Source organism: Tubulanus polymorphus, chromosome 5, assembly GCF_964204645.1.
Source record: "Tubulanus polymorphus chromosome 5, tnTubPoly1.2, whole genome shotgun sequence".
Classification (NCBI taxonomy): domain Eukaryota; kingdom Metazoa; phylum Nemertea; class Palaeonemertea; order Tubulaniformes; family Tubulanidae; genus Tubulanus; species Tubulanus polymorphus.
Genome location: NC_134029.1, coordinates 7,976,029 through 8,120,207, shown reverse-complemented (window position 1 = coordinate 8,120,207; position 144,179 = coordinate 7,976,029). Strand labels below are relative to the sequence as shown.

At 37.6% G+C, this 144,179-nt stretch overlaps 6 protein-coding genes and 1 long non-coding RNA gene across 14 annotated transcripts; 2 read left to right on the top strand and 5 right to left on the bottom strand.

The window, feature by feature from the left end:
• Positions 1 to 18,411: 18,411 nt before the first annotated feature.
• On the bottom strand, positions 18,412 to 24,925 carry LOC141905932 (ubiquitin carboxyl-terminal hydrolase 3-like). The gene is made up of 14 exons (XM_074795042.1): positions 24,838 to 24,925; positions 24,234 to 24,294; positions 23,977 to 24,063; positions 23,604 to 23,687; positions 23,363 to 23,453; positions 22,940 to 23,028; positions 22,730 to 22,834; positions 22,119 to 22,232; positions 21,294 to 21,514; positions 20,607 to 20,678; positions 20,051 to 20,169; positions 19,241 to 19,360; positions 19,038 to 19,111; positions 18,412 to 18,700 (listed from the first exon to the last, which is right to left on the bottom strand). Exons 1-14 carry the CDS (start codon positions 24,923 to 24,925, stop codon positions 18,523 to 18,525), a joined length of 1,503 nt encoding a protein of 500 aa, XP_074651143.1. The 3' UTR covers positions 18,412 to 18,522.
• Positions 24,926 to 25,566: 641 nt separating this feature from the next.
• On the bottom strand, positions 25,567 to 40,362 carry LOC141906174 (uncharacterized). 2 transcript variants are annotated; one of them, XM_074795403.1, is made up of 11 exons: positions 40,184 to 40,362; positions 37,658 to 37,782; positions 36,202 to 36,362; positions 34,515 to 34,568; positions 33,855 to 33,990; positions 31,838 to 31,953; positions 31,434 to 31,515; positions 30,847 to 31,122; positions 30,496 to 30,612; positions 30,110 to 30,240; positions 25,567 to 29,857 (listed from the first exon to the last, which is right to left on the bottom strand). In XM_074795403.1, the coding sequence occupies exons 1-11, from the start codon at positions 40,255 to 40,257 to the stop codon at positions 29,831 to 29,833; spliced, it is 1,299 nt and encodes a 432-aa protein (XP_074651504.1). In that variant the 5' UTR covers positions 40,258 to 40,362; the 3' UTR covers positions 25,567 to 29,830. The 2 variants fall into 2 exon arrangements, with proteins under 2 accessions (XP_074651504.1, XP_074651505.1); XM_074795404.1 differs by lacking the exon at positions 34,515 to 34,568.
• A 17,209-nt stretch (positions 40,363 to 57,571) lies between these two features.
• LOC141905591 (uncharacterized) lies at positions 57,572 to 93,465 on the top strand. Of its 2 annotated transcripts, XM_074794524.1 has the most exons (18): positions 57,572 to 57,883; positions 76,843 to 76,912; positions 80,883 to 80,986; positions 81,745 to 81,843; positions 81,925 to 82,023; positions 82,881 to 82,985; positions 83,073 to 83,177; positions 83,621 to 83,719; positions 84,200 to 84,304; positions 85,678 to 85,713; positions 87,453 to 87,551; positions 89,179 to 89,277; positions 89,368 to 89,466; positions 89,884 to 89,982; positions 90,639 to 90,752; positions 91,395 to 92,031; positions 92,211 to 92,339; positions 92,657 to 93,465. In XM_074794524.1, the coding sequence occupies exons 1-18, from the start codon at positions 57,773 to 57,775 to the stop codon at positions 92,716 to 92,718; spliced, it is 2,271 nt and encodes a 756-aa protein (XP_074650625.1). In that variant the 5' UTR covers positions 57,572 to 57,772; the 3' UTR covers positions 92,719 to 93,465. The 2 variants fall into 2 exon arrangements, with proteins under 2 accessions (XP_074650625.1, XP_074650626.1); XM_074794525.1 differs by lacking the exons at positions 84,200 to 84,304; positions 85,678 to 85,713.
• A 2,715-nt stretch (positions 93,466 to 96,180) lies between these two features.
• Positions 96,181 to 119,568, top strand: LOC141904970 (tropomyosin-like). 6 transcript variants are annotated; one of them, XM_074793630.1, is made up of 9 exons: positions 96,181 to 96,416; positions 98,013 to 98,138; positions 102,897 to 103,030; positions 105,624 to 105,741; positions 108,494 to 108,564; positions 112,141 to 112,216; positions 113,786 to 113,848; positions 114,124 to 114,193; positions 117,327 to 119,568. In XM_074793630.1, exons 1-9 carry the CDS (start codon positions 96,303 to 96,305, stop codon positions 117,407 to 117,409), a joined length of 855 nt encoding a protein of 284 aa, XP_074649731.1. In that variant the 5' UTR covers positions 96,181 to 96,302; the 3' UTR covers positions 117,410 to 119,568. The 6 variants fall into 6 exon arrangements, with proteins under 6 accessions (XP_074649731.1, XP_074649730.1, XP_074649728.1 ...); XM_074793627.1 differs by lacking the exons at positions 96,181 to 96,416; positions 98,013 to 98,138 and adding exons at positions 98,857 to 99,894; positions 115,249 to 115,362; XM_074793626.1 differs by lacking the exons at positions 96,181 to 96,416; positions 98,013 to 98,138 and adding exons at positions 98,857 to 99,894; positions 115,249 to 115,370.
• Positions 119,569 to 128,743: 9,175 nt separating this feature from the next.
• Positions 128,744 to 130,065, bottom strand: LOC141906018 (thialysine N-epsilon-acetyltransferase-like). Its single transcript, XM_074795161.1, has 5 exons — positions 129,950 to 130,065; positions 129,758 to 129,809; positions 129,542 to 129,607; positions 129,123 to 129,265; positions 128,744 to 129,030 (listed from the first exon to the last, which is right to left on the bottom strand). The coding sequence occupies exons 1-5, from the start codon at positions 130,013 to 130,015 to the stop codon at positions 128,830 to 128,832; spliced, it is 528 nt and encodes a 175-aa protein (XP_074651262.1). The 5' UTR covers positions 130,016 to 130,065; the 3' UTR covers positions 128,744 to 128,829.
• A 1,728-nt stretch (positions 130,066 to 131,793) lies between these two features.
• Positions 131,794 to 135,385, bottom strand: LOC141906125 (glycine receptor subunit alpha-3-like). The gene is made up of 7 exons (XM_074795334.1): positions 135,305 to 135,385; positions 134,624 to 134,844; positions 134,401 to 134,483; positions 134,043 to 134,180; positions 133,182 to 133,334; positions 132,458 to 132,702; positions 131,794 to 132,272 (listed from the first exon to the last, which is right to left on the bottom strand). The coding sequence occupies exons 1-7, from the start codon at positions 135,305 to 135,307 to the stop codon at positions 131,961 to 131,963; spliced, it is 1,155 nt and encodes a 384-aa protein (XP_074651435.1). The 5' UTR covers positions 135,308 to 135,385; the 3' UTR covers positions 131,794 to 131,960.
• Positions 135,386 to 141,657: 6,272 nt separating this feature from the next.
• On the bottom strand, positions 141,658 to 144,010 carry LOC141906091 (uncharacterized). The gene is made up of 3 exons (XR_012619301.1): positions 143,851 to 144,010; positions 141,889 to 142,061; positions 141,658 to 141,805 (listed from the first exon to the last, which is right to left on the bottom strand). It is a non-coding gene; the product is annotated as an uncharacterized LOC141906091 (long non-coding RNA).
• Positions 144,011 to 144,179: the final 169 nt, after the last annotated feature.

The window sequence follows — 144,179 nt, the reverse complement described above, 5'->3', positions numbered from 1 at the left end:
ATATATCATATCAATTACAAAATTGGTTTTTAATAAGGCATAATTGTCACTTTATAGAACCCAGTAGCATCATGCAGTAGCATCATGCCAGTTGTTTTTGATAAGTAGAAACCCACATTGATTTTCTGGCAGTTACAGAAACTAAACTCCATCATCAGAGAAACCTGGATTCACGTGTAAACATACTCTCCCCTGTAGACCCCATTCTAAAAGGATTGAATCCAGTTGCGACATAGATATTTAACATTCCCTATTTGTACAACTTAATATTGTAACAGCTTGAGTTAGTAGGGATTTTCTCCGTGGAAAGGCATGGAACTTCCACAGCATCATGAAAGATCTCTCATAGACTTTTCTACACCTGCTGTGCTCTGCATTCATAAATCACCTCAAATCATAAAATAACCCAAGCACGCGCTTTACAACAATCAAATGCCAAGAAACACTTAATATCATATGCCACACGTGAGAGTAATCTAAATCTCAATTAAAATCTTATTTCTCACTAACAACTCAATTCGCATCAATTTATACGAGCAGTGCACAAATTGTCTGTTTTCAAAAACATAAAGAAGTGTGTCATTGTTTGATTTCAGACAATTCAAATTTGACTATTCAAATTGGGGTATAAAACTTTCTCTCGAGTAAAACCAAGTTTTTTCAAGTTTTATGGAACTTCCACAGCATCATGAAAGATCTCTCATAGACTTTTCTACACCTGCTGTGCTCTGCATTCATAAATCACCTCAAATCATAAAATAATCCAAGCACGCGCTTTACAACAATCAAATGCCAAGAAACACTTAATATCATATGCCACACGTGAGAGTAATCTAAATCTCAATTAAAATCTTATTTCTCACTAACAACTCAATTCGCATCAATTTATACGAGTAGTGCACAAATTGTCTGTTTTCAAAAACATAAAGAAGTGTGTCATTGTTTGATTTCAGACAATTCAAATTTGACTATTCAAATTGGGGTATAAAACTTTCTCTCGAGTAAAACCAAGTTTTGAGGTTATTTCAAATTTAACACTTGTAGAGGAAGTCAGGGACTATCCTCCCCCTCCCCCGGCAGGGATTCGAACCTGATGGCATTGAGACTAATCGCCACGGTACGAAACCCTGCCACATTAGACCGGGTGCACAGCTACATGCGCAGCTTTGATGATGTCATTATAAGCCAATCAGAAATCCCATTCTATTTCAGTCTGGCTTTTTTCATTTAGCGTTTATACAACCGGCAGAGAGTTTTCTTGCGACAAAGCTGTGCATGTACCTGCGCACCCGGTCTAGTGCGGCAGGGTATCTTGCCATGGCTAAGTGTAACAATGCCATCAATCCCTGCCGTGGGAAGATGGTCAAGGAATGACTTTTCCTGAATGGTCATTACCTATTGAAATTGAATTACGGTATACAGTAGTATAGCCTCCGCTCAAGTCGGGTCTTTTGGGACCGTAAACATGTGTCTGACTTGAGTGATATCCTAGTTGGATGTTATGTATTTCATATATGAAGTCACAAAAAATATTTCAAAAAACATCTGCGTTGAACGGTTATCTGAGTTGATTGGATCCAACAAGAGCGGATCGAGTCTACTGTATATGAAATGAAAAACGACGTCAACTTAACTTCCGATTCTGACAAATTTTCCAATAGACAAACCTATCATTAATCATCCGTACATGCTATCGTCGCGTATAGGCATTAACTATACAATTAAAACAGCCATCTCTATCGATTACAACGAACATATACATTTCATGATTCATCTGTCTGTCTGGTCTGCAGATGTAGATATATATGTATACGCAAACTGCACATAAAGACCACACCCGCTGATGTCTCAACTCAATCTGTGGCCACTATGACGATATGTACCTTCTATTACCAACCTTATTACCATATTTCTAAGAACTTAAGACAATAATTCCTTGAAATGAATAACCAAAGGTCATTAGGGTTTGTAATCTTTCATTACAGACTTTTTTCAACTGAGCTGAAAACATTTCTCTTTAGGCAATATTCTAATTGACCGTTTTAATTTGTTTTTATAGCCTTGTATATTTGTAAACCACGCTGAAATGTTAACGGAGTGCAGAATATAAGAAATAAATATCATTATTATTATCATTATCTTTTAAACGATGTCTGATGGCCCTCCGATCTAGCAGAAGAGTCAGTTTCATATATAGTTGCGAGTTAAATTCTACCCTGAATATCATTGAATATGAACTTATTCTTGACCCTAGACATAAAACTAGGTCTTGATCTACTTTCAATTTGAACATATTGCATTTTTGGCGCCATGTTTTTGAATTAAATCAAACAATGATACTATATTACTATTGTTACTCCTAAAAACCATCTGTTGTATTGTGCAGTATGGAAAATACCATTAAAAATATAATTCATCCGTAGCAAGGTTTGAAATAAAAAATCGAGCACGAATACCGAAAATGGAAAAACTTGTTATGATGAAATGAGAAAATAATGCTATAATATCAAGACATAAATGATATTAAGTAAATTAGTTATAATGCACATTCCTCCAGAAATTATTGCCAACCTTTGTGAAAAGTACAGAACAGATTATATTCTTGACGTATATAGAAATCCAAAAAAGTAAAGTAAGACGTACAGTATCTCATATCTCAGACAAAAAAATAATACCTCTCCCGCACAAGAATCAGGTTGATTCTGGAATCAAAATCAATACAACTCCACCGGTTCCAAAAAACAGCCTTTTCTCTTTAAACTGAATAGCCTACTTCGAACGCGTATCCATAAAATATCGCTTTTCGTCCTTGTATATAATCGACTACGTATCCATTATTTTCCGATTAAACAGTTACTACCTCAGAAACGTGTCTACACGAACTGCTTAAGTTATGCTTCTTATTCCATAATTAAGTCTTATTTCCGGTCAGAACGCATTGTATTCCGAATATCGTTTACATATTCAAATTTCGGATAAATGCTTGTATCGTTTGTTTATATATATATGTATATATATATATATACATATATATATATATATATATAGAACAGGAGGCAGAGTATATGTAATGCATTTCCCTACATAACCACTCTGCCGTTGTGTCGGAAAACACCGGAATATAAATCGATACTACCGGATTCAACGGTAAACTGGTGGCCCGGGACGCCGGCGCAGTTTCATAATGACAGGTGAAAAACGTGAAGAGGTCCTTATAATTTTGCCGTACGTGTGTGTATCGCGATGGATGGAATACACGCCGCGCGATAGAAACTCCGATATCGCCGACAAAAGAATACTGCATGAAATTTCCATTTGTGATATGTACGCCCGCTCGCGCTGTTATATTATTGTGGGCTATAAATTTATCTTGAGAGCTATTACCGGGTGCGCAAAAATATATTTCAAATTTAATACGTCGTTTTTATTTGGGGAAAAAAAAGAAACGCCATCATTTAGTACTAGGTAGTTTTTATAATTACGATGAGGTTATTTCCATTTACTAGGGTGACAAAATCTAAAAACATGTACACTGTACTTCGGTAGTTTGAATCGCTCTTAAAAGAACAAAAATTCCAGTCTTTTCAGCTTCATTAACTGTTTAAGTACCCAAACAGAGTTGATACATTTTCAAGGATATTTACGAAAATCTTTTTGTGATTGATATAAAATATGCCTGAGGTAGAGTCAATTTTAGCTATTTTTGAACTTCGCAGATGAATAAAAAAAAAATTGTGAAAATTTAACAATTTTGGTGCTGACTAATTAATACCCTAAAGGTAGATAATTTGAAAATTTTTGAAAGATTCCAGCCCAGTGCATCAAATTACAGGCATCCACTATAATGCATCATTAAAGTAGTTTTTTAGTTACTTATCTAAATGTGTTTGATAGGTGCTGTCATCTTTCATTAGATATAAAATCTTTTACGAATTAGATCAATACACCGCAGTGCGGTGTACTAGCAAAGTCAATCAACGATTAATACATCGCACAACGGTGTAGACAGACTGAAAGGGTTAAGAAATTTTCCGGATACGTGGAGTATGGTAACTATTGATTCACTTACCAGTTCTTGAGATGTCATATCGTCCTCGACTGTAAGAAGCGTTTTTGTTCCTGTAATGAAATAAAGAAATCATTGGTCAACACGGCCTGAATTATTCACCCTCTTGTCACTCATTTCACAAACCCACGATCGATCCCTAAAATTATTTCATATTCTGGTTCTATTAATTCGTTGTGCTTAAGACGCAGCAAATTCAAGCTAACTACGCAGTACATGTATTTGTTTTGATATTGGACCTGATGCAAGTGGAATAAAGCCCCCTTATATACTGCGGTATCATAAAGCATGCTAATTAATTATTCAATATCTCTACATATTGGTCTCTCCCTTAAGTGTCCTTGTAAATACGTTAATACGCCTACTTCTGTTGAGAATATCAATTATTCCAGAAAAAAGATACCGGTACTGGTACATTAGATTGTATTCCACTTAATCAGCACCTTTCACTCCTCATCACAGGAAATGCACTTACTACAGTTTCACAATATAGAAATTCTGATAAGATGCCAATGACAAATTGAAACTGGATCCTAGGATACATAACTTACTTAAGATTGCTAACGAGTATCATGATTCAGCCTTTCAAAAAAATCATCGTCAAAATCATTAGCCCCGGCTCCACCTGCACTGTAGGTTCGAGCCCAGGTTTCACAAAGGCAAGCATGAAAACAATGGTTTGACGAAGCCAGTGATTCATTCATTAACAAATTAATCATAACTTGTTTTTGTTTAATATTGAGAAGAGGCGAATTGACAACTTTTTCAAAGCAACAAAAATTGGAAAAACACTTTTTACGATCAGGTAATCGAGATTCATTCTAATGACAATCCATCATATTAAATATTGAATCAGCAAATACAAACAATTGTCGGCAGACAAAATTATCAATGAGTTACTGTAATATAAACTTTTGAGTCAACAAAGTGTTTACGAAGTAGATAAGATGGATTTTCTGTGCGTGGGTTACTGAACATCTGGACAATGGTATATAGAGTTTGTCATAGAATACTCAGCAACAGTGAATCTATTATAGGGCCTATCTAGACAACTGACTTATATTGAACAATACAGACAATTGAAAAGATATGATGATTTAAGTATCAAGATGATTCAATCAACACACTTCCTTGGCCTCGTTCTTAAATAACCTTGTTCTAACAGGGTTGGGTTCATTATCGACTTATCTCCTCCTCCTTGGGCAGGGATTCGAACCTGATGGCATCACCTTGGTAGGAAATACGCGGCCAGCTATTAAGCCCCGTACTGAGATCGGTTTTTTGGTGCGGAATAACTTTCCACGCTTAATAAGCCCGGTATTTCAGTACGGTATCGAATCAGCCGCGAATAGGCCTCGAACAATCTAATCCAACCGAAATCCCCGAACTGAAATCCTCGTGTGAATGCCGCTATACTCGTAGGCCTATTCCTCGATGTAACGACACCACGCCAAACACTTTGACAAAAATGACCAACCTTTATTGACAGGCATAGCTAAGCTACGATATTTATGCGCGCTGGCCCCACATCCAGTTTCCTACTTCACTTGATGAAAAGCATATACAAAATACGCTCTACTTGCTTATTCCTACTGATAGATTGACAGTCGAACGCAAATCCTCTTAGGTCGGGGCGACGGCTGGGGCTAATCATTTCAATTTCGCCGGGCGTCGAATCGCGAAAAGCAATCTCCGATATCCATTATACGGAATCGATAATCGCGCCGACACGTCGATCGTAGCTGCTTCAATACAGATCAATGACTGCCGGAAAGTCGGGCGGCTTCGGAATGCAATTAACTTCAATCAACTATCAATTATTAACGCCACCGATGAATAAATCACCGATCGAACTTGAATAATTGACCGACCCGAGTTTACCTTGGCAACAAAACACGATGAAAGTCGTAAGAATGAGGGAAAAAAACGAACGAAAATGATACGTTCACTATTCAATTTACAACTGATAAGGCATTTTTTTTAAATCACTTGGAGTACGGATTCAGCTCCCAGAATTCTGTAAAAATCATCAAATTGTTTTTAGTCCTCCTTCATGTTTTCATTGCAATATTTCAAAAAATATTTTTTCTTTGTAATATCCATCTTGATTTTCAATCTAGTAACTTTCTAGAAACTTGCAAAAGTTACATATGTTAATCTTAATTTTCAATCTCCCAATAAACCATTTCACAGTTGCTAGCCGCCATTTTGTTAGGGTACTTTTGTCCCGTATTGTTGGGTCATTTTTTTCTCTTTTTTAAAAACTATCCGTGATGTGTATTGTATCATATTTCATCTGTCCATGGATGGATTTTGACAACTTCAGCAACATTCAAACCGCGTGAATCTCTAGTTTTCAGTTATGTTAAAATCATTTCTCAAATTTACAACAATGCGACATGAGAGCGATATAAAAATCGGTGGTCAGTTTTTGCTGTGCGCATAGAAATCCAGGGTACTGAACTTTGAAGTTCGTTATTTTCAGAAATAATTTTCTAAAAAATCCAAACATTTCATGCACTGTGCGCATAAATGCCCCCTTTTAGGTGAACTTTGAAATTTTAAGATATCTTGCCCAGTTTTTTTCCTATGGCACTTTAACTGCAGCGCATGTATTGTCATTCCGAGATTCGGCGCTGTTTTCTTTGCGTGTATTTCAGTATATGGGAGTTATTTCTTCATTTTTACTACACTTGTCTCTACGGAAAATGGTTTTAATTGTTGGTACGAGTATCAGGTTTAAATATCACGTCGTTTATGCAATATAATAGATCGGAGACATTAGAGATGTTGGGGTTTAAGGGATTTTTCTGACCAGTTTTAGCATCGAGACTGAGCGGCATTTTGATCACGCATTCGAAGTTGCGCGCGGGAAGAGAATATATGGGCCTATATTGAGATGGAAGAAGAAAAGAAATATAGCACTCAAAATCGAGTATGATGACCATTTAAATCAGTAGTCTATCAATAAATTTACATAAAAATCTACTGAAATTAGATGGATGGAGAAGTGGTCAAAAAGCTGGACAAATGGGGTGGGGCAAATATTCAGCTACTTTCTATGAATACTTTCTATTAAGTACACTCAAGATTGATTAGATTGGGAAGAAAATATAGGAAAACGTTTTCTTGTTTTGGTGGTGAAATATCAAGTATCAAGTTCGAATGTCAGACGCCGGTGATAAAAAGTAAAAAGTGACATCTACCATCACAAAAACGCAAGAAGTGTGTGGATTGCATTTACAACAAAAGAGTGATATTTTGGGTTTTCTTGGGTGCATGTACGTAAGTCTCTGCCTGCCGTAAAAGCGGTTACCATTACAGCCATTACGAACTAGCGCCGGAGAACGGAATACAGTATTAATGCCGTAATATTTAAACCTGATACTCGTACCAACAATTAAAACCATTTTCCGTAGAGACAAGTGTAGTGAAAATGAAGAAATAACACCCATATACTGAAATACACGCAAAGAAAACAGCGCCAAATCGCGGAATGACAATACACGCGCTGCAGTTAAAGAGCCATAGGAAAAGAACTAGGCAAGATATCTTAAAATTTCAAAGTTCACCTGAAAGGGGGCGTTTATGCGCACAGTGCATGAAATGTTTGGATTTTTTAGAAAATTATTTCTGAAAATAACGAACTTCAAATTTCAGTACCCTGGATTTCTATGCGCACGGCAAAAACTGACCACCGATTTTTATATCGCTCTCATGTCGCATTGTTGTAAATTTGAGAAATGATTTAAACATAACTGAAAACTAGAGATTCACGCGGTTTGAATGTTGCTGAAGTTGTCAAAATCCATCCATGGACAGATGAAATATGATACAATACACATCACGGATAGTTTTTAAAAAAGAGAAAAAAATGACCCAACAATACGGGACAAAAGTACCCTAACAAAATGGCGGCTAGCAACTGTAAAATGGTTTATTTGTAAAATAGTTAGTCTGTTTTTCATTTTTCCCATCATTTTTCGCATTCATCACAATTTTCACTCAATTTTTTCCTGCAGTCCTTCGGAGGTCTTATGAGGAAAACGCTCAAATGATAACAACATTTTTCTTTTCATTTTCATTATTGTATTAATGTTTCTCCATTTAAATATTTTTCCCTTCGCCCTCCCCTTTTCTTTCTTGAAAAAGTCCATACTCCAAAAAAGCCTTATATTCAGGATTGAAGTGAACTTATGGGGCACAGTTACCGAAGTGCTGGTAAAAATATTGACTGATTTCGGTACGAGTAAGTGATACTTCAGTCAGAAAATTTGGAGAATATTTCTCTTCAGGAATGGTTTCTTGATTTACGTCTCCAGGATGGACTGATTCGACTGACTCTATAAATTTCGTAAAATGGGTAAAAGCTAAAATTGGTAAGAAAAAGCGTATCTTGACTGAGTTCGAACAGAAATTAAACGTCGCCTATTTTAAGATCTGCTACCGAAATAGAAATAGACTAACGAACGATATCAAGATTAAATTATTCACCTATCTATATTACACATGGAGGAGTTTTTTAGATGGTTCTTTTCTTATTGTACTTACAATATGAACCAACAATTTAGGATCAGCAGAACTACCTTGCTGAGGAGGGAAGAAACTAGCTGATCAATCGACAACTTTGCGACTCACCGAATCCTTAAATAACTGACGTAAATCCTGATTGTGCTAGAAATTCTAAACTTAATACCACTTAAAATTTACGGCTATTTTCCTCACTCATTCGTTACATTCCAAATACATCCTTACGTCCACGATGACGGGGAGCAATACAAAACTGATTCATTACAGATACTGTTGACATGAATGATTGATCGCAGTAGAATACTCTTATTGATTTCACTATAATCCGATTAACACCTGAAACTATTTATAGTATCCATTATAGGGTCGCAATTTATCTCAAATGGACAGCGAAGCATTAAGGACGCTTCCCGAGATCAATACTTACGATAACTAAAAATCTACTACATGTACTGAATTTTGTTCAATTCATCCATAATTGACTTGATAATGAGGATCAATTTGGCTGGTTGCGATATATAGAACCATGTTTGACTGACTCCTTTTGGTCAAATATAGCTACGCTATACGTTTTGTCATATTTTTTTGCCACATGTATGAAATGAATTTGAATCGAGAAATAGATGTCTTTAGTATTGATGATAATGCTTCAAAGTTGTGAGCGAACCTGTTTAAAGTACTGAGTACAACATTCAATTTCCAGAGGCAAGTAAGGATACCTCCAGGTTCACTAGTGACACTGGGTTACCGCCCTTCAATTCCTTCAACATTTCAATTAAATTCCGGTCAATTTTTCTCATTAGAAAAGTCAATTTTCCGTTAAATCTATACCATACACGGAGTGAGAAAGTGAATCTGATAACTGGTTTGGATGATTTTTGGATTTGGAAGCCTAAGAATCAAGTTCAAATTTTATTGGAAATGTACTGATTTTCACTTCGAATAACCCAGTGTTTTGTGGCACCATCTGGTGAGTGTTGGTACCCCATTGAAGGCTGACTGACTGTTTTAAACTGTAAACCCAGCCCTAATGCTATCAGAAAATCATAAGAATACTTACCAATGTTGGCATCGTCATCATCCAGTTCAGTTGCTCCAATTTCCTCCAATTCATTACCTTCGGGTATGGGAGGAAAATGGGTGGCCTGTTGAATGATAAAATAAAATGCATTAAGGAATGAAAAGAAAATATCTCTCTTATTAGAAATACAAGATTTATCACAGAAATATACACTCACTGTCGGAGGCAGAAACAGAAAGTGTAAAGGTGATTTTTCTCTGCAATTTTTGTGACTACTGCTTTCATGAGATGACCTAAATACAAAACATACGTTATCGATAAACCATCAGAACTGATTTCAGAAGACCAAGGGCTGTTATTCAACACACTAGGGTGGAATTTTTCAGAATTATCAAATTATCTTCAGCACTATAGGGTATTAATTAGCCAGCACTGAAAGGGTTAATATATGTAATAATGAGAATCTATGGATACAATTGAATCGTTGATGTTTTCAGAGCTAAAATAGACAGCCTATGTTCGAAACAGACCAATCAGCATTGAGTTCACATTGCCAGCCAATTAGGAACTGTGACATTCCCGCAAATATCTGAATAGGAAGAATCAGCTACGAATGTATTCGTAGTGGCACTGGTGACAGAACCCGAAAATGTTAATGGAGATTTATTACCTTACGCCTATGCAGTGTGGAGCCAAGGGGAAGTTCGGTGGTGAAGAGCGAACTATGATTCCAGTGCAGCCGTCCGTCGATCCTGTACACGTTATACACAATCCATAGTCCATTCCGACATCTGCGCAATGAAATAGAATATATATGAAACAATCGAAAGGATATGTTATCACAGGGAGATATGTAAAAATACAAGAGAAATAACGATCGGAAAATATCTAAATATACTTTTATTAGGCAATTGAAAATGGAGAGCGGTTTGCATGTGAATCCTATGTTTTTTAGTCATTTTTTAAGGTTACTGGAATTAAAGAATCCTGGAAATGATAGTATGATATTTGAATTGACATTCTTCAATTAAGAACTACCATCAAACATAGAGGCTCATGCCCGAGTACATTAGATTTTGTATAACTTGCTTTGCTCAGAAAAAAACTTTTTGAAATCGCTTTCCGATACTACAAAAATTGCCAATCCTTCAGCTCCAAAAAACCCATGCTATTTACCTTTATATATTGTTACTTCAAACAATCCACCTTGTTGATAAACAATTTCATCACCTTTTAAGTTGGAAGGAGTTTGCTGAAGCTGGGCTGATGACGATGATAGTGGATGAAGTAATGCGGATGAAGTAAGCGACAGCTGACCTTGGTCGGCTAGTTGACCCACTGATGTTCCTTCAGCCGCGAACACATCATCTGGAGATAACTCAGATTTTGTTGTCGTTTCTTTCAGATGGAATTCTTCACGAATACTTTCAAATATACAATCGATAAAGCGTTCAGCAAACTGCTCTAGCGAATCGAAATCAGAATCCGAATTTTGAATCGCCGACTCATCCGTTAAATCCATAATCCGAAATTCGTCGTTCGAAAAATCAATGTAGCAAAAATGTATCGAAATATCCTTCAAGGTCGTCGTTTTTGGTAAAAGGGTCAACTTCTGCAATGACCATTACATCTACTTCCATTATGATGGAAAAGTGAATGACATCCTGTAAATGAGAATGAGAATTAAACTGTAATGACTAGGCGTATGTACATGTGTGCAAGCGTACAGACGACACCCCAGACCATCTGTGAATGTGAGTTAAATAGATATCGATGATTAAAACGATGATTCAAAACGTACGCTGGTATATGTTTGCAAAAGAGACCTTGCAACCATGTTCGTTATTTCACAGAAATCTAGGCAGTAAGGCAATCTTTTGGATCCTCTTTATTTACGTTATTGGTTAACTCTACTTAAATTTTTGAGTTTTGGAAATTTCTTTTTGATGGTCTCTTACCCTCAACTGGCAAAAATATCCACAAGCCTGCATGCCACCTTGAAGGTAGTGTCTACTGTATTATACATACCGGTATCCAGAAAAAGATTAGATGTCAAAACCATCAACAATTTTTTTTCCACACAAAGATTCAGCCAAAAGATGAATATATATCATTAACATATATGACATCAAGTCCACTTGCTGAGATATGCACTTTTCACTTCTGCTATTTTTATTATCGTAACCGATATTCCGAATATGCAGTTCTTGAGTTTATCAAGGTTTAGCCAATTTACGTAGGATATATCACGGCCGCCCCCATCAGCACTAATACGTATATAATGTACTACAACTTACGTCTGTAATCAAGCAGATGACAGAGAAGTGGCTGTATATACATTACATATACAAATATATGACAAACAGCTGTTTAATAACGTAAATGATTACATCGTTTAAAAACTACTTGAAATATAAGTCACATTTCTCGCATTTCAATAACCTATTACTAAAAAGTAGGCGAGGACAGGACCCGCTTGGAATAATTTCCAACATTTTCTCATTTTTTTCTCGATTTTCTCATCTACCGCTCTAGAATTGTCATCTGGTAGTCTGTCGGAGACATATGTGGTCGTAAGCTCAACAAGAGCCTTGTCATTTTAATTAATGCATTTTATCCAAATCCAATAATGCCATCAGGGCGCAGGATTTGTTCTATATACGAACGTGCTTACCATTCTAATGTTGACAACTATCATATCACTATTAGCTATATATATGAATATCACATATATGATTGAAAATAGTTTAAGTAGCTTTTTGAGATAGTTGTTACTGAAGACATGATTGCATCCATTTATTTTCAAAGTAAAAACTTCACAAATTGTAAATGCTCAAGTTGCCAGAGCCCAGAACATAGCTGGTTACCCTAAATTGACCAACTACAGTACACACGAGATTATCCTACGGATATCAAAGCAGATACTTTCAACATTTCCTTGTTCACTGAGGTTCATAGTGCAAGTCTATTTATTGCTCATTGATGCTGGTCGTAAACTATAGATTTACCTAAAATCTGATACTTAGGCTAAAAATTGATACCCTGCTCCTCCTCATTGGCCAGGTCACTTAAGTAAACTGAAATCAAATTTGTAATCAGTCCATTTCTAGAACTGCCGGGTCTGTTTTTGTTACCTTGATCAAAAAAGTGATTTTTGGGTAGATAGGCTGCGCGGTGTCAACTAATAAGATCAGCAGAGATGAGAAACAAGGTATAAATTTTTCTAGCCTTAGCATCCATTTTTTTCATAGATGAAATGGCACGACTTTTTGAGCCCTTCTCAGTTTTTCAATTCACTGGAAGCAGATTCTAAAATGAGTTTTAGCATTTTTGATAATTCAGACCCCTAGCTACTCATCATGAATTCAAAAAACTTTACACTCTTAATTACAAAATCGATACTTACCCATAATTCGGAAATCGCTCATCAAAACTATAGCCCGAATTCAGATCGCTCTCTCTATCTCAGCTGGCTGTGCACACATATCCTAGTGTATGTCAAGTCCTGATGTGAAACCACATAAGTCGCAGAGCCACACGTTACAGAGGATAACATTGACAATAGATATGTATTGATCTCGGTGACAACAGATTGTTCGGAAAAAGGAAATAATCATGCGATTTCTCCGCTTTTCAACACGGCTTTCTTCGATTATAACAATAAAAAGAATGCCACATCTGCAGTTGATTCTTTAGGCTTTTTAGAGATTGTATCAACAGACCCCCACAACTTGCATCGAGATCTTTTTTCTCATCCTTAAACCATCGAAGCATTCTCATTCTCACGACGAGCAAAAAACGACATTATTTTTCATCTTGCACAATTTAATCACATCCACTTTTTTATTCATTTATCTACTGATGTTTTTCATTAATATACAATACATCATTCAACATTCATTCTCCTTGGATTTATTATTATAACATTTTAAGTTGCTACATTTTCGTCAAAATTTAACATCACTGATTCTCACTGATTAAGGATCCGAAGATGGGAGAAAAATCATTAGTGGATCCAGCTAAAGATACGTGCGTTAGAATTTGGAGTGCATTCCAAATTCTGTTCGGACCTTTCTTGTTCGAGCTCATTTTACTCCAATGCTTTCAAGAATAGCCCGTTAGAATAGCCAGTAAACATTGTTGAGTAACGTTCAAAATTTCGAACATTACAGGAATTCCCTAGAAACATTCGAAATTTTGTACATTACAATTCTTCATTAGGGATCATTCATTTATTACGTTCGTACGAAATTTGAATTTCTTGACCCCCCCCATGTACGCAAAATCGGCCATTTTTTTAATATACATTGAGCATTACAGTATGCAATTTCACTGAGCCCTCCCCCTACCCTAATGCGTACGTAATATATGAATGACTCCTTAAAAGTTAATATCGATATTGTCTGCTGGATCCATTGCAGAAAATTACTTCTTTTTAAACATGATCTGATGTCACAATGAACTCAATAGAGACAAATCGGTATAAGTCAAATGTATTAAACCATGCACAAATTTATCGATCCCACTGATAAATATTAAAGAGTATGTACATGAATTCAAATTCCCGAGACGTAGTTCAGGAATAAGTCATCTTCACAATGAATAAAGAACACAAAAAAGAAAAGAGTTGATCTAGAGTTAGTGAAAATAGTGCAGGTTTCGCCGACCAGTTTTATTATAAACAAAAGTCGATAACTAAACTCGAGCTCATTTTTCCAATCAGCACAGAATCGAGGGTAGTAACCATATTATCTAGTCATCATACAACCTCCTGGCTCTTGCAACGTAAGATTTTACTAGCTCCGCGAAATCGCCTAATAAAATGAACCGAACATATATCGAAAACTAAATCAAGTTACAACAATCGAACGAAAGATAAACAACACAGGAGTAAAGAATTTCTTACACCACTCAAGAAATCGGAGCACGGTGATCATAGTAAGAGTAACAAATAATATCAAGTTTCTTAAGTTACGAAGGCAATGAGGTTACAATTTGGTCGAACTGAATTTTTAGTGAATGAGCAGTAGAAAATGCAGACTACAACAGAACCGCAATGACCTTCACCTCTTTAAAGCGTATGAATTATTAAGCCAAAACTTCAGCGCATTGACAGCGAAATACACGTTTACAGTAGAACGCACTTAATCCGGATATTTCTTATCAATTGGAATTTATTGATTTATGATTTGTTATCAAAAATGCAATATCCTTTAAATATATCTTAGGTAGACAGTCTAGATAATTCAAAATCCATAGAAGCAAAAACAGTACAAATCTGATTTTCTAATGAGTAATATATTTATTATAGCGAACGTTTTTGGGAGTTACATTATCCCCTCTTCAGGCATAGCGCAAGTGATTAAATTTACATATCATACTGGTATTTATATAGAATAAGACGAAGCTAATTACAAACAATTTCAAATTACTGAGTGACAAGATAATTATAATACAAAGGTAATTAATTACACACAATCTAAATTACTGAGTGAAGATATGTGACTAGTAGTTAATTATCTAAAAACATTGAGAATGAATCCTGACCCGTTCGTCTTATTCTATATAAATACCAGTATGATATGTAAATTTAATCACTTGCGCTATGCCTGGAGAGGGGATAATGTAACTCCCGAAAACGTTCGCTATAATAAATATATTACTCATTACAAAATGAGATTTGTACTGTTTTTCCTTCAAATATGTTGAAAATTTCCAAAAATGAAAATCGTCGTTTCATTTTGTAGGTTTTACATAAAACCTTGTAGATCATCTCGTCTATCATGCCACTGTATGCAACACAGACTAAATAGCGGCCTCTGACGGATATCTAAGGAAAATTGATTAAATGATGTTGATTAATCGATCAAAACGTTCATAAAATTAGATTATTTCCATTCGGAGAAATAAGGAATATTTTATTAACATCTAGGTGTGGGTGGATCATAATGTCTAGAACGGATCGGGATTAAGCGGATTCGACTGTAGCATCGTAATACTAAAGCCATTTTCATGACGACACGCACACCTACGTTATAGTATACTCAAGCTCGAATGTACAACAATGGCGCTCAACTGAAAAATGATATTCCTGAGAGTTTTCTCGTTTAAAAAAACACGCGTCAAAAAATTAAGTCATCTATACACGCGATTCCGTTTAAACAGTTGAAATATACAAACCCATTTGATTTCAGACTTCTCGTGATTTAGTGTAAGACGGCGGCCCATTCATTTTTCAACTTCGAACGTTTAATAAGATATATCTATCTGATTGCAACAGGTCGGGTCACTAATGGGTGTTTCAGGTGACTGCAATGCGATCACCAGGGACAATGCCAGACTAGTCTCTCACAAGAGCAGCCTGTATGTCGGCTGCAACAGGGAGAGATGAACTTGTGTCGTCGTGTTGCACATAGTAGAACATGTACAACTCCTTGCAACTAGCATCATTGACAATTGCCGAGTGACACAAATGTGCACAGGTCTTTGTGACGGGATCAACGCCGGCGGTTGCGAGGCCAACCTATGCCAGACCCCCATTGCTAAGAAGGGAAAACTCAAGTATGGTACATACATATAGGAAATACCACACTAATATAATGAGGAATACAGTCCTGAAGATGACTATCAGGTTATAAATAAATTATCAGCTTAAAGGAAACTTTTTGGACATTATCTTCATCAGTAGTGTGGGATTCTCCATATATTGACACATGGACATAACATTTCATCAATGGTTACGGTATACTGGTTATACATCATGACAGTTCTTGGCAAGAGCAGGCACATTTGAGACATGCGCTATGAAAGTTCATGGAAAGCCTTTTTCCCGAAATCTCCGACTAAACCATTGAAAAGGGGGTTGGCTTGTGTAACCGTTGAAAATGAGGGTTCAACATTTACCATGCAAAATCACCGATCTGTGCATCACATGGACATTGGCCAATTCTGCCTCGCTCGACAACTACTACCGGGGCGTGATTATCGAAAAAACTTTGATGTCTTTTGATGACCCGCTTTGACAGTTGCGAGAGAAATTTGGCACTTGAACTAAATGAAGTCCGAATGAATTTATTTCAGCCCCATGGCCGTGAAACTACACACAGCATGTCCAAAACAATCGGTTAGAGATATAGGCAGAGGAGCCGATCCATATGCAATGACTCAATTTTCTACTGAGATCAACTGAAATGAGAAAATAATACTGGGGCTGGCTTGTATATATATATATATATATATATATATATATACACACTATAATAGATCATCTGGCAGTGATACACTACAACGCCACCTATACAACAATATGGAATCTAACGACGTGTTGACTTTTATATCACAGAATAGCGGAATAATAATAATAATAATAATAATCATAACTATATACATATTACATTATACATTACACATACCGGGTATGTCTATACACTTCATTACAAAGATAGAGAATTAGCTCTCTGCTAAGCATAATGCGGCTGGTTTTGTAGACTGGTATAAACCGGTGGGCTAACTGAATTGAAAATGAATTGAGTTAACTCCCAGGTTAAAGTTGATACCAGTCTATAAAACCGCGCCACGGATTACACGGGATATTCTCCGATGCAGGGAATCAAACTGGTAATGGCATCTCAAGACTCTGCCATGAATAGACTGGATACAAATGACTGGTAAACTGAATTGATCTCAGTACTTCAGAGTTAATGAACAAAACCCACAGTTGATGATCTTGTAATTCCTTTTCTGACAGTTTTGATTAAACTTCATCAAGGAAATGATAATAACAATATGATAATAAATATTTTTTGTTCATTAACTGGATGCACAGTTATTAGTTCAGTATTGACCGAAAAAAATGCAGATATATGATTCTTGAAACGATCATATTCTGATAAGTTGTCTACTACCAAAGGCGAGGTTTCGTGCTATGGCGGAATCTATGGATGCCATCAGGTTTGAATCCATGAGATAGATAAGTTTTCCAACACATCGTACACAATAACCATTACGAATGCCTGGACCCAGTTTGATAGAAGATGAACAACTTGAACTTGGGCAACAATGCTATGAAAGCAGAAATTCCGAAATAATCATATTCCTCTTCTAAAAATTCTCGTAGACCTTTTTAATTTTTGTATTTTCATTAATCAAAGTGTCCTTATATCACTCGTAAGACTTAACAACAGTGATCATGCCCGTCGAAAGGTACATCGTCTTAAAAAGCACTTAGCCTAGCGTACACATTTTTTCTACTTACACAACATTTCAGTGCAACGGTATCCCACTAGATATGGTTGAAAGAATGATGATGGCGAGTTGCTGTATGTTTATGACCCGTAGAGATCAGTTGCACTCGATGATATGAACCAAGAAATATATATTCTACTGCCATCAAGACTTCGTTAAACATCATAAGTATCGCCCATGTTTCCTATTTTAAAAACATGCTAGGCTAGTACACCGCATCGATAGTTATCTCTAGTGAAAGATGGCAGCACCTGTCAAACATAGAAATATTAGTAAATAACGATACACTGCACCGTGGTGAAGACGCTATATAGCGGTATGCTCGTTACTCAACACACTGGGGTAGTATTTTCTTTTTAATTTTCAAATTATCTCCAGCACTCTTCGGCATTTATCTGGCAATTTCCTGATCAAAAATTTCTACTAAGTACTATTAAGTATTTTTTGTATGCATAAAAATCTCCAAGCATCGCGTGCTGTTGTTAAACCCGTTTCTGAAGCCAGTCATTCGAGAATGGGTTCACGTGTTGATATGCAGGATCCTCGAATTCGATGATAGCCTTACGAAGATCGTATCGTACTGTTCGACTCGCGTGACCTTCCCGACGATCTAAACAATCGATTCGTACTACTCTCGCTATCCATCTCGCTATCCATCGCGTCACTTCATGTGAGGCGTCAAGTAGTCGGGTAATTTGAGCTCGCGACGAACGTAGAACAGAATGTAGGCTTTACACTTCGCGACGGTTTCCTCGTCGCACACGGTCACAGTGCTGTCGTTGAAGTTATACCAACGTCCTTCGTGCATAGCATACGCCGTATAATGGCCAGAGCCAGCTCTGTAATTATACACAAAATTGGACGGAGAAATGAATAAGGGACCAATCATTAAACATGATAAACGAGTGATAACTAGTTTCTCATTTCTGCTGAGCTAAAAAGTTGACCCCACTAGAAGCCTATCTATCCTGTGCATAACTTTTTTGTAAAATCAAGCTATAGAAATGAACTGATTACAAATTTTATTGCGATTTACAAAATGACTAGGCCGATTAGGAGAAACAACAGGTTTATAGCCTCAACGCCAACCAAATTGAGAAGCACTTTCAAGGCTACTACCCCCAAGAAAAACATTCACCCGAAGACCTATCAAATCAAAACTTTATCAAAACTTACCCGGATCCATGATGCACAATAACAGCTGCTAAATCATATTCATTACTGCCCAGAAAACTATTCCTAGTTTCGTGCTGAAAATACACGATTTACGAAAACTTAAGAAAACCCGTTCAGAAACAAAGCATTCAGCATCGGTGAGTCAATTATATCATCCAACGTGTTACTAGGCCGTATAAATCAGTGAACTATCAATGTCTTACCAGATTGTCGAGCACATAACGACTCATATCCAAGCCGCGCACGGGAAAGTGTACGTAAGTCTCAACCTTCACTCTGAAGTACGTACTCCATCGAAATCTCTTTAGATGTAGACATAATACCTGAAACGAACACAAAACATTGGTGACACTTCGGCCATCGATACCGATAGAACCTAAAAGAACCACTACACTGATGATTAGTAAAAACGAAATTGGTTAAACCGACATTTTGGGTAGTCTTCAAAGATAAGAACTTAAGAAATGAATCCATTCTACATGAAACACCAGTTTATCTACCGGTATTTTCCACTATAAATCTTAAATATTGTCGGTCTTTTATATATATACTACATAGTCTACGTCTGACTAGCTTAAATGGATTTCGTCAGGTAGAACTGTTCCTTAACAAATTTCAAAATTTTGAGTCCGAGTTGCTTTATCATTGAGATCAGCCGCTCAGGGCTGCCAACCTGCCAAAAAGTGCTATCGGTAACAAATTGAATTTTTTTCAGAAACATTTCATTGAAATGTGAAAGATAATGTTCAAATTAATCGGTAATTACCAGTAAGACCCTCAGTAACATATGCATCAAACAAATGGGATCAGTATTTCTTGTTATAAAATAGTAACAAATACTGAAAATCAGGAACAGTTAATAGCTCTGCGTACCCAATAGCTGCTGGGATGAGAATCAACACAATGTGACATTGTGTTGACTCTCGTCTTGCCCAGGGTTCGAAATTAATACCCGCCCAGCAACGCAACACTTTCCAAGAAGTTCAGTTCAATCGGGCTGTTTACCAACTTACATTCGGTAGACTTCGGATCCAGAACTTTTTCGTCGACCTTTGCTTTAGTTTACAGTTACTGCACATATACAACTCGGATTCTTCTAATTCTTCGACATCCGTAAAACTTTTCAAACAATCTGCAGGAAAAATATCATATAGAGCAAGAAGGAAACATCCATTTTTGCAAAGTGGCTTTCCCCCCATTTACAAATTCCCAGGACCCAGTTCCACAGTTGTGAGTTAGAATTAACTCCGAGTTAAAGTTAGTTCATTTTCGATGAGTTAACTCAAGAATTAAATCGTAACTTGGAACTGTGGAACTGGACCCTGAGTTTTCCGTGATTACATTAAATTCCCTGAGTGAATCAGAGAAATTTCTAGGTATAAAATGTTCCAATTAATCAATTTTTTATTGAAACACGGTCAATAATATTATCTCTGAATTCCAAGAGTTTTCCAGGTTTTTGGTAAGATTAGCTTTCCCAGATTTTTCTGATTCAGGTCAGTGGCCACCCTGTAAGATGACGAAGCCGGCGTACCAACATCTTAGTTTAGAAAAGTCGTGTTAACTAACCTGATAAATTGCACAGATCACCTCCTTTTGACTTCGACGAGGAAAACTCCGGTGGAATATCTAACGATAGGTCTGAAATATTGCAACGCATCAATTTAGAATTCTATTCAACGATAAAGAGATTTCAACAATCAATAGCAGATTCAATCGTTAACACGAATCTCAACGCTTAGCTGAAAATGATAACCTATCAAAACAACACGGGACCAGTTCATAAATTAACCCTTTCAATGCCTTTACACTGCTATTATGTGTACAATTGGCCCATCCCATACTGTGTCTACCCCACGGTGCGGTGTACTGTGATTTAATCAAAATCTGTATCGAAAGATAGCAACATCTCTGAGCCCTTTAATGAAAGGGCTAAGAATTCCAATGATCTGTTCAGTTCCAGAATTCAGACATGAGACCAAAATGGACTTGTTAATTTTGCTCATATAGGACTGAAATGAACCTACTTTGGTCTGAACTATAATGAATAAGTATCTATTGTTGACCTGGCCCAAGAAGTTCACTTAGTATAATACATCGAGGGAAATCCTGATTTCATGTATACCAAAATTTGTGGATACTGTATTTTTGCAAAGAACTAAAAGCAATCAAGTGTACAGCTAATGTTAAGAGGGAGCGGCCGCATTGAAATATTCTACATGGTTCATTTCATCTAAAATTCACTTATCTAATCACCTAGAAAAGGGTCATGTTTTTTCGATTCCATCCCGCATATAAGACAATTGACCTCATTCTGCAACAATCCGCCGAATATCGCCGTGACGATTGTGCTTTTGTTCTTCGGACCGATGTACGGACTGTTGTTATCGGGATACGGAAGCAACGTCAGTAGTTCGGTGTGTAGCCGGTCGAGTAGGTATCGCATGAACTCGTGCGCGTCCTGCTGCTGATATCCTCTGAAATACGGATAAATCATTTCAAACAACGAATGTTATCCGCAAGATTTGCTATCAAGAGGTGCGCAGTCTCCCTGACATGCACGTTGTTTTCCCCGACTTGATCCACTAAGAATCCAATAAATCAACACAGTCAAATATGTTAAGACATAGATGGAAACTGTTTGATTATACAAGCCATTTAGTGATCTCCACATATTTCCCTGATTTTTAGCTTTTTTATAAAATTCCCAGAACTATTCGTTAACTTTTTAAAAGAAAATTCCCTTAATCTTCCACATTTCTGGATAAGTGGCCACCCTGAGAGATCCTGAGTTCTTGTCAGCACTCTCTCGCCATCAGAGGTAACCTTGAACCCACACATAATGCTCTCTTAAGTGGTGCCCAGTGGGTTGAGAAATTTTTTCTTCCTCATTGTGTCTGTGAAGTTTACCAAATATTTCTGGTTTGTTACTGTGTTACAAGTCAAGAATTTATGGCTAGGGACATGTACACGGGTTTTATAACTTAACTGGCCATTATTTTTTACATTTATACTTTAAAACATCGAACATACACAAAAAAGTTTATGGAAAAAATTATCGCACTGGGTTTTAAGACATACCTGAATCGAGGGACCACTTTCCATATAACAGAGAACAGATTATCGGGGGATATAGCTTGCTTACTTCCCTGCCACAAAGCTATTAAAGTCTTCCTCAGTTCCTCCACCAGTAAACTATAACAATAATAACGAGACCTTTCCTGTTACCTAAGTATGCCCTCAGTGGTACTCAACGGAATAAACGAGGGGTCCAAGGACAGCGTGCCTTCTTGGTAAAATGCTTGAAAATCTGACAATTTCAATATCCAATATAGTGAATTAACAGAGTTATCATTGATGAAGCGTCTTCAAAATTTCCCATAAAAAACACCGGTGTCCATGAGACACATAAAATGTGTTAAAATTGCTAATTCTGACAAAAATGGCTGCCAGTCAACCATACTTGCCTGGGCCAGTTTTTTGGGCTGCAGATATGTTTAGGGTAGATACATGTTAAACCAAATATCAAGATAATCCATTGAAGCATCTTCAAACGTTTGCAAAATAACTTGATCCATCTATGGTCGGAGGGGTGTACATTTCAACAGATGAATGAAGGAATGTATAGATAAGTGAATGCAATGCAATAGCCTGCTGTCCCAAATAAGATAAAAGTTAAGATTTGAACTTACAAGTCTTCCTCTTCTTTCGTTCGACGTGTATGCCGTACTTTCCTTTTCGGCGGTTTTTCGACTGGAGGAAGTTGCTTGATGTAACCACAGAATTCATGGATGTTACTTAAAAGGTTAAAAAAAATCGCATTTCGACGTGAATAGATTATTTTTCAGCCGCTAGAAAATAATCGAGCGTTTTACGAGTTCCTCGTCAGGCGAGCGCGATACCTGAGTGATTGTAAAACTGCGTTCATAAAACATGTATTCCCTAAGTTCCGGAGACCCGATGACCGGGGTTTTTTAGTAGCACCATCGTCCTGTAACGTACAATAGAATGGATTTTACAACACATGTGTATGTGTTTGAAAGCCTGCCTTCATAAACTCCCTCAATACAATGAGATTGACGTACAACAAATCATGAGAAAAATTCATACATTAATGCTATGTAGTTAGAGCCTTTCAGGGGTGGCTCTGAATCCAGGGGATTTGTAAGATTTGTTTAAGTCCATGAAAGTGCCTTTTTTATTTTGTCAAAAAGATAATTCATACATTTCAGTGTTGTAGTGCTCCTTCAATGCCTTTGTGGACATTAATGTGCCCTTTTGGGATGTGACAAGTTCCAAGTAAAATAATAATAACAATAATCTACCGTTTTGAGCTTCTTGTGATATTCAGCAGATTCCACAACTGACGTCTTTCTTCTCTTTGTGTCCTGATTTTCCCTGTTTGACTTGTGAGCGCTGTTACAAAATACACACAAAGAAAATCCTTCGGGTAAATAAAGTATCGCATCTGTGGGTCAGTCTTTATTTTCCCTTTGACATCGAAATGCCTTAATGTATATTTTCCCCAAGATTTTTTTCGTGACAAATTGCTTCTGAATACCCTACCTTTCTAAATCTTGCAAGACTTTACGAACTTGATCAATTTTATTTGATGACGTATCATTTATAACGAAGTCATCACATGCATAACTGTAAAAAATGGGTGAAATTAACAGAAAAATCAGAAACTTCGGAACAAAGTGACAACTCACAGACCCAATGATTTCTTCGAGCCATTTCAATTGGAGACATGCATGAAACATTCAAAAAAACTTGAATGTAGACCAATAACTTTTTGGTTGACAATAAATGATTTTAACCATCTATGAACTTGGTCTAGAGAACTGACTTTAAGTCACGGTTTTAAGGACTCCTTGTTTGATTTGAAAGATGCAGCTATTATGCAAAAAATGCCCCTGAAAACAACATAGAAACTTACCAAAATGCAACATATGTTTGGCAGTCGAGGCACACACAATGCTGTCGGTCCTCCTCATAATGACGTAAAGCATGGGCAGATACGTACCTGAAATGAGAAAAAAATGTTTCCAGTTGTTGACAGATACCGTACTATCTAGGGCCATTTCAGCTAGAAATTGTGCTTTAAATTGACTGAATGTACCCTTTTCAAATATCAAATCTAGCTAGGCCACTTGAGCCGATAATTCATCGATGGGCACCAGTAGGCCTACTTACCGACCGCAGTTCACAACCCCACAGGCCAAACACATCCATGGACTACGATTTGTCTTACACGCTGAATCATTTAAGAAAATATTTACAACTTAATAAAATCAAAGAAATTATTTAGAACTTTATTACAACAAATTTTTGTAATGTAAGACAAAAAATTATCATCACACTGTGAATTGTATGTGTTTATTTGATAAAGAAAGGAGTGATTGGGAATTAGACGACTGATTTGAACAGCACTGCGCAAGAGTTAGATGCGCATGTCTCTGGGGGTTTGGTACCAGCATCAATCTGAATCGTTTGAAAGGGTGTCTACAAGCTGCGGGCGATGCGAGCCCCAACTTTGGGCGGGGCTGGTAGCTTTTTAAGGTTAAAACCAGCCCATTTGAAACAGGCCCACCAGCTTGAGCAGCGGGCCTTGATTTGAGTTTACGAGTGCCCTCCGGACCAGGGGCCGAGTGACTGCCCGCTGCATCGGACCTGTCCTCGTGATTCGAAGAACCATTTTCAAAACATTTTGGCAGCGGCATGCATCAATTTGTGTCGAAAAAATCAAACCGAACGTATAAATTACACTAGACCCAATGCAAAAATAACTATCATATACCTGAACAACACCAATCAGAAGGGCTTCCATCGGGTATAGAGGAGGGTGTCGTAATGCATATGCTTTCCGTCAAATGAGGACATTCCATTTTGAAGGTAAATTGCGACGCTGGCGCATAACCTGTGCGCCGAATACCCCGGTATTAGTCGAGTATACGATCGAATTGACACGTAGCGCTACCGAAACGGGCTCGAACCTTTACCACGACTCCGAATTCAGGCCGTTTAAATTGGTATTTTTCGTCTTTTTCGCTGGATTCTTCTATGTAGCAGCAGGTGCCCGCCCAATTGGACGAATTTTTATTCCGAACGAAATGGAAAAAACGATCCAAAACCCACGATTAGTCTAATACTTATTGAGGAAATAAGTCATTAGTTAAAATTCGGTGTAATTTTCGGACGGAATTTTCATATATTTGCACGCATATACTCATCAATCGACGCACTATTTCTATAAAATCAATACACGCGATAATAAATTTACGGCGGTGGTCACATGATCGACATCCGATCACATGATATGAAAAATGTCGGAAATTATTGATCGCGTTTATTTATTTACGTTTCACGATCCTTGTCTGGTCTTGATTTGGAACTCCTTATCAGAATCCTTTTCCTTTTTATCGACAAAATCCAGCAATAATTTAAACAATTTTCTTTTTAGGAAAAAAATGTTTTTTTAATTTATTTTAGTATATTTTATACACAGAACCCAAAAATTGGGATAAAATTAATGATATATCATAGAACTCAAATCAACAATTTGATTTGAGTTCTATGGATATATGTTACTAACACGCAGTAGTGCTAATAAATACAGAATCTTTTACATGTTAAACGAAAAATACACTGTTCTCTAAAACTAAGAATTAAAGACATGATAATATTAGTTTTTGCAATTTACAGACAAAACTTCAGCATGAGTCTCCATCCACTTCAAATCATTAAGAAAGAAATAAAATAAATAAAATCAGGATAATTCAAATGAATAATTAAATTACGATTTCAACACATTGTCACAAACGATTTTGACTAATTGATAGAAAATCCATAGTATGACGTCATTGATTTATTTATAAAAGATCACAGTTTTTTTCTAATATAAAAAAAACATTGTGGAATGATGATCATCTGAGGTACAGACGATATTTTTCAAATTCATGGCAACCAGCGGCCAGTTCAAAATTTCAATTTTGCAGATTTTAACACTGGTCCTGATGAGTGCAGGATTTGAGCAAATAATCTAATGCAGGTTTTTTGTCATGCTGCTTGCTATGAGTGATTTATCAATTAATCCATTATATTTGGAATTTGTAACACGAAAAAAAAAAATAATGCAGCTTTCGTATGCAAACATAAGTGGGTTATAAGATGTCCATGAATTGCTTGAATTGCTATGTTAAGACAGTCCATAATAAAAATCTAGACCCAGTTCCACAGATATTATAAAGTTGAATTTGACTTCCAAGGTTTAATTACTAGCGTCAAGTGGAACTGGGTCTTTATCAATAAAGACCTAAAAGATTGAATAATTGAGAAATTTGAAGTTCTATTCCCCAATAGCGCAATAACTGAACATATTAAAAAAAATAAAACAGATTTCATAATAAAAAATTTTCAGAGAGCCAGCCGTTTCTGAAAATGTATGGATTGATTTTGTTAGAAATCAACCAAACAAATTTGTTGGTGTTGTTGTCTTGAAATATACAGTCAAGCTTAAGTCGTCATTGGCTGACTCATCGCATTACTGAAGTCATCTCTATTTTTATTTCGATAGGTCATCAACATGGTGATAGAGCAAACAAACAAAAACACTTTCTTTTTCAAATGACTTCAATCATCAAAATATACGCATTCAAATAATTAGCTTATCATCAAACACTTGTTAGTACGATGCTATTAGCTCAAAATTTAGCACTTGTAAATTAATAACCATTAGTATTTATAAATCTGTAGTTGTATTCATCTACTTCACATGTATTTCACCTAATGAGGGGGACAGGTCTGATAATTGTGACAATATTCATAAGAAAATGAGATACACATTGTTATCACTTCAATGAAACCAGTGAGTTTCACATTTTCTGGTTAAGCGTCGAACTGGGTGTTGACCCTTTACAGTTGACCATCAACAATGACAGGGGCGGATCCAGAGGCTGGTGGTTTTGAAGGACTTGTCACATCCCAAAACGGTGCTTGGATGTCAAAAAGACAATATTATGTGTATGCCGCACTGAAGGGTACTTGGTACTTCGATGTTCACGAAGTCAATATTAGGGGTACTACCGCACTGAAATGCACCAATTATCTTAGTTGACAAAATAGAAAAGGGCACGCAAAATTATTTGATGGACTTGTAAAAAGTCTCGCTAGCCCCCTGGATCTGCCCCTGAAAGAAGTTCAATTTCTTGACACCAATACACAAAACATGGTACAATTATATTACCACGGGAACTCTTATTAAATTGGCAAAGTTTCTGTTATTCGTGTGAACTTTTTTGGGTTAAAAAGTAGTAATGAGTTGCAGGGGAAATATCAGTAGTATGTTAATACTACAACAATAAAACCGTAGCAATGAACAGCTACATATACAAAGACATCCAAATCTAATATGACTAATTACAATATTAATAAACCAGATCGAGTCTGGGCAAAAAAGACGGAAATTATCATTGCAAGGCTGGGAACCGTTCCACAGTTTCCGGTTACATTTAAAAGTTTAAATCGGCAAGTTCATTTGCTCTGATTAAACTCAACTGTGGAACTTCGTCCCGGAATGTAATCATTTGACTAATTCATAATTATGATAAGAAATTTGCAAAAAATATAATTCGGTAAAATATTCGTTTTAATAAACCAGATAGAGTCTGGGCAAAAAAGACGGAAATTTATCATTGCAAGGCTGGACTTGGTTGGACAGTTTGCAGTGAAGTTTTCACTCGAGTTAAAATCGGCTATCCTCCAACAAGGATTTGAACCTGATGGCATCGAGACTCGCCCTGGTACGAAACCCTGCCGTACTAGACTGGGTACGCAGCTATATGTACAGCTTAGATAATCTCATGATTAGCCAATCAGAAATCCCATTTTATTTCAGCCCAGGTTTTTCTGTTCGTAGTTTATCTGTGAAATTTGCCTTAGCCATTATACAACAGGCAATCTGACTGGTGCTGCATGTTTTCTCCCAGCAAACCTGCGTATGTACCTGCGCACCCGGTCTCGTGAGGCAGGGTTTTGTGCCGTGGCTGAGTGTAGCGATGCCATCAGGTTCGAATCCCTAATGGGGGGAGGATGATATCGGCTAGGCCAGTTCTGGTAAAGCTTTTGAGTAAAATCTCAATGCACAACTGTGGAACTTAGTCCCGGAATGTAATCATTTGACTAATTCATGATTGATAAGAAATTTGGGAAAAATATAATTCAGTAAAACATTCACAGTGATCTACACAGTATACATATATACAACAATACTTCTTAAACATCATTATAATTAATCATTTCGGACGGAAATGCCTCCTATCAAACCCAGACCATCCTAAGCGTGTCAGAAAACATGGAAAATCACACCCAAAACAAGTCTTCAGAGGCATCCATGTTGAGTTGTACTTGCAGACTGGAAAACCTCCTCTCGAATAAGTACCCTGATTCGAGTACCCTTAATCAGTAATCTCCAAATTCTTCCAACGTTGTAACCATAGCTTGGTTTTTCATCAAGAAACCTTGTTTCAAATTGTATTTGTTTTGCGTTTCACATATTCTGACACTCATTAGTGGCTGGGGTTTACATTATTAATAATCATAAAAAATAATCTTCATTACATAATACATATATATTACATTTTTTTTTTCTAAAAAAGCTAATAAGTTCTTAAAGCAAAAAGAGGAGACGCTTTATAAAAGCACACATTATTTTCATAGTGAACATGATTTTTCAAGAAGAAATAAACAAGCAAACGAGGCGAATACTATTGCTTATAGTATTTCAATTAATTGCTACTGGAGTTTCAAACTATGGTATCATACTGTATGAAATGTCGTTAATTCATCAAGAATACTGTACAAGAAAATAGTGAATACAAATTCACTAAACACATTTAACAAATACATCGGTCCAAAGGTACGTAGTCTTGATTTAAAAGGCCGGGTCCAAATCTAGCCAAAAGGGCAATCTTGCATATGGATAAAACCAAATTGGCAAAAAGAAAATTTCAAAGTGCCTGAGTGTCCCTTTTTATCGAAACAATATATTTGTGTCCATTTTTTATCATCAAAACACCACACACTTTTCACTGAAAGATCTTTCATTCACATAAAATACATTCACCCATTCTGATAAACAAAAATTAACTCCAGCGAACGCTGGTTTAACGGAAATGCAAACAATTTTCGTGTGTAATCTTCAGATCTTCATATTACTCTAAATGCTTTTTTTGCATCCCTGCTTTATGTAGTGTGTTGAAAATAAGATCAGAAACATGCATGTATAACAACAACTGAGTTTTCAGAACATCGCGCTAATACTCAAGATTGTGATATTTTACAGATAGCAAACTACCTCTGGATCAGTTGCACAGTCCCCAACAGGGGTTCAAACCTGATACCATCATGCAACTTTCTTTAATTACGTTTCATTGAGCCATTGACTGCTACAGAAAAATTTATTTCATTTGGTCTGCATATATATGTGGTGATGCCACATAAAACAGGGGTTTGTACCCAGGCCGAGTCTTATATCAGGTTTGAATGAAGTCTTAAATTGGGTCTAGGTGCTAATCCTGGATTTGCCGAGAAAATCAATGTTATAAACATGAATATCCAAGTGCCCGGAGAAGTAAAATCATTGTTTTCATGATTAAGATTCTCCATCAAATGTTTTTCCCATTTGATTGGCCTAAAAATCAGATCAACGTAACTGTAAGATATGTTGCAGCTGTACTCCATGAAAGATATGTACGTCTTGAGATCGATACCTCCGGAAAAATATTGAGAAATCATTACAAAGATGTCATTGGCACCCCTTCCTGCAAAAAAGATAGATGGATTAAGACTTAAAAAGAGAGTAGCCATGCTAAGACACTCAAGTCTGAGAGAGTTAAGCAGTATCTGCCAGAGAGAGAAGATATTTTCTCAACAGATCCTGAAATATACAAAAACATTCATGCGGGATTTAATTTCTCTTCATGTTTTAAGATAGAATGTACCCCCCCTGAAAATGTAGAACTGCTAAAACTATGGCAAAATGTATGTTTTTGATAGGTTAAACGTAAACGTACCCCACAGTGTTTCTGTACAGATGCTATTCTACGTATGACCTCCATCTCTTCCGGACTAAACGCTTCGTAGAAAGATGGTTCGAACGACGCCTGACTAGCTGATCGCACCATTCCTTTTTCTTTTAAATCACCTGAAAAAAAAATGCCCTTAGATTTTTAGGCTGTCTCGTGCTAACCAGGCTAAAAGGGGATAGCACACGGCGCACACCAACTAAAATGCCTCCCTGAATAGTAGAAGTTGTTTCGCAATCATTGAGATTTGACTTCATGTTTAACCATAAACCAACTAATTTCAACTGAAAGACTTAATCGGTGACTGACTATGGAACAGGGTCCTGGTGTTTTTTGGCAGGGTTTTTTCAATCAACACTTGGTATTTTCCCTACCTGTACATATGTAGTTATCGAGGTTAACAGCAGATAATACGACTTCCTTGTCGTTGATAAATGTAGGATTGTGATAACCAGCAGAAGACGGTTTTGCACTGTGTACTTCCGCTACAGCTAAAAGTAGATAAATAAAACATCATAAATGCACCAGCACTAAAAATCTGCACTAATGAGATCTAATATGGTTAACTGGTAGCCATTTAAATTGAGGATTATTTCAATTGAGATATGATGTAAGTGACGCGGACGCTTCCTCAAAATTTGAAATTTCGTCCTTTCAGAACTCCATTATATCCAGGAATGACCGATTTGGGAATGTCATTTTAGATCGTCATTAATTTCGAATACCTTGTATAACATCCCCATTCGTATCCGTAACTTCAAGTTTTCCACCGCTATTGACGGTGTCCGATATTTGATCGTCAATACTATCACGTCGACTAGCACATTGTGAATTATTCTGACTATTATTTACGCCCGTTCTCGCGGTGGCGGCGGCAGACGGACTTTGTTGCTGACCGGTCAACGTCGCGTGGCATTTCCGCAACGACTGAGGAGTTATGTGTTCCTCGTGAAATTCGGAAACGCCTCCTTCTTGACTATTCCTTCGATCCCATCTTCCAACTGTAAGCAAGTAGAAACTTTAAATTCACCAATTGATATAATGCAATGCTTTTTAGCCTAAAAATCCAAGTCAGTTTCTAAACCCAATAAATAAATAAATAAATGCATTTCTTAAGTGCAAAAATCCTATAGAAACAGTTCTTATGCGCTCCACAGGACGGAATGTGCCTGGAACAATTGACTTATTAAGTGTCTTTTGAAATGCTGTGAATCTAAAGATGTGTATTCCATTAGATTAGAAATATTCCTAAGTTTCGGAGCATAACCCGATAGCATGATGACCGATGATAAGTTTTAGGCCGAACACATACCTCTTTTTCGTATAAGTTCCGTACTCGTGTTACAAGTCTTCCCTGATGTATTGATTATTTCTTTCAACTTCTCATTTTCAACCTAAAAAAACACAACTGACAACTGAATATTCTTATGAAAGTAAAGAGAATTGACAAAGGGCTGGGCTAATTGGGAGCAATCCTAATAAACAACATTCAAAATTCAAAGACTTTATACCAAACTAAATTTAGAATGACATCCAAAATGAAAATAATGAATAATGAATAGAAATTCTCAATATTTCAACATTTAACCATTAGTTTCACTTCTTCATACATGTAGATTAGGATAAGTCCTAGTCCACTTAAGTACGTAACAATCTTAGTCCTTATTGCAGACATTTAAAGCCAACTATTCATAGCATTGACGGCGCATAACCTACCTGTTTATTACTTAATTCTTGTATAAGTTGATTAACCCTTTCCTCTGCGTAGAGCCTAGCTTTTCTGTACGCGTAGATATGTTGTTCCAATTGTTTTCGTTCTTTAACCGAAGCACCTGGAAGAGATGTTCCAGAAATACATAATCAATTCTGGCAGGCGATATCTGGTATCGGACGATACCCGGTATTGGTTCATCAATCTTCCAATTCTATAACGCATACTTTTTTAATTTCTATTTACTAACAATCCAAAAAGGTGTTACTGGGAAATAAACTAAACATTGGCTACGACCAAATCAAACACCGTAGGACTGCACAGGTGGGTACTATAGTACCCCTTGTTGTTTTAGTGCTAGTTTTGTCACCCAGGGATGAGAACGCCGACCTGTAAAATCCGCGGGTTATTTTTCTTGAGTGACATACGCGAACCAGCTGACGGCTACGCCGTCAGCACTAGCGAGCGCCGAAGGCGCGAAGCTATTTCTGGGGGGTTTGGGGGCCCTCCCCCAAGAAAATTTTAGAAATTAAATACGTTTTCCGAGCACTTAGAGCGATCTCGAACCCATGAACGACTATTATATTTTGGAAGGTAATGGCTAGTTCCAATGTGGTACATCCTCATTTGATGACATTCAGCATCTCATGCATTACGGGTCGAGCCCTGAATTATTGCAGTAAAAATGCGCCGATGAATGCTCACTAAAAATCATCACCAAGTAGTGTATAATATCCGAAAGCGTTCGCCACACACACGCAGCAACAGTAAGTAGACCTATATACGTTACTACTGTTGCTGTGCGTGCGTGTCTGCAACCGATCGATAAAATACATACAAACTCATCGTAGTACAAATGTACATACAAAATCACTGTGTTGCAATGAATATGCATTGAAATGCGATACTTTTACGTGACGATAAGTAAAACAGGCACTGAACGCTTTTACGGTTCACCTGATTACCGATCGCGCCGGACCAATTGAGTGAGATCATCACCCCCCCCCCATATTTTTACATCATTTTTGGACTATTTGGAAAATTGATATTTTTCAATACTGAAATCCGCGGGAAACCGCGGATCCGCGGGGAATTCTCATCTCTGGTCACCTGAGGCTCAATATAGGGGGAAAAAAGCTTAGCACTTTTGTCATATTACTGTAATATAATTAATATGAGTAATGAAGGCCTAATCTGTTCCAAATATCTTACCTAAGTAACTAACAGCTATCCATAATAATGTAACCAATAGTAATAGGCCTATAGAGTAATGTCTAGTAATAAGATGTAACTCATAGTAATCTACAGTAATATGAAGTAATAAGATGTAATGGATAGTAGTTGAAAAAAATTTCATTAACATTTATATTACTTGAATTACTTATATTACAGTAATATGATAAAAGCGCTAAGCTTTTTTTCCCCCTATAATGAGCCTTATATAAGTTTTGTTTACTCATCCCAACTGCTAAGGTATTATATGAGTTTTTATTACTGTTTCCTGTTTATGGCTGTTTGTCGGAGCCCAAACGTTATCGTTTCAGTCCAATAAATCTACACAATCGTTTCTTGTGAATTCCAGTTGACTTTTTACTCATCTACAAAACTATTCCACGTCAATCATTCAAGGGCGGAGCAGGTTATTTTGAGGGTAGGGTACCAGGGTACTCAAAGGCACATATGTAATCGCGAAGGGCACCCTTATGTAGTGAGAGCTGAAGCCATGAAGTCCGGGCCCTCTCCTCTCCTATAAAATTCTGAAATCTTGGTGTTCTCCAAGGCTATTTGATGAGGGAATAATTCATATTTCTATTTCTTAGAATATATAAAATGAAAACTAAATTTTTCCCTAAAGAATTTGGGGGCACCTTAAAGAATTTGGGGGGGGGAACTAGCCTGGATCCGCCCTTGTTATCAATAATTTCTATAACTTAGCCAGAATTTTCAGGACTTGTTCGAACCCTGCCGAATTCGGTGCCCTTCAATTGTGTAGCCTTGCAAGTGTATGCATGCAATACATACCAAATATGATATTAGACACCTTCCACAATCTGAGACCAATTAGAAACGCCAACGCGTCGCGAACGATACGCAGTTTTATACTGTGTAAAATGATTGTGATGAGTAATGTCAGATATACCACACAAGCATCGAATACCTAAAAAAAAACAAATATTGACATTTGATTAGACTTCATCGAAGGTAACAGAAAATTTTAGAACGATCATTTTAGTCTTTTGACCCTTTCAAATGTCTGTAAATATCATATACCGGTAATTATTTCCGGATTGATCAATTCTGGAAATTTCCTATTCACAAAATACCGGGATTTTTCACTTAAACCGGATATCTCATTTTTGTAACGTTAAGGTACAATACGAATAAGCCATTACTGATCGGACAGATTAAAATAGAATTTCTTAAATTTTGACACCACTTGTGCATCGATTCTGAGCTTCGTGGTTATGGGGCACAAAAAAGGGATCAAAACATCACTGCTTGAAGTTTCACACATTTTCACGATTTTTTTCACATTTTTATCACAATCTTTTCAGCGGTGATATCCATTTTTCACATCAATCCGATACCTGGGCCCTTTAAAAGGATTCGAGCACGAGATATTATTTTCAATATTTCATGCACAATTGCATCAGGGATACCCTAGTCACAAGCGACGATTACCTCATATTTGTGGTTGACAAAATCTCGATGGCGTATGACAATTTTCGTCGTAACCTGTAAAAACAATTCGATCTCTTATTGTTTGTAACCGGTTTCGTATAAATGCGCAAAATGTGCTTTACTAATGCAACAAGTATTGTACGTATGCCATTGTCATAGCAGAAATTGTGCTCATGCTTGATCGCGACAGGTCAAAGAAGAAAGAATATGGAATAATGTTTTGTAACCTTTTCAAGCAAACAAACTCTGTTGAATTGCGAAAGCATATATCACAAACAAACTTATTGAATTCCTAGTGTAGTAGTAGTAGTCCCGGGGTGTTTTTAATCTGTGACGAACAGAGTGTCACTTTTGGATAGGTTCCATATTAATAAAAAGGTTTCAGCCATCGTGGGACAGAGGTTAAAGTCGTGTTCACACTACCACTAGTTAGACCGTTCCAAATGGGTCTGTTCCTTAAAACGGGCTAAATCAGAGTGCGCGTCTGCTAAATTGGCTTTAAGATAGTTATGACTGGGTCTGCAAGATGTTGCCATGAGTTATTACCCCAAAATTATACCTCTATGATAGATTTATGAGTCCCAAGCTGTTATTCATTAAAACGATTTTGATGATTGCAGTTTACCATGTTCATCTATTGTAAATTCTAGAACATTTTCGAACCATTAACATGACGCACTGCGAACAACGCATGTGCAATAATAAGCATACGTTGATTTTTAGGCAATACCTTAGAAACTGCAAGCAACACATGTGCAATAATAAGCATACGTTGATTTTTAGGCAATACCTTAGAAATCATTAGGCCTATATGAAATCTGAAAACTATATCAATCAGCATGATGGCAAATTTGTGCCAGTTTCTGTCCATACACACACTTAGATTTACCTGCATCGGTCATTTTGGTTGGTCCAAATTGGAACAGACCAATTTGAAATGGACTTTTTTGGAACGGGCCACATTTAAACCGGTCTAAATAATGTAGTGTGAACGCTGCGCCTAAAAACTTCCGGAAACAAGTTTATCAGCATCCTTAGGGCTTCTCAATTATTCAAATCGCTTAATAAATCTGGAATTTCTATTCACGTAGACCCATATTAAGATGGCAACCTAGTTTTATTTCATGATTTCGATCAATCTTCAAAAGTTCATTTCATGAAAATTAAATTCATAGGGAAATGAGTCACCCTTCAATGAAAAACTAAATAAAGGCCGTTAACACGTAACAATTTGGCTCTGGTCAAACTGAGCTCGACCAGACCAGAGTCAAATATAATGCTGTGGCAAGCAAGGTGAGTCGCTTCCAGAACCTATCAGTATGTTCAGCTGGAATGATTCAACCTGTGCTAAAATTTGGCATGGGCCTAGTCCGATGTTTTTGATTGGGCCTAAATTTTGCCCGGGCCAAATAGCCACGGATCCATTTGGCACCACCAGTGCGAATTGTTGGCCCGGGTAAAAAAGCTTGTGTGATTCCGGTTAATTAGTAGCGATCATAGCAGTTTAAGTCAAACATCCACTTAAGGACAGAGGAATGTTAATCACCTTCGCACTAAGGACCATAATCAAACAATGACTCAACATATATAAACGATCATCGACAGACGATGCACCGGTCTACGATATTTACCAAGCGGCATGAGGAATTCCGCGCCAGTGAACCGACGGTGCACTACTACTACTTACCTCTGCCATGAACAGAATCAGTATGACGATGTACAGAATGTGAAGGCTATCGGTGACGTGTGCATTCGGCGTCGAACCGGCCGTTAAACTTTGCACGAGCGTATTTCGATTGGACGTCGGCGCCGATCCTCGACTCTGATTCGTCGAGACATTTCCGCCCACTGAAACGAGTGAAAAAAAAATCATGATGGATCATTGTCCAACTTTCCGTAATCCAAGATTTCTCGCATATTAAGTCAAGTGGATAGTTAAACATCCGCACTCAGAGGAGGGGAGAATAGATATCCGGGGCTGCTAAAGCGATCAGTAACGAGGTGATTTTTTTTCCAGTTACATTTTAATGGGATATGAAAGAAAATGTTCAATTTATCAGTGACCCTTGTCCGTACCCATCAAACAAATCACATCAGTGTTTTCATGACAAAATAGCAGCAAAATGCTTAAAATCAGGAACGGTTGGCAGCTCTGGATGATAAGATTAAAAACTACTGTTAAACGTTGTGTCTTTTTATTTTAGATTTTTCATAATAGATAGATTTCGTTTTAAATCTTTTAATTTCGTATTTAGTGGGTCAATCTTAGTATTGAATGCATAGTCAATAGATCAAATTTTTTATCAATTTTCATATCAGATCACTTATTACAATATGGAATACATTACGGAAGATGTTTTTGCAATCAACATTCTCCCAGTTATCAATGATTTAAGATAAACTTTGAACATTTTTAGTGATTGTAGTTAGTAACGTGTATGATTTTCTCCTCACCCAGTACGCCAGTTACTTGGACTCTCGGGCTCTAGATCGACATGTTGATATAAATATATTCACACTTGTGTAGCATCTGTGGAATTGGATCTATTGTCTCTTTATGAACTGATATTTAACCAAACAACAGGATAGGCTTGCCACATTTTCTGGCACTTCAAACTCTTTTCTTTATTCAATAGATAAAAAATGTGGACAATCCCACAATAATAACGAAAAAATAATATTAAGTTAGAAAATGTTTTGTTGAACTAATAAGTTATTCAACGTTTCAACTATATTCTAATAGTCATCTATTCAGTAGACTGACTGAAAGAGGGTGGTAGCAACCACCGGGAATATTTCTAGTTTTTAAATAAACTTTTTAGCTATCAATTCATTTACTGTGGGATTTCACTCATGGTTTTATCACGGATGTTGCGATCCTACAACTGATTCATTTTATTTTAGTAATCTTCAGTAGTCCGGAAGATGACTTTTAGAATAGACTTTGACTCGAACATTGGACTACAAGAACTTACTATTATTGTTGTGGGATTCTCCACATATTATCGTCACAACACGGATATAGCATTTTATCAACGGTTGATATTCAATAGTTCATACATTTCAGACCAACTAGCCAGATTACGCTCGTAGATATATTCATCAACTGATGAAACCGAAGCGAAATTTGATTTATGACCTACCTTGAAAGACCTTCAAATCGAGAATTAACTCAACGACAGCCAGGAAGCATTCAACCAAAACGAGTATCAGTCCCACACATTCAAACCATACTGTATACAGATAAATTTCCAATTTTGGTAGAGTTCTGACGAAGAAACAATATGAATTCAGCATTTAATCTTTCTACACTACATTTTTAGAAATTTTCTTTTTATAAGAATTTTACCAGGGGATAATTTCAGTGGCTTTTCTAAAGACCCGGACACACTGGACGATTTCGTCAAACGGCGAAATCAGCGAACAGCGCCGCTTATTTTGAAACAACCAGCTGTTAGTGCCACCTTGCTATCACGAGAACCGTCGAAGAGCCGTGATTGGCTGGTTAATACGGCGCTCGAGGCGACTGATGGCCGTACCCGGACACACTGGGCGATTCTGTCGCCGGCGACACACTGGCCAATTTTACCAGTGTGTCCAGGCCTTTACAGAACCTTATTGTTTCTATTAAATCAGTGATTTGTTCAGAGAACACCGCATGAATGAAAATTTAATCTAGAACGATGGTGCCTTAAGATATGTGAAAGTCTGCTATATTCAACTGTGCTTTTTAGAAAGTCCACCATTTTTATCTGTGCAATATAATGCACTAGCTATCTGTGCAATCTTCAACAAAAATCTATAAAAAAAAGTGCCTGGACCAGTAAAAAACTATAAACCTTGTGGCTGTGGTATGGTGGCTGATAAGGGCCAAATGCATTAATTTCTACACGACCTCGATTATAGAAAAACACTAAACAAAACCTATAGAGCAAAAACGAAAACTTTGTTTTTGCCACCGCATAAAAACAAACTTTTCGTTTTTCCCCGCAAAAACGAAAATATTCATTTTTGCTCTATGATTTTTCGTTTTTGCTCCATAATATTTGTTTCTGCGCCCTAGCAAAAACTTTCGTTTTTGCTCTAATGAATTATTTTCAAATGACCTCGATTATAGAAAAATGCAAAACGAAAATCCGGCATAGAGCAAAAACAAATTCGTTTTTGATAGGGCCCAAAAACGAAAAATCATAGAGCAAAAACGAATATTTTAGTTTTTGCGCGGTAAAATTCGTTTTTGCTCTATAAATTTCGTTTTAACTTTTGTGTTTTTCTATAGGCCTGCCCTAGGCCTAATGATCGAGGTCGTGTGAAAATTATTGTATTTGGCCTTTCCACAGGGGCTCGTTATGATAGCTGGGGGTCCAAAATCAAAGATTTGACCCAGTATCCTAGGTACCACCTATAAAAAAAGAAAAGGGAGCTAACATTTTGACATACAAGAATTGACCTTCTCATTTCAACCCCTCATAACTTCGTAACCGATCGACTGATTTACACAAAATTAGATTCGTTTCATTCCCAAGAGTTGACTTTTTCGTTTGAGACCTTCCCCGATGAAATCGGACCGGAGACGCCCGAGAAATCACGACTCAAATCCGAAAAAACGGGTCAAAATATCCAAAGCCGGAATTACTAGGACGGCTTGAAGTGCTCAATTTCCGACGAAAAACGATGATTTGACGCGGTTCCCGGACGTTAATCTTCACATATCATACATCGCTGGAAAGCTTATGAACTGACCTTATTGAAAGACGCGTATATTTGATAATCCGTTCCGATACCCGCGACTGGCGAGCTGATAATCCAGATTGATGCGATAAATACGATTTCCAAGTGTATTCCGGCCGCCATTAACTGCGTGACGTCATGAGAAATCCCAGCATGCAACGCTAGATAATTGACATATTCAGTCGACCAATCACGTATCGCGAATTTATCAGTCCTCAGAGCCCGTGACGTCACACCCTCAATGGCGGTTCAGTGACGCTTAAAGTGCGTATTTATCGGTTCGGTGCGTATTATCACCTCGCTTGTCGCCGGTTTCGGAACGGATTATCAAATAAACGCATTTTTCAATAAGGTCAGTTCATAAGCTTTCCAGCGATGTATGATATGTGAAGATTAACGTCCGGGAACCGCGTCAACTCATCGTTTTTCTTCGGGAATCGACTACTCCGAGACGTCCTAGTAATTCCGGCTTTGGCTATTTTGACTCGTTTTTTCGGATTTGAGTCGTGATTTCTCGGGTGTCTCTTATCCGATTTTGTCGCGGAAGGTCTCAAACGAAAAAGTAACCTCTTAGGAATGAAACGAAACCAATTTCGAGCGAATCGGTCGATGGGTTACAAAGTTATGAGCGATTGAAATGAGAAGGTCAATTCTAGTATGTCAAAATGTTAGCTCCCTTTTCTTTTTTTATAGGTGGTACCTAGGATACTGGGTCAAATCTTTGATTTTGGACCCCCAGCTATCGTAACGAGCCCCTGTGGGCCTTTCAGCCACCATACTGTGGTGTGGGTCACAAGGCGTCAAAAGACAGCAATGATCAATCACACTATTCACAATTTTATCTTTAAATTTGTAAATTTGAATTGAATCTCACAGGTCAGGAGAGACTTGTCAAGTGTGTGTCACACACTTTCTTCTTTTGTGGACTCTCTACTTACGTTTGTTTCTTTGTCTGCTGGTCTTCGTGAACTGTGTCATTATCCATTCCTCCTTCAGATTGACGAAAATGCATTCAATAATAATCCCATATCCTAATTTAGCGGCCTACCGACGAGGTAAGCGCTGGAATGATAAAATAAGCGATTAATTCGGACAGTTCCTGTCATTTTTCTTTTCGACTGCTAGCCACTAGGCTAGATCACGCAATGCAAAAACCAATGACGTCGGTATTGAATTCAAATTCAGTTCAATTCAATTCAATTCGTTGTTTATTATACCATACTCGGATCTTACAGAAAATCGATTGTTTCGATTTGGACAGTAGATGATACCAGAAAGGGTCATTCGCACGCTACGGTAGTTATCACCAGTTTCCAATCAAGCAATTCGATTTCAATCCTGTCAGAGCTTTAGGTAAGAAATGTATCCATTTTTTTCTGTTTGAAAATTCAGAGAAAGAGCTTTTAATCTTTTGTGTTACTAAAAATATCTTACATAGAAATATATTAGAGAAGGGTTGAAGTATGTTCGTCGGTTTTAATCTTAAAGTTGCAATGTAGCAATGTCTAACTTGCAGTATTCTCGGGGCCTTGTAAATATTATGAATAAAGTGGAAATTGTTGTTGTTTTTCGCATGACGGATATGGAATACTCCTTATTATTCATTCAGTTCCTAAATGTACACCAGTAGAATAAAGAATTCATTTGAATCAAAAAATGAATCGAATACAGACAAAAATCTTTCCGTATGACGAACTCGGATAGCGACCGTATGACGTCCTCTGCTCGCGAAGTGGCTCGACCTTTTTTCTGATCATGCCTTGGATGAGAGTGGTGTCTATTATTTGAACGGAACGGTTTACCCCTCTGGGATAACGGCTAGATACCAGACTACAGTGATGAACGCTAATCGTTAATTTACACCCGGAGAAAGCTTGTGCGTATCGTCATTTGATGTTTCGAAAATAGATAATTAGATCTTTGACTGTGACGTTGATTCGATTGGAATCTTTACTGAATCAGGAGCTTTAAGAGTTTCAAGGTTTGTGATCCCAATTCTTTCAATCGAATTACGCGGCATAATTTAATTAGAAAACCACAGTTGATGATTAAATCATTTATTTTCTGACATTTTCGGAGTTCCGACTTAACTCCATCATCAGAGAAACCAGAATCATCGGGATAAGTAATTCATCTCTTGACACATGAAAAAATGACGTTTTTATACAGACAGATTATACTTGAACCCTTCTCTTACTAATGGAATATTATCATAAAAAGACAGCATCGAATGTCCTTGTTGCAAATAAATTACTTTCAGACCTGCCACCATCATACCAAAAAGGCCAATACTTGAAATCTACATTTTTAAGATCAGTTCCCCCGGCAATAAATCAGATGTCAGCTCGCTGTCCAGTTTACTGGCGCCAAACAAACGATGAATAGATATACTACAGCAGTCATGTGAAATACTATTACATCTATTATATTTTTCCAATTTATCTTCCGTGTCAGACTGAATTATCTATCTGAAGCGTACGTGATACTTAACGCGCTACACTTTTGATGGATTCTGATGAATCTTATATCATTCCCACAAGACATTATTGTCTCGACCAAGTTTACATTATCTACGAAGTATTACTGCTACAGTATACGGGGTTCTTTTGATAGTTATAACATTCGCGTTAAGCTCTTTTTCATTCAGGTGCTTGAGCTTCCACTCAGAACTAGCAAACTAAAACAGTTCCACAGTCTTTCCTATATTAAGAGTTTGTATCAATTTTTCATTACCATCTGAGAACTTTGAATTTAATCGCAATAAAACATTCTTGCTCGCGTTGAGAGAAACGACTAGTTTATGCAACGACTTTGCAGACGACGTATAGTTAGTTACCTTGGTTACTCAAATGTACATACTCTAATGGATAAAAATATCACTAACACCTGAACGCTAGGTCGATCCTCTAGAGGACGGAACTTTATTAAGATAATACACGTTTTCTAAGGACATTTCGAGACAACTGAGCGTTTCGGAAATGCCCCTTGGTTATATTATGCTATCTAAGTGCCTTCGTCACGTCTTCGTTACCAGCAAAATGCTCACGAAGATCAAAGGAAAAGCTTCGTAGTCTGGATGGAAACTCATTCAAGTCTACTAGAAAGTTTACCCACAGAATACAGAAAAGCAAATCTGCGTTCATCGTCTGCAAGTGGCAGTAGCCAACAATGTTTTGTTATCGTCTTTGTGAAGTAACTGGTATCTAATTCGGCTTATCTTTCGTACGCTTTCTGGAAAATAAATCTGTATATTAAATCCAGAATACATACTGGGTGACTTTTGATCAAATCCGCCATCGAATTTTGTTTCAAATTTGAACATGTCGACGGATTAGACGCCGAAGCATCTGTGATGATTTTCCGATGAATGACTTTGTGGCAGCCTTATGCGAATATGAGTATTCATTCAGTGACGGTTTCCAATTAAAATCGTATTGTAAATTTATGACGCATCTACCGAAAAGCAAAATGATTGACGAGCCGTGAAACAATCTGACGGCCTCAGACCGCCACTGAAGACTTCACGGATTGATGTAAACGCGTGAATTAAAACTAGGCTGGCGAATACTGAAATACGGTTTAATAGTTTCTATTTCAGTTGAAAGAAGCGTGATTGGAATACAATGACTGTGAAGTGGGTTTCGTAACAATGAACTTAACTCGCAACTGCCGGTGGAATTGGGACCCACTGTTGACTAAGAAATCTAATAGATCGTCCTTGCAAGAAGCAAGAAGCCAGTGTATAATTTTTCCCAACGTTTCCCGTGGTTAGCCCCAATTCTTGTATCTGAATACTGTTGCTTGCACACAGCTGAGATACGGACAGTTAAGCCGAATACACGCAATCTTTCAATTTTCGGTTTCTACCATCAGTCAATGCCAGTGTAAACTTTTTTTTATATATTTCAAATTACGACTACGTTCATCTAGATTCAATATTTGTTTAGCTGTCGACATGAATAACTAGTTTATTGATCTGAGAGGCAGCCGAATGGAATTAATTGATGGGATAAACGGCCAACCACGGAAGAGAAGCCTTTGAAATTACCAGTATTCATATTAGAGAGGATATGGCACCTTTTCAATTTGGTCACATTTTAAAACTGCATTGCCATCAGGGGGCGTTAGAAAAAATAGGCAATATTTATGCAACCAACAATCTAAGTATAGTCGCGTAAGAATCTTGGAAGATGCCCTCCTTTATCTCTATTGCTTTTAACATTTAACCGTCAATGTTGAGATTTCAAAGTCAAAGAGTAGAAGCATATAGCGACGTGATACATGAGTTCCAATTAATGCTAATGTTCATTTCATACTGTATACGCGCCACACACATCCCTTTTCGTTTTCAGAAGAGATTAAATATGACGGCGTTAATCCCCTCTGTACTAAACACGACGGGCGCGGGCAATCTACATGTGTTAAGAAGAAGATCATCGTGTCAATGTCAAAGCGATGCACGTCATCAGCCTTTGTACTTATTCTCATACATAACTTTCTGCTTTTGGTTTCATTTTTGCAATGATTATTGCACTTCTTGAATAGATAAATGAAAATGTACGTGTTTTCAGTGATAACAACTTCCCTGTCATTTCATTCTCGGGAATAAACGGAACTGAAATTTCTTAAGCTTTATGCAATGTGATAAGAAGTACCTTAGAACAATGTGCTAAATTATATGTCATTTCTGCATGCAGCCGGTTCTGCGATTTCCTAACGTCAGAAACTCCGAGGAATAGGCCAAAAACATTTCAAGTTCTTCAACCGGGTAAGTCTTTATTCGTTAGCACTTGTCGATGCATGTGGAGACATACTTGACTCGCTTCGTGATGTAATCGACGAATCGATGACGAGTTGTTGGCGAAGACGGAAAACTGGTTAAACCTCCTTAGTGCGAGTTCGATTTGCTATAATATAACAAGTGTTTTCACTCGCTGAAGTTTTGGTAACGTAACACTCGATATCGACTTTTGTTGTCGTTGTTAGCTTTCTGACGTTGTCATCGCCATCCAATTTTCGATGTTTTTTACAAGAACCTCATCGAGGTCCTGGGCGCGGAGCGAAGCGGGTCATTTCCTTCCTGCGTGTTGGTTCCGTTGGGACTCGTACCGCACAGCTAAAAATCATCGAGACGAGCACAATTTGAAAAAAGGCATCGTACCACATAAAGCGCGTGAAACTCTCCAGGGACGTACACAGAATGCAATATGATATATTTTGCATGGAACATTTTTGTAGTATCATCTTGTATCCAAGGATACTGCATCTGCACATAAAACCGACCCGTTCACGTTTGTATACCGCCGATCGACAGAAAACAATTCTATCCTATATATCATAAATTGAAATTGAAAGCTATTCGACGAGAAGGTGGAAAATAATACAGTGATGAATTTCTTTTTTATATTCCTTCGGATTTCAAATTGTCTATGTTTCGAAGGGTTTTTAATAAACCGCTGGTGTTTTTTTTAGCTACAATACTTTCTGGTTGTCCGTTTTTTATGTTCTTTATAATTCATTTTCCGTTTATACAGGTTGGCCACCAAGAACATGCCACTGCGCTTTCGCTCACGATTTGCAGACAGCGGCGATATTGTTGGTAAGTGCTCCATGTCCATGGATCGTGTTGTGCTACTCTCAGGATAATTATTCTGAAGTTGTAATCACTAAATATGACAGCCTTAAAGGGGTAATGCACGAAAGTCATGCATTGTTCATAGTCAACAGTGGATTTGTTTTACTGTACGCATGATGTACAATTTGACGTGCCGAATCGCCAGGTGCATTACCGTCAGGTGATTATTTATTCGATCTTTATTCGCCAAAGTATTACAATATTACTTGTATGACATTCGTAATATTAACATGAAAAATGATATGAAAGACGCCTAAATAATGCAGGAATACCAAATGAGTCGTTACTCGTCATCAAGGAACCACTTTCTTTTACTGAACATCCTAAATGAGATATTTCCCTGTTTTTATAATCAGATTGTGGTTGCTAGTGCTCAATAGATCTATGAATTTAGATAGAAAGGGATTCCCTGTAAGATATCCACAGCGTCCTGTAAGCATTTCTTGCTGAGTTGTATCGCTACAATAAAGCATATGATATTCATCCTCAATTCGGTTATTCCGATGAGCACAAAGACGGTTTTCTTCGCGTGGGGTTAGTGGCCTAGTCCATCTGCCACTTTCGACTTAAGTTTCGACTTAAGTTATGACATCCACAGCTGAATCTGCTTAGAATATTGACAATTTTCCTATTGTGTAAACCGAGATAATTTTCATATTGGAAAAATTGATTGAATATTTCATAAACGGTAACACTTATAGGGTTATTTACTATTGTTTGCGCTCGTGCTCTAACTGAAGAACCTCGTCCATTTTGTATTACGTATTACCAAATGACTATACTCCTTTGCTTATTAGATACAACCTACTTCCCTTTTTAAACGACATTCGCCATTTTCATTCACCATCTTTCGACGTACCAGCGTAACAGGAGTATTTATGGGTTACATAAGTTATTCGAAATTACCGATACGATTAATCGGCAATATTCTCCTAGACTGTTTGTGGTAGAACACCTGAGCAACCGATGTTCGATTCCCTAAGGTGTTCCAATCACGTTACTTGTTGCTACTAGAATTGCATCAACGTAAAACGTAGAACAAATATGTCAACATAGTTTTAAGACATTCTATGTTTTTTTTTTAAATATAACAAACGATTTCGCGGTAGAAGTAATCAACTTTGTGACAAAATAATTTTAAATCTTAATAAACGAGTCGATATGAAATACAGGCAAAGTTTGCTTTACATTCGAAAAATTGAAATGGCCCCAGCGGAAAACTGTGGCCATTAACCATCAACTTTGGTCCAGTTTCATAGATTTACAGTATAGAGCCAAATATTGTTGAAAAAACATGTGACGATACGGCGGTTCTAGATATCGTGTCGTATAAACAAATAGAAATTATTTTGTTCAATTAACTTCCATTTCTCCGTTCATCCCTCGTCTCTATCGCGCAGTCATCCAGCGTGGTGCGGCAACACTGACAAACCCAGCTAGATGGGTCTCGTTATAATAGCTTATATGAAGCTCAGCAGCTCTCATTCGGCTTCCGACGCCGTCGATGTTCAGTGCCACACCGGACGATGTAACACGATGAATGATGTTGTCGTCATTTCGCGATAGATACGACCGGATATAACAAACACGAGAGCAGACGTATCGAGGTATCTATTAGCAAAATATTCTTATTTCACGTGAACACATGTATATGCAAACGGTAAAGGATAATTTGTTTCTTCGCATTTTCGACGTAAGTAGGCCTAATCTTTTACGAACTGCCAAAACTTGTATATATCAGATATCAAGTTTTACGAAAAGACTTCTATGTAAAACGTTTCAAATTAATCGAAACATCGTTCCTTTTAATCTCAAAAACATGTTTCGGATTGTTCTGCGTCCATTTTTCCGTTTTATATACTGACTGACTTTACTTTCTAAATATCGTCGCTGAAATAGTACGTATATCTATTTACAGTCGCTTATTTCTAAAAAGCTAAACTCGCACTTATTCGTTTTGAACTCATTAAAACTGAACGATGGTGTTCGAATATTTCGACGAAAATCTCGGGGAAATGAAAAACAATTCTGATTTCGAACCAATTTTGTTATTTTTCACGAAATCCATAGCTCTTGATAAAACGCGTCGCTGGCAGACTGTTGATATAGCGCGCAGACGATGGCGAAAAATGTTCCATAAATTGCAAACTGAAAATGGGCTTCGATGTTTGGCGTTTCTTAGATGAATTGTTTTCGTGACCAGGGGAACTAATCGATGATTATACGTCGTAGTGGAACGAAACGTAGTTCATGCGCCGATGCAGCGTTAGAAACTGACCAAACTAATTCGCCTGGTCTGATATGGTTTAATTGGAATGGTTTGCGCACGAACATTTGTATTTGTATTTGCATTACTAATGACTGTTTATGACTACGCTAAATAGCGGAACACATACTTCACGTCTGGTATGAGTCGGACCATTCAATGATCAGCGTACGTATCTTCCGCAACAAAGTCGCCAAACGGTTTCTACTTTAAATTGTCAAGTAATCACGCGTTATTCAAGAGTTAATCTTAACGATTCTTTGTCTTAGAATCCAGGGACGAGTTTCAAATAGTTGTTAACTATACTGCGTTCGACTAGCAAGCATATAATTTCAGTTGTTACCATGACATTTAAATGCCGGTGAACAACATTAAGCATCCTTTAAGCGCTAGGCCTCTTGACTGATACAGTTTTATAGTCGTTGAATTATACGTAAATGAGGATGAATCACTTCACTTTCAATACTAAGTCAAACATTGATTCGCAGCATATAGAAATGGCTGCACTGGGCTTCGCAATAACGAACCAAAAACCGATGTTGTGCATCTCAGACATCATCGCATTTCAAATCTATGTTTATACGTTTCGCGCTATATCGACATTTAATGCACATTATATAAAAATGGATTTTCAAATAAGTGCTCCCTTTCGCGATGTCATTAACTGATAGTTTATGAAATGGGACCGCGCGGGGTTTTTTTTATATGCGGGCGACAATTTATGTTGAAGCGGCGCTCGACATGCATCGAATATGCATTGAAACATGATGAATACGGTCCGACTGACTGCCTGGCAAATAGTGCTTTTGCACGTTTTTCCCGCTACGTGCATTTGTTTCAGTTTATTCCTATGAATTAATGCGATCCAGTGATATTTTAGCCTGAAAGAATTTACAGTTCGCCAGTTTTATGACATTCAAACAAATGGCGATGGTTTCCCATTTTCCAGCTTCACGAGAGCTTCCAACACAGTTACTTTATATGGCGTGTAGAATTAGTATTTCGACTATTAAATATAGATAAGAGATGGATAAATGAGATTCAGTTACCACTGTGTTGTAACACGTTTGATATCTTTTGTGATAATCAATGTTTATATAGTTTGGCTGGTGAGAATTCGAGCTTGATTATATATATATATATATATATATATATATATATATATATATATATATATATATATATATATATATATATATATAAATCTATATATAAAATCTGAAATCAAGCTCGAATTCTCACGTTCATATATATATATATATATGTATTCGCTCTTTGCTTTTGATTTATATACTTAAGATCCCCAAAACTCCACACAGATTCCCCTCGAACTATATTTGGATAGCTCGCTGTTAGTGCGGTACTAACACATCTTCGGCGTGTACCGGGGGAACCATGATTTGCATTTTATTTCACGAATACTCCAATTTACCTTTTTATTGTCAGGAAGATTGCCTAACGTTAAGTTGATTCGGGAGATGAATCATCTTTTAGGGGGGCCATGCAGTCATGACCGTCGGACAGATAAAATCATCATTTCTGTCTTTATAGTCCCAGTCGCCCTTAACAACTAAGCAATCACAGTGACTGCTACTCGCTCAAAAATAGCTCTTATTGTCAAAGGGCAATAACAGTCACCATTATCCCGCCGAGTTCGGCCAATAAACGCCAAAAGACGCTTATGAAACTGTGGACAAAAACGATTGCAGACGAAAACCTACTATTTATAAGTGATGGTGAATGATATGTCATTCGTTTAATACAGGGTTCGTTAAAAGTGGTTTGAATAATAAAATTTAAATAATAAAATAGAAACTTTATTATCAAAGAAAACTTACAAGTACATGATATCTAGTACAAAGATGACAATGGATAGCCGTATACAGAGACAATGTAGATATTAGCACGGATTAGTAAAAAGAGGTTTTCTTGCTATCATCTTCTTTCTACCATCTAAATGCGAAGTGCTTAAACGGAATGAATTCAGATTTTATTACGATAGGAATGATACACTTATTAATGTATTCATCTATAATGCATAATAAGATGCATATATTATTCAGAGCGTACCCATCAGGTTTGTATAAAACATAGCAATTTATTGGATGACACTCGTCTGTTCATTATGAACCAAACACTTCGAAATATCGTATATCCATTTGTTTTGCGAGAAGGAATAGCTAGTGAACGAATATCATACAGTGATTATTGTCGACAGCACTTCGGTAATTGGAGAAACATGCCAAACGCCTACCGCCGTCTGATACTACTTCCGTCCGCGGCCGGATGTCACCTTATGTGACGTCACCACCAAACACACGGTATCGGCATATATGTTATGCCAATGGAATCCTTTTTTTATCATAGAATAGGGATTGACCCGATTTAATAGGTACTATTGAACTTTACGTACGAATTCTTCTCAAATATGAGAAGATACATTGTCTAAAAATCTTAAAATAGGGATTGACCCACAATGTTTCACCCACAATGTAAATTCAACAATTGCTATTATTTTTGTTCTGATGTTTCGGGAGGATTACTTCCATTTTCAAATACATCTCTGAAGATGGGTGGAAGTAATCCTCCCGAAAAACGTCAGAACAAAAATAATAGCAATTGACCCTGTTGTTTATTTCATTGGTAGATTTCGTTTGATTTGGTGTCCCTTACAAACCAACCACACCTGCCGGGAGTGGTACACGGGATTTGATTATGAAATCGGAATACATACATTAAGATATATTAGAAGTACGTCCTTGGGAGCTAATTATTTCTGCAGTGAAATATCGTATGATATTATGCGCTAATTGATGACGCTACGCACGTACGGCAGTAACTTGTATAATATTCATATTTAGAGCATTCTCCTCCGAGGTGACGATCGGTTGATTATCAGAATACGAACCTCTGATTTCTATCGTGGCGATTTTCGTGTAAGTCTTGATTACATAAGAGGTATGCGCAAGCGGCAAATTGTGTTCTTAACGAGTAATATCGCACACGCGAGGGAAGAGACTTGATTCTTTGTGATTTGTGAGTATCGTCGATAGAACTATTTGACCTGTCAACGGTCGATATTGCGTAATAACAATGACAATATTGATTATATGATATATATTTAGACCCTCTGCGAGTGGATGGGTGCGGTCCATCGGACTGTCGGAAACGAAAAGATGCCAAACATCAGTAATCTATGTAATCTAATTACAAACTTATTTGATTTTCCCCTATAGGTTTGTAGTTTATCTGGTTTTGCATGAATGTACGTTGTTAGTGTAATCGGCGCAAATTTCATTAATTACACTAGCGAAAATTGGCCTCAAACAAAAATCCACGCAGTACTATTTAAGTCTTAACCCATTTTTTTGCGCTACAGGCAACGTAAAGAAGCTGGTTCACTCCGTTGATTTCTTGGCGTCGTCACGCGAGTTAATTGCTCGCTGTTTCGCTCGACGTTGTTCATCAAAATTGGCCCGGTGAGCATTGTTTGCATCGACGTCGGGAATACGTTTGGGACAAATAGCAACTCATTTAGTTGGTCAAAGATACCGTCTAGGATAACGGATTATAGCCGTTAAAACAAAGTTCTAGTGCGAAAGTGTTTCAGTAATTTCAGTACTCCCAAATGCGCGTGATTTGCATCGCCGAGGAAATATCTAAAATACTCTTCACACCCAAAGGATTCGAACACTGAATTTTTTTCAACAGAAAGCTAATCGTGTTGCGCTCTGCAGACATGACATTTTGAACAGTTGATAATTGACCTTGACCTTTGTTTTTCGAAATGCCTCCATTCGAAGACACTTATATCACAAAATACAACCCAGTCAATCGTGTACACATGAAGTCTAATTTCTCGTTAATAATCTACATGTATTTAGCATTTTGAAGGGCGTTATTATCCAGACCCCGCGTGGTTGAAGTTTCCTTTCAAAATCATGTCTGGTCTAGAACTGGAACGAGCAATTTGTCACCGAACAAACAAATACTGACGGCTTGGTTGTTAAATGCACGATGAATATTTGAACGGATTCAAAAAGCGACGCGGTTATGGTGTGATGCGGGGGATCGTGTCGCGAGGGCGGAAACAGTCCGAGCTACAAGTTGAGCATCTCATCTCCTCGCGGATCGCATTAGCATTAATGGTAGTCGCATTCGCATCACGTTTAATTCTGGCTATTGTATTCGCACAGCTAGAGATACATTCCGGGGAATACATAGGTTTTCCCACTGTATGCAGCGTAAAATCGTGATCGGACTGTTCTATCAGTGTTCCATTTTTACCGAGAATGATAAACTGCATTACAAAATTGATAACATGCATCAACTCGTTGATGCATGTTATCAATTTTCTGCCTTTACTCGTAGTTTTTTGTTTGTTTGTTTATGTTTCTTTATGTCATTCGTGAGAATAACCCCACGAAGTGTTGCCCGTCATACTGTAAAGAGTAAGCAGGATTTGAACCCGGTTGTCACTTAATCCCCGAATCCCACTGAGCTACCGAGGCCACAGTAGTTATCAACCGATTTGCATGAGAATTAGGTGAGTTGTAACAAATTCAATTCCCTGTAAATAGCTTTGCAGGAATGTTTGATTGGTCAATTCTTCAGACCACCAGGGGGAATTAAACTTATGAAGATTTTTACGACGAAAAAGTATTTCATCACTCAGTTTTTAGCTTCGTGCTAGCACGAAGTTTTTCGTAACAACTCAAAGTTATTTCTAGTCAATGATGCACCTTTTCTACGATGCACCTTTTAGGCAGAGCGTGAAAGTGGTAACCGGATTTTTAAAATGTTAGAAATCAAAATTCTGTGGTGCTAATTCTATGGCTCTGAAAATGCAACTTCATCTATATCTACTTTTGCATTGCATCTTCTATATCTATAACTTAGTGGGTGAAGGGATTTCGATAAAAAACTGATATCAATATGCCTAATATTGAACCGTACAATCTCTAGGGGGTGTTAACCTTTCAAAACCCATTTCAGTATCAGTTTTCCAATTGAAATGCAGCATTTCAATCATATAAAATACCGTTCAGCACATACAACATACCGTTCAGCACGATTAGTTTATGCAACTGCCACCAGGGAAATCATCGTGAAAAAACCGAATGCAGAAAACCCATTATTGCTGCTTTCTGCAGCTTCTTCATATGGATAAGATTAGCATAGTATCTAGCATGAAACAATATACCTCCCATATACAAAGGGGTTTACACTTCCAGAGGAACTGTCACGTCGTGTATCAGTCCGCTGCATCATGATGTTTGTCTCGGGTAAAGACTATAGATTACTAATGAATGCATATTCTTTCTCCGCGGAGGCCGAAGTATTTACGAATCATGTTACGAAGTTACCCGAGGGACAGTGATGTCACCATCCGAAATCGAACCGCACACGAAAAGGCCATGCTGAGACAAAACATACAAGTATTCCCTTTGGGATATATATGAATTGAAAATCTGCGTGGTGGCTGAAAAATTATTGCATTATTAAACATCCGTGGCAAATAACTCCAAGGGTGCTGAAATTCGACACCGTAAAGATATACCAAAATACACCAATTTAGATGTCGATTTTCTGTCGGAAATTCATTGCCCTATTGCAGTCTACATAGATTTTTCAAATTATCTTTAGCTACGCTTTGTATTCATATTAACAAGACATATAATGTTTAGTTGGGAGAGATAAGCGAGGCAGACGTTTTTTCTCCACCTTTATCGACCGTTCAACACGCGGAGGCGTTTCATTACTGTATAAAAGCTTGGAACGAGTTGAAACGTTTACAGTAGCAAAATTTTTGTTAAAAAAATCATAGATTGTAGTAACAATTTCTAGCACTGTCACTAATGTGATTTGTATGTTCATTTTCACTTTTAGACGTGCTGAAGCTTCTAACAAAACTTAAGAATCTGCAGCGCATCCAGGGGTGAATATATTCGAACATATTTGTTATTATCACGTAATATTCAAACTCACTGTAATGTCACCTTGTGAGTTTTATCTAAATTTTGTATACAGAGCTTAATGTAAATAGATTTCAAATGTTAAAACAAAAAACGTTTACGAGAACCTAAATATTACGTCGGGTGACTCCAACATGATTTTAACGAGTTTTAAAAAGAATTTAGTAAGCATTACATACAGAAAATATATAACTGAATACTAAATTTTACGTAGGATGGTTCTTGGTGCTTATATACACATAATTCCATGTATCCGTATTTGTTTCAGTTAAGCTTGCTAAACTCTTTCCTTCGCTCTAGAGCATTACATTGTACTTATAATATTCACAATGGTAAGTTCTTCGTGCAGAGAGTTTCTTCTTTATCTCTTCGTTCGTCTGATGTAGTCAATCTTGGAACTCCCTTAGCGTACTTCAATGGATTGTTTACTTCACTGGCTCACACGTCCTCCGCCACCGGCAAGATAAAATCTCGGTTCGCCACCAAACTAATGGAAGTATTTCAAAGCACTTCCACCTCTCTTCCCTGACGGAATATGTGTATTCTTCTAGATTCAGAATCTCCAACTGCAGATGCGTATTCTTTTTCCATTCGCTAAAAGGATATACACCATTCGCTGATAAAACGCCACGTTCTTTTTCTTAACATAGGGATTGACCCTGTTATTTATGTGATTAGTAGATCGAGTTTTGATTTGTTTTGATTTGGTGTCCCTTGCAAACCCGCCACACCTGCCGGGATCGAAACGGGGGGCTTGATTTTGAAATCGAAAATCGGGTTACATGTTGTGTGATCGGCGGTCGAATTTACAGAATTTTTTGTTTAAATAGAACTACTGAATTGAAAATTTCGCTACGGAAAAACGCCATGTTCAGCAATGTTTCAATCATCAAATTATTACACAACCCTTGAGTCTCTTTTTGAGTTCTAAAAGAGCCAAGGTCATCATTTGGGGAGGTTGTCTATAACGGCACAGCATATAGCGCACTAATACTTCCCTATATGAGTATCTATAACATCATCGATTTCATCGCAATCTAGATTCAATTCATAAATATTCACTGCATCATTTAGATGCAAAGAACCTACCGTCTACGTTGGCCCCCATAGGACTCTCGAGCAACATTCGATGTTTAACTACGGTGTTTTATCGCCAAGTTTTGGTTGATTTTATATTTTCAGATTTGTCGCTATCCAGAGAACGATCTACTTTGGTGGATAAATTAGATTAGTTTCGTGCACATTATTATTGTCAAGGTAACCCCGTCGAGCGAATGGGAAGAGTCGTTAAACATGTTCCCGAGCTCCAATGAGAATATGGAAGATATTACACGCTGAAGTGGGCTCATGGAACACTCTGATCAAGGGGCTTTATGTAAGTAGAATTATATAGCTTAATCCCTTACGATTCCCAATTTGGATCTGGTTACCTTCCGGGAAAAGTTTCTAACAACAAGGCTGTCTACCAGTTTAAACGAATATTCTGAAAGAAATCATGCATTGAGGTTGGTTGTTGGCCGAAATTCTGGACAACGGCGTCAACACAAGAGAAATGACTACGCTGCATTTGCAAGCAAGACTTGGTCAAAATGATACAAAAAGGAAATTAGTGGAAGATTAACCGGGAGTTTTGTATCTGTGAAAAGTGTAGGGCCACTCTGACAGCCGTAGCAAAGTAATGCTCACCAGGAAACATCCATCCATGTAATTCCTTGTCCGCGCCGTCGTTTGCCGGGATTTCGCGAATAATCATCTATTTTACGAATGGCTTCACTCGTATTTCACTCGTATCTGAATGGCATTGAATAGTTCTGCGGCTATCCCGGGAATGTTAATTAAGATAGAAATAATCTAATGAATAACGATGTGCAGATATGTGCGTATAAGATGTAGGCCGAACTTCAGCAGCCGAAACCTCTCGGAACCATGATCCAATATGTTGGGATGATTTTTCTATTAAACATTTTTTCTATCTTTGTCATTTTCGATCAACGCGAAGACTTTAGAGAGTAAGTAAAAACGAATCAATATTCTTCTAGAAGAAAATTGCGAGGAAGCTTGAGACCGCTATCCTTGCAAGGGCGTCAGAAGCAGACGTCTTTTAAACCGTCTGCCATTCGAAATTTAGAAAAATTCTCCGAAATTCAAAGATTGTCGCGAAACACCGTGAAACAAAGAATTTCAACAATATTCAACATTCTTTGCATTTAGGGAATAGTAGTTGCTTGCGCAATGAAAGAGCTTTGAAAATTCTCATCAATTCTCAGCAGCGATAAAACTATCCTCTCAAAATGTAAACGATATTGGACATTGGCAGCAATTTTTCACCGGTGGTCATGACAATATGTAACTGATAATTCTTACTCTGCGGATATAAAAGCCATTACCGAACCCTCTGCGAGTCTCAGTGTTGATAAATAATAAAACGCATGCAGGCGTCAGTGGACGAATTTGTGTCAAAGACGCTACTAACCAGTACACGGTAACCGACTTTCTGTCATTTTACAGCGACCGACAAGAGACGAAACGACAACTTATCCCAGTTACCAAGTGGCTTGGCTTGCGTGTATTGCATTCGCGTCGATAGCTGACTTACCGACGAGGCAATAACTGTGCCATATTATCTTCGTTGATATCAAAATACGGTGAAATATTCCCACTATATATTTCAAGATATTAGCTGATATCCATTATCAATAAAGACACTATAATTTCGTGTTGTGACGCTAATATGAAGAGAATTCCACAATAACAACGGCAAAAACCGTAGATCGGAAAATGTCGAGAGAACCTCACAATAATAACGGAATTAAGTCCGAAAATGTTTCCTTGAGCTGGTAGCTTATTCGACGTTTCGACAATATTCTTCTGTATTCCTGAAGGATGACTACTGAATACACTTGAAGCATCGAATAAACTACAGCACAATGAAAAATTTTCGGACATTTCGTTATTATTGTGGGGTTCTCTTTACATTAGCTGATCTACCGCTTTGTCAGTGTTGTTGATACATCACACTGTGTATCGTATGGAACTTATGACTTAGGGAGGAAAATGTTTTACTTTGTTGTAAGCAAGGGCTTATAGTTTTGGCATTCGAATAATATACCATGCGGAAATTTGATCGATTTGGTTGATCTTAAAAGATCAATTGAACGATTGTCTAAACAGATTTCTCATCTAGATATTATTTTACTCGTTAGCGATCTTGTCTCGCATACGACCGAGGACACTGATCGGTGGCTGTCATACAATACGCCCCGTTAAACACATTTTTGTACGAATTCATACAGCAGACGATAATGAAATTATTCGAGAATCGTGATGTGTAGATATATGGAGAGGCAATGGATGAATGTCAATAAAAACACTTTACGCTGGTTTTACGACGATAGTTGTTTGCGATCAAAATGAGAAGAGTAGCTCTCCCAGTGAGACCGATAAGACGAGACGATTGCGAGAGACGATGGATATTGATAATAGTGTTGATAAAAATTCTTTATGGGTTTGTCGGGTCAGTTTCGTAATTGCCGCCGCTACAACGTCAGGGTGTTTATATTTTTGTACACAAGGACAATAAAAGGCAGAAAACGGCGGCCCGGGTTTGACGGATGGTATAAAAAGGATAGCTCCGAGCTCCGAATGTGGTTCAAGAATAGTTACGCCGCTGAAGTTGCTGATTGCTTGATCGTTGTTTTTGACATTTAAACGAATGCACGGACCAGCACTTGTTGAAATGCGTGACAAGATGTTTGATGGTTAAATAGAAGGCTGTTTAGGATGCCAATCATTGACGTTGTTTGTAGGCAGATAGATTCTATAATATGCACTTTCTCTATTTCGTTATTTCTTTGATATCCGGACTCTCTTGCTATAACCTCAAAGAGCCATTCCTATTGATGCTATTAGTTCACATGATTTATCAATTACAAAAAAACATTATGATAACGTCAATCTGCATCATCCACCAGTCACTCCTCGAAGTCTTAGCGACAACATTTCATATGAATACCGTCAAAGCGTGCAGTTCTGTATAAACATCGGAGACATCGGCATGTAAGGAACAGTGAACAAGAACGATGAAAGCGATGAACCCTGTCCTAGACTATATTTTGCTTCCGTCCCATATCATGGCGATGAAACTTGTACAAAACATCTAGTGAAAACAGATAAGAGTGGAGTTTGTTCAGATAACGTGAACATTTGCTTACCCATTTGGTTATTTGCTTAATAACTTTCATAACTGACGTATAATCGATTGGTTGAAGATTGAAACAAACAAAATACGACGTTCACGTTATTTTATACGGCTATTTTAATGGGTAATCTAATAGATTGTATAATTCCAAAGTCAACAAACTCGCAGCAACGTCGAATTTGTACTAATTCTTTATCAATGCCTGGTTAGAAAATACGAAGCCTACACATTGAAGCTAGAAAATAAGCACCTCTTAAATCAAGCTTTACCAGTTCGAAAATATTTGTATCATTTACAAACTTTATTAGGTCATCCTTTTCTTTCACTCAAGGCTCATTCAGGCAATTTTCTATTTAGCTTCTTTTACATACGGTTGACGTAATGCATGATAACGGGGACACCTTGCCTGAAGTATATTTGTATATGCACATCGGCCAGGGTTAGATATATATAATGCCTCGAGACTTTGTCCTAATACATTTATATATGAAGTTTCGTCGTGTTATGGATTTAACGCGAGCACAACTTCGCAATCGGAATAACTATTTCCGTGGTCGGTTTCAGGTAAGTCCTTTTGGTCAAATGTGTTTATGCGAAATGCAAAATATTTTGCTATAATTCATGCTCACCGTTACGCGCGAGTGGATGACTACATGTTCGGTGTGGCACGGCGCGTCGCAATGGCTATGACCGCGACAGGACCTCAATTCATTCATCGTTTCAAGCAATACATACATATATACACTATGTAAAGTATATGCTCTTTATATAAATGACTGTTTACTATGAAATACACATATCATATGCATACACGTTTTAAACGCTGCTCAGAATAGAATGGCATTTTCGAGAAAGCAAATTCAACTTTTCAAAAAATATGGAAACAGCCATGCGGTAAGGACTATATATTTATGGCTATACAATTGATACCTTGTTTTTAACTTTTGCTGAGCTTAAAAGTTTACCCGGCCGGCTGCCTATCTACTCTGCACATGAATTTTTTTCTAAATCATGATCAAGCTAACAATAACACACCCGGCAGTTATAGAAATGAACTGGTTACAAATTTCATTGCAGTTTATAAAAGCGACCCGACCGATTAGGAGGCATAATTTTGTTTAGCCTGTACCACAGGGGCCTGAGACAATAAGTTAATAAACCCCAGTATCTCAGGAACTATGATATATAGTACCTAGGATGCTGGGGTCTGTCAAAAACTTTGTGTCTCAGGCCCCTGCGGCCTGTAGGTTACAATTTCAGATAACGGCAATGGCCAGAAAGGGCTGCCTCAGTTGCAGTACTGAATCGTTTTAACTCAAGATGGCGCAGTAAACTGTCGCATCCTGCAGAATTTAACTGCGTGCGTTTCAAACTGGTCGGTGCGCCATTTGCACCGCCGGCAACAATGCAATCTCAAATGATACGGCGGCACAATACGTACAATCAATAAGTGTGTACGCTGCTTTATTACTACGTGGTGTATGTAACTGGCAGGCAGGCATCATCTAGCAACATCTAGTGTCGTCGCGTGCTGTCGTAAAAACCATATATTCACGCACATACACTCATAGTATCGAAATTGGCTGAAAATAACATTACATATGTATATACTGCTCGTGTATTTTCTATATATGTATATATCTACCGAGATAAGGATTAATAAAATGTTCGATTAGAAAAATATAGCTCTGGAAATAGTGGCATACGAAGATCTGTTGTTATTACAGGAACACTCGTCGTAATGGGAACATGCAGGTACAAAATCAGTGTCGTTCAGTATCATTCACTTCGCACTTTGTTACAAGTATAGTTCTTCATCATCCGACTCGAGCCTGCACTCTTTGAGTAAAAAAATCATCTTTTTTGCCGATCAATTGGGGGAAGGTACTAATATTACCATACAACCCACGATAGATAACGTTTTGGCGTACAAAAGAAGTGGCATGCCAGAGGTATGAGCTAAGATAATTTGATAGGATGACTTATATTGCTGAATTGTTCGATGAACCTTTTTAATTGGTTTGGTGCATATTATTGAATCATAAATAGAAATTGCTTTTAAATTCATCGCTAGCAACCAAGCAGTAAGGTTCTATTACTACGTACATTCCGGTTTTCTTGAGATTGAGAAGCGTCCAAATCATTTATTAATCAGCTTTCTTCATTTCTTCGAAGATTCGGAAGGGAAACAATTTGATAAGCTGGTTTTATTGGCCGAATGTTCCAATCATACGATTGGTTTTAAAAATGATGGCTTTGATTCGGTTAGGTTCTTATTATTGGCTATGTTTGCATCGTCACCATACACAACTGACTCAGAAAAAATCATGTTTGAAGGTAGAACAATGGATATGAAGTGTTTTTTGGTGTGCTGGTATACACTTCCTCAACATTGTTATAGCTTCCCTTGCGATGTAGCAACTTGCGGATCTTGAGGTATTAATTCGATCCATATGTAACGTTCCACAAAAGGATATCCCCGAGGTAAGCGAACTGATATTGCCATGTGCACGAGGCGGTTGAACAAACGGCGTTGAGGCTTCTTCAATTGGGTTTCATTGACATTGCATCAGACGTCAATGGGAATATAATTCCGCTTAATTTAACATCTATCGTCATCAATCTTCTCCCAAGATTTACTCATCTACCGTGGCGCTAGCTTGTCTGAATCGAACAGACGACCAAATTCTCAAAACTGTTCGCGCCGTTATTTGCTTTACTGAGAATGATTATATCGCAGCGTAAAGTTAATTAGATTGTTAGATGAGAGTGGTATGAAATTTTAATTGCGTCGTGAGTATACGCAGAATGGCTCAGTTTTTTTCTTTGAAATGCGTTATGATAATACATGCTCTCTGGCTAATACGTGTCGCAGTGTTTTCTGATTGATTTCTCATTCACGTGGATTAGATTATTCACTTTGAAACGGTTGTCACGTGGTAACATTCCGTTCTTTTCCGGTGCTTCTAACGGCCACAGAGCTGTTGAAAAAGTGATCATAAATTTTGCATAAACCGCATTTCCTTGTTCCGTGACACGACGATTCCGATCCATTCGTCGGTATGAATTCCGTTCGACGCGTAGTAACGCAGTCCATGACTTGATAAATGAACAGGCTTTGTTCTAAGGTCGGTGCTATATTGGTTGTCTTTACGACTTATCTACTCTCTAGCCTTACTTTCGCCAATATACATTCATCATAATTATATTTGATGATCTTGTCGTGGCAGTGATAAGCCAGATTCAATCAACCTCTAACCTTGTTTGGGACCCACTTGTGTGGACTCTTCTTGCAAAATCCAAGCTAGCTTCGTCGATTTTGCATTTGAAGCATATCAGACGTCTACTTCAATCGTCCCGCTGATAACATACCACTGAACTGAGACGGACATGTTTTGGAATATTCCTTTCTTTGTCTGTTTATTTTTTGTCGTATTCTCGGATCAACCTACACAGGATCTCCACAATTGATCCTTGTAGTTGTTGATAAACTATAAGGAATTTAGTTACGAGTTTCGCGCACGACACCCTTTGAGATGCGCGATAAGGTACGATCGTTTGTCTAACTGACTGGGATAAATCCAGCACATATTTCAAGACGAAGATTGCTGTGCAAATGCGAAATACGTTTCTGTCGAATGTTGACATCGAAAACCTATTTTTGACGGGGGGTATAGCATGCAGTTGAGCGGTATTCTTCCCATGTCTGTAATCTGTATTTTTTTTTGTATAACGAGCTTCGTGTTTTCTCTCGAGTTCAATTATCTCGGTGGTCAGAAAGTTGGTCATCTGCGCTTGTCAGGAGATGACACCGCGGTCGCGGGGTCAGGGACAGGTTGCAATCGGATGTAGTTGTTTTTTTGGTCATGTTTTGTTTGTTATTGAATACATTCGACTTCTATCGTTGCCCCTAGAATTACGCGACGACCTTAGTAATGTACAAACATGAAAGGAGATAAGTTTATCAGGATGAAAACACATTTCGGGAGTTAATTAACAGCATGACGGCGACCTCCGCCTGCCGGATTCAAATTCGTATTATTCACACGTACCACGCACAGTATAGAATACCACGACACCATGTAGAGCTATAGGATGCCTACAAGTTATTTACCTTTTTGCGGCGCCATTAATTAGCCGTTAGAAATCTGTTAAAATTCCCGATACGCCGATAAATTTTTGAAGAAATAATTGCCGAGTCGATTTTAATTGGTGTTCCGGTGCACGTGTTTAACGGCCACTTCAATGTTCAATTCTCGTCGATGTGTATAATTTCTATCGATAGATGGTCGTTTCGTAAGTTTTTCTTCTAAAACTGCACCTTTTCTGGTATAGATAATACCGATGTACGCCTAACGGTATCGGAGCGGAACCTTCGATGCCCAGGAAATTACTCGGATCATTTTGAAATCGGAGATATCACGTCTAACTTCCGCAGATAAGTTTCTTTTCTTTTCTGATATCGGCGAAACAAGCGATCGTCAAACAAGCTGGTATATATGGCAGATTATAGGAATATGGCAGTTACTGGCATACATTATGTTTATTTCGCTATAAAAAGTAAACTGTTTACTTTTTTCCAGGTCCGCTCTAATGTGTCGCAAAAAACATATTCAAACGAATTACCAGCGACCTAGATATGTAGCAATTACTTCGTATATCAAATGAAATAGATTTGATTATTTCGGACATTTAACGTCATTATGTCTCAAATGATTAGCGAATGGTTTTTATCCATCATGTGCGGTGCTTTCCGCGTCTGTCGATTCTCTATAAGGCTTGGTTTCTATTTCCCGGCATCATGATTTGAAAATGAAATATCTACCTCGCCATTTCCCTGCATGGCGATTCAAGACGTTGACTAATCTAACGTTTACTTTGAGCTTTGAAAATGCCGTTAATCCATAGTGCGAAGAGTCGAACGTTTCGAATAATCAATGAAAAGACTACGGAGGAAAGCCAGAACTACATCAGATTTGTTGGGAGGATGAAAATGGGATTTACTCTGAATTTCGTTGATGCGGAAATCTTGTTTTGCTTCGTTGAATATAGATATTATCAAAAATATATTTTTTTCGAATATTATATCTGAGGCAGTTGTATTTCTATGCGAGGCCGTGAACAGATTCGCTAAATTTATTTTGAGACTTTTTGCCACTCATTCTTCGTATTCGATCTCTCCACACCACGAGCGGACTCTAGAAGAAATTCATCAAATCTCCATGTACACGTTTTTACAGAGTTAATCAGAATTGATAATGAATCGATCTATCGATTAACGACGCCGTTATTTCAGTTTATTTCCATATTTTATCGTCTGGCCCACAACATTTCGAGGTCACGCGCATGCATTAACTCCATCCGAAAGTCGTGCGCGATGCTAAAATGCGATCGTATTTCTGCGAGTGGTGTGGTCGCATATCACAGCTTTATGTGTCAGTTTTTTTCTGATTATCGAACACAATGTACATGGCACGAATACGAACATTTTGGAAATGGCTGAGCTGCCACTGATTATCGTGTATTTTATTCGGAGTAAATCATCACTTGATAGCACAACGGTTCAGCATTCTTACACCGATTATTCTGAATTAATAATACGTTTACGTGTTCTAGACCATAAAGATACTCCAGTAGCTACTTACAGTGACAACTCACATGGTACTTCTACATTCGTTACTGTTATTGCAGTAACTTTTTATCTCCTCGAATGGAGATTTCATCCGCAAACATGTAACCCCGAATGTAACCCAGCCTTACAGGGACTTTGTTCTTAATCAATACAAATGTATTCTTCCTTCATATTTCCGCTTCCAATAACGTATTTCGTTTTGGTAACTGATTTAGCGGCCTGTGTTGTTTTGTTTCCGTGGTTGGGTATAGCCTTTCAGGAAACGGGGCGATCTGCATAGAGCGTTTAATCAATCAGTATACGAAGTCAGAGCGCTTGAAAAAGATGCACGATGTCTTCCGAATCCGATTCTAAGAATTTCTTGTCACAGACTGTTTCATTCTCGGTCACATAATTGACGTAGACTGCAGCTCTTGGTTACGAGCCCGTTGTCACGAATCCCTCGAGGCCAGTCGACGCTTTTTAGATAAAAAAAACATGTCTTCCATCATTACGGCATTCGCCGTTTTGTGTGTCGTCTTCATTTGAGAACACTGTAGGCGGCACGAAAACTGACAACACAGCCGTCCAAATGAATTAATGTCCAAAAATCAACGACATTCAAGCTACTAATTGTTTTAGTTCTTATTCTCCATATCGTGTAGTAGCACTCTTATTTTCGTATAAAGCCCAACGCACACGACGCAGGGAAGCACGGAAACATGAAACCGTTTCCGATATCAAACATGTTTGTTTCCGTGTTTCCGTGTTTCCATGTTTCCCCGCGCGTCGTCTGCCAAACGCATATTATACATTCCTCGTTGAACGTTGGACCGGGTACCATATTGGTTTCGTTGAAGAAATCTAAAGAATATTTCACAAATCTTATGCCAGTCGGTGTGCAACAATTATAAAATGGTATGTTTTTTTGAGTCTTCCGAAAATCGAAATTAAAAATTAGTTGTTTGATTAGATGCTGTATCAAGCCATAATCTTCCTCTATCGGTTTTTGTGCTACGTCACCGATCGATGGCTTGTGATGCTTAATAAAAGATTCATAATTACAGGCTCCACCTAGTCTAATAATTCGTGGAATACAATTTGTAGCTTTCATTTCTAGTTTTCAGTTTAATTAATTTTCTATTTTCACATTGAATCCGGCCGCACTCTTGAATGTAGATCGCAGGCAAATTCAGTGACGTATCAATAATATCACCAGCTCGTGTTGCCATCTGGATTTTTAACCGATTGGAAAGTGAAGGTATAGAGCATTCTATTGTTTTCTCACGACGAGCACTTGAACTGGGGTATCTGTCGAGAATTGGAAATTGGATGATAGAAGCGCGTACATATCGCCGGTTAATGGTCGGTCGTCGTCGTAACTCAGAGGCCATAGGCAGACGTAAGCCGTTGTGCTTTCAAGCAAAATCGATCGATTCTTTTTCTGTCGATGATGGATTGATATTTTCGATGAATTCCTGTTGGGAATATACGAAAATTATCAGTGGGAGTCTGACTGGCGATATCATCCGCTATGTAAATCAAACTGTTTCAAATCGATCGCATTGCAACCGGGAGTAGACTCTCGGGATGGGATCATCACTGAACGTGCACCTCACTATCTGCGCGTATCGAAAGCACTCTCTTTGCATCAATAATCTAACAGTAGATTTGTAATTAATGTATTTCTTACGGCTCGGTAAACCGAAATTAAGAATTGACAGATAACTAATGCCGCCGCAACACATGTCTTCATTGTACGATTGATCAGCGAAGTGTTCCCATAATCGACCCCTTCTTGCCTTTGGGAGCTCTTCGGTTCACAGCAACACGTCACATGTCCCGTGCTATCATTTCAAGGACATCTGATAATAAACACCTCGAGCTATATTCATCTGTTAATACATAACTCAAAGTCACGATATCAACTCAGTGTATTGTCACTAGTCCGAATCACATCGTGACTATAGTATTATAGACATAATTTGGCCACCGAAAATAATTTCGGGGTTACAGTTTTTTTTCACCCAGTCTCAGCTGGCGTTATGCAACTAATACGCAGCTGTAATTGAATGTAATGTTGATTCCCAGAATAATTCCCAAAACAGCTAATATCGAGTACCGTCTATACCGGTGGTTACTAATGCCAGTACGTGTTTAAATTATGAACTACCCCTTGTGATATACACTCTAATGCCATTGACTTATGTTGTCTGTGTCAGTTTAGTAATGATTTAGGTTGGTAAATTAACTCCGATGGAAGCATCGTTTTATGGCGCTAACGCCGCAATTGACATTACGCGGTAATGCCACTGCAATGTACTCGTATACTTGAGTATACACGACGAAGCGGTCCATGACACAAAACAACAGTTTTTTTTGTATTTTCCTTTGATTTTTGGTGGAATATTTCGTGTAGTTCGTGTTCTGGAACGGATAAGAAATGCAAGATTTCGGCTGCCACGAACGCTTATGATGGATTATCATAGTTTTTTTTCATCTGGCTTCTAATGTCCGCGATATCCTTATATCCTTTGAAGTATCGCGTTTGCCGTGCTGATTTGGTTTATCGTTATGAAAGACTCGGATTTCGAATGCTCTCTCAATTTGTCGGTAAGCTCTGTCCGAAATAACTTTGAAAAGGAATCTTTTCACGGAAACCACCATGATATGCCCGCGTATGACAATACGTCATGAAAAATTTGATCTCGGGGATGGTTTGCTTTTTAACAATTTCCTTCAAAAAATCTTTGATAGTAGCTGCATGGTACAGCCAAACGCGTATTGATAGGCCTTATTGCGAGGTCTTTGTCTGCATTTGCAATTCGTATAGTTGCATGCAAGAACACGAATAATATGAGACGAAAATTGTGGGTGGGTAAAAGAGAAGAGAACTGCTTTTGAGCAATATCGATTCAGCAACATGTTTGTTAATGGATTTGCTATGTATTCCATAAGCGTTGCGGTGGTTGTCGTATTATCAGGCTATATATATATCTTATGATGTTGACCAAAATATGATCTGTTGGGTAGAGGACCTGACCAGAGTGTATTCAACCAGGCAATCATCGAACATTTTGATTGTGATTTGTAATGATATAGATCATTACGTAAGGTCAGTGACGTATAGGCTTCATTTTCCTATTGGTCAGATATCAGGATGAAGGGCATAACGTTGGGTTACTACAAATGCGAGCGCCGCAGCGGCGAAGCCTTCTCCATAAAATGAAAAATGAAGTCAGAGGCATCTTAATGTATTCCAAACAGAATTGCCACTAAAATGATGAATGAAAATATTTTTGGAATTTTCGAAAGATCGATATTTTTCATTATTGGTCCGACGGTTGGATCTGTGGCGACGTCACTTGATCTCATGTACACATATTTTGAAACCATGTATAGAGCCTTCTTCGTTCAGATTTGCTCAATATCGGACCAGCTTTGAAACAAATTGTCATTTTCGATAAAACGATGTTGTATTAATATCTTCCTCGCCGAGCCATCTGAGAAAAATTGGCGACTAATGCAACGTACGTGTCCAACAGCAAACTGTCAGTAATGACGGATCTGCAAATTACAGCCAACGCAACTCGGGTCGTTATCGATAAACGTGTGAGTAAGATCCGTGAAATCAGCTATAATGATATCAATCGGCTCGTGGATTCGGAGTCCTGATTTTTTTCTGGCCGTTAGTATTCGATGGACGTAGATTCGCGCACACGAAACTGAAACGAATAGCAGCCCGTAAAACCATCGTGGCGCGACACTGGGTCATACTATACGGCGGCTGTTGGCCATCGGTGTCCGTCGGCGCGCCGGGAAATATACACCTCGTGACAACCTCTAGATATGAATTCGTCAACGTGATTCCTCGAAGCTAGTACCGATCATCTTTACGAAGATAATCGTTACAAGCTTGTTTTATCTTTTTTTAAAATAATTCGCCTTATGTAGGATTTCTATGAAAACGCTCGTCGAAGTGGATCTTAGATTTTGTACATTGTAAGCGGATATTCAGTTCAGATTTGCTAAAATGTCAAACAGGCTCGAATCGATCTCACTAGTCGGTTACTACCGGTGAATGGTGCAGTGCCGGTACAGACACGATACTTCGCCTTTTGCGTCGCATTTATTTGTAGAATATCGAATTGCGTTTCTTCACAGTAGCCTAACTGAGAAAGTCGTGTAGATTATTACGGATAGAAGATCTCGTCGGCGGCATTGACGTATTTTTCAGAACGATAAGAACAGAGTTCTTTGCACGCGTTAAGAACTGTATTATCACCTTAAAATAACTTGATCCAAGGATTAAACTGTTACAATAAAATCTGTTGTGTTTTGATGACACTTTTATCCGGAGTTAAGCAGGTTATTCGTTGAACTGTGCACACGCGTTTCTCGCTTTAAATTCTCGAACAACACAAAAACGATATTGATGGTGACGATTCGAACATTTTGAACGGCGAGTTACCAAGGTGGGAAGCATATATAGACTTGTTTTACAAAGACGACGTTCTACCACGTCATGGGAACAGGACTTTTTGCGTATCATGGCTGACGGTAAAATCAGTCGAGATCACATGGCGTCTAGCGACAGCGATTCGGATGACGATCTGCCCAGAATCGGATCTCCCGAACTTCAGGTTGGTCAAATTTCACAAGAATTCGCTCCCGCTACTTTTTCTTAAGCTGCATGAAACTGCATGTGCTAATTTTCTTCTCAAATCTCTCATGAAATAAAGTGTAGGATTTTGCTTATATTTTCCTTCAGAATATCTATAAACAAAGGCTATTGAATTTCAGAAACATTATCGAATGAATTAGAAATTCTTAAGATTAGTTCATCGCACTCACACGGCAACTGATGGAATTCGATTCCGACAACGCGTGGGCCTACTAGACATGTCGTCAGCTGTCATTATTTCTTACTAAGCTCATTTTCTAAAACATTTCATTCAGTGAATTCTTGAAAGTAAGATCCAATAACAGTAAGCTTAAAGGCAAATAGCACTTTGAATGTTGCCTGAATTTATTCAAATTACGAGCTTCCGCTACCAGTGCATAGTAGCTTCATCAGGTAAATGAGTAAATATAGCCTAGAAACTAAAGTATTCATAGAGAGTGTGACACTAATCAGACAATAATGCCAAGGCATAAAGATAGTTTCAAAGCATCTTTTCAAGAAGTAAAACCCACAATATGAAGGGAAAACTAAATGAGCATTCGACGTTTTACAATTTGAGAATTGGGTCGATTTTCTAATTAAGTTTTTTTCATGTATTGTGGGTTTTAACTTCATTGATATCAGACTGTGGGTTTAAACTTTCTTAATATCAGACAGTCACTTGTCTGCGGAAACAAACATCTTACGTATATGCACAGCTCAATGACATAGAATAGTAACGTTCACCCTGTGAATGGAGAATGTGCGGTACTATCGGGATTTTTCATGATCCCCAACTAATATGAATCGCTTGTATAGATCCAAACTGCTTATGACACGTGTCCAATACGAGATTTCTAAGAAAGATTGTCATTGAACGAAATATTCTTTTCATACGAATCCCGCAGAGTTCCTTGACCTTGGGTATAGGTATTCTAGTATAAGATGGTCGTTGCTTAGATAATGTGAGTCAGCTTGAACGTTGCGTACGAAAACGACAGTACGTAATGAGTGTATAAGTACATATGAGATTTGACAAGTGAAACAATACGCGATAGTCACGTTTCATAATGCCACCAGCTAAACAAATGAACGCAAATGTTTGAAGTGTGATATTTACATTGTGTCGTTTGGATTAAAAGCGACTGTTCGAGCGTACGTTCATATATCGGAATATCAAACACAGACGTACATATATCTGAGTTTAAAACGATGAAAAATAAACGGAAAAGAACTATTTACAACGCACAGGTATGATCTGTCTTCAGACTTTGCTTGCCAGTCGCTTTCGTCTATATTTTCTAATTTACCTACATTGAACTCTTATCCATGGGGTGATATATTTAGGAAAGTATTCTTCTTTACTTCTTCACATTATTACCCCGTATTGTATGTTTTTTGTTGTTGTAATTATTGTAATGTTATATTTTGCTCTGTGCAATTTTTTCTGTGTTGAGCAATAAATTAAATTGAAATTGAATGAAACCAGTTAAAAGAAATAAGTAAAGGGTGGTCACACACTTGGATATCACGGAATCAGCGAAAAGTCAGGGAATTTTCTTTTCTTTAAAAAGTCAGGGAATAGTCAGGGAATTTTGTAAAAAATAGTTTGAAATCAGGGAAAAGTCGAGGAAATTTGATGAGATTGTTAGATCAAACAATTTTCGTCTATGTTTTTTACGTGTTTGACTGTGTTGATGTTGATTGGATTCTTAGCTGAGAAAACAACTTAGGGTCAGGGAAAACAACTTACATGTCGGGGAATAGTAATAAAAGTGGCCAACCTGTGGTAGTAATTCTAATACAATCGATATTCTGACGATTTCACAGTCGAATAATTTAGTTTGAGTTTGATATAGCGTTTCCTGTACGATTTCCAGGTTGTTAATCATGGACCTCCTCTTTACCAAACACCGGTATGATTTGCTTAAGCTTTTTTTATTTCATTCAGTGGTGGATTTTGCCGTTTGCGGATTTAACCAAGAATCTATTCTAAAGCCTGGTTCCAAATTTGGTCCAGTCTTATAATTGAAAAGTAGTGTATGAAATTCTAAACATAGGTGTCGACATATGCACTTTAAGTCGATCGATTTGACTATATAGTCAATACATTCAAACGGACGTCAAGCCCATTTTTGGCGCTCAAATCTGGACAGTGGAACTGGGCTTAGGCGTTGCTTCAACGAGTTTATTGCCAGTTCTATTCAGTTACCGGTATTGATCTATTACCGTAGGGCGTTGTAGAAACATCTTTAGGCAATGATTTTTTGCTGTCTTCTCGTTTCATCGGTTTTTCTTCATTTGGGGTTTTATTGAATTAATTTCGTCAATTTTCTCGCTTATACCAACTTTATTTTGCCGACAAGGGAAAATGTGTATATACCTTTACGTGTATACACACGCATTAATAATACAATACGAAACTGTGTAATTATCGATGTTTCTAACTCGTTACTTCGAAGCTTGAAACAGCTGCTACAGATTCGGTCATAAACGCATTCATTAGAATTAATAACTCTAGACCATCCTAGTGTAGTCGCCAGGCAAGCGTCGGTAACAGTCGTTGAATAATTTCAGCACGTCCAAATGTCGGAAACGTGTGTGTGTGTGTGTGTGTGTATTGGCTGAATTAGGTTCATTGGCTTGGACGTCTCTGAAATATTCATTCTGGCCCTAAAATGTGGAATATCTAAGTTTGAGTAATGAATATGATCGAATATCTTCGATGAGATGATGAAAATTGAACAATATACTTTTGTTATTATAGTTTTGTTGTGGTGATCATGATAGGCATCATTTACGGTGAAATAGTCCTTAATAGTCCGATATTTCAAGCAAATATTACTTGGCTTTTAGGTGTTATAAGCGATCCGAAATTTGGCTATGCCCGAATAACATTTAGGTATGGAGTAGTTTCTTGATAAGAACGTATCAGTTGGCTCCACGGCTTCATCTAAAGTGATCAGAACGCAGTTGTTACACCATCTAAAAATTCATATCAGATCTAAAACCATATTATCAGAATCTCGACCGCGTGTTTGGGGCTATATGTCATCAAATCGCGCTAAAACAGCGTTTCGAAACAGCTCCGAGTGTTTGGGTCTCGTCACCGTTATATGCAGAGATGATATCACAAATCAGATTACTATTTTATGCTGAGTGTTGACAGAGATAGACCGAACGGGAGTACACGCTGATTCGCTAGTCCATCAGGGGATAGATGAATTATCCCCGGTCGCAGTCACGAAACTTCATAATTTTTGTTTGATTTCGAATACATTAGCTGTAATTGTGCAATTGATTATAATCGATTAAGCATTAATACTTCATAACCCGCGACAACTGAAGAACCTAATCGGTATAATTTTACGCATTGTTCCTATGCTGTTAGTCGTTCCGAGACAATATATTGAATATCAACAATTGATGAATATGAAATTGAATTTATTCATCACTGAAAATAAATATCGGCATATACGCTTTATACCGGTAACTTATCGGCTGGTGTATACCGCAAGTCATTTTCGATAATCGCGCCCCGAAACTGCAAACTAACGAAGTTTTGAATATCGTATCATTTTGAAATTTCACATTATTGGATTAATATTAAAACTATAGATTAAGGGAGTAAAATGTAACAGGATAGGGACTAAACGGAGAGACTGAAAGAGTCTACCCAGGCCTTATATCACCCAAAATCATCCATACCGCATTCACCACACTCAAACATCATGCGCATAATTAATAAACAGACGAATGAAAACAGAACATGTTTTATTACACGTGTTATACATTAACATAGGTTCGTATAGAATAAAATCTAGAAACTATTCTACAATGATTTAATACAAGTACGCTCGAAGGCAGGTTCACTTTGCAATGATCGAATTGATTCTGGGAGATTATTCCGTAATAGGGGGCCAGATATTTTGACAGAAGACTCCCTTATTAAAGCTTCATAATGAGGTGGTTTGTCGTTCTCCCTCCGTATCGAACATTCCTACGTTTAGTTGATGTAGTAACGTGCCAGATGTCGGTCGAATTCTGTAATTGACATATTTATGTGTATATATTTCTAGACTGTTTTTTTTCAAACGGGGGAATGGTCTAATTTATTTAAATCAAATTCCTAATGACAGATGTTATTGATGTCAAATTACAAATTTGTATCAACGTATTCGTTTATAATCACGCAGTATCCAGTGCCGCAACGTGTTTAAAACACTACCTGGCTTGTGTGATTGTTTATGTGATAGGATAAAATGGGTAAGCACGGCCGCGAGAAGCACAACCGCCTCATTGGCAAGGACAAGGACAATTCGATTTCTTTTTATGACGATTGGGTAAGTTTATATCGGTCAACATAAAAGAAAATAACTGAAACAAAAAACTGAAAATATGTTTGTATCTGAATGAAAAATTGAAATCGCTAAGAGTATTAGAGTTATGATGTAAACACAACTATTATCATGCGCGGTAAAATATCGGCTTATGCGCGTGTCGAGACCCAGACAGACTAGCAGACAGTGCGTTACTTTTTCACGCCAATTTTGTCTCTTTTTTCACACAGTTTTCGCTTAACGAGAATGTGCCGTGTGTCTTGGTGATGCATTCGCGTATTGGTCCGTCCGTGTGAAAGAATCGTTGTAAACACAAGAAGAAAATCATGATTGGATTCTTATCCGGGCCGCCTCTCTGTACTGCGGCCGAGCTATAATCGTGTAAATCACGCAAGCAATATTGTTTTCGAAAAGCAAGCCGACTTGCAGACTTTTCATTTTCGCTCTATACACTTCTAAATTCGGTTCATTCATTTTTCTTTTCGTCGATTTGACATTTCAAAAAATGATAAATTGTTCGCTCACGTCGAGTTATGAAGGAATAATCTTTTTGTCTTAAGTCTCGGGCCTAATTCTCAATACAATCGGGCATTAGACTTTCGAGTCGCTAGCCGACTAGAATATATTAAGTGCTGTGCTACACGTTGAAGCGATCGGTAAACTCATCAATTTGTTATCGTTAAGCGCTCTTTATTTATAAACGATTGAAAAACGATTAAGTATAATGAATTGCTACTGTAAACCGTAAGATTGCTCGTCCGTGCCGCCCGTGTTTTTATCGTCAATTCGTTCATTGTGATAAATTTCACACGCCACTCTTCGAGATGCACGCACTTTACACTGCTCGTTTTATCATTATCATAATGAATATTGATGTAAAGTATCGTGCAGGATCTGTTGATTTACTAAAAAGGAAACCATAGGAGTGAGGAGTGAATAACGAGGTTTACCGAGAACTTATGCATCCTCGCTTGCCAGGGGTACAGTATCGCTCCCAAACTCCCTTGCACCAGCCCACCGGCCTCACGACGCGTGATTTCATTACAGGTGTTTTGACGTCATAAAACAAAGACGTAAAAAGTTTTGTCTAGTTTCGAAAATACTACCTTTTTCGCTAAAATAGTTGCTGATTGGTCCATTTAACCGGAAAATCACCAGAACGCTTTAATGTCGTTTGTTACAAGCACTGTGATTAGCCCGACTGGCATTTGGTCGGTAGGACTACGCCGAGTCGCGAAGTCAAGGAATTCGGGGACCGGCTTCAGAAGCTTGGTGAGTCCGAATTCTCCGCCACAGCCTGGGCCCGTCTATGTGCACTTTCATCAAATCGCGAATTCGGTTACGCGAATATGGAGGCTCTGAGAGGCCATTTCGAAGAGGTTCTCAATATCAAGTTAGATGGATACGTTAGAAAACCCACAATAAATTCATAATTTTTCAGCGCAGTTCGCCTGATAATGGCTATCGGTTTATGATCGAAACGTTGCTATAAATATATACTTTCACAACCTTCCGTCTTTTGCCTAAATTATTGCGGAGTTTCCAACGTACACGCCTTAGTGTATACGCCGCATTTTTAACCTCATTTGATCCGGTTCAGCAGCCACAGAAATCGAGCTGAATCAAAAACGCATGCTGTCAGTCGGTTCATCTTTTATTGGATTCGTTTATGCGCTTCTTCGCTGTGGCTCGTTCCGTGTCATTTCTTCTCGCGACAGAAAATTTCGTTTGAGTCTGTGGCAACAAACGAGACAAAAATCGATAGACGTTCCTAGTTCGTCTGCGCGGGGTATACTTTTTCACACACCCGCCGCATCAGTCGGAGAGAGATTAGCTAAATTTGATTTGAGATAGCAATCTCCCCGAAGGTAACCCTTCCATGGAATGGAATTATGTTAAAAAAATTCACCGTATCCAGTAAACACGGGATATATTCAGTAAATAGAAACACGATAATACGACTCGAGTGATTGAACCCTCAGAGTAATTGAATTTCGTTCTTTTTATCTTTGCCTCTGAATTTTCTTCGCTATTCTTGATCGATCTTCTACGTTACGATTAAGATGTCTACATTTCATCCATTCGAAGGTCGTAAAATGTTGTACTCATCTGTACAATAGTTTCAATATACTTACTGTCGTGTCACTCGTCGGTGGATATTCAATTGCGAGATATCTAAGTTCGTGACTTCTTGTGTGATAATTTTAGCCTAGGTCAACTCTCACGGCAGGGATTCGAATCTGATGGCCCGTGTGCGCATGGCTGGAGGGAGGATTAGTCTAGGTTTGAAAAACGACACCATCTTGATATCTGGAATTCTGAGATTCTCCGCCCATGAGACGCGCATTTCTCACACACAAAATAATGTCAATTGCACGGTGACCTTTCAATTCAGTAAGGCACTCGCGTTTGATGTCAATTCAATGCATTTTGACGTGGTGTCTGGTATATACTAACGACACAGGGTTTGATTCAGTTGAATCAGTTGATGCAGTATCGTTGCAATGAGTTATCTCGTGTAGATTAGGAAAAACACACCTGACGCCGCGATCGGAATTTTGCGGGTTCACGCGATGCTCAGCTATTTAATTGGTAAAACCTCTGATATATCCGCGAGTATCTGATACACCTTGCTTTGCGGTATGGCAGGTGACGCGTTTGGTTTTTAATAATGTAACGTATCCATCATATCCGTGTGGTGACCACAAGCGTGGACGTTTGAAAAATTCGTGGCTGACGAACAAGAGCAAATATATTGCTTAATATTGGCGACATGATATAAATCATGAGGATCAATAAAGTTATTTTGAATTTGAGACCGGCAACCAGTCTAACCCGATACATCAATGACGTAGTGCGCATTCTCTCGAAATGATTATTAGAATTTATCAAATATAGAATAAGAGTTATGAAATACAAAAAATGCAAAAAATCACATATTTTATTGTTATTTTGAAACGCCAGAATATTGATGACGCAGTGCACATCGATTCACTCATTAAACCTTAAATAACTCGTACTAGGCATCAATGTATACAAACATTATTGCACTGGTTTCTACGGCGTAAAAAAGTGTCAAATATTTTCACAGATTTAAACCATACTACGTTCTCATCAGAATAGACTGAATCAACTGAATAGATATATGCATACGAAATTATATCAATTTGCTCGTATATTGTTGTGATGTATATTATTCATATTTGGGTAGTGGCGATCGCTGAATATAAGATATCTCCGTAGCCATTAGGCTTGAGCAGGCGACATTGTTTATCGATAGGATTTCTGGGGTGCACGGATACATATATACTTATGTACGAATTGATTCTTGATACGAGTCGTGGCCGCAGTGCATTTACACGGTCGTACATATTATATAGAAGTAGATCGAATTAAAATTTCATGTAAATCATTCGCAAAGAGTTGCAAGCTGCTGCCGGTATTGATACAAGGGCTGTATGTCTAATCACTGAAAGGCTAATATACTGCGCTACTCTGGCGGGAATGATATCGAATATAATGTCTGTATGACTTCATACTCTCCTTTCGCATCGAAACTCTGTCCGTGACATCGAATATGTGTTACAAAATCTCCAACCAAGAATCCGATGATCTTTTGGGTTAAAGCAATATTACCGATCAAATTTCTTTTCGTGTAGATGGGTGTTATTCCGATTACAAAATGGCTACGCGTAGAGGAAAATCTGTTTTAAATTGCTTTTCAGGGCTGTAGATGACTTATGTTTATATTCGAGTTGAACTGATCTTCAAGTGTTTCGCGGGATGGGAAGAGAATACATTATTCATGGGCGAAAATTGTTACTAGCATTTGAAATCGGTTCGTAGTATTGACAAGGCAAATATACTCCCCGTGACTCATTTCAAATATTTCCCGGTACATAATGTCAGATTTGCACCGTAAACAATAGGTGTCTGGGTGGAGTTAAGGTCGTGTTTAGCGCACGTCACCAAGTGCGTTGGCTTCAAAAAGTTACGGTTTAAATGAATTATCTTTTTTCTCACATTCTCATTTCTTCGCTTGCACCAGGTAAAAATGTCTAGCGATTCCGATCGTTTGTTCATTTTACCGCCATTTGAAAAAGTCAGTCTCGTTATCACAGTTTAGTTTGACCGCATTTCAGCGGCATTATCGATCATGCCATATGGTCTACTATATGAATTATTTCATTAATATAGTGTATACGCATGGATTCATAGAGATAACATATTCCGCACTTTTTATATCCATATCACACTGGAATATAGAGGATTCTATAACGTATGGGAATGATGCAGTAATAATTCGTATTCTTCGATATGTTTAGGGTAGTACGTATGTACGGGATGTATGGCTTATTTGTATTGGTTTGGTTCTATTCCACGCGGTTATGGACTTTATCATTTAGTTGAATTTTGACACCGGGATTCTAATCAGCATTTCAATATATACAGCCCGAAATCATTTGAAATGAACTAAAACGGGCCATGTCCCTGTATTTGCAATTGATATTTAACTGTATAAGATTGACTCATAAATCTAGTTTCTCGATTCTCGCCAAGGTATTACTTTCGAATGTTCACAATGATATTTAGGGCTTCAAGTAAAGATATATATTCTTTTGTATATCAGCCATAGAATAATGATAAGACCTACAAATTTACATTAGATGAAAGGTCTTAGTAGTTTACAATAGCTATCTATACTTCGTTAGCGCTATTTTGCTTGTCGACTACGTGTTATACATCTGAAATAACGAGTCACTATTTGAAAAAAGGAAAAGTCATTAAAGGCGTAATGGACGGTTGCAATGTCGTTACACTATAGAGCTGCTGCACTTCTTTCAAAAATATAGTTTGGCGCTTATCCCTAGCATAATTGATAAGACAGGTGTTCGCCTGCTTATTTCAGGTGGATCGCAAAAAGAAGAATGAAAATGAGGAGGACGTCGGCATGGTTACAGCGTTCCAGGAAACACAGAGTATGTATTTAAAGCCCCTACATAGAGGTTCTCACCGACTCGTCACGAATATATTGTTCCGATGCGTCATATCGGACGTCAAATGGCTGCCAACTGACCTTTTATTTCAGTTAAAGCCGCTTACGCTTGAAGGCCAATATGACGCGCCGTGTGACGTCACGTGACTAACCTCTGTATATATTTCGTAACCCCGTTAGACAGGTAATCGAACAAGAATGCGATACTTTTTGACCTTCATCGCGACAGCACAATTCCAGTGCATTCTGAAGGTCAAATTGTCTCGAATAGTAAACATTTCTATTGCTTTTTTTAATGACGGATGTGAACATGACACCGAAATCCCGTCACACCGAGGTCTGAAATTTGAATCACGTCGATATCGGATTACTCGAAATTGAGATCGCAGTGCGACACGTGTTTCTATTGGAAATCCATGTATTTACAGCGTCGTCATCGTAATATGAACCATTCTTATCGAACTGCTTGGCATCGTGTCTCGTAGATATGTGTGTGGTTACAATTAAACATGTAGCGTGATTGATTTTCATTTTGGATATGTTTGAAAAATGACAGGTATATAATGTATATATGATGAAGCATCGTTTCGTATCGTTTTGTGCCTTCTCTACTCTACGGGAGTCTTAGCATTGGAACATTCGGAGTGTGAAGTCGATTAGCGCATTGCTCGTAGATTACCGTCAACGCAAGCTGTGGGGGCCATCGTCAATAAATGTCGATAAATTCGATTGATTCCGATTGATTAGAACGACGAAGCCGGCTGCTAATGATTATACCGACGGAATGAAGTGAATTGGAACCAACCAATCGCGTGGTTCGTGTTCACTCGACATTATTGCATGATACATCATGATCATCATCGGCCTTGAGTAAAACTAGCCCTAGATGCTAAAATAATCTATATTAAGATATATGTAAACTGCTTGATTGACAAAGATAAACATCGATTGTAGTTCGATGTTCATTACAGATGGATTGAAACTTTGCCGGAAGTTGTGATTAGTTGGAACCATTTCCGGATAAGATATCTGGATGTATATCGTCGAGCTATACTGACTTCCTCGGGCTTGGTGCAATTTACCAGCACGACTGGCTAAGTTAATTACCGATTATGACCCGTACATGCCTTGACACAAACTTCCTCAGTTTCACGCAGTGGGTGTTTCGAATACACTCTAAAAATGGCGGATATTAGCACGCGGTATTTATCGAGTACAAATGCGTTCACTTTTCATTAATTAACCATAAACACGGATAAAGCAATTTTAGATTTTACCGATATTTGGGGAGAAAAATACGAACGATATTGTATCGCTATCATACTATCATCACCAGTTAAATGAAATAAGTAATTTATATATATAATTTAATTCGTGTTTCCATTTGGAACTATTTTAATATTTTAAGCTCTACGTTATAGGCCTACATAAGAATTTTTTCAGCAAGAAAATCTGTTACGATAAATATTCGCATTTACTGAAAAATATCTTTTTTTTTCTAAATTTAGATTGTGTGGATTTAGTTGCGCGAAAATTCCTTACAATAGATATACATATATATGTAAATATATACGTTCTGTTGTCTCTGTAACTAGCAATCATAAGAACTCGATCAAGCCATAAAGTATATATCAATTAGCTTACGCGGAATCTGAAAAAACCGGTTATTCGCATGGAATATATGGATATCTCGCACATATGCATACACCTTGGAATGTTTAACTCGTCGACACAACTCAAAGTATCCGTTTTTCATTCTACGTCGTATTGTAAAGATGCTTAAGATGCTTTAGAAGTTGTTATTTTGTGGCGACTGGTTAAAGATTTTGTCTACGTTATACGACACATACATGATTATATAAGGGAAATGTCGGTTTGCCTTGACGTGACCTACCGCGCGACTAGCGCGATGACCTTGAAGATAGACCTATATCTATGTTCAATTCGCAATTTCACGATAAGTTGACCTCTTTGTTATGAAATGATAAAGATTATTACCTGTATATCAGAATACAACATACTGTCGTTAACGTTTGTAGCATATATATAGATATATATCTATATCTATGTATATATATGACGCTTCAACTGGAAAGTATAGAATGTTGAAATGCAAAGGGACTAAGCGAGTATACGTCATAGTTATCGGTGATAACGGATGTGGAAAATCGAGTTTGATCGGCTCGTTTAAGAACATCGCAGACGATCTCAAATCTTCCGACGCAGATACGATCAAATATATAGACATCAATGGCCACCAGGTGGAGTTACTGTTGCAAACTATATCCGATAAAGAAGAGTACGATAGTCTTCGCGATTTGTCGACGAGTGTTGATCTAGTCATAATGTGCTTTTCCATAGACAAACCAAACGGTCTGGCTAATATCTGGCACACTTGGTACCCTGACGTAGATCGGTACTGCCCGCGAGCCCCTCGGCTGTTGGTCGGCACAAAATGTGACATACGCAACGACTTGCAGATCAGCGATTGGCAGCTCGTGTCACGTGAAGATGCAACGATCATGCGAGGACTGGTGAACGCGGAAGACTACATCGAGTGCTCGGCAAATACGTCGGAAAACGTCGATCGCGTGTTTAATGTCGCAACCAAAATGACCAAAGCTCAAAAACATCGACATGTAAAAAGTAGCAAATGCACGATTTTGTAATTTCGTCCGACGATATTATTGTCATCACACGTGAAATCGTTTCAGTTGACAAATTTTTGGATGCAAATTTAAATGGATTAATTGATAATAGTCTCGGACTACTCGAGTTCTATTTCTATGAAAGAAAACGTTGCCTAGCAACTGTATCCGTTAATTTTTGCGATGGTTTTTATATAAAGATTCATAGAAATGTAAAAATATACTTTTGAAAATAGTTATCTGCATCGTGTTACGTTTCTTATTGATTGGAATGTTTGAATGTTTGGATACAAGATCAAGTTCCACTCGATCTCTAAAAAGAGACCTGAGGCCATGTGCTGAGATCTATTTTTGCGCTAGTCGACGAATCGACGACAAAGAGATCTATCTTGATCGTCTTGATCGAACGACGTATTCTCATTTTATCCTGCCGACTTGTAAGCACCTGCTTTTTACTATATGAAAGAGTTAGAGCGGACGACTTCGTCATTTTAACCTGAGACGACGTGACATCAGAGTATTATTTTGTGACCATTGAATACACGTGCCAAGCCACTTTCTGGAGACTATACATAAGTGAACTATTGCTTGTGACCGCAGTCACGCGCGAGGAGAAAAACGAAAGAATCAAACCTGTAGAACATTGATTTTTTCCATGATCGACGCACATTCACATCGATGAACTCAAAGGCAGAGAAGAGGTTTGCCAGACAGAAATAACTCCAGAAATAACTTCAAATTACATTTTGCTCCTTCCATAACTATAATCGAAAGGGAAGGCCGACTCCTCAAAAATCCGCTAGGCGCGCACCGCTAGTAATCTTGTGTTTTGTGTACATGGCCCTCGGCGGTGGTGATTAACAATGGATGTTGTAGACTGGTTGCCGGTCTCTATTCTTAATTTTGCGTTTTTCATTGATTTGTTTAAGTCTTAATTCCAAATCGGTAATGTTCAATGCTCGCGGAGATTAATCGAAATCGAAAATAATCGAAAATAATCGAAAATATTTCTGAGAACCTATTGTTTATCGCCACCGGTGCGGGCGCCGATCAATTTCGAAGAGCAAAGGCAAATGTATAGTGACGTCACGGAGTTGGCCTTCCCTTTCGCTTATAATTCTATGCTCCTTCATAAGCTAAATGGGTAACGAGCAATAATGAACAATATCGCGCCTAGGAAATATGTCCGATTCCCTAGATTCATATTTTCCCTATCCTTGATTAATATCTAATATGTATACGTGGCGGGGACCGGTGATTCGTCGTTTGATTAATCAGCTACATAGATATGGGTATTCTTTTCAGTGCTCAAATCCGAGGTCGTTCTCCACGAAGCCGCACGGAAAAATAACGTAGATGTTGCTAAAAAACTACTATCCGCTAAAGTCAACGTCAACTGTACAAATAACGTAGGTATCCAATCTGTCGCGTTGAACGAATCTATCACGACAAACATTATGCTATGTGATAGTTTTGTAAATGCCTGTTCATATCTTCCATTTTCACTAGTGAATATCAAGCGGTTTGGTCCATCCCTGCATATCGACCGTTTCTTTTTTTGGTAGATTTCCTCAGCAAAAATCGGAGAATTTCGGGCCGCTATTATTTTCTTGCTGGTACATTTGCTGTAGTTTATTTCAAGTGTCTGAAGGTGGGATTTTTCCCGTCACACTTTCATGCACTAGACACGGCAAAGTACTTTAAATCAAAATGATGTATAGCGAAAAGAGCGCGAGCCATGGGGACCACCGATGCCTGACTATACATCAGTTTATCTCAAGCTGCGTTATTTTCATATTCACTCGCTTTACAGCTCATGATATTCCGAATTATTCTGATGAAATACCATATCATCAGGTGGCTCTGTATATAGAGGTTATGAAGACGTTCAAACAGTGCACTAACGCCTTTGGTCGTCTGGGGTACTCGAAACGGCCAGGAATGCTATAAGATTACCATTCTTGATGACGGAGGCATTTGATGAAGAATTTTCAGCTTTTGCTCCAATCCAGCTCGTTAATGAGATTTCAGACTTCTGAAGACAAACGGGATAATTGAATTCCTTATCATACCTCGCCTGCTGCAGGCAGTTTCTCAGAAGACAACGACAATGAGACCGACTAAAACTGGCATGGAGGTTTTTATTCATTTGTGTATTCTTTCGCAGTTAGATCGTACACCTCTGCAATGGGCATCCGCCAACGGCCACAAAGAAATGACGCAATTATTGCTAGACCACGGGGCCGACCTTGAATGCCAGGACAAGGTAATTTGGGAACAACCCTGCATGTAACATAAAGCTAGAAATGAAATTGATTTTTTTTAAAATTATTTTGACTACTTTTAGTATGGAATGCGTCCGTTGCTTTGGGCGGCGTGGTTTGGCCATTTAGAAGTGGTGAAATACTTGGTCAGCTTCGGTGCAGATACGTCGGTTTCTAATAAGGTTCGTTGACCGCTATTCACGAATACATAAAATTCCCATCATGTGATAATTTACTTACGCTACTTTTACCCAATAAGCTTTTCATAGCGGCAGATAACCCGTTGTTACGAGCATATACCCGTTCGATCATCATTTCTTTCAACCGTTGTCAACAATATATATTTCATCAGACCGGCATCACGTATATTGAAGCATCGATGCGATTTCATATCTGTTTTTGGACAGTATGTTGTAATTTAGATTTTCTCATCGTGCTTACGCGTATACAGACGATTTTCCTTAGGCTAGTATGGAAGTTAATTGCCAATTTTCCTCGTCCACTCCAACTAACACACGTTGCATGTATATGTTCACGTCTATATATAGCGTAAGTTTGGTGATTTTCGAAAGGCTATTTTCGAGTGTATTGTGAAATCGGCATCAGACTGAATGACGGGCTCGTGAATTTCTATCATTTCAGCCGTTAATCCTATTACCGCGTCGTTTTCGCGATGAGAATTTCAATTGCATCTGAAAAAACCTGTTCAATGGATGTATCTTTTCACTCTTGACAGCGTACATTTCTCTTACCTTCCACTTTCGTCATTAGTCCTAATACGAAGCTTGACAACGTGCTTACAAATGGCTCGTTTAAGCCATCCGTTTTCCTGCGTCATTCAATTAATTACCACTTATAGTTACGTGTAACTTCGTCATTTAAATCTTTCTGAGCAGTTTGAATTAATAGAACGAGCCTACAGGTGCTCCGTTTCCAATTCGACTTGTTCGATTTGTGTTTTTTTCTCGATGCCCTCGCGTATTAATGCATATTTTTCTCTCCATTTAATTCGAAAACTTATTCCGTATTTACATTGTAGCAAGGGCTCAATTTATTACAATGCGCGTCCAATCAGAATCGACTGGCGGTTGTAAATTTCATCCTCGAGAGCCTGGAGAACTACAGTATCAGCGATGTTGACAAAGTAATGAAACTTTTAGCGTCGATAATCTTTTTTTCAAATCTTTTGTTTAACATTCTCTAGTAGACATCGTCATATTTACCTTTTCAGAAAGGCCGCACTGCGCTCCATCTGGCGGCGAATGAGGGTTCTATGGAAGTCGTGGAAAAACTGCTTGAATCTCCTCGGGGTTGTGACATCAACATAAAAGACAAGGTACGTTACGTAAATCAAACTTGAAGTCGCCTGACGCCCATGAACTGTCGTAATGATTTTAGGATTCTGTCTCCTAGATTGATCGCTAGAAGTCACATATACATATGAACTTGAAATAGAATTAGTGGCACTAATACGTTAGCATGATGTATGAAGCTAGGCCCCAGTTACTGTCTTATAAGTGCTGTCTCCGACATATCTTCCCGCGGATCAATACATGCCTTGATTCTTTACATGCTATTATCCCTGCTCAGACGTTCCTCAGTGAACGGATCTAGCTAATTTCCTTGCGCTAGGGATTACATGGAACAAAATCAAATTGAAAGGGCTCGAATTCTATCGTTTGGAAAACCATACAGGATTACGACCTTCATACGCTATTGACCTCCTCCTAAACTTACCCTTCAACTAATTACATTTTGACGTATTTGCTTTCATCCCAGGCTGGACAGACGGCGCTCCATCTAGCGGCAACAAATGGACACGTGGACGTGGTGCGGAAGTTGCTTCACACTGGCATGGAAATTGACGATCGGGATGAGGTGAGAAATCTAACGTGTTCGTTCATTAATTTCCCTTCGGTGCCATAAATTGCATGTTTTTCGAAGATATGGTTACATAAATCATGAATAAATGAAAGCGTATCGAGAGACATATGTTTCACAAAAAGTAGACTGGCTTATTGCAGAATGTCTCGCGATCCCATTCTCTTCAGCCTTTATATCATCGACCTATCATCCAGTTCCGCCACATAATTTGACTTTCGAGCTATAAATGATTGATAACTCGTCATATTTCAAAATGATTGTAACTCAGATCGGTCGCGGGTAAAATCTGACTCGTAACTCATTTTTGCCCTCGGTTTTCACTGCGAGCGTTTGAAGAGTAATTTCCAACTTTGAATCTGACCGCGGTGACATCGTAGACGTAAAACGTAAGGTTTTCCGTGCAATGGCAGTTTTTCTTGCCCGTAAATAAAACCGAAGGTTAGTCACGCGTGTGTACTGTTAATATTTCCTAAGGCCGAATCGGACGTTTCAAAGAACAAGAGCGGCATATTCGGGTTTTCTTTATTCAAAGGAAATTCGGACAATTCGTCGACACGAAAACCGTCGGTTGTATCGGAGGTGAGAAATGGCCTGCATCGTTTAACAACTGGATCAGTTGCTGCCTAACTCACAGTAAAGGAGCGTGGCCTTTTATGTCATAATCTATGTCTGTAACTCGCTTAATATTATTAACCCTTTACATACGACATTCGTTAATTTGTGGACAAGCACTGTACGGCGAAATATGATACATAGAATAGAATTCCGATCGCGATTAAATTTCTGCAAAGATTTGCCGAATATATTTTGTCTCTCCAGAGCCTTATGCAAATTATACATAAGAATTATTTGAAAACTATCAGGATATGTTAAGAGCATAAAAGACGTCGTTTACAAATTGTGCACGTTTTGCTTTACGTTTGGCTAATTCGCAGATTACATTGTCAACTGAGTACTTCGGTGCCTTGGCGCCGTTGTCGTTTTATGCATATACTTTCAGTTCGTTTGAAATAAGAATGTCGATTAACGTACATAAATTAATACATAATAATGTAAGCACCTTTCGTATATAGCCCACACACTATACGAGCTTATCAATTGTTCTTACGGCGATGAAATACAAGAACACGATAAGTGGTGATATGATCATGTCATCATTATGATATCAATATCACGTATGATGACATACTCAATATACTCAATATATAAATGACATGTTGCTGAGCTAACCGTTTAACCACGAGTGTTCTGAATTTCTCACGTTATACGCCGTCGATTGTGACGGTTGATGATGTTGCGTTTTTATACCTCAGTGCATCATTACTACTCTCGCCTGATGATGACTTTGGGTGGAGCCGCGCTCTGATTTACTCTAAAGGCCGTTCATTTTGTGTCATTACGTTTAGTTTTGTTGATAGTGCCTATTTCCCCGGGTGATATCAAACATGTAATCATCAAGGGCCGTGTCGTCTGATGACTGATCTGCGCATTATCGCCCGGCAAAATATCGCACTCGTTGCCGCCGTGTGCCGGTACGCTAATCAAGATGAATTTCGTTCAGTAACATTACGGTTATCAATAACAAAAAAGGAGTGTTAATCTAATCGAGTGTTGACGGGAAAGCGTTAAATTGCTTCTGCGAAAGGAGTGCAGATTTTAACCCTGCGAAAGGAGTGTAAATATTAACTCGGCGAAAGAAGTGTAAATGTTAACCCTGCTTGAGATAACGCCTTTTTGGAGTAATATCCATGCTATTTAATCTAATATGATTCGAAACATGGTGTCATTGTTAAATAATGATAAATGATTGATTATTTACGTAAAATAGATTTTGATTTTGAATTTCTTAAGATCTTTTCAATTTAGAAAATAATCTCTACTCATCGATACGAAGGGACGTACGTTTTGATTTATTGTTTATGATTGTTTTGTGTTTGTATTTTGATTTCTAGCATAAAGTGGTGTTTAATGTTGACGAGATGGACGAGGTGAGCGTTACTAAACTGCTATTATAACCGCGTATAAACACTAAAAACAACCCTTAAAGATTAAACCTACGAGCAATTATTGCTCGTAGATTAAACTAAAGGTATTATAACTGGATACGAGGAAAATACGCACGAAAAATCGATGATCACGTGGATATGTGCATTTCCCTATTCGAAATTCTCAAAAATTTGATACTTTTCGGAAACTTCTCCGACTTATGTTGAAAAGCGTCTTTCGAGAAAACATTTGACTTTTTTTATATAAATGAAATAATTCAATCATTTTTTATACAAGACTTCTATCAAAATGATTAAATTATTATAATAACACTAAGTGTTATCATAAATGTGAATTTTCATTTATAGACTGTGGGCTTACGAAGCCCCGTAAACCCATTTGCTAACATACGATGTTAATGTAATAATGTACGTTAAAACTGACTAACTGATTTTCCATCACTCGGTAAAACGAATTCAATTCAAAAATCATTAAAATATCCAGAATTTGCGTCCCTCGCCTTATTTCATCGTTAACAATATAAATGCTTATGATATCGAATCCTGCTTTGGGGCGTATATTTAGTTTGTATGATTATCATTCAAACACCTTCCAAGAAAACATCTGCATACAAATCTGTCTCTTCGCTAGAAGATATTCCTAGTTAGACATCACGTTGCATGTTACGGGATTATTTAGCACATACTATAACGAGCGGGTTGTCATGTTGATATAGTGGTAGTTTGCATGTTGCCACAAACCTGGTTTACGGGGGCTGAATATCTTATTAACTGAATATATGTCTATTTTGGTGACTGAAAATGGCGATGAAAACAAACGTTTTAACGCGCCGCATCTTCTTCTGTCGCTATATGAAATCGTGTCTTTCGCACCGCCCTTGAGAAATTGTTTTTCGCATGTCCGAGAAGGCGAATCATTCTAGGGAAATAAGTATGACCTGAATAATCGAAGAAGTTCCACAATTCGAATTTTTATACGATGTAATTTATCAAAATGAAACCACAACCTTTCGGCTGTTGACTAACAGCCATCACCTCATTCCACCCGATGAAGGCTGTTAGTCAACAGTCGAAACGTTATGGTTTCGTTTTGATAAATTACATCGTATAAACATTCAAATTGTGGGACTTCTTCGATTGTCTCTAGTGTACGCGGATTAGAGTGTTTCATTCGACTGCTAAGAAAAACCCTTTTCAGCCACCATAACCGGGTCAATATTATTTTGAAGCTGCTTCAGTCTCCGCGCTGAGAATTCTGGCATGGAGACAGCCAATCGCACGCGCTATTCTACTGAACATTAGACTCTTTTTGTCCCTCCGTTACAGATCGATGCTTTGTGTTTTGCTTTCTTGCAATGATATTTGGCTTTGGTTTCGACGCCGTTCTGGCGAAAGACGTCCTGTCCCGTGGGTAATCTACACAGACGAAGCGTTGAAATTATCAAGGACGAAAAATTCGTGCGAAAAATATTCATCGCATTGTCCAAACGCGATTGGAGATTCCGTACAGAATTTCGTTTATTCCCAAATCGCTGAGACGAATCTTATGCCTGAGGTTTCTGGCCTTTGTCGGACTCGCCTACGTGCACTAGCTCTCTATCTAACTGTTTTATCTGTATGCCGCCCTGGGCCACTAAGAATAGTTCAAGTTTCGAGCTTCTATAGTATATATCACACCTTGTTCCGCATTCAGATTTTATCGTCGTTGTATTTTTTTCTAGGAGGGTAGAACGGCCTGTCATTTGGCAGCTGAAAGCGGTCATGCTGAAGTTGTCGATTTGTTGTACCTGTCAAACGCAGATCCGAATGCCGAAACGTTGGTAAGTCTACTCTAAGAAAAATGTTTTATACGTAGTTGAAATGCTGGTCAAGCTTAAAATGCGAAGATATTGCTGATAATACGGTAAGTAAATAGGGAACCCATTGCGCCAGCTATCCCACCAGTTGGCGTGACGAGCATTAGGTCTTCCGTGTTGACAAAATTAGTTCATTTTCGATGAACTTTGAACTGAATTTTTAACGCCCGCATCCATACATAATCACTCGACTCGCTAAATATACAATAAGTTCATTCTTCTACTCATGAGATATCGGTATAGTTACCATTAATGATTGATTAATTAAAGAGAAAAATCGGAACACCGACTATCTACTAGCGACACCTGGTGGATCCTCGCCTGTCAAACGTGGAATCCTCGATTGTCATAGTAGCTGCGCGGATACCCCATTCATTTGCTGAGTCAGTTCGGTGGCTCTTTCGTGAATTTATATTGCTTCAGAAATGGTAATTTCGCGTCGTGGTCAGTGTTGACTGTCTATACGAAAACAGCAGTGCATAGAATGATCGCGCATAGATGAACGTTCAGAGGACAGGATCTTTCAAATCCCAATCGCCTTCATATGACCATCATTCGTATAATCTCGATTCAAAGCACGAATCCGTTTATTTCGCGCTTCACTCAATTTTATCCCTGACGATAAATCGTACTACGGAAAAAAACTTCCACCATAAATTTACACTCAAATTCCCGCGACCGTTTGTACGATATTCTACCACCAGATGTTGCTGCGGTACTTGTTTAGTCACTTTATAATGTAGAAAGCCGGAAATACCGTCATGATTGCTATTTATGGCAATTACCATTAAATTGAATTTTAATGACCATTAAAACGAGATTTCATTCAGTTTAATTTGGCCACCAATCGTTAGTTAATTGATTAATTTGGTGTAAGTTCTGCATAAATATACAACTTATCAAATTGCTTCGAAGCTAAAGCTTAGCTTCTTTATTTTGACGTTGAAGCTGCGCCAGTATAGTAAATAATGAACAATTCAGACGTCCGTGTGGAAAATGACCTGAGTCGCATTTTGAATTGAATTAATCTCTACCCGACGAAAGTTGATCGAAGGATGGATTCAAAATTCCATTCATCGTTCGTTGTTACATTAATTTCTTTATCGCATGCAGTTTCACCCATTGCCATTCTGCAATATTGATGAGCCTTTAGCGCAAGGTTTACGCCGCGAAAGCCAGCAATAAGAATCGAACGAAATGAAAAATCGCAATTTTTTACTACCGCAAGAGTGATAGGCCTACAGTCAGTACGTGTTGGGGTTCTTCTTGCTTACCAATGTAGCGCGCTCATCGTTTTAAACATTTATTGTATAATTTTGTACCGAATGCCAAAACACCACCAACTGCTCGAATTCGTGAAGCAGATAGTATCTGAATACATTAGTGTGCTTTGATTTTATGGAGGTACATGCGCGCATGTTAATAAGTATTGAGTTTTTTTATGCCGACATCAACGAAACTATCATGAAACCTCCCACCGTAACCCAAAATATAAGGCAAATAAACGGCCGTGAAATTGGTCAAAATTGAACGGAATGTTAATCACTCGTGAAATGATTTAGAAGCTTTTTGCTTTTCGACCGTATTACAGAAAGAGATGACGTCACTGCACATAGCCGCCCAGAATGGTCACGAATTGGTTACAAGGCTGATCATCGAATACGGTTGCAATGTTAACGCACAAAACTTTGTAAGTTAGCACGAATATATCGCTACATTTACACATCAGTTTTCATAGTTTCGATAAATGTTGAAAGAGATTTGGAAATTATCGTTTCAGCAAGGAAACACAGCATTACATCTGGCATCATTGGCCAATTTTCCAATCATCATCCGGGTACTTATAGATGCTGGAAGTGATGTAGATTTACCTAATCACGTGAGTTTGGTCATTTTGTTCTATCTATACCTCCATGATCAAAGTGACGACAATAGAGATTTTAGTGCCTTGGATTCCCAAAACATTTTCAAATGATGACTCGACGTAAGGGATTTTTATTGTTATCAAACAACAGTAGCCAAAATCAGTTCATTTTCAACGAATATATTTAAAATGACAACTTCGTCGCCTACCTGAGTATATTAAAACAATTAAATGGACTGCCCCGCTAATCATTGTCTGATCTAAACCCTATAAATGGCCATCGTAAGCATCGCACCCATCATCGCTATATAATAGAGGCATTGATTAAGACTATTTGAAAAGTATCCGGCATAAAATGAAAACTAATGGTACATAAATTATTCAAATTCTAAATCATATATAATGGCATGTTATTCTTATTTGGTATTTTAGAGATTGCATACGCCATTGCATTCTGCTGTTGAGAAAGGACACGCGGATGCCGTCGAGGAACTTCTTGTTAGCGGTGCTAATATCGAATCTAAAGAAAAAGTACGTTTACCTATATATGCTTCGTACATTTTGCTATTCGTCTTACCGAGATCGCAAGGCAATTGAAAAAGAATGATATAGGCAGGACTGCGTGGTGGCTGATTCGGGCCATATATATCAGAACATTTTTAATTCTGAGGCATGATAAAAACAATTTTTGTTTTCTCGCGCGAATATTCAAAACTTTTTGCTTTCTCGCGCAAAAAACAAATAATGGGCCGATGTGGACATTTTTACCGTACCTAAAGCCGTACAGAAGAACTTTCTGGTATGGCTCGAATCAGCCATCCTAGATTCAGTTCCACAGTTGTGAGTTAAGCCCAACGCACACCGCAAACGATAAAAACGGGACGAAAAAACGTTTTCGACTACAAAAAACGTTTTTCGCAAATCAAGCAGTGCTTGTTTCGTGAAAAACGTTTTTTCCTGACGAAAAACGTTTTTCTGTTCGGCATTTTGTGCTTTGTCTCCCCCGCACACTGCATAAAAAAAGCAACATCGAAAACGTTTTTTTCAGGAGGAAAAAACGTTTTCCGGTGCCGTGTGCGGCGGGCTGTACTGTTCGTTAAATTTGACTTCGAAAAAATTTTAAAAAATTGAAACTCGAAACCGGTTCTGCTGATAACGTCACCAAGACATTTCATTCATTCATTCAGGGTGGACGAACGGCCCTCTATATGGCTTCCAGGGGCAGTTTCATCGGCATTGTTGATATGATAATAAAAGCTGAAAGAGATCGCGATTTCAACTCAGAAGATGAGGACGATCAGGTAAATCCCTCACACACACACACACAGTTAATCCGAATAATGCCCGGATCAACAAGTCTCCCCGCAAAACGATCAGGGGTGAATTCTTTTTTTGGAATGAACAAGTGACTACAGATTAGGATTGAAGTAGCGTAGTTCGACCTACTCCCTATAATATTGAGAGAATTTAGTTGTCGGTTGGTTGGTTGTTTGTGGTATAAATATCTACAAAATGTTCACCTTTCCCTCTTGTTTGCGTATACGTATATAGATAAGATACCTAGCTGTGCTGACTATGCGTTAGGTATATCAAATTGCGAAAAATGCACACACAGCCGACTGGAAAAACTTATCAGCTTGTCTTCACGGCGATTTACAAATACTTTCATTTCATATTCTATCTGTAAATGATCTTAGAATGAGCATCCTCAAATGTTTATGTTGAATTCGAACCAAGTGCCGTACTAGGGAACTTTGATAACGATCAAACGTTAAATATACGATATATATATATATATATATATATATATATATATATATATATATATATATATATATATATATATATATATATATATATATATATATATATATATATATATATATATATATATATATATATATTATATATATATATTTGAATATATTTTTATAATTTGTTAGATTGTATCAGATCGTATTGCGGAGAAAAAACCAGTGCTGGAAAATGGCGGCGTTGACGTCACAGATGGACATCTGACCGTCGGCCAACCGATGAAGTCTTCGACACCTAATACATCAGTTCCTGGCACCCCGATACCCGGAACACCCGCTAGAGGGAGTCCATTACCACCCGGTACCCCCATAAAGGGATCGACGCCTATTCCATCTACGGACGATACGCGGAGTGGAAACCACCGTAACGGTAATAATCATTGCAGTGGCACCACTGGCAGCATTTCCCATGATCGCGATCATGTTGAAAATCCAGACAGTATTGACCATAACGAACAATCAGGGGCCCCTAACGACGACGCCGAAACGAGCACTTTAACCCAATATACGGGCACTACTACGCAAACCCTGGAAAATATCACGGATATCGGGTTGGACAGTTCGTTAGAGGACCACGGCGACGCCGTGTTCGAAGTGACTAATCGTAAGCAATTCAAAGCGTTCAAACATCCCTATGCAGAACAAATGAAAACGGTGCTCTACAAATTAGCGTCGAAACAACTTAAATCCGGCGACTGGAAGAAACTGGCTCATAATTGGAAGTTCACCGAAGAGCATATACGAGCTATTATGCACCAATACACAGGTAATAAAAAACCCACGTGTAACATCCGTGGTATGTACGTAATGCAAGTAGATATACATATACATATACTTCCCTCACTGTCGATCTCTTAGCTATACAGCCATAATCAGTTTATTGTTGTCTTCTCTCGCGATGCTATTTCTTATTACCACCGGTTTTTTTGCCGATTTATTCTTCAGGCGAATCGAGCTACAAAGAACACGGATATCGATTGTTGCTAATATGGTTATACGGCGTGAAACCTGACGAAAATCCGATGAAGGATTTATACCAAGCCCTATGTGCAATTGGCCGTCGAAACTTAGCAGGTGCTGATTCATTTCGCCTTTTCGAATTACAATTCGCGCCCAGAAAAATAAGAATATATGTATATATCTAGATTCATGTTAAATCAGAAAATCCAATCGTTCTATCAAAAGGGGTGCCATATTCTAGAATATGCTCTATGCAATAATCATAAAGACTATTTTGGTTGTTTGATTTACATGAACCATGATTTACACGTAACATGATATACATGTTTAATAATAAAAGCCTGTAGCCGCTGATATTTTGAATGCAATTTGACGTAGGCTATAAGAAAATCCACGTGCATTAAAACAAACGATTCTTTTTTTTACTCTAGAACAAATTAGAAAGAAAATGGAAGAAGAGTCTTCGACGAAAAGTGCTTGCGTCATCAGTTAGCCTACCGGGTCTGACGTAATCGCTTTCGTCGTTACTAAACAAGCGGCGTTCTAGAGCAGCCGATCATGGTTAAAACGGTTATTTTCGGATTGTGATATTTCAGTGAACGATAAAAAGTCTGTGATATGATTCTGAATGATTACTCTTAAAGGATGAGTGTAACTTGCGTATAAGCGATTATATATCACAATTATTTGACTGTAAACCGATCTTCAGTTCCTATTCAACGTGAATAGCGTATGATCAATTTGAACGTAAATTGAATTGATATATACTAATGAATTTGACATTTTCGTCAGACGAATAACTATGTATTTAATACTTTTCTACCGATATCTTATAAAATCTGTTGATTTTGTATTGATCTGTTGTCTCATTTTTTTCCGATACCAAACGTATGCCGAATGAAACTGTCATTCATCGGTGCTATAAATAGTAATTATACTGTGTAAGCAAATTGTATATTATGCGTACTCGGACCAGCAGACGAGAGGCTTTAGCTCAAAAAAGTGAAAGATGCAAGTAATATATACTTTTCAATTCTCTAAATATCAAGCCAAAATATTGATCGCGAGCGGTTGATACAGCGGTATGAAGACGTCTTTTGAAAATGGAGACTATTTTAGGAAAATAGTCCGAATTCACGTGCAGCGCTCCCCGGTTCCCAACAACGATGTTGATTACTAACATCTTATAGTGAAGTATTAGCTTGTATATATTACTGAACGTTTTGAATGAATAGAACACGGCGCCTTACAATATATATATATATATATATATATATATATATATATATATATATATATATATATATATATATATATATATATGTGTACATATATAGATTCTTAGAAATTTTTCGTGATAATCTCGTGTGGCGACCAGGGGCGGATCCAGACCGTATTAGCCGTATTGCCCAATACGGTCTAGAATTTTTAAGTGCCCTTCGAAATTTCACCGGCAATATTTTTTACGGCATTATTTCAGCAACCGTTAATTCCGTGTCCGTAATCCGGGCATAATTATAAAATTAATCGGTATATACTGCTGCCAAGAAAGTGAGGAGAGATAACCATATTTGTAAAGCCTTTAATCATGATAAATTAAAAAGGGCACTTTCCTTTTGCAAGGGGCACTCATGCTTTAGATGAGGGCACCTTGTCCTTCCTTGCCTTTTCAGGGAGGGCTAAAGGGGCACTCGTACTTTAGAAGAGGGCACTATACGCGGAAAATGTTGAAGAAAAGGGCACTTTTTTGCCTAATTTTTAAAATTTTAGGGGCACTTTTGGTTTGGAAGATGGCACACGACATAAGGACAAATGTGAAGACGAGGCAATTTTTGCCGATTGTTAACAATGAAGGGGCACTTAGCCGTATTCTGTATAATTGTTAAGGGGCACTTTTAAAGATTATAGGGACACTAGGCGAAGTTGGCGACAACCATTCTTTCATGGGTTCGCCAGCTTCATTTTTTATCCGCATGTGTTGAAATCTTGTCTCGAATTCGTTTATTCTGGATTGCTCTGCTAGCCTCTAGAAGCCCTCTAAAAGCCTTTAAATGGTACCATATTTTCAAATTTTTTGGGGGTGGGCCCCCAGACCTCCCTCTAAGGACTTCGCGCCTTCGGCGCTCGCATTGACCTGGATACTGGGTGTGCCCTAAGATCAGAAAGGTGCCCTTAAATTTCCTTCCAATACTGTCTACCCATCTCCCTGGATCCGCCCCTGGCGACTGAGGATATATTTTGATGAACAGTCATATATACCATCGTCTGACCCGCACAATGCGAAAATGGCGCCCCACGATGTAATATCCTTATATGGTTTTTATCGACCAGTGTCTTCGTAATGTATGTACATTAATTTTCCAGTGCCTATAGTCGAATGACGGATGTCTAGAATCAGACGTGGTCTGAAAAATTATACATTAACGAAATACACCGGCATAAGACTTTATTCATAGAAATTATTAGATTTACAATTATCAAATTATATTATTCAAAGTTGTATTCGAATACTTTCTATAGGGAATATAGTGAAAGTTTGATTGAGCAACCACCTTGCTTTTCTTTCGATAGTCTTGCAGTATTCTTTTGAGTTGTGTCCATGAGAAAATGTATGTGTATGTGTGAGCTGGGAGTAATCATTTGATTACTCCAAGGTGTGATCGTGCGCGTGCGGTACGTGGGCGGTTTTCTCTTTAAAACATCGATTACGATTGGTCGCAGTCTCTTCATTATTTCAAATAAAAATGATTTTAACACGAGACACATCTTATGGTTGGTTATAAATCTAAATAATCGGTTGATTTCTACGTTTTTATCCTGCCTTTATTGTTTGCGTCCGAAGACACAGGATCAGTTCCTAAGTTGTCGGTAAAGTTTTATAAATACTGTATGAAAGTTATGAATTTCGCGCATTCGAGTGCGCAGACCTTGGATTGATGGAGTAACCAGTTGCACCTGACGACTATATCTGATAAGAAACGAATTTTCTGAAATTTGTTTCGAGATCATGCTGGCCGATCGATGTCTCATATTTCATTGGTAAATACACACATCTCACCGGCAAACTCGCCGTTATTCGACGACTAAATGTAAAACATTTAACTACTAGTCATCTACGTATAATGATCTATATCACGATATGGTTTTGTCAAGACTCAAATAATACCTTGTTTCTCCTAATCGGGCGGGTAATTTGTAAACCGCAATAAAATGTGTAATCAGTTTATTTCTGTAGCTGCCGATCTTGATCATGGTTGAAAAAAAGTAATTTACAGGGTGGATAGGCGGCCGGCTCAGCAGAAACAATTTCTTACCCGTGGAACCCGTGTGGCTATCGTGACATTTTTGAAACGAATGTAAGATCAATGCAATGCGCTATTCAATTATAAAACACTACTCAAATCTAAAAACGGATTTAACAATACACGGTAGCAACTGAGCTCAAGCAGAGGTTGAGATGATTGAGCTGACTGATAATCACATAGGCATGATATATTACAGAGGGTCCATGAGTTAAGCATATATATGCGATCTAAAGATTCGAGTTACTATACGATATATACCAAGTGTAAGTCAGCTATCCCAACTTCCGCTCAATTATGAAAATACTGTAGGGGTGAAAGGTTACAACATGGGTTTTTGATATATAAACTCAATAAAAACACACTGAAATACTCTGATTTGTAATAAGTATTCCTTCGAAAGTTCTGATCACCGAAAGTTTGTCATGTGGAAACTTTTCGACGCCGCGTAGAACAGACTGTAGAAGCGATCATCCCTACGGATAATGAAGATGAGATCATCTACACGGTGGATCTTTTCCTAACAAGGGAGTAACCTAATCCTCGACCTAGTAAACGGCGCTACGATCGCTGCAGCTACTGAAACCGCATTTCTAACGCTGTCTCTGATTGGCCAAAAGTTGCCATTCCAGAGGCGTTTACTGTTTCATTGAAAGCATTGAGCTTTAGCTTTCGAGGTTTCTCTCAGCAGCCCGGCAACGAGCCTTCATCTTCCAGTACACTCTTGCTCTTAGTTTGCTCGCGTTAGGTCTACTCTCCTCCGAAATTCGCCAAAATGGACGCCATCAAGAAAAAGATGTTGGCTATGAAGCTGGAGAAAGAAGCTGCAGTGGATAACGCCGATCAAATTGAGCAGAAATTCAAGGAAGAGCAAGACAAAACGGCCAAGGTAAAATTTTGCTTCTCATTCAGTAACTCGACACGATCCACCATCTTGGATTCTGTAATCAACAGTTACCAACAGTAGCTATAATGACTAATATCTATTCGATCTGCAAAGTTTCAATGACAGATAAGCGAGTCAAAACGAAAATAATCGAGTATTCGATGAATTAATAACGGACTTTTCCGTCAAATCGTTGTTACAAATAACAATCGGAAATGTTTCCTTAGTAACTAAAAGACCGAACAAAAGCAATAACTTATGATACCTAATACTGAATAACTCCTTCAAATGTTCAGGGGCCGGTTGCTCAAAAGTTGGTTAGAGTTAACCAGTAGATAGTTGATATGGTGACAATTGAAATTTCATTGTTACTATGGTATTTAACGGCCGGTTATCTTTAACCAACTTTTGAGCAACTGGCCCCAGATAGTTCAATTAGTTCAGATTTTTGTTTTGTCCAAAATTAAAACGGCTGTATGACTACCAGTATTACATTCATATTGCGTCGCTTCATAGGAATTCATGAATGAAGGCACCACTGTCTTATGACCCACAAGCCTGGTTATTTTGAGCGTTTACATCCGTTAACTAAAGCGTAGACGACCTCGTTAGAAATTGATGTAAATATTTTGAAAAATCATTTCCCCGTGAACTGTGTTCTTACTGTTGAATATGAGCAAAACATAAAAACATCGTCTATACTGACGTACATCGTCTACTGACGTCTCAGCGTCGATGTAGATGCCGCATTATTATTCAAACATCACTAAAGAAAAGGAAATACGCGTATCTTCTACATGAGGCTAAAACCTCGTTAGAATAAATCTTAACGTTCAAAGAAATACGTTGGTCATGTTTCATTTCTATAAAAATAGATTGCAGATGTAAGGAAAAATCCACCATACAAAATAGGATCCCATCTTCGCTATCCGCCATAAATCCTATATATACATTAGGGATGATCTTCACATAAACTATGTACGAATTTGACCTTCACAAAAGCAGAAGAATTCAATCCATTTCCGTTACACCTTTTCAATGTGTCTCAAATATATATATAAGAAGAGGGTTAGTATTACCTGGTCGTCTTCTGACATAGGATATAGTACACCTGTTGCTCATACATATATATCGAGCTATTCTTAGTAAGATATGTCGATGCTACTTGCATTAGCTGTAACATATGCTACACCCCTCTCTACCGACCGTTCCCTGAGTCTGTTGCGGTAAATTTAGCTCCCTTGCACTTACTTAGATACCGATGGTCTACGAATAGACAATTTTTCAGCTTCTTCCACTCAATCCCCGAACAGATTATTCATAGATCATCGGTTTACATTAGACCCGAATACCTTATGATGTTACCTTATTACATCGAATTTGAATCCAAGAGTATAGTAAATTCTAAATTGCATTCAGCGGTGAACCTTGGTTATTCAAAAAATCACATCAATCGAGAGAATGAATTAGCCAAATATGTCCGAAATGCATATTCGAGACGACTTGTTATTCAGGCTGTTTGGGTACTTAGTTAAACTAAGTTTTCTATCCAAAAGAAAGCCACACATTTACCAACATGTATTTCCTTGTATTTTTCAGGCAGAAGAAGACCTTACCAACCTCCAGAAGAAGGTCTCGCAGTTGGAAGGTGATTTAGATTTAGCTCAAGAGCAACTTTCAGATGCCAATGGTAAATTGGAAGCTGCGGAGAAATCACAGGCTGATGTAAGATTTATATTCATAACCACGTCCCCCATATATAGATATATTGAGTATATATGAAATAGTTCACAAAGTCATTTTAGTTGTAAAATCAATTTTGAAACATAAAATCGTATGTCAAATGAATTAAGTAACCAATATTCAAATCAATTTAATAGGTTAAAACCAAAATCAAGAACTGGTAGAACGCTTTTTGACATACCGTAAGAATACTTCGTGGTCGCTCTATGCGCCATCTAGTATAAATTACGCCTATAATCATACTCAATCATTTTCATCACTGTTGCAAGCAAAAGTTATTAAATACACTTTTCATCTATCTTCATTCCAATAAGTATAGAAAATTCAAAAATACATGGATGGGTCTACTTAAATCTCGATGTGTAGAAACGTAAAATTTCAAACATATCCAGTAAAATAACACGGGAAAGCGCACTTAAAAGTGAATAAAAACATCATAAAATAAAAGGTTTTACCGGCTAGACGGCAAAGGCGTGTACAGTCGAGAAGATACGTATATCTGGATTTTTACATTTCATTCACTTAAACTTCGCGTATATGCAGCTGTACGGGGAAGGGGTGTAAAATTAGCATCATACATCTGAACGAGGAATGTTCGCCAACCTAGCTCACTGCAGTAAGCCGAGTACTGAGTGGTGGACGTATTTTTAGCAGCTGGTGACGTCATAACCCTAATTTGGAAATACAGCTAGCTCGGAATGCTACGGTATAGAAGCAAGGAAGCGAGACGGCGTATCTCCGGTGCTGGTTAGTGGGCTCCACCCCTCCGGAATATTTATAGATATCATAAGCGTTATTGTGTAACAGAATAATAGCAATCACCGATACGAAACTTTTGTTGATGTTTATCTGATGCGACCTTGGAAAAATACGTAATGATAAATCGGATTAATCGATGAATTTATCACGCGGCAATGCCAAGTTTCAGAAAACTTTTTGCGCACTACGATCTACCTGGATTACAGTACTGAGATTCTGAAACAAGATGGCGGCAGATATCCTTACCGTTGATAATGACATCGATTCGGATTTTAAAAGTTCTAAATCTGATATATTGCCCAGTGATAGGACTAGTGTCGTTCATGGATTAAAATGCGGTTGTCAACATCAGTTCAAACGACATTCCGTCGCTAATGACGGCGATTCGGCATTACCGGAAACGCAATGTGACTGCAGTGTGACGTCACTTTTACTAGAACGAAAGCTTCAACTCGAATCCGGTAAGAAAAAGAAAAAGAAAGTTAAAAAGAAAGACAAAGACTCGGAAAATCCCGGAGGGGAGGAGGACACTGGGAGTGAATGTTCAGGAACTACGAAACGTAGAAAAAAGAAAAAGAAAAAGGATCCCGATGATGGGTCAATTAAAGAAGAAAAGAAAGAGAAAAAAGAAAAGAAAACAAAGAAAACCAAATCTGCGGAAGCTAAAACTTCCAGCAGTAGGAAGTCGTTGACTTCATCGACTTCAAATCGACCGGAACCGGAAGGGGCCACGTTTATTCCAGACGACGACTACGATTACATTATCTATAACAATAAACCATTATTTTCCGATCTCGGATCAGATAGCGATGCCGACGACAGCACCAATCGCGTTGTACCGTCGCGACCAATCCGAAGGACTACTAGCTATGGACTTTTCCCCGCTACTTTACCGGTAGCGCTAACGTCCCCGGTGGGGCTTAGATTTGCCATAATTTCGTCCGAACTTTCCAATATAATAAATGTTTCCATGAAAAGGGTAAAATATGCATATATACTAGTGAATTTCATTGCTTTGTTTATTTTTTCTGCTTTTTCTGGTGTGCGTGAGTTTCATTTGAGCCTTTCCTCTTTATTTTCGGACGGATTTATATCTGTGTGGATTAGGGTATTTTGTTTTGTTTATAAGAACAGGAAATATGTACGGATTTATGTTAGTATACAAAAGTATAGACCTTGTTGAAAATGGCAACGATACCTTTTTATAGTTTGCTAATTGAATATGTTAATAATCACGACCCAATTATATTAAATTAGAACATACCAACTTACGCGTCTATCGCTGATACCGTAGCTTGTGGTGCCCCCTATGAATAATATCTGGAACTAAATCTATGGTATACTTGACATTTTAGATCTAGGCAAAATTTTTACGTATAATTTAGACAGTTTTCTTAATGTATACGGTACGGAAATAAAAAAGGTACTTCTTAATTCATCATCGTCAAAATATTCTATGAGATCAATATATGAATTTATCAAGTCAAGAAATAAACAATTATCGGGTTTGACAATAAATCGAAAATACATAAAGACTCGAGGATCTTTATATATTTTGATGCTACTGAAAAAAATTAAAATTGGTTTAATTACTTAACAAACTTTTTTCGCATTAGTATGAATAAAATTATATTTTGATTAAAGTCTTGATCATGTTTCGTGGGGTGTTTCATATCTACTCAGAATTAGACAAAGTATAACGGTGTACATAACGAAAATAATCATTAAATGAACTTTTTGGAGTGCACCCGCTATTGCAATCTTCTTATTTTGGTGACATAGGCAATTTAAATCAATCCCGATTAGCTGAAACAGGACCCTAAAAATTAGGTCACCGCGATTAAACGAAGGTTTTTTGACGGGACTCTGACCTAGTCTTCGGGACATACGGTATGGAACTACTTGTAGCGTTTGAATATGAAAATCGATTATGTAGTTGACAATATATTAGTGGCTTACGATACACCTATTTTCATTAAAATCTAGATATTTCACCAGCATCTCGTTTGTTTTGAAACTGCAACTGCTATTATTCGAGTATCCGACGGGATTCTTAGATTATTTTATAAATGCCACTCGCTCAAAACTTGTCAACGACACGATTTATGACGGCACTATTTGTCGATGACGTACCGGCGGCGGTGGCGTCTGAACTGAATGCTAGTTCGTTGTGTTGTTCGGTCGCGAGCTACCAGAAATTCTTTTAGGAATTTTAGTAAGGAAAATTAACGCCCAACCAATTAATTAGCGAACATCATGGCAGCGGAACATATGAATAAACTAAAGGCTAAATTCGCCGAGATTCGAAAGGAATTAGAAATCAAATGCGACGACGTCGAAGAGCTCCAAAGGGGATTAAAAGAAGAGGAGAAATTGCGGTCGACAGTAGGTGTTGCCCTTTCGTTATTTATTGAAAAAATTTCTATCCACCGCTTTTCGCGTATTCTTCCCGCGGGTGCATTTCCAAGACGTGTTGATATTGATACTGATTTCGGGGTTCCAAAGATATTTCAGGAGTTTTCGAATGTCTCGGTAGATCAGTAATATACTAACGTAACAGGCGTTTTTAGTTGAGGCCGGTTATCAAAATGGCCGTCAGTCATATACGTATCTGGGTCTCAATTATTTGCTTGGAATTTAGTTGTATTTTGGGCAGTAATTCTTAGGATAGATTTTAAACTAAATATGATATTGATAGCATCATAAGAAAATTGTAATTTGCAGCAGCTGTATGCTGGGCATGGGCCAGTTGACTGTCATAGGGCTATAGTTCTTCGTGGCCATGGGACTCCCGGACTGGGTGCAGGCAGGCCTATTGATAAAGTAGGCCTACTAGGCTATATAGATATAGTCTAACATATCAAAGCCTCCTAGAGGAAACTACAAGAGCAAAACATGAGAATATGGATTCTGTATGCTTATGAAACATATCTGACAATACTGATAAAATGGGTAGGATCAAATTTTCACTGTGTTTACTAATTAAGAATGGGAATATTTGAGTTAGGCTACACTTAAGGCACATGACGTGACTGTCAAAGGGTTTAGAGGCAAGCTCAAAAGCATAGGTAGGCTAGTCTATTCAATTGCATATCTTATATCTTATGCATTTCTTCTCCATAAATGATAAGAACTAGGTCTTCTATAAGAAAAATAGGCTAGTTGGAATATCTTTATTAGGATTAGGTTTCTCGTCATGTTGATATCGATTGATTTATCTTTCGTTAGACCTATACTGGGTTAAGAAAAATATTGAATCTTGGAATGTGATATTTCCTTTAAAACGAGGTGTAGCTGCGAAGTAATGCGTTCCAAGACACCTACGACCTTGGATAATTAATGCGTCTTTCATTGGTTAGTCAATTTAGTAATGGTCTAGTACAATGGTTGCGTCGGTTTGGTTCATAGAAAATACGGCACGTCTGCAAACCTGAATAGGCCTGGCCTACTATATTTCTACACACTCTTACGCTAGCATACGAAAACATGTTCAAAACTGTGAAATGAAGGTGATCCCATTTCACGCCATTGCTGTCACAAGCCACTTCCATCAACCGCGTTCAGTTTCTCAAAGATTGTAAGGGATTTAATCTCATTTTCAATTAGCCTAATTCGAGAATGAGAATGTTGTTTAGTGTTAAAAAACTAGGCTATATCAGTAACATACCTCTATGCTTTCTGTCTTCTTTTTGTTGATGTTTTATGAGAATATATTTTTTGATTTGGCAAACCTACCCTGTTAAGAAATGTAGAAAAATTGAAATTAATTAAAATTTTATAGGCCCGACTTTGGTGGAAATGAATTTGAATTGATAGTAATTGACGTTTTCATCATAGCATTTTCCTTTCCTTGGATTTTGAAAATGAACTATTTCGTATATCAATAGAATTTAAAAAAAAAACGGAATCTTCCCTGCAGTAAATTTCGACTGTTCCCTCGCGATGCGGCGAGTAAGCTTTTCTCTCGCGTTTGAATTTCAGGCTGAAGCAGAAGTAGCCGCCCTGAACAGGAGGATACAACTTCTTGAAGATGATATCGAGAGCACCAATTCCAGACTTGAAACGGCCACAACGATGTTGGAGGAGGCATCCAAGGCTGCAGATGAGAGCGAACGGTAGGTTTGTCAAATCTGCAGTAATAATTAAGTCAATTAGGAAAACTACGCCATTTTGTATTTATAGAAAATAGAATATGGTCAATCTTACCTTTTCAATCCACGTTTTTGGATAATTCGGACAAATGCCTTGCACCGCTGTTCCATAAACCAGGCAGCCAGTTATTGAAAGTTTGTGTATAAATGAAAGTGTTGATTTAAGTTGTTGCTTCAGCTTTGATTTTCATACATTGGCCTCTTCGATCAAATACTTTCATCTGAACTGGTTTTAGTTAAATGCTTTGGTCTGTTTAAAAGTGGGCTTAAACTATGGGCCTAATGAAAATCTACTGCATGTGTGTGTAATGATTATAGTGGAAATTGATGTTAATGAATTTTTCTCGTGAGAAAATCGATTTCGTAAGTAAGGTTAGTGTGTAAGCGATTTTAGCCCCTTCTCGAAGAATGATGGCGTTGCAACATGTAGGCCTATGTATTTTCATCATTTCTGGTAGGTGCGTACAGCATACAGCATGCACAAGGCTCTGCATGTCATTAACACGTATTAGGTTTTAGACATTAGACCGGTAAACATAACAGCATGTATGACACCAATACCCGAGCAGTACTAGCCCTTAAATAATGAATTTCAGACTCAAGAAATCAGAATTTAATGATTTCAACATAACACCGAGATATTAGAGTTTTCAGGTGGGCTATCAATGTTTTTATTTTAAGTATTCCATTGTCTGCCTGAGACAGAGGGACCAAAATAAAACTATTTCAAAATCTAGGCTCGGGTTGTTTATAGAAATATCTAGTGAGAGTTGTGTGGATTTAAACCCACCTGTTGACTATCGATTTTATCATGGGGCCTATTTGATTGTTGTTAATTCAATTCAATGTTCAACCTAGTTATTGGGACATTGCGAATAATATTACCATAGCTCGCAATAATCCTTAGCATGAGATTCAAATTCGGCGAAATGTATTGTTTATATCTGCTCTCAGAACATATTGTGAGTTCATGTTTAAGATAGAAAGGTTTGGATTAAGTCTGTGGCCTTGTTGATTAATTCACTAACATCCACCACCCATCCCTCCACAGTTGAGACTTTTGTCCACAAATGAGCTTAAAATCTTCATGGTGTTCAAACGCAAAAATTGGGCTTGCCCGAAAGCCAATGTCCATCTAAATGCTCAAAATCTAAAATTGGAACATCGATTTTGGCAAAGACCGGTAAAAATCGACTCGATTTAATATATTTAAAGGACATCCTTGATAAAGTTGGTGATAGATTATCTATGTAACTTTAAAGTCTCAACCGTGGATTTTGTCCACGCATTGCCCCCTTAGCAGAAGACATGCTATACGCCCTATTAACACGCATGCGTTTGTGTTTTTTTAACCATTTGTAGACAGAGGAAAGTTCTAGAAGTGAAAAGCGCGATGGACGACGAACGAGTCGAAGAACTAGAACGCACCGTTAAAATGTACCACCAAGAGTCATTAGAATGGGAGTACAAGTACGAAGAGGTATGTATCGAAAGTTCGATGGTCCACCGAAATGGGGGCGCTTTGCCGACAGAGGCTGGGTAAGCGTAAGACGTGTAGTTCGGCTGTTTTGAAAATGTTATTTTCAGGCGTTTTTTAATCGTCGTGTTTCTTCATCGTGTTGCAGGACGTGTCTTGATTATTATATTTTTACCGATGGTTCGAATACGGTTACACCAGTAATAACAGCTGCCTTTTATCGGAATATTTTTGCACCGCCATCTGTACGATGAATGAGCAAGAGTTCAAGTATCTGGCACAACTCTAGTCGTTTTTAAAACTTAAGGCTTGACTGCAGGTAGTCAATCGTTTAGTCGTGACTAGTGTTGTGACTAGTGTTGCATTGCGCATTCAATACCAAACGATTGGCTCCGGTAGTACATAAAATTGTAGCCTTAATTCAATTGTGTGCGAACCTGATCTCTACTATTCGCGAAGTGTCGAATTTTGTGAATGGGTCGTACTGTATGCAATTTGCGAAACGTCCTTGTTTTCTCAACAACAAATGTCAGGTGTATGATGACTCACGGGGTATTTGCAATATGTCATCGGCCTCACGATGCAGACTAGTAATACATGGACAGATGCTCGGTTATCTCTCGAAGCGAACTAAGCTAAGAGCCGTTCGATAGACGTCACACGCGTTTACCACTCGACGTGTATATTCCATATAAAGTCAGGAGATACGATTTGACACGAGTTTTATGCATTACAAAGCGTAACTCAATGATGTATATATTTCTCTTAATTGATTCATTCATTCATTGACATTCATTCTTTAGTTATGAAAACGGTGCCAATTAACGCGATAATGATGGCGAACTGTTATTACTGGAAATCACCGCGTATCGTCATGTCATCGTCTACGCCCTTATAAGGCAGGTTGTCGCGAATGAGGTCGCAGAATTTGTTTCAGAGAGGCCTGCCGATTCGGCACGGTTGTTCGGACGTGTTTGTTAGATGAACATTCCGACCCGGTGTTTGGCGTGGTGTCGGGATATTCTAGTTCGTTGACTCGTCCATTTCATGACTCGTTTTTTTTTTCCTGTAAACCGACAGAGTACGAAAAGTATTAGAAAGCCGCAGTATGGCCGACGACGAGCGAATCGACACATTGGAGAGTCAACTTAAAGAAGCCAAATACATTGCAGAAGACGCCGACCGCAAATACGACGAGGTGAATCAACGCCTGTTCGAACAAACGAGAAAAAAAAGCGAAAAATCCATCGTCGAGGTCTATATCAACAATACTTTCGAAACGAAATTCCCGTCGAAAATGCGAATATTTAGCGACTAGTTCGTTGATATAGACCTTTTCGGACACTGGACCGACGCGATGCATGTTATTAGTGGCGCTGATCAAAATGTATGGCTTCGTATGTGTTGTTGTAATATACAGTATATATATATATATATCTATAGATCGTATTCACCGTATGCTAATTGTTATATTTGTTCACGTATTTGCATATTTCTCGTCTCGATCTAACCATGAAAATCTCTTGCAGCGGTCTAGTACTACTACTACTACTACTAAAGAAATTTGGGAGGTCTATTTTTGTTGTTGATGGAAAAAAATCTTGGGAAATTGTTCACCGCTGTATAAATTTGCCGCAAGACTGTGATTTATATTTGATTGATAAGATTTTTCGGCGCAATTGTTTTTTCCATAGCGCTGTTAGGCCTATATAATGCGCGTTCTCGCCACCGCGAGAGTTAATTGTAGTCGGGCCGAAAATTATCCGCGCTATCTGTGTGACACTACATAGTTGTGTATAGAGCGCTGTTGTTTAATTATAAGGCCATCAACTTGAGAGCGTATAAATTATGTATTTAATATCTCGATGAATACTAGGTCGATTATGTATTTCGCGGCAGAATTAGGTTTATACCTTCGAAGTACCGTATATGAACGCGTCGAGCTGTACTGCTAGTTCTAAATGAAGTACTGCATGCGAACTGCATACTTTCGGTATTATACTGTCCAGCCAGTCCTCGGCTTTCGTTAGGTGACCTTCTAGAAGCATTCCTCGAATAATCGGGATTGTTAGTATTGCTAGTCACACACACACCACACACATTTTCCGACAGCATATTTGAAATAATGAATAGCTGGCCTATAGATATACGGTTTTGACGCTATTGTTTCAGTGTTTGGTAAGCTTGGCTTACTGTGTGGTATTCGTATGAATTAACTGGGTCAATTATAGCCGAACAAATATAAATCTGACAAATATGAATCCGATTTTTCTTAAGTGACTGGTTGTAACATTATTCTTTCACAAACTTTCCTATGATAGAAAGTCGGTAAAAAAAAAGATATTCAGTCTTGCGATGAAAATTTTTACAGCGATTGTGACTTATTACTTTTCTCATCCTCATTTGTTAGAGGGGATATAATCTTATTCCTTTTGTCCTAATTTTCCAGAATGGTATAAAGCCTGGAGTCTTCAATTTCAGCACAACTTAAGTTTCAATTATCAGCTTTGAATCGGTGTTTTTTGAAAACATTTCCAATTTCGAGTTTCACAAGAAGATAGATACTCTTTTCGCATTTGATATTTTTTTTTGTGAAATTGTACCCAAAAAATTTGGGGGCGAAAATGTGGTCAGATGCGGAATATGATCCAATATAAGTCCTTTCTTCGCGATGCTTTAAAAAAATAACAATAGATTTTAGTTACCGGTAGCTTGTTTTACAATGCAGAATGCGCAAAGTGCTCGAAAAACGCAGCATGGGCGACGATGAACGCATTGACTTCCTCGAGGAACAATTAAAAGAGGCCAAAAATATCGCAGAGGACGGCGATCGCAAATACGACGAGGTGAAAATACAGCATGACCGTCCTAGTGCCAGGGACTGCCAGTCACCATCTCCCCGTTCGTTTTTGATTATGATTGATTAGAATCAGTTCATCTTCTTCTTTCTTCTTGATTCATTCCCCCTGACACGATATTCGAACGCGATTATTGTATTTTTCGTTCTTTTCGATTTTCCGTTCCCATATTTCGTTGTTGACTTTTCTCCGACTGAAATACGATGTTTCATTTGTGTTCATCTTTTCAAATGTTCCTCGGATGATTTCTTGTTTTCTTTCGGCGTGTCCATTAATGAAGCGTGACGATTAGAAGTGCGTGGTTTATCGTTATTGTTATTAACTCATTGCATGGAAAAGAATTGCTATTTTTTTCAGGTGAACCAAATAGTTATCGCACGAGAAATTAACGATCAGTTTAGTTTTGAAGTATATGGCCTCAAATAACAGCTAGTCCCCTTTGTGATCCTTTTTGGTATTGTCCCATTGAGCCATTGCATAGGGCTCGGAAAAAAATGGTGCCAGTATAGCCATCCACTTTGTAGCACCTTGTATGTACACATATAAGATTAAAAGGCCTGATAGTTTCTAACAGTTATTATTATTTAAGAATGTCGAGTAGTATCTTTACTAACCAGGAGAAATGTCGTATTGACATTTTGTATTTTGTGCTGCAATACAGAGAAAGCTTACCTTATCAGTCTGCTTGTCAGACCATTTTACTTTGATTGATTATTCGGAGATGTATTGATTAATTGATTTGCATATTATTATAATCCGATGATAGTGAGAAATTATATTATAGAAGAGAGTTCGATGCATTGGACGTGTTCCGTACAAACTAATGATGTTATTCGATTTGTAAAATAGTTTCCAATCAAAATTACCCTTCAACTTCCCTAAATTTGGGATGTTGATCGACATAAAAACCCATCTTGCAATCTCTTATTCATTTTGTATAATTAATGGCTTTTTTGTCGAACGCTTTTCCAAAAATGGAGGGCGACTAGAGCTGCGAATTGTCTCGCTCGTTAAAACCTATATCTCGTATAATTTTTTTTCTGTGATACGTATTTTGTACTAATATGAAAATTGATCTCGATTGTTTGTCAGGCTGCAAGAAAGCTCGCTATTACTGAGGTTGATCTTGAGCGTGCAGAAGCCAGGTTGGAATCTGCTGAGGGGTATGTATCGAACTGTACTTTGAATTTGCGCATGATGCCCCGTACGACTTGGCGAAGTGTGCCGTTCGAAATCTCTACTTTTGCGAAGTTTGAAATTTTGGATTCGGCGTCCATCGTACTACTCTCCGCGATTGACTGACTACGAAAGGCATACTTCGTAACAACACCTCGTAATTCTGACTTGAAAATGTACGAGACAGGTCAGAATTTTATCTAGTTGGTAAAACAGCCGTTTAATTAAGCATATACGATAAGCAAGTTTTTGATTATCGATTCATAGGAAATACTCAAATTATTAATGTAATGTTGCATCTTCAGGTGTGAATGACCAAATTTACTAGCGTACTCGTGAAATGCCATTTACTTCAAGTGCTTTGGAGAATGAAATTCCTTCTTATTATACGTAAGAAATCGCATGATAATTTCAGCAAAAGATGGAAAGTTCTTGAGTAAATGAGTATACCGGTACCTATATTATTTTGAGCAACGTTACGGCTATAAACTAATAGCCATCATCCAATATTCTGCTGTTTTATCGCGTCCAGTGACACGTGGTACCCCAATCCCCTCCCCCCAAAAATGTATCTTTGACATATTTTGCATGCGTCCGCGACATTTTTCTCGTTTCAGATGAACCGAAAATCCGTAATGCTCGAGAGTGAACTAAATACGACCGAGACGCGATCGATAGAATTAAACAAGTACTACAACGTTCTCATCATCATCATCATCATCATCATCATCATCGCTGTCATATTTTATCATCATCACCTCATTTCATCTCGTTTATATATCACTTCTTATCTCTCTTATTAATCCTCATCGTAGCATTGTTTCTTCACGTGTTGTGGGTTCGATTTGATATTTAACTCTTTGCGATATTGAGTAACAAGGTGGCCACTGACCTGGAATACTCAGGGAATCGTAAAATCAGGGAAAACTCAACAAATTTTACCAAAAGCCTAGAAATCTCAGGGAATTCGGATAATCCCATTGACTGCGTGCTTATCAGTACGTGATTCAATGAAAAATGAATGAATAGCAATATTTTAAACTTGGAAACTCAGGGAAAACTGGGGTCTTAGTAAATGGGAGGAAAGTGGCCACCCTGATTTAACCTTAATACTAGTAGTGAAAGTATGTCAGGTCTGTCCAAGTCAGGTTTAGAGGATAAATGCCTAGGGGCCAATTGTTCGCCTTGGTCAATGCTTTTCTGGCAATATAACGACTTGAGAATGATTCTTAAGATTTAAAAACACTTTAAGAAATAAAGACTGCATCACTGGGCCTTGTTGAAGTTCTTGCGGAATATTTTCGGTACGAGTTGGACTGACTCTTGTAGATCTGACTTGGCATACTGTGCTGTACTATTAGTTCTTACATTTACATTTATTGAATGTTTAAACTAGTTGCTAGTTTTGACCTGAGCCTTTTGAAGGAATCGTGTGAATTTTTCGCGTCTCGCGAAAAAGATAACGTAACTTAATTTTCTTCGAATTTTGACGTTTCTAACTTTTTCGCGAGACACTACTGCTTGGTGTTGGGTTTTGTTTTCATCTCGACGAAGTCTGTGTATCTTCGTGAAATACATAACTGTCATGATCAATATTTTGGAATGATTAAAATAATGATGAAAATATTTCTACCAAAATCAATCTGCCAATGAAGGTACGCTGGCTTTGGCTATGCCGTAGATGGGAACCATGAACTAAATGACGATGAATATACAGATATTACGAAATGAGATCACATTCATTTTAACGCTATATTGTGATTTTAGGCGTAATTGCGCTCTGATTACCTGTATATGAATAGCGATTATGGTATATAATTCATCATACGTGCACTTAGTCTACTTTCTGTTGGCTATGTTCGTATGGAAACGATTTTATATACGTAATCTACTACAACTTGCAAATGGTCACAGTTTCTGATTCTTGTCTCAAAGAATGCTTGGATGAAATTTTATTTTTTTCGGAGTCAAACGAGAACATTATCATTTCGAAAATATCCGGTTTCATCGCCGTATGTACTACCATTAGGCAATGTGATGTGGTATTCCGAATACAGGCTCTTCAGCATGGCCTCCTTGCATAAGTTCAGCATCTGAATTGTCTTGCATTGGTGATTATTTTCTTGAATGATAATGTCTTGGTTTTACTTTTTTCAAATGTGTGACTTCATTCTTCAGTTTTCAAAATTCCAGCCTATTTCCTAACAATATAATTATCGAGCGATTCCTAAATAACGATATGAAACTTCAAATATTCAGCATAAATTCGTATGAATACATTCGGGAACTGGCCCATTTAGAAAATGCATTGTATAGTATATACATCATAGAATATACTTCAAAATTGGCTCTCTTAGAACTATCTTGCTTTCCGCCAGCAAAAGGTGTAAAACATTCGGACAATATGGCTGTTGTTGGATTTGCATTTGTGGCTATTGTTTGTGCAGCAGTACAATCAAAATATTGATATAAATAATGTAAATTAAAGACCCGATTGTATCTATATTTGCGTTGATTATGCAAATATGAATATGAATTGGCTGATTATATATATCCTTTGTAATTTCTTTGATACTTTCTACCGAAATCCGAATACTAATATAAGTCCTCGTTTTGATGTCATTTACAATGAAAAGGGTAGCATTCATTGGTTAAAGTAATCCGTGGTTTCTCAAAAAAAAATCTCGAAGCTAACTAACTAACAGGTTATCGTCTACGGAATGAAAATACTAAATTGCTCGATGTTCGACCAGTTTCTCGAAGATTGACCTTTATTTACGGTTGTCCGTTGCATGACGTTTGTCTTTTATGATTGCTTGTAGAAAAGCCCGAAGTTATGAAGGACAATTGGAAACGGTTACTAACGATTTGAAACATCTACAACAATTGGAAGATAAGGTAAAATTAACCGCATCCGAAACTAACATCTGTCCATCCGCATTATCATCGTCATCACCTTGAGGGCAAATGGAACATTTATAATAATGTTCCACTTGGCTTCTTAATCATCTGTGACAGAGTTTTCTCGTGCCCTGAATGTGTATAACTTTTTTCTTGCATAGAAATATTATCCGGCGGGGGCAGTTGCTCAAAAGTGGGTTTAAGATAACCGGCAGGGGCCAGTTGCTCAAAGGTTGGTTAGAGTTAACCAGTTTGATTGTCGGCATAGTCACAATTGAAAGTTCATTGTTACTATGGTTTTTATCCACAAGTTATCTTTAACCCCAACTGTTGAGCAACGACTGGCCCCAGATATGCAACTGCAGCCCCTGTGTGTTAGAATATAAACTTTTGGTTTTGTTACTACATATTTTTGTAGTAATAATGATTATTGAACTTCATTTAATTCTCTGCTATTGCTACTTTGCAATACCAGTTCATTAGCCACGGTTGATAAAGCTCTGTCTCATTTATCATTTCATCTTAATCTTCAGTATCATTTTTTTTCCAGCCCACTATTTCGACGACGTTGGACGTGTCTTGGATCGACTGCTTCCCCAATCCCCTCCCCTTATCGTGTTTTTCAATCGTCTAAAATATCGGCGGTGTTCTTAAATTTTCAGCAAAATCACCGATTTAGAGGAGGAACTGAGAGTTGTTGGCAACAACTTGAAATCTCTTGAAATTAATGAAGCTGAGGTAACGATCGACCGACCGCGTGCATGGCGTGACAGTTACGTTACTCGGCATGTTGTCCAGCCCGTCCGTTCAATGTTTTGCTATTGTTTCAAACAACTTTTTAGACGATCGTATATTTTGGATATTTCTGGTGGGAGAGAAATACCTGAATTCATATAGCGTATTTGCGGGGAGAGATAAAGATTATTTTCAAAACAAATTAATAACCCGGTTCTTCGTCGATTTAGCCTGTGCATATTGCGCAATGGCTGTCTCATAGTTGGATACAATTGATACATCCAAAAGATTTAATTCATTACCACTTTAATCTCAGAATGCAAAGGTAATATCAATACAAGTCACTACGGTAATTGATGATGTTCTAGGGGACTTAACAATAGCAGCCATCTCATAGTTGGGTCGATGACCTGCACGCAGAGATTTATTTTCTAATGTTTTAGGGATTTTCGAATTAGATGCAAATGTTTGAAACATAGCGAAATATCATTTATTTCGGCCATATTTTTAGAGGCATGTTACGATGAGTATTTGGGAGCTAAGTCGGTCTTTCCAATATCGGTTACAAATGTTTTTGATATGCCAAAGTGTATGGAGTCTACTGTACTTCCTTGAATATTTCATTGATGAATATTACTTATCTTGTTGTTGAATAGATCGTGGTTTGTATATTCAGGGTCGTTACAACTCCTTGATTCCTTAAAAACGCGCGTAAAAGCGCCTTCAATTTTGAGAAATAGGCAATTAGAAATTTTTGTCTAGTTAGTTTGTAGTTGTACAGCATACTACGCCTAGGTAAAATGGGTACTGTTGGGAACAGGTTTTTCTTTTGCCAAATTAGGCAGTTATTGATTAAAACTTGCTACTTGAGAAAATTTGCTTACAAAACCACCAAATTAACGTTTTACTCAGATGGATGGTACCGATTTAGCAGGAGTCTATAATAATTTGGATATGAAAAAGATGCGAACACTTCTTTTGAAACCAAATTTGAAATTTTTTCCTTTTAAAACTCCTTGAAAACTCATTATATCCAGATTAACTCCTTATATCCAGGATGACTGATCTGTAGGGACCCTGATTTTGACACTAATGTAACTACTAACTATTAATCATTCCATCCAGTGTTTGGGAATCGGACAACAATGACAAAGCAATTGATTTAAACTTGTCAACTGAACTTACTAACAATACTAAGGTTATAAGCTCTGAAAAACTTGGAAAGCATGGCATAGCATTAGAAATACAGTTTACTATGGAAGATGTATTCCATAGATGGATATGCAGGCAGTACTTTGTCTAGAGAGTGATACAATATGTATCTAAGAAAGTTCTTGAAAATTGCAATTTATTGATTTCAAATCTTCAGCACCCACTCTGAAGTCCGAAATATGGTAGGTAGGGTGCTCGATGAATTGCAAGGTTACTGTGTTGAATGTTCATAAACCATAAAGGATTTGCCATTGAAATAAAGAGATAATGTAAATATATTCATGGTAGTTATACTGTTTGTAAAATGTATTACCCTATTTGGCCACAGCTATTCATATATTGTCTTAAATCTTCTTACAGGCATCCGCCCGAGAAGACACGTATGAAGAAACTATCCGTGATCTTACGCAGAGGTTGAAGGAGGTAAGAATTTTGGATTTATGAGTTCTGATTATGATTCTTTTACGCAGGCAGACTTTGTCGAACCTCTTTCGATGTGACAAAATCTATGACAGGCACTTGCTGGCTTAGCCTACCGTAAGCCTCGTCGTGTGAATAAATGAAAAAATTTGAAAAAGAAATCTAATCATCAAGTTCTTGTGTTTTCGTTGTGAATCTTCTTGATGCGGTTAGAATATGGTAGATTAATTTTTCGTCTGGTTTTTGATTTTGATCGAAACTTCTGCAATGTTTTTCAGGCTGAACATAGGGCAACAGAGGCTGAGAGAACTGTGTCCAAATTACAGAAGGAAGTTGACAGACTTGAAGGTACAGTGGACGCCTTACATGAACCGTTGATTCTAATAAATGGGAGATTTCTTTGTCCTAAAGGAATTCTCATGAAGATTTGTTTTTTCACAACCCCATTACGTTCAGTTTAGTTATGAAGCTATGATTCGAAGTGCACGTTGTAGGGATTTAATGTCTCCAGACTGAAAAGAGCATGCAGAAAAGTTTTCAAAGTAGAACTACCGTAGTTAGAAAAAAAGTTCAATATTTGAACGCGAAAAGCATGAAAATGATTCATAGGCTTTAAGAGCGTTGTCAAAGAAACTACTAACTAGTAAATCTATGAATTGAAAAAAGTTATCTTCGAGAAAAAGGATTTTAATTTATTTTACAAATTTTGAGAGAAAAACTTGACTTCAAAGACCCAGTGAGGGAATCAGATGAAGTATAATGCATGTATTATTATTGCCCATTAACAAACACTGCTTTGAAAAAGAAATTAAGATTAGAATTACTTCAATTGAAATTTTTCATGTCTTGTTTTGTTTCATTTTGTGAAATCAAATAGTTTTCATGATGGAAAACTTTTAAGTTAATTGATTTCATTCTCATCACAACTATTTGATTTCACGCTGTAGCATGTTCTGATCGGAATTGCCAACCATTCAAATTCCTAGTTCCTGCAAAACATCTATTTACATTGCGTAGTTCATGATGATGAACATTTCATTTGAAACAAAAATTTTGATCGAAATTCCATGTATACCATTCTCCTTATACATTACCAGTATGTATCTGAAAAAGAAATTTCCAACCATATCAGATTTCTGGTATTTAGTAATAGCTATATACGCCAGTGCTATCATTTATGGTGACAATTAGAAACTGGTAAAATAGATTTTTGGATTTATAGAAATTCTTGTGTTGGCAACTCTTATCGGATTGATTACCTATGTTGTTTAATTTCGACGAATGATCGTGCCTTGTGAGCCGACAGAGAGCTCTCAGGAGCGGGTACCACCAACTATTCAGCAACGATGTCCCCAGTTTTCATGTGAACTAATCCGCATTGTTTTTGCATGTTGTTTGAACAGATGATCTTCATAATACCCAAACTAATTACCAACAACTGCAACATGAGTTCCAATCTACTCTGAATGATCTAAGCGACCTATAAATACATTAACGGCGACTGATTTGTGTAACAAGTAAGTAAGTAAGTACATAATGGACGCGGAGCCATGGCTCTCCATAGTACGAGGGGCCCCTTTTGACACCCTCCTGCGCCCTCCCCCCCCCTAAACGACGGAACCTGCACAAGTTCAATGCCACTAACAGCTTGTGTTCGGATGAAGTTGCGCAAAATTCCAGTGTAAATTTCACTTCTATTCGAATCGAAAAAATATTTTGCTGACCAAATGCTCGTATGAGAGAATTCCATACATGGCTCAGTTTGGATTGAATTCAAATCAACTGGTCCGGACTCATCGGTTAACGGACCTATAATCTATCCACTGGAATTTTGTTCCACTACGGATAGCCTCTCGTGAGGCCGATGATGGCACTCCCCGCGCCTCGATGAAATTTCTCACCATTTTGTGTCTTTGTTTTGTCACTTCTAAAAACCGCAGGTTTGGTCGTCGCTTGGAAGGAGCGTATCGCGCAATTTCAGTCAATGATATACTAAAAGGCAGGTGGTATCTGAACCGGGTTTCCATTGACCAGTTTTCATTGTATCATTTCAATAACGAACGAGAACGTTACGTTTCGTCACGATTTGAATTACGAAATCGAGAAAAAGGAAGTCATCTGGTATACCAATGTATAGCCTCGACTTCTTATTCTTACTCTTTGATAGATTTCTCCTTGGTAGAGAGTTCAAATGATTAAAAATCCATAGAAGAACGAAATGTTTTTTATAATGTTGAAATCAAAAAGGTCGAACGTTTTCAAGTTAACATATACCCCTTATTAAGACAAGTCACAAAAATGTTGCAAAACTACAGTACATTAAGATACAAGTTTACGTACTGTAGCTTTGCATTGTTTGTGACTTGTCTTCAGAATGTGTTTATGATAACCACACGAAAATGTTCGACTTATCATGATATATATACTTATATGAAAAATGGATTTTTGATTTCTATATCTTTGATTTCTCTTGAGTCGAAATATGCCAAGCGAGGCTAACAATACGACAAAATGTTTCCTTCTTGTTCTCGCTAAATGGAGTCTTATTCTGTGTGTCTCGGTGAAATTTTCATTCAGTTTGTCCGATGTACGACGACGCTCTATCTGGTGATAGAGAGAGGCAAATTATTGAATGTATCGCACTTTGTTGTTCTTTCAAACTTGATGATCACGGAATCTTCTTTTGTCGCTCGAACTCGGCTATTTGGAAAATATTTTTGAATTTTTTTTTGTGAAATATTTTTTCGGTTCATTACTTACATTCCGACCAACCCGTTGATTGAAAGTTCGATGCGTTTACGTGCCAGTTAATGGCATCGATAACGAGGGTGGGAAAAGATGGAAAATGCATGAATGTTTTTGGAGATAATTTGTGTGAAATCGATGTTGATATTATGGTTGATGTTGTCACGTCCGTACTCGGGAGATCGGGTGGGTTGGGTAAGAATACGCCTGCCTTTTTTCTGTTATCAATGTGACTGCTTTTTCATGATTTTATCGATTAATGACGATATTGATATAGAGATTCCAAAAAAGATCATTCTGAAACTTCGAAACAATTTCGAACATTTCAGGACTTAATTTATTTGATTCTAGCATGAATTTGTATTATATATTTAGTTTTTGGCGGTCAATTCTTAAACGACTTTCATAAAAACGAAACTTGTTACGCTGATAGTAAATGTAGGTTAGTCGGGGTGATGAAACAAATCAAATGCATTGTCGAAGGACATGCGATGAAAATGGATTTGATTTTGGTTTCTACTTCGACTAATATGTTTGTAACGTGACGAGCCCTGTATTATAAAGTATACGTGCCAATTCCAATTTATTGAAATAACGTTGTGCTACACGTACTTCTAAATGAAATGCGATAAAACAGACTAATGTCCTTAAGATCTTTGATTCTACAATGTCTAAAACTAGTTTGAGGCGACGTGCTGTCTTCTATCTAAAACGAACGCCTATTTTTCAATTGCAGACGAACTTCTGGCGGAGAAACTCAAGTACAAGGCCATCAGCGACGAATTGGACGTCACTTTCGCCGAGTTGGCCGGTTATTAAATTTTGCCCGTTTCAACACAAGTTTCGTAGTTCTTTTTATACTCGACACAACATCAAACGCGAAAAAGAACACTTTTTGTACAAAACGTCATTACGATATAACATGTTAGTCATCAGCGTAATTAATTCGACAATTTTGAACTGGGCGGGCATGTTATGATTATTATTATTATTATTATTATTACTACTACAACAAGTATAATATTTATTCATCAAAAAAGAGAAAATAAATCTTCGATTGCCTGGAAATATGTGTGCTTCATCTTCGGAATGTCTAAAGCTCTGGCACTGTGTGGTGGCGCCATCTAACGGCAATGATGAACATCTCGCTAGCAGCAGCGCGGCAACATCTCGTAATCGGGCGTGGCGGCCGGATATAGTTCATCGAAAATTCAAACATATTTATACAGATAAATAAATTTTTTTTTACCGATCTTTTGTGGTAAACTGCTGTCCATTGCCGGAACACGAGAAGTCGCGAACACAATGTCAACAGCTTTAGTTCCGAATCGAATTGTAGATATGAAAAAAAATTGATAGTTTTATTTTTTATTTATCCCTAAAATGCGATTGTGAAAATTATTATAGTAATCTATTCGGAGTCTTTTCTGGCATGTAAAACTCGTGTCTTTATATCGAAATGTATATGATAATGATAATATTGAGATGATTATATTGATAATCTTTCTCGACTGCTAATAATGATCTTAGTTCTTGAAAGCGTATCCGTAATTTTGGTCGTTTCTTTGTTTACGTATAGTAGGGAGCTTGTTGAACGGATCCTTCCACGCTTGTCGACACAGACCGGCTCGTCGTCGTCCGGCGACCGAAAAATAATGGCCGACATTTGAACGCCGTATCGACCTGACGGCGTCTCGCTAGTTTCGATGCGTTCGAATGGATTTTCCGTCATCGGACGACGACGAGTTGGTCGAATTAAACGTAATAATTAGTGGTTATTAAAGATGTGGTGGTAATCGGGTATAATGTTGAATGTATATTCTTCTTGACGCTTCTTAGTCGGCTGTCCACGCGAAATGCCAAAACGAATTCGGTGTACGTTGTTTAGCGCAGACACGTTCTTTTCGATTTATTATGCAACACTATAATACAATTAAATTGCAAAACTGTATCATAGATTATGATTTCTAAATTGTCATACCGCTGCCCTGGACTTGGTGCGAAATTATTTAAAGTTAAATATAAAAATTAGTTATGCAATATTTATTCACAATCCATTTTATATCCGGGCAATTTACATATATCGATTAAGTATACTATGGTATATAGCATATTATCGATCGAAGGCAGAGTCGGCCTTGGTTACTGCGCGTAATTATTATTCTGTTATCCTGAATTATCTGAAAACCCGCGTATATTCGTTTGTCTTTTTTTTTACTCGACGACCATTGACAACACAAAATCGATGATGATGATGATGATCATGATATTTCTTTTTTGTTACACGCTGTTAAACCGCAGTTACTACTAAAAGCTCGCATTAATTAGTCATTTATATTTCTCTCGCTTTCCCGTAGGGTAGCTTTATAGTTTTAAGTTTTGATTATATATATCACGATAAATCTATGAAAGTTTATTTCTTTTTGATACGTTGATTGTGATTATATAACGATTACTTTGATACATTGAACTCTTGAATTTAACGATTTAAAAAAAAAACAAATACAAAATGCCAATATAATATGAATATTAAAATACTGTATAAAGTAAACATGTAATGATTATTAATATTCTCTGTCTGTATGGATTATCGTCGAATAACGAACGGAGTCTTCTACAAAGCGACTAGTTTTATTACGCATATATAGATAAAGAACAAGGGAGTTATTTGGCGGGCGCTCTGATATTTTGTCGTCGATAGGAAAAGATAAGACATCGTTTTCTTGCAGAGGCATTACCCACGAACCTCTCTTCAGTGCCGTACTTAAATTTCAATGCCAGTTGTGTGACAATTCTTCCGCGGAACGCCTCCCTATCTAGCTCTCTTGCCCTTTGAAATTAATATTGTATATCCTGCAATGTATTTGGTCTCTGCAAGCCTAAAAACAATGGTGTACTACAAACCTCTATTGTGCTTTTTGGTCGACACAGACTTGAAAAGCGGAAATAAAATCATAACTGATTCTTAATGGAAAAAATATCGACTTTTTTGTTTCGAGGAGCGAAAGGACATTCGACACTTCACCGCATTCGTCTAATGATAGCCGCCGAGGCCACACATGTACAGGAGTCTTCTTGGATATGAATGAAGTGGAGGAAGATACCGACAAAAAGATCACGCTAAAGAATTGAATAGGATGATATTATTATCAGTGACAAATACAAAAACCAGATATCTCAAACAAGGCGTTTCTGTAAACTGAACGAGCAATTGAAGCTGTTAAAAAGTTAAACATTCATACCACCATAGGCTGGTGAATTATGACAATATATTTGTATGACATGTGCGCATGCAGTTCGGTACAAGATGTCATAAGAAGAATAAAACTCACGAAAAAAATCGTTTACTCTCGATAGAAAATCTTCAAGGACTATGAACAGATTCCATACACACGTGTATAAGTTATTGCGTGTCGACGTGTATATTCGGGTGAAGTTCGGCAGACGCCAACTTTCGGATTGCTTCCCGATTCCACGACATGCAACACATTTTTTTTTGTTTGCGTGAGATCGTCCGCTTCCTGATGTTTATAAATTTCATACGCTCTTTTACTCCACTTCAGTACAACGAATCTTATTTTCGCGCACCCATTTTCCAGCTCCATCTACGAATAATACAATAAGATTGATTGGTCTTGGTCATCCGGTTATAGAGTAAAAGGCGTCAAATGGCCATTTACAACGCTTACCTTACTCAACTGACGGATCAAACTAGAAGCTAAATGAAATCCCCTATGCTCGGGCGTTACGTATATATTTTCTAGGTAAATCGACCGTCTCGCATATGTCGAATACACGGGATAATAAAAACAACAAGCCACTTCTTTATTGCCTGCAATTAATGACGATACGGTATCAAAGAATATGTATACGTGTACGTAGATGTTTTATACTTGTAATTTCTTCTGCCACTAGGCATTTGTAAAGCGGTTTATCGCCGAATCTTTCTCGCTCTAAATCTGAAATGAAATTAAAATGGATCTATAAAAGGGTTGATTGATGCGCATATCTAGTGATATGAATATGATTAAGCGAGAAACGGATAAATCTTGCCTTCAGATGATATCTTCACATCGTCCAACATTCCTTCAAATTCTGCTAATTCCTGAAAAGAATCCAACAAATTCCCAACGGAATGTAATCGTTGAATGGAAATTCAAACATTCGGAATATTGATCGACGCGTTCAATCGCTACTCATGGTGCACGTCTGAATCTCTCCGCGAATTTTTGTCACGGGTTGGCGCGGACTGGTGCGCTTTGGGTTAACAGGTCTTTGGTACCAAATGGCGTCCTGGACGGATTCTTTGCTAGTAAGGTTAGTGTCCTAACCTTGATGTAACTGATGATACATTTGCAGTCTTCTTTGACTGCTTTTCGTATTTTATATCCAGACATGTCTGATATATATGATCCAGTGTTGATCAGTGATGATATTTTGACACATTTGTCAACTGATGATTTGTCTCGCACATATATTAACCCGATTCATGTGACGTCGTTACTTATTCGAATTATATATCTAGTTCGAATATATTGTCTTGCATAGAAAATGATGAATGTGTATACCTCGCTCGGAGTGACATTTCAAAATTATAATCTAATAAGATCGTAATGCAGACTAATTTGGTTTCAATTTCAATGCGGATCTCAGTACTTTGCATATTCATTTTAGAACAAATCATATTTCAACATAGGATTCAAGCAATAAATGGTTTTGCTAATTGCGTTGCAGATCATTGCTGCTGAAGTCCAAAGCTGCTCAAACTCGAACTCGGCCGAGAATTACGATTGTTACATATGCATCAATCATTGGCCAGTTTTATAGACTGGTTGTAACTTTAACCCAGGGGTTAACTCAATTCAAAATGAATTGAGTTGGCCCCTGGGTTAAAGATAATACAAGTCAATAAAACTGGGCCCTGGGTAACATCGGGCCAGGTATCACGCGTGAAGAATGGTGCACCAACAAGGAACACTATTTTAACGAGCGTGGGGAGGATTGTATGCCGACAATGCCAGAGAACCAACGAAGAAATGAAAATGAAAAATAGAAGTTCGTTTTATTTATTTCTTGAATCGGCGAATATCAGAACTCGGATAAATTCAATTCAACTGTCAAAATGAAACCGTTAAATTGCCGTACCTGAGAGTAAGGAAAAGATTCAAAAACTCCAACAATAAGTCGGTGACCGATAGATTTTTTCACAACTACAAAATGCCAATATAATATGAATATTAAAATACTGTGTAAAGTAAACATACAATGATTATCATTATTTTCTGAGATTAATGTATATCCTGCAATGTATTTTACGGAAGCCCCTAGGTGACATACGAGAAAGTTTTTTCACAATTTCGACTTATTAAGTCGAATTTCGACATAATAAGTCGAATTTCGACTTAATAAGTCAAATTTCGACACAATAAGTCGAATTTCGTGTTAATTAAGTTGAAATTTGACATAATAAGTCGAATTTCGTGTTAATTAAGTCGAATTTCGAGTTAATTAAGTCGAATTTCGAGTTTCATTTTCATGTCGAATTTCGACTTAATTAACACGAAATTCGACTTATTATGTCGAAATTCGACTTATTAAGTCGAATTTCGACTTAACAAGTCGAATTTCGACTTAATAAGTCGAAATTCGACATGAAAATAAAACTCGAAATTCAACTTAATTAACTCGAAATTCGACTTATTAAGTCGAAATTCGACTTATTATGTCGAAATTCGACTTAATAAGTCGAAATTATGAAAAAAATTATCTCATATGTCACCTAGGGGCTTCCGTAGTATTTGGTCTCTGCTAGCCTAAAAACAATTGTGTACTACAAACCTCTATCGTGCTTTTTGGTCGACACAATACGGTAGCCTAGGTGACATACGAGATATTTTTCACAATTTCGGCTTATTATCTCGAAATTCGACATAATAAGTCGAAATTCGAGTTAATTTTGTCGAAATTCGACTTATTTTTATGTCGAATTTCGAGATAGAAAGTCTACATGAAAATAACAAAATTCGTCACAATTAAGTCGAAATTCGACATAAAAAGAAAACTCGAAATTCGACATAATAAGTCGAATATCGAATTCGACATAGTAAGTCGAAATCGTGAAAAAATTATCTTGTATGTCACCTAGAGGCTTCCGTAACACAGACAGACTTGAAAAGCGGAAATAGAATCATAACTGATCTTTTAATGGAAAAATATCGACTTTTTATTTCGAGGAGCGAAAGGACATTCGACACATCACCGCATTCGTCTGATGATGGCCAAGGCCACAAATGTATAGGAATCTACTTGGACGTGAATGAAGTGGAGGAAGATACCGACAAAAAGATCGCGCTAAAGAATTGACTCTTCAAACTTTAATGATTCTCTAGGAATGGCGAATACCTGAGGGTGATATCACTATCTGTGAAGATATTCTTACAAAAACACAAATTCTAGATATCTCAAACAAGGCATTTCCGTAAACTTAACGAGTAATTCAAGTTGTAAACAAGTTGGACGTTTCATACCACCATAGGCTGGCGAATTATGACAATAAATTTGTATGACACGTGGCATGCAGTTCGCATGTGTCGCAGATGTCATAAGAAGAATAAAATTCACGAAAAAAAATCGTTTACTCCCGATAAAAAATCTTATAGGTTATTGTATGTCGACGTGTATATTCGGGTGAAGTTCGGCAGACGCCAATTTTCGGATTGCTTCCCGATTCCACGACATGCAACGCCTTTGTATTGTTTGCGTGAGATCGTCCGCTTCCAGAAGTTTATACATTTCATACGCTCTTTTATTCCACTCCAGTACGGTGCATCTTATAACCGCGCACCCATTTTCCAGCTCCATCTACAAGTAATACAATAATGGTCTTGGTCATCCGTAGTTAGTTACCTAATCGTAGGTGGTAAGCTTTTTATAATCGGATGGGCTTATACCAATGATTGCATACAAAAATGACCTTCCCATTCCTGACTGTGGTTTGGGAAAATATCCGATCCGGAAACTAAACCACAGTCAGGTTACTGACTAGGTCATCCGGTTATATATTAAAGGGTAACTGACACTTTTTTTTTTATTTCAAAATATGATGTATTCTATTGATCTATACACTCATCTTCAACCGTTCTGTTCCAAAATGTTTAGTTAACGCGCAATTTGTGATTTTGTAACAAGATTTTTGACCTCATTTCGTTGTTTACATCGCTTACTGTTCAGCGTCGGCTAAATCAGCAGGTGCGCGCTGCAACGTCATTACAGGCAGAGCTGAGAAATAGCGTCTATAGAAATGTGTTGAATTTTGAGGAAACTGCGTGTATTTTCTGTTATATCTCAATGCCAGATTGTTTTACAGCTTTGAAACTGGCCAGGGAGTTAAAAGGATCTATTGTCTATTGCATAAACCTATTTCAAAGAATCAATGAGTAATTTGAATAGGCTAAATCGATCAAATTGAAGATGCAGATTTCAATCCGCTGCTATGAAGCTATTTTAAAGTACACTATGCTAAGCTCTCAGCACTGTTACTGCTGCTCCATAGTTCACCTATAGTTCAGCACCACAAGCATACTACAATGTCTTATGTAATCACAGATTTCGATCTCGCTAAAGAATAAATAGATTCATATTCGTTTACTATTTTTCAAAGTCATTTAAGACTAAGTAGGCCTAGTTTTAAAACTAACACTTCAAAACTCTACAAAAACTTTCATAAATTTCTACAGCTTTACAACAAATATTCAAAGGAATAATGTTTTTCGATTAAAGTTTCACGCTGCAGAAGAGTTTTGATAGATTACATCACAAATCTTTCACAAATGTTATTTCTAAGTTTTAAAATAGGATGGATGAGGAAATATTCTTATTTTGTGACCAAAGCCGCTACCAATACGAGGTATATTTCAAGAAAAGAATTGAAATTATTCTTGCAGCTAATTCTGTCTAAGTTTCATCATCAGTTCATTAGTCAAAATATTCTTAGATCTAACCATGATCTTACTTACTATCACTAAATGATATTACAAAACGATGATTTAAACATCCGTGTTCCCTGCTGTCTACTAGAAAATGCCATGGATTGCTATTCAAATCCTATTTTTGCGCTTAGTTGGAACGGATATGGTCCATTCAACAGTTAAGTATAATCATTAATATGTAGACTTTCAAAATCAAGAGGCATTTTGTCTCAATTCGAATGCCAAATAGGTATAAAATTAAGTTGAATTGCTCTTGTAGCTTATTTCCTATTCATTTCTATAGACATCATTTCCGAGCCGTTACTTTAGTGACGTAGTTCTATTAATAGACACAGTACCACGCGTTCAGCAGAAGCAATGTATACACTGAACAGGTGCGCGAACATCAAAATCATCAATTCTGACTAGATTGAAAAGATTTGTCCAATTATGAAATCACCTAGCCTTATTGTATACTATAATATATCGTTTAGTGTAAAAAGTAGAAAATCTTTTAAAAAGTGTCAGTTACCCTTTAATAGATCTTGCGAACAGAGCGTCATATGACCATTTACAACGCTTACCTTACTCAACTGACGGATCAGACTAGAAGCTAAGTGAAATCCCCTATGCACTGGCGTTACGTATATATCTTCTAGGTAAACCGACCGTCCCGCAAATGACGAATACACGGGATAATAAAAACAGTAAGCCACTACTTTATTGCCTGCAATGTATGACGATACGGTTATCAAAGAATAAGTATGCATGAACTATATGTCTTATTTTAGTGTACAGTTCATACGGGCATTGGTAAAGCGGTTTATCGCCGAATCCATCTCGCTCTAAATCTGAAATGTGCTCGCAGTGATTACGGCTAAACCTGCTAAGCGCCACGCGGGTTCGATGTTTCTTTTTCCCAATTGTTTTTCCCAAGAGAGATTCGTCCAAGAAACTCTGTCGCCACCAGGGTTTGAACCCATAAACCCTGGATTGACCATACCAAGTGCGCCACTCCGCCACTCCATGGTTTCAAAATATTGGCGAACAAAACAAAAACTATGACCATAGGACAAAATTGAGAAGGGAATGTGCTTTCTAATGAAAAACGAGTAGAAAAGACTATGAAAACGAATAGGAGGCTTCGAGATTAAGCGATAACTAATGAGAGAAGAAATAGTTACAGCGGAACCGTTACAACGAACTTCACGGAACCAGGAAATCTGTACGTTATAACCGATAGTTCGTTATATCCAGTATGAAAATACATAATTGTTATATACATGTATCCGATGAATCGTTGTATCCGAGTTCTTTTTACCGAGGTTCCACTATAGCGGGCGATAACCACCAAAATATAGCATTAATTTGAAAGATAACAAAAAGATGATGAAAAGATAGTGAAAAGATGATGAAAAGATAGTAGAATGATGATAAAAGATAGTGAAATAATGAAAAGATAGTAAAATGATGATAAAAAGACTAAAGATACACGGTGATGAAAAGATGAAACGATGGAAAGGTGAAACAATGCGGCACTACATGTGAACTTTGATGAGTTATACAAGTCACTGTAGGTGATTAATAACTGATTGTATTTCAAGCGTTACGACATGAATTTTAATGACGCTGGTTTATAGTTTGCCGTGTAAAAAAGTTATATAGCATCCCGAGTATGAAATGATGAACTTTAATAGCCCTAGGATTTACTTGTATGCGCTAGGTTCGAATCCCGAATATGTAATAGAAAAATACATTCATTTATTTTAATATACCGATATATATCTTAGATTTTCAGCTTACAGCAAGATCATTTGAACACTTGTTATGGCTAAAAATACAAATGATCCTCTTAAGTGACCAAACAAACTGCCACTTCGCGTTGCAAAAGTTCACGCAGGTTCATTTCACCGTACTGACATGACCCAGTTTAGAAAAAAATACATACGTAGTGACGCATGCGCACGATAACAATTTCTGAACTTCCAACACTTACTAATGCGCATGCGTTATAAACAGAGACTTGGGAAACTTAACGAATTATCAAAAATCATCAACTCTCATTTCCTTCCCCTTTGTTTCTTCATTTCCCTTTCGTTTGTTCCCTGGGTGCTTGCGACAGCGGCCTAAAGGCTTTGCTTGGCCCACACTGAAAGCTACTGTTCTCTCTCTCTCTCTCTTTATAATTGAGCTTTGTTTAAAACAATTTTAAATTTTATTGGGTGTCACTAAACCTAAGACCCCCTAAACCTAAGACCTAAGACCTAAGACCCGTTAGGTCTTATGATTAGGGGGTCTTAGGTTTAGTGACACCTATATATGATATACTAAACCTAAGACCCATAAACCTAAGACCCCCAAATATCTCGTCTCTGATAAATGAACCAAATTTAAATAGGCCATCGATGGATCATTTTAACTAATATCTATATATTAGAACCATTTTGAATAGTCTTACGTACACAAATAATGATTTAGAGTCGGGTCTTAGGTTTATGGGTCTTAGGTTTAGTGACACCTATATATAATATACTAAACCTAAGACCCCCAAATATCTCGTCTTCGAACTATCTGAGCTGCTACTTCATGCCGTATCGCAAAGAGGTTATGTTTGGCCACCGTTTATCTATTTTTTGTTTAAGACCCCCTAAACATAAGACCTAACGGGTCTTAGGTCTTAGGTTTAGGGGGTCTTAGGTTTAGTGACACCCAAATTTTATTGTTTGTTTTCTCTCAACCTGTGTACATAGCCTGTCATGCTTTCTGTGAAATAAATTTGAACTTCAACTTGAACGGCTGTGTCTCTAACACCACATTAAATTACTATAGCTGGTACATAATAACCTTTTTAATTATCATCTTCCAACGTCTTTCCATCGTTTCGCTTGTTCATCGTTTCACCTTACTATCGTTTTACCTTTTCATTGTTTCACCTTTCCATCGTTTCATCTTTTCATCATCATTTCACTATCTTTTTATCATCATTTCACTATCTTTTTATCATCATTTCACTATCTTTTCATCATCTTTTCACCATCTTTCGAAGTAATGCTATATTTTGGTGGTTATCGCCCAACAGAGTTACCGCTGATATGGGAGCTGGAGACAACAATGTATTTTATTTTGCGTTGGAATTACAGTGCAACCTCGTTATAACGAATTCGGATACAACGATTCATCCGGATATAACAAATATAGATTATGATTTTCATTCCAAGTAAGAAAATTTAATCATTTTCATACTGGATGAAACGAAATATTGGTTACAACGAACATATTTTTTGGTCCCGTGAAGTTCGTTGTAACGAGGTTCCACCGTAATTGTAAGGAAGTTGTAGATGGTAAATCATATCTCAAACAAGACGTTTTTTTAAAACAAGTCAAAAATTTGACACCCCCATAGGCTGGCAGCGAATTGTGAGACACGCGTGCATCCGTAAGCGTCATTTAAAAGGTACTTATAGGTATATAAGATGTCATAATGAAATATATTATTATCATTATAAGTTTAATATATCAAAAAACAAATTTTTCTATGATACAACACAATTACGTAATACTGTATGGCGGATACATGAAGATAATTCAAGTATATAAATGCATTGAATACATGATGTGCATCTATGTGGTCACACAGCACATAATTAGATTACCCCTTCATTAGTTGGAGATGTATATCAAAGGCTTTCCTAGGAAAAGTGGAAAGATTGTATGATTTACTTGTACTGGAAATTAAGTGGATGAATTTTCTTTCTTCGGGTTTGTCCAGTACGTTCTCGGTATATAACTTAGTCTTAAGCCAGAGTATGCAGAAGATATTAAGGCAAAATGGTACTCGTCCTCAACTTCAATCAGATCACAACATCTGCAAATACGATTATTATATCATATGGTATCTTGGGTCTGGCCCAGCGTCCAGTTTCGACTAACAGATCATGGCTAGATTATCTAAACCTTGTAATACTTATACGTACGTCCTTAATAGGTAATGATAAGAAGATTGAGATTCACGAAAAAAAGAAACGTTTATTGCAAAATATTAATCACAATAGACGTAGATTAATCAATGGTATATCACAATATCCGTGATAAAACGATACGAGTAAAATCCCACAATAAAAGAATTAGATGATAAAATGTTTATTAAAACATATAAGGGCTATTTCGGGTGGTTACTACCACCCTTCTTCAGTCTAAAAATCATTTTTAGACTGAAGAAGGGTGGTAGTAACCACCCGAAATATCCCTTATATGTTTTAATAAAGGCGTAGATTATTGCATGTCGACGTGTATATTTGGAGGAAGTTCGACAGACGCCAATTTTTTGACTGCCTCCTGATTCCACGTCATGAAACGCCATCGTTCCGCTTCCGTGAGATCATCCGCTTCCAGATATTTGTAAATTTCATACGCTCTTTCATTCCATTCCAGTACGGCGAATCTGATTTTTGCGCACCCTTTTTCCAGCTCGATCTACAAGGATTGGTTGGTCTTTTGGTTAGGTTAGAGTCAGGTTAGATAGAGTCAACGATCTTGGAACCAGCGTCAAATGGCTTAATTCTTACCTTGCTCAAATGACGGATTAGACTAGAAGCTAAACGAAACCCCCTATGCTCGGGCGTTACGTATAAATCTTCTAAGTAAATCGACCGTCCCGCAAATGTCGAATACATGGGATAGTAAAAGCAGTAAGCCACTACTTTATTGCCTACAATTAATTACCATACGGTTATCAAAAAATTAGTACACGTAGAACTGTGTGTATATTCAATGTTAGTATTTGCGGTGAAACCCCATTATAAAGAACTCGAATACAACGATTCATCGGATATAACAATTATAAAATTTCATCTCAAGTAAGAAAATGTAATCAATTTCACACTGATTTTAACGAACTATCGTTTCTAACGAACATATTTTCTGGTCCGGTGAAGTTCGTTGTAACGAGGTTCCACTCTATAGTTCATTAGATGTTGTATTTTACCTGTATTTTCCTCCGCCACTAGGCATTGGTAAAGCGGTTTATCACCGAATCCATCTCGCTCTAAATCTGAATTGAAATATAAACGAATCTGCATGTATAGCTGGGCTGATGCACGTCAAGTGCTATGAATACCGTTTTTCATGCATTTAAAGGTCTATATATCTATCAAGCGAGAAACAAAAATGTGATATTGTATAATATATCATAAAAACATACCTTCAGACGATATCTTCACATCGTCCAACATTTTTTCAAATTCTGCTAATTCCTGCAAATAATCCAACACATAACAAACGGAACGTATAATCATTGAATGAAAATTGAATCATACGACAGAATTGACGCGTTCAATCACTAAGGTGCAAGTACCTTATCTGAATCTCTTGTCGAAGGTTATCGTTTCCTTACCTTAATGTAACCGAGGATACATTTGCAGTCCTCTTTTACCGCTTTTCGTATCTTATACTCAGACATGTTTGATATATATGATTCAGTGTTGATCAATATAACAGTAATGGGCAATGTACACGTTGACGCTGCGCTGATATTGACCTATATATGTTTATGATATGTTTATGTGTCGCATATATATAATAAACCCTGTTCGTCTGAAGTCACATCGCGTCATACTGGCTGCCAAGCGCAAGCAACTATCTGAAGTATAGAAGTCGCAGTTGACGGCCAATATGACGCATGTGAATAGTACTCATGATATCAGTGAATAAGGTCTATTATATTCTGTCTTGATAAAATATTCCGTTTATTTGTATATTTTTTATTTTTTGCCTTTGTTGTCTTGGAATGGACGGTGTCCTTTTTTTGTAGTTCCGTGAACATTTAGGAAAAGGCGTTCTTTAGGTGCCTATTGCCGATAATTGCCGAAGGCTGAAATTATCTTAGTTTTTTGCAAGTTTAGTCGATTCTTTGAAAAAAGCCGAATATCGTGACAACACAGACACTTCAAATATATTTCAAGTCTTCAGAATCCTGTTTTACATTTATATATTCCAATAGATTCTCGATGGTGATGATATTCAAATATCGGTATCGCCATATTTGAATATCGCTGAATACAAATCTTCTGAGGCGGATAGACTCGCAAGATGGGAAGTTGATAACCAGTTGTGTTTCGTAGCTGTTTATCATATCGTATTTTTTTATCTGATTCAAACAACTATATAATAGGCGAATTTGTTTTTGAAGATTCGCCAAACGACCGTCGATGGGAACGTCACATCATGCAGGTTAGTAATAAACTTATTCGAATTCAGAATTGGGTACCTTTTGCCTGTAAATGAATTATCACACTTTCAGTTAAATAGAAATGAAAGATTATGTTCCGCTTGTGATGTTTTAGGCGATGAATTACATTTTATTTTTAATTACAATCTAATTAATGATATTCTGAAAAATCCTACAATCCACTTTGCAAAATTCATAAAGAAAGGTTTAGATGTATATATACCTCCAATAATTAGTATGTGGTAAATAGTGTACATATATGTATTGTTAGTAACTTTGTTATATTTCATTCAGCCAAGTTTGTATTTTCTGTTGATTGCAAATAAGAGGTATTTTATAGTCTCCCTCCACAAGGGCGGATCCAGAGCTTGAAGGGTAGCACCCGAAATAAGGGGCAATGATCGCTAAAAAGGGGTACTATCCTCGAGTTACGAAAGGGGGATCTGGAAGCCCTCATTCAGGATAATTCGCTCAGTGACATTTCAAATTTATATTTCGATAAATCTTAATGCAGACTCATTTGGTCTCTATTTCGACGCATATTGATATTTTACGTATTCATTTTAGGACAAATCAACATTCAACATGGGATTCAAGCGATTGGTTTTGCTTACTGGATTGCTGTTCGTCGCTACTGGAGTTCAAGGCTGCTCAAACGCGGCCGAGAATAACGCTTGTTACGTTTGCATCGTTCAAGGTTGCATCGGGCCGGGTGTTTCGCACGAAGAATGTTGCTCCAACACGGAACACTATTTTAACGAGTGTGGACCGGATTGTATGCCGACAATGCCATAGAACCAACGAATAAATCAAACGTTACCATCTTAGAAGCTCGTTTTATTCATTTTTAAGAAAGGTGAATATGGAAAAATGAAACCGTTAAATTGCCGAAACTAAAAGTAAAACTCATTTAAAAACATTACAATCATATAATAAGCAATTAATTTACACGCATGCGTATTAATTGTTTTTGAATCATTGGAGAACGATTGAAATAAATGTTCTGCCTATATAGATTAAAGAGACGCGATTATTGAAGTCGAAGTCAAATCGTCTTTTATCGCTATGAAAATGATAAAATATCGGCGACGTTTTAGGATCGATTGTCCAATTCACTGTTAAGAATGGTCGGCTCCAGTGAAACTCACGTGAAAACAGCGTCCACGTATGGTTTTTTTTAAACGGGTGCTTGTTTGAATACAGTGATCACATTTTCATACGTATCTCGTGAATTGTCGATGCGAGAATTCAATAAGTAATAACTCCAGTATATGATGGTAAATACGGTAAAAGCTCCGAAGAAAATGAATCTTGAGCTGAATTCCATCAAATCAGATCTTGAGAGGCTTTTTATATAGCCAGGTATGGAATGTTGTAGCTGCTGAGGTCGAGGAGTTGTTGACTTCGGATTCTTGCCGTCGACGATAATTCCACTATCAGTGACCGATAGATTTAGTTCACTGTGGTTGCAGTCCGCTGATGGCCGATTCTAAAAAAGCAAGAATAGATTATATTTTCTGTTGACAGTGTGTTTCCAATACACTAAAAAAATTATTCTTTGCCTGGGTTCGGTGGGGCCAGTCATTCGTTACAATCAGATTCTCGAACCCCTGAAGAGGATAGTCTCAAGTTAGAGAGTACATAAGGAGTAAATGTAAAAACAGACGAACTTACAGCTGATGCGTTTTTGTCGTCTTTGTCGGTCGTTGTTGCCTTAGTTTTGTCGGTCGTCTTTATGACTGCCGAGTCTTTGTCCGCGCGAAAAAAGTAGCTGGATATAGCGAATTCGATAATCGTAGCTAAAGTAAATGCGAGACACGCCGACATCCAAACATCGATAGCTTTCACGTAGGACACATGAGGTAGAACCGCGCGCACTGACGAACTTTGTGTGGTTATCGTTAACACGGTCATTATACCTTGAAAAATAAAACTGCCTTTTACACTTCAATACTTACTATTCTTTAATATAACCCTATTACATATTTTCTGTATAATGATAGCACACACAAACTAAAACGCTATATTTGCTGTAAAACTACCACTAAGAAAGAAAGCCATTGAACGAGGCCAAAAGGCGTGCAAAAACTTGCTATGAATTCTAAAATCATCGATGGGAAACTGTATTAAGTGTATTGTGAAAAACAAAACGTAACGCCATCTGTAATAATAATTTTGTTCCTTATTAATTGTAAACACCTAATTAAGTGTAAACACTTTGACTAAGTAAGCATGATATCATTCATATTATTCTATAACTGCCACGGATAATTCAACAATGATAATTCACGAATGTTCTTCAAAATGGAAGCTTTGTTGCGATAATCTCTGTCTTTCGATAATAATTTGCAGTTATAAAGTATTTGCACCATAGTAGAAAATGAAAGCGTATACTTGCCTAAAGCGACTCGGGCCGGTATGGCGCTGATATCAATCCAAAATGAAACGAATGATAACACTACCACCAATCCGCTGGGTATGTACACCTGAATCAGGAAGTAACCTATCCGGCGTTCGAATGAGAATTCTGCCACTAGACAAGGATACGAACCTGCATGTACGAAATCAAAGATGGGTGATGCCGATATTCAGTCGCGTTTGAATACAACTTCATACATTAATATAAGAATATCTTCGAGTTTATGTACTTGAGATTTTTCTGAGGTTGATTTGGATCTGTATATTATGGTGGCTGATTCGGGCGATACTAAACAATTGACCTGAACGGCTAAAGATAAAAACGGACGATAAAAATGTTCACATTGGTCCATTCTTTTGTTTGTTTTGAGAAAACAAAACATTTTGGTTTTCTCGCGTGAGAATTCCTAGTTCAAGTTTTTTATCGCGCAAGAAAACAAAAAGTAGGCCAATCTTAATTAAAGATTTTTTATTTAGCCTCTCGCTGTTCACAAAACAATTCGAAACCAAAATGTTTTGTTTTCTCGCGCGAGAAAACAAAAAACGGGCAAATGTTACAATGTTCTTATAGTTCCTCTAACCTACAGAAAATCTTTTTAGTATGGCCCGAATCAGACACCATATGATAGATGGACAATATTATCTCTATAGAATATCGGTAGGCCTACCACCTTTAATACAAAATCATCATTTGAAATTTGCCGCTAGTTTCTTCACTTTGTTTTCCATTTTGATATCAATTCTTTTAGATGTAATTAAAGATTGGATTCTAGATCTACGGCTACAAAAGGCTTTTTCATCTATATGGTCTAGACGTCTGTCACAACTGGGTTGGACGTACCCGACGAATAGTGAGTGTGACACTCTCCGGCTCGAATCTCAGCGACTGTATAAGCTGGAAGGGTCAGACCTTCCACTCTGTTATGTTCCACAGCACCGCCAAACCATTTCATCGTTACCTCTTTCATAGTAAACGCATCTAAACAAAATAACTTATTGAAGCAACTAAGGCTCGACAACTTTTCTAACGCAAAGTGAACTGATAAGGTAGCATAGCCTTCTCGAACTATGCTCCGAAACTTTGGAATATGGAATACACATCTTTAGATTGACAGCATCTTGTGGAGCGCATAAGAGCTGTTTCTATAGGATTATGGATTTTTACGTTACAGAAATGCAGAGGGGATGATGGAACTTACAACTTTCAGCGAAAATGTAACATCGTTGTGTATCCAATGGGTAATTCCTAAGGTTCATGTGACATGCAAGCGTCAAAGTAATCCTATAAAATATATGTATATGCCTTGTTTAGGTCAGTGAAAGAGCACTCAAATTAACCATTGCCGTCAAGCTGGCCATGTCAGACTTGGCGGAACAATCTATATCATCGAAATTACATACTTGGAAATGATCTATCATTACCTCAAACTGTAGAATACAGTTCCATTGGGGTAGATTCTAAGGAGAACATTCGGAGTTGTCTCGATGTGGCGAAGGGCTTTTTTCTCGTTTGAAAAGAACGTATCTGGCAGCCACAGTTCATTTCGCATGTTCGCGTGTACGGTGATAAAATCGTTGTAGTGCTGATACGCTAGGCGCGGGTCATGCCAGTAATGCCTCACTAACATGTTCATCTGATATTCCTGAGATTAAGCAAATTGAACAAAAGAACGTGATACATTTTCTGCCTTTCACAGTACACGTCCAAATATCACAAACCACATCTATGGTCTATGGTGGCAGATAAAAGACAATATTTCGTACTGTATTAGTTAAATTATTTCGTTATGAAAGAAAATCGCCTTCGAAATATTCACGTGAGTGATAATGATTCAACTATGGAAGATATTCGAGATATTCGTAGTGAAAATAATTTCGTTATGAAAAATAAAAAATTTTCGTCGAGAGATATTTTCATGGCCCTTATCAGCCACCATAGCTTTTGATATATTTTATCTTCGTATATTACAGACATACTTTAAAAATGTGACCGTTTATTTGTGAACTTTTCTCTAATCAACTTTAGAATGAATTTTAAACATGTTTTTTTCTGATCGAATCAGCGAAATCGAACTTTGTGCGTTATTTTTTAGATATGCTTACCATGTTAGAGCTATCCACGTGACTTATAGAAATTATATGATAGTTAAGGCTAACCGCAACAGGTTTAGCTAGAAAAGACGAAACAATTTTACAGTTTCTATACATTGTTTCCGTAAAATATGAATATGATGGATGCTTATACATCAAGCCCATAATACCCTGAGATATATACCGTATAAATGGGCGCAGTATGCACTAAATTCTTCGTTACTTCAGATTGCATTTATCTTATGATAGCCAATTTTGTTAAAATCAGACTTGTTTTTTTAATCAAGATTCGTAGAGTAGCCGTGTTGACCAGATTTAGATTCACCTGATGAAGCTTCTTAATCGTAGCGAAAGTTCGTGCGTTAGATAAATAGTTACCCTGTGGTACTACTCGTCTCGTTATTTATTTCTTAATCAAATAAGTCTTTGTTAGATTTGTTGAAGAAGGATTACAATCATATACATGATATATCAAGTGCTGCATGGCACATCTTAGGCTTGTTTTACAGATATGAAACAAAAAAGACGAAATATATGCACTGAGTTAATATGAAAATTGAGCGTATGATGTCATTGGAAAGAATTAGAGATTATTATTGATAAATTTAGCTGTTTGCGACACGATTAGGATGTTATCGTGAGTCAGGTCTGGGTGGCTATGTAAAAGCAGTTGACATTTTAATTTCAAATTTTATGAGCCGAAGTCAAAAGGTAAACGGAGTTGGATAGCGGACAGGAATTTAAATATATTTTGTTGGTGCTCAGGACGTCGGCACTGGCAAAGGGAAACGATTTGTCGAAAGGTTTTTGTTGCAATACATGCAGTTTTGCGAAATTATAATTAAAAAGTTGGCCCTTTATTTCGAAGACGATTTAGTAGGCTTAAGGTTTGTTAAGTATTCGTTTTCTCAAATAGAGATGGTTGTCCCTCTCGTTGATATGGTTGATAGATTTGATTTATATCTATTTGGTGTGTTCCTTAAAAATCCACCACAGCTACCGGCAACTAAATAGGGGAATTGATTTTGAAAACAAATATAGTCGGCCCGTCGGTCGAATTTTATATGGAACCCCGAAGATGAATATTCTTGAATAATAAATAGATATATATTTTCGTTGGAACGAAATAATCTTCTCTGAATCAATATCGACTTCCCCCAATAATTTGGATAATTATCGGACATTTTTCTTACCTGTGCCGTCATAAGGACGGTAGTACTTTTGATATACCGTCGGGTCAAGGATACGATTTAGGATCGTTTGAGCTGTCGTCCTGTTCACTGCAAAACTAGATTCAGTATTAAAAGAAAAACTTTTAAAAAGGATAGACTTCTCACATTCCCAGCGATAAAGTCAAAATTAAAATTGCGTTTTATCAAAGATACTATTCATGGTGATGGTATTAGGTAGAAGAGAATACTCTCCTTATATGTGTGGACACAGATAAATAAAAAAATATGCCACAGAGATTGCATTTCATAAAATGCCTTGAGGTTCTTATAATAAGAGTTAGGATTGTATGTGGAATGGCGATGTGACCCGGCTTTTCCAACCATCAAGTTTGAAGCTGAGAACATTTTCAGACAGACTATTGACCAACTAAAATGTGTGACTGCACAAATAGCTGAAGTGAGCATTTTTCGAATCAAATTCGGTTAAGAAAGCCCAGAAAAATAAGGTGGAGTGTATAAAAAGATATCATTCAAAACCAATCGAAATGATTAATGCTAGACAAGTACTTTTGTTTTTTGTAGTTTTATTATAAACTTCAACGATAAGTTAGGGCTCTCGCACAAAAAGCGAAAAATTCTTACGCAAAGTCGCTGCGTCAAATTCATCCCGTGCGGATGATTTTCAGAAATTGCATTTTGCCGTTCGCCTATAGAGCCCCGCCGGATGCTTTTCGTGTGGAAGAAATACTTTTTGTTCGAACGGAATAATTTTTCCCGAGAACGAAATTTCAATGTGTGGGTAATTAATTGTAGGTGGTCAACTACAGATTACTAAAGAAATCAGAGCCATTTGGCAGCAATAAGCCGACTCCATGAAAGCCACGAAATATCCATTTATCCTTCTTACTCTGTGTTACTAACCCTGTATCTAGAGAAAATAGCCAAAATTATTGTATGATTCTCATTCCGCCATGAAATAAACTGATTATAACTGAATGTTATCTGGAACCCGTATTATTTGGTGACCTTAGCCCTATACGTTTATACATGCATAACATTTAGGTCGGTAGCATTGCTCCCTGTAAGAAAAAAAATCCCCCCAGGGGTAAATTTTCGAGGTTGGGGGTAGCAATGTGCGTGTTGGCAGTTGTCTGGGGGCGATTATTCTGGGGAAAATTTGAAGGGGCAGCACAATTTTCGCTCCTCTGCGCCTTGGACTTAGTTTAGTGACTTTCATTTCAATTTTATTTTACATTTATCGATTAACTCCTGACCTGACAATATGAGCTTCTTCGCAACAGTTTATGCAAATAATGTTAATTGAATTTACGGATAGAATTGAAATTATCTACCATTTTATCGATTGACGAAAATACACGAATAATCTACGATCTAAAAAGTATCCTCACCACAATCTTATAGCCCACAATCTTGGCTTCGTCCGCAATAAGTTCAACCCAAAAGTTAAGATAAAATTCGTCCACCTATCCCATTAAACGACAATTTTCTATAGATATCACTATAAACTTGCCTGCATCTAAAATCAGCAGACAAAAGTATCCAAATCCACCATTTAATACCCATCTTATGTGATTGTGTACGCGTGAGAGAGTGAGAGATATTTTTCACCGTGATAATAGCTGTAACTGTCTCGACGGTTTAAACCATCGACCGAAAATCAAATTCTTAGCACCTTATGAAGTTAGAAAAACGGTCAAGATCTGTTTTTTACGAGCCCTTGTTCGAAAAATACTGGTAGGTGTCGTATAAACTTCACACCTCGAAGAAAAGGGAATTGAATTTCTGTCTTATGACCTCACCGTTGAAATACTTTTATGATATGAATACTGTTTTATGATGGACTCTTTTAAACAAAATGATGAATGTATTTACTGATGAATGAAATTGATAATAAATCCCTCAATCAGTTGACTTAATGTTATATTACAGATTTCACACTTTGAATAGAAGGTTTTATTATAACACAATGTTATTTCAATTACATTCATATATTCAATTATTGTGTATTTGATTCATAAATCTTGTAATCCATATCATTTTCTCTGTATTTCGTGTTCCTTCTCGCGATGTAGAAATAGAAGAAAAACAGCATTTCTTTTCAATGCAATTGATTAGATTTATATATGAAATGATAAGATGAAACTATATATGTGTATGTATATGTGTGTATGTACCGGTACGTTAATATGAAAATATGAGATGGAATATAAGACTAATACAATTAATGATTAATTCAGAGATTAAATCAAAATTTGTCTAAATTTAGAATTTTCAACAAGCAATTTTATACATATATTATCTCTGCCGTCTTGTTCGCTCAGTGGTGATCAGTTTCTCCGTTCTTACGGTAGACAAAATGACTTCAATTCAGAACCGGACAATGCACAGTCCTACCAACATATACGTCGTAGTGGTAACAACAGCGATAAATGATACTTATCTCTGGTTCTACCTTGTGTTCATCGGTCTCTGCTTTATTCTCGGATTTACCGGTAATCTTCTGATCGTTGTTGTCATGTGTCGACGTAGGCTTTGGCGGCGTTCCTTCAGTCGGATGTTCGTTCAGCTGGCCGTCTGCGATACTATGGTCCTGTGCACGTATTCCCTCAAGTACATCAACATCACCTCTTACGCTTTTTACGGGAGACTCCTGGTCAAACCGTCGACGCGAATTCAATGTATATTTTTTGAGTATTTCACAGTAGTGGCTTTAACTGTCAGTCCGTGGACGTTGGTTCTAGTGGCCATGGAACGAATGTGCGTGGTTCGCTTTCCGTTTAAAGGTCCACGTTTATGGAGACCGAAATTTACTTCGACATTGTGTACCGCCGTATTCTGTTCTGCAGCACTGATATACAGTTATTTATTTGTGACTATCAGCGTCAGCGATATTGGTTGCATCAACAGTGGTCAGAGCCATATCATCAGGCCCCTGTTTACTTCGTTGTTCCTTGCGATGGGTCCATTCTGTTCGATAGCCATCCTATCTGCTATAACATCAGTCACTTTATTAAGAAAACAAGGCAACTTAGAATCGACCAAAGCATCGAAAAACTCAAACCAGATAACCAGATTGGTTCTGTTACTGTGCTTCGTCTTCTTGGTCACGACATTTCCCATTAACATAATCAACCCTATCATTGCCCGGAGCAATTCACAAGATTTAAAGAACTTCTACACTGTATTCGCCGACATTCTTATGATAAACTATTCGGCAAATCTGTACTTTTATTTGATTACGGGCAAGGAAATCAGAAAAGAGATAAGGAGTTTATTTTCAAAATGAAAACAACCACGGTTCGTCGCTGTCCAGCTACCACGACTGTGGTGGTGGCCGTTAGAAAAATATTTGGAATTCCATCATCGAATACCAATGCAGATATAGTAGACGACCACACCCTGTCCCCCATCTAATCTATTAAGTCTACGGGGAAATAAGCTTGAGATAAATTTGCTCGTAGGTTCAATTAACCGTAATTCGGTAAATTAGAGTCATAATTATCGTTCCGCTTTTCCAATTTGTCCAATTAAGACGAATCCTGCCATTCGATACGATGATTTTTATTTCATATCAGCTGCTTATACCTCAGGCTACTTTTGATGCCATTAAAAACTTTCATTTTGGATCGGTTTCAACGAGTGACTTCGGATCTCCACCAAAACAAATTTCATTCCATTCTAAGACCTTCCAGCCCGATAAAAAGTCTGATATCAAATCTAGACCACGCAATAAATCGACTGCAAGTATATTTCCGACAGTGCAATCCATGATTTGTTGTTACAAAAAAACTACCACAATATGATATGTACAAATATACACCCGTGTTTATCTTAGTTTCGTCGCTTACATAATGGAGATAACTCCAGAAATAGTCAATTACAAGTCCTACAGATTTGCAGAATGAAAATAAAGAATCCATGAAGCAGTATGTGTAATCACCTTTATTCATTGTTTTCACTACATTCTAACTTATTCCCTAAATACACCATACCATCGTCGTTCCTTCGAAAGCAAGTATATTGTTTTATATATTCCAGTGATATGCATGGTTTTCAACGGTTGTTTTGTTGTGTGAATTAAAAGTCTGGTGAGTAGCCTTTAGCCAAACAAGCTACTTGTGTGAGGCAGCCGTACCAAGTTCCATCGTCTTTATCGACGGTAAAACGTCCGTGACGATAAGTTTTCTCTTTTTTTGCTCTTGCGTCGCGTTTTTTCTGGTCGTTCCAAAATGCGATTATTCCTTCGTTTTCGAAATAGATTTCCGATAGTTCTCTCAAAGCTTTCATTCCAGTGTCGACGGCGGTTAAGACGCTTTCAGTAGCATTTTCGGCAGCTGCTAATGTGGCCGCTAATGCCGCGCCTGAAATTGACGACATCCTCAGTGCTAGGTGTAGGCCTACGTGATTGCTTGGGCGAAACCGACAATAAACTTAAACTTTCGTCGGTCTAAAAAGCTAGATATTGTGAATTCTAAAATTAGAAAATGATCAGCCGACCCAATTACAATTATCAAAGTACGACAAGATCTTCCATTCCTTTCACTTGCATGTGATTGAAAAAAATGAGAGCAGATCATTATCTAGCAAGGATTTTGAAATTTGAATCCAAAATCATTTTTGTTAATAAAGATTGTTATTCAAAGGGATCATGCCAAGTGAGCATTCATATGCGTGCAATTATACATTCCAATCGTTTTAAAATTCAGGATTCGAACCTATTTTGCTCGCAACGAACTCAGTTGCCAGAGGTCGAATTACACTCGCGTACCAGGGTTGAATTTTTGCCCGGACGTAGATAACGGCGCCCCAAGTCAGTGCACGACACATCTACCACAACTCCCCAAAACCGAAAACGCCGTGCCATCTCTCAATTTTTGATAGAATAATTCTCGATTTTTTAAAACTTTTAATCGGCATATAGTTGGTTTTTATCTCATTATTTGTTCTCCACGTTCCGGTGTGGTAATTCTACGCATGTCTAGGTATGTGGCCGGCAGTCTGAAAACCCTTGTTAAAGGTTCTCCTTGATTGCCGAGGGAGGATGGGAAACAACAGCTAGATACTTGAGTAGATAGTGGCCATACTGCCACAGAAGTAAAGACATTGACAGGAAAATACACTCGTTTTCCGTTGGAAAAGTGAAACGACTCGGAGTAGAATAACAAATCCTCAATTTATTAACGCCTCAATTTATTAACGCACGCATATTAACACACTATATTATAGAAAAAAATTGTTTTAACGCTATTTATTGTAACTGCCATTAGTTTTGCCGGGAAAAGTTGTCCTTAAATTCTAGCATCATTGTAGTTTTCGAGTTCTGAAAAAGTCAAATGAATACGATAAAAGTTTCCATTTCTTTTAAGGGCTCGATTTCATTGCATTATAATTTGTTCCATTTACCTGTATTACTAATATATTAATGGCTGTTTCTAATTCCTAAATAAATGACGTCTTATTCTTCAGCCTTATATTTAGATCCATAGATAGGTATAAACTGGCATATAAGTTTCCAGTCGGTGAAGTAAAGACCGACCAAAGTTGCTGTACCTCCTAATGTTGTCAGAGTAGGAACCCTGAAAACACAAGAAAACCAGGGTCATTACGATGTAGGCCTACACCTAAAAAGTTGCACAATCATGGCTGTAGATATAAGACTGGTCTAAACCATCTTAGCTTTTTCTTTTCCAACTGCGGTTACCTCTTAAATCAAAGACCCACATATGCATGGTGACAGCCTAGGATGGGTTAGTCTGAAAACCAGTCGCTGTTACTGGTTCCCTATAACCCATTATGGGGAATGACGGCTAGGTACTAGACTAGTCAGTAACCTGTCTGTGGTTTAGTTTCACGTTCGGATATTTTCACAAACCACAGTCAGGAATGGGAAGGTCATTTTTGTATGGGATCGTTGGTATAAGCCCATCTGATTATAAAAAGCTTACCACCAACGATTAGGGGTGCGATTCAAGAATAGGGGACTATAGCAATATATATGTAGTGATAGTAATCAATTAAGTAATAATATTAGTAATTGATAATGATGATATATAATGATAGTAATGTATATAGTAATTAATGATGATTAGGGAACTAAACCTAACCCTAATCCTAACCACTAGTCCCCTATTCTTGAATCTTACCCGATTGGTAGTCAGTAACCTGTCTGTGGTTTAGTTTCACGATCGGATATTTTCACAAACCACAGTCAGGAATGGGAAGGTCATTTTTGTATGAAATCTTCGTCAGCCAATTTGACTGACGAGTAATTTGCCTGGCATTTCATTGTCTCTTAAGATATCCGTCTAATTTTTGCTGTAATCGACGTACAACAGATTCGTAGTTTGTCTGATACCTATAACACCTCACCTGACGATCTTAATCCATGTGCAAATCGGCCGTAAAGTGAGAGTAAATTTCCGTCCAGTCAACAGCTGCCATTTTGAAAATTACTGGAGGTGCTGGCACCTGTGGACTGAGGCCAGGACAACAGCACAAACTCACGAAGCGAAACGACGAAATTGAAAAAATTAAGAAATCAACACTTATTCCCATTTTTCTTTTACCAAAATTTATTACTTCATTATTTATCTTAGAAAACACGAAGATTTGAAATGTAAGTTGGAAAACCATCAAAAATAAAAATTGTCGTTTCGTCTTGGAAGTTTTATAAAAATCCTTGTAGGTCCCCTTGTCTTATCATGCCACATGTGCAATACAGAGAAATGGCGGCTAATGGCGAAATTTGCTTGTTGATTAATCACTCGAAACATACATAAAATTGGATTATTTCGAAAGGTACCTGTGTTAGTTTGTGAATTAAGCCATTAATTATGGACTGAAGTGAATAGAAAGTATATTTTTGAAGTGTTACTTTTTTCAACCGAGTTTTGGCCCTTGTCATCCCTAACGTTGGTATAAGCCCATCCGATTATAAAAAGCTTACCACCAACGATTAGGTAACTAACTAACCCGATTGGGTAACTAAATAGGTTAGTCGGAACTATATTCCGGAAATAGTTCGAAATCAAGCATTCAGTTATTAGTTCCAACCACTAGTCGACTAGATACGAAAACCGAATTTGGCCCCATATCTGGGTATGACTGCAGTTGACAGTTGTCCCTAATGGTTTCTATACCTAACCTTACCATAACACTAATCTTTAATAACACTAGCTAAAAAACTTACCACCAACGATTAGGTAACTACACTGGGCCCAGTGTCTAGTCCATCATAGTGCAAATTTTACTACTAAATTTGATCATTTAAACAGCAGCCAGAAGAGTAAACGCAGTACGCACAGACTATTTCTCGAAATGAAATGCACATTTTTGACGCCATCATTTCGGTATAAAATCTCTTACCAATTTTTCATTTGTTGGAAATGCTTTGAGCCGAGTCTAGCGATAATTCCCATAGTTATTCTGTATTCTGATCAGCGTGGATTTGATCAAAACTCTCGATAAATTCACAAGTGACAACACCACAAGGTCGAGGTTAGTTTCTAGTGGCGATAGCCCTGTCAGTGCAACTAATTACCCCCAGAAACCATTTGATGTTTTTTACGGGTTATTGTCAGTGAAACCATTAAATGTCAATCGTGAAACACTCAAATCATTATTCAGGAACGTCGGACACATTTTTTGAACATTCACCATCTCAAAATAAAGAGTCACTTTTTGTGTTATAATTA

Coding starts and splice junctions, on each gene's coding strand:
- LOC141905932 (XM_074795042.1), bottom strand. CDS start 24,925: ATGGAATGTCCTCATTTGACGGAAAGCATATGCATTACGACACCCTCC. Junction 22,835..22,939: donor GCAGTTTTACAATCACTCAG/GTATCGCGCTCG, acceptor TAACCTTTTAAG/TAACATCCATGAATTCTGTG. Junction 22,233..22,729: donor ACGAAAGAAGAGGAAGACTT/GTAAGTTCAAAT, acceptor TTATTGTTATAG/TTTACTGGTGGAGGAACTGA.
- LOC141906174 (XM_074795403.1), bottom strand. CDS start 40,257: ATGCATTTTCGTCAATCTGAAGGAGGAATGGATAATGACACAGTTCAC. Junction 31,954..33,854: donor GGTGTCTAATATCATATTTG/GTATGTATTGCA, acceptor CATCTCTTCCAG/GTGCTTCGGTTAAAGAACGA. Junction 29,858..30,109: donor CTGTACAGAAACACTGTGGG/GTACGTTTACGT, acceptor TCTTTTTTGCAG/GAAGGGGTGCCAATGACATC.
- LOC141905591 (XM_074794524.1), top strand. CDS start 57,773: ATGCCTCGAGACTTTGTCCTAATACATTTATATATGAAGTTTCGTCGT. Junction 89,983..90,638: donor ATATCGAATCTAAAGAAAAA/GTACGTTTACCT, acceptor TCATTCATTCAG/GGTGGACGAACGGCCCTCTA. Junction 90,753..91,394: donor CAGAAGATGAGGACGATCAG/GTAAATCCCTCA, acceptor ATAATTTGTTAG/ATTGTATCAGATCGTATTGC.
- LOC141904970 (XM_074793629.1), top strand. CDS start 99,142: ATGGCGGCAGATATCCTTACCGTTGATAATGACATCGATTCGGATTTT. Junction 103,031..104,428: donor GCTGCAGATGAGAGCGAACG/GTAGGTTTGTCA, acceptor AACCATTTGTAG/ACAGAGGAAAGTTCTAGAAG. Junction 111,476..113,785: donor TACAACAATTGGAAGATAAG/GTAAAATTAACC, acceptor ATCTTCTTACAG/GCATCCGCCCGAGAAGACAC.
- LOC141906018 (XM_074795161.1), bottom strand. CDS start 130,015: ATGTCTGAGTATAAGATACGAAAAGCGGTAAAAGAGGACTGCAAATGT. Junction 129,810..129,949: donor GTATCCTCGGTTACATTAAG/GTAAGGAAACGA, acceptor GATTATTTGCAG/GAATTAGCAGAATTTGAAAA. Junction 129,031..129,122: donor TAATCCGTCATTTGAGCAAG/GTAAGAATTAAG, acceptor CAATCCTTGTAG/ATCGAGCTGGAAAAAGGGTG.
- LOC141906125 (XM_074795334.1), bottom strand. Junction 133,335..134,042: donor TCACACTCACTATTCGTCGG/GTACGTCCAACC, acceptor TCGTACATGCAG/GTTCGTATCCTTGTCTAGTG. Junction 132,273..132,457: donor ACGACAAAAACGCATCAGCT/GTAAGTTCGTCT, acceptor TTGCTTTTTTAG/AATCGGCCATCAGCGGACTG.